The 143,690-nt window shown below is 44.5% G+C and overlaps 5 protein-coding genes across 5 annotated transcripts; 2 read left to right on the forward strand and 3 right to left on the reverse strand.

Annotated features, from left to right (window-relative positions):
• Positions 1-9,630: 9,630 nt before the first annotated feature.
• On the reverse strand, positions 9,631-17,580 carry LOC119788021. The gene is made up of 7 exons (XM_038292139.1): positions 17,442-17,580; positions 17,274-17,303; positions 16,996-17,079; positions 16,856-16,909; positions 16,435-16,485; positions 9,808-9,989; positions 9,631-9,729 (listed from the first exon to the last, which is right to left on the reverse strand). Exons 1-7 carry the CDS (start codon positions 17,563-17,565, stop codon positions 9,631-9,633), a joined length of 624 nt encoding a protein of 207 aa, XP_038148067.1. The 5' UTR covers positions 17,566-17,580.
• Positions 17,581-19,195: 1,615 nt separating this feature from the next.
• On the forward strand, positions 19,196-65,310 carry LOC119788056 (sickle tail protein homolog). Its single transcript, XM_038292184.1, has 15 exons — positions 19,196-19,333; positions 21,591-21,603; positions 47,790-47,805; positions 47,899-47,985; positions 49,073-49,151; positions 53,263-53,536; positions 54,980-55,235; positions 56,612-56,896; positions 58,817-58,921; positions 59,009-59,046; positions 59,135-59,292; positions 61,254-61,429; positions 62,720-62,853; positions 63,036-63,183; positions 65,271-65,310. Exons 1-15 carry the CDS (start codon positions 19,196-19,198, stop codon positions 65,308-65,310), a joined length of 1,947 nt encoding a protein of 648 aa, XP_038148112.1.
• An 11,860-nt stretch (positions 65,311-77,170) lies between these two features.
• Positions 77,171-100,893, reverse strand: paxip1 (PAX interacting (with transcription-activation domain) protein 1). The gene is made up of 23 exons (XM_038292152.1): positions 100,690-100,893; positions 98,288-98,422; positions 97,631-97,674; positions 96,210-96,273; positions 95,993-96,103; positions 92,658-92,733; positions 92,064-92,528; positions 91,876-91,985; positions 87,806-88,481; positions 87,638-87,732; positions 87,461-87,556; positions 85,999-86,136; positions 85,346-85,467; positions 85,096-85,280; positions 82,107-82,150; positions 81,832-81,899; positions 81,654-81,756; positions 81,412-81,580; positions 81,229-81,329; positions 80,857-80,991; positions 80,699-80,774; positions 78,839-78,902; positions 77,171-77,393 (listed from the first exon to the last, which is right to left on the reverse strand). Exons 1-23 carry the CDS (start codon positions 100,768-100,770, stop codon positions 77,381-77,383), a joined length of 3,171 nt encoding a protein of 1,056 aa, XP_038148080.1. The 5' UTR covers positions 100,771-100,893; the 3' UTR covers positions 77,171-77,380.
• A 9,709-nt stretch (positions 100,894-110,602) lies between these two features.
• cnpy1 (canopy FGF signaling regulator 1) lies at positions 110,603-133,030 on the forward strand. Its single transcript, XM_038292162.1, has 6 exons — positions 110,603-110,755; positions 117,690-117,792; positions 119,438-119,553; positions 126,680-126,892; positions 131,388-131,484; positions 132,933-133,030. Exons 2-6 carry the CDS (start codon positions 117,699-117,701, stop codon positions 132,968-132,970), a joined length of 558 nt encoding a protein of 185 aa, XP_038148090.1. The 5' UTR covers positions 110,603-110,755; positions 117,690-117,698; the 3' UTR covers positions 132,971-133,030.
• Positions 133,031-140,173: 7,143 nt separating this feature from the next.
• Positions 140,174-142,738, reverse strand: en2b (engrailed homeobox 2b). Its single transcript, XM_038292171.1, has 2 exons — positions 142,237-142,738; positions 140,174-140,976 (listed from the first exon to the last, which is right to left on the reverse strand). The coding sequence occupies exons 1-2, from the start codon at positions 142,658-142,660 to the stop codon at positions 140,660-140,662; spliced, it is 741 nt and encodes a 246-aa protein (XP_038148099.1). The 5' UTR covers positions 142,661-142,738; the 3' UTR covers positions 140,174-140,659.
• Positions 142,739-143,690: the final 952 nt, after the last annotated feature.

The following is a 143,690-nucleotide window of genomic DNA, read 5'->3' on the forward strand; positions in this document are numbered from 1 at the left end:
TACGCTTCCAGCCTGTCAGCAGTCAGAGCTCCGATCCAGCCTGGTCCTTCAATGCCAGCATGATGACTTAAAATCAACCAAACCTGATGCAGAATTATATCACGCTACCAGCGTTGCATAATTCTCTACGTGGGTAAAAATTCAGATACTCACAGTGGGTCAAACATTTCCACGGATTATTTCATCCATTCTTGCAACATTCATTTTAATAATCTCAATTTTATATAAAATATTGCACTGCAGCCCTTTTAATGGACAGACATTTTTGTTAACACGAGGCCCCCGATCTTACCTCCACTCTGGAAGAACGTGCATCACCATCAGGGGCGGATTTAGGAAATTTGGGGCCCTATGCAAAGACAGGCAGGGGGCCCCTCTGAATGGAAGAGACAACACATATATAAATCAATTAAAATAAATTGAACATTATTGATCTCACATTGGAGAAATGTATCTCTGCATTTAACCCATCCCCTTGGGGAGCAGTGGGCTGCCATTGTGCGGCGCCTGGGGAGCAGTGTGGGGTTAAGGGTCTTGGGAAATGTTAATAGAATAGACATCCATTATCTGTTCTAGGTTGTGTCCCTCTCTTCTTGTCCCTTTTCTTCTTGTTTTTCTCCCTATGTTTTGTACTCAGCTGACTTTTCATGCTGTCTCTAAAGGAATGAAAGATTTTTTCCAAGCACTAAGCTCACTTAGCTGATTGCTCCTTCCTGTGTTTCCAAAAAGGCCAAAGTAAATAACCCAGTCCTTCTTTTCACTGTAGACAAGCCATGATCTGCTTATCTGTTCTCCATTTTTCATTTGGATGAAATAATAGCTGCATGAATCATGACAGCAGACAAGATAGAGGAGAGCAGGAGGCGGGGTTACCAATCTACTCGCTCTGGAGAGCAGAGTTCGCTGCTTTTAGATGTTGTCTCCAAAGTCTCCAGTAGCAGAAAAAAGTCTCTAGATTTGGCGCTAGGAGCTTTTTAGAAATCAAAGTGCTAGAGGGGTCTGAAAAGTGGCTAAATATAGCGACTAAAGCGCTAAGTTGGCAACACTGCTCTTTGCATGGTTTGTTTTCAAATGGTTTGCTGCTGTCTGTTTGGACCTTTCTGAACATGTGCAGCAAATGGACTGATCCAATATGGTGGACACTGAAGGGGGGGGGGGGTGGGGGGGGCTGAGACACACTTAATATTATCAGCGTTCTGATGGAATTTTAGCCAAAGGATTTTTATCAAAAACATAATTAATGTGCAGAAATAAGGAATAGTTGTATTGACCATACATGGAAACAGAGTTTTATGGGGCCCCAAGTTCCTGGGGGCCCCAACTGCCTAGTATTGACAACTGCCTAGTATTGCCTAATGGTAACCCCCTCTCAGTGCGAAGCTCAAACGATCTCTTGGGGAAAGTGGGTCCAAACCTCCTGTTCGAACCCCAGCTCAGTTTGAAGCTCAGTTGATCCTTCCAGGGAGAGAAGGTCCAAAAAAATCCAGTTTGCAGGATGACTTCCTGCCGAGAGGCAAAGACAAAAACAAAGTTAAACTCAGGTTGACACGAACTCAGCTTGACTCAGCAAAAATTCAGCTTGGCTAGAGTACCCTAAACTGGCAAACACTCTGGCGTCGAGGTAGTGGCAGTCAGCAGCTTAAGAACGCTCCGTTAATGAGGAAACCATCAGCAGGTGTGTGAGGAGGCGGACCAGAACCAGGCGCCTCCTGGTGGATGAAGGGAGACAAACACAGAAACACAAACACACAGACAGGAGTCCTGAACTCAATGGCAATATCAATGGGCCTCAGATAGAAAAGTCTTAAACAGATGTGTTCTAGGGTTTTAAGTGGGGGAGGGAATCGATGTTTCTGAGTTGGGATGGTAAAGAATTCCAGAGATGGGAACCAGAGCGGCTGAATGCTCTATGGTTCCCATGGTACTGAGACAGAGGAGACAGACAGGTGAGCGGAGGAAGAGGATCAGAGGGAACATGCAAAAAAAGTTCAAATCAATCCTCTGGACTTTGTTTCCTCGTTTGAAGACGTTTCTCTTCCATCCAGGAAGTTTTTTCAATCCAAAATGTCAGATATAGCGTTTAGTTCCAGGTTTTATCCAGCAGCCCAACAAAGCCTGGTTTTAGTTTAGAGGACATGCAAATAGAAACGGATGAACGGGTCCCCCCCTTTGGAATGGGGGTCGTTTGGCTTCTTTGTTAGCCTGCAATGCCCCATACCTGTCTATGTCTCTGAAAGGGGGGTCGTTAGAGGGAATTGGTGGTCTGGCTGAATAGGCGAGGTCTTCTGTTCTCCTAGCAAGATGGCGCCCCTGTGTTTGGCTGGCCGTCTCCCTCTGCTGAGAGTGTTAATGTTTTTCCTGTATCTGCTGTTTGTTGTGCGTAGTGTGTCACCGCTGCTGGTATATGACCGCCTGACACTTCTTAATATTTTTGAATCTTTGGAAAAATCGCCAATCTGCGGCTTTGCTGGACACTCAAAGAGGCTTCCACCTTACCTGGAGTCTATACCGTCGCATCTGTGGCGTCCTTCCTGCTGGTTACCTCGCAACGGCCGCCGCAGAAAACGCGGAAAGAGAGGGGGAGTCCTGAGTAAACTGAAAATGTTCCTGGCTGCCTCCCTCGATGATCCCCGTCGTCTTCCATCCAGACCAACCACACACTACAGTGGCTACGATCTGCGGAGTTCCACAGAGTACAGATATCGGTGGCTCCGACCGGTCCCTTGGGACACTGGTGTGCAGTGGACAGTATGGAGTTGATTAAAGCATATTTTAAATATTTCATATCAAATGTTTCAGTTAGGGTGAAAGTTAATAGAATACTTTTAGTTGGGTTTCATATATTCATACAGCCAACTCCAGAGGGATCATGGTTATATGGTGCTTTTTGGTTGGAAATGTTCACAATCTGAAAAAAACACCTGGCAATTATTAAGGGATCCTGAATATGTTGTCAGGACCCTGCTTAGTAATCCTGGTGTAAATGAAGTGTTGGGCCGTAGCTCATTAATTACTTTAACTGCATTTCTAAATCAAATAGCTCTTCAGTAGTGAAGCTATTGCTTTGGCCAAGTCTTAACGTCCACAGGAGATCCATTTTTCCAAGCATTTCTAAACCTTAAAAGCATCTCTCGTTTGTAAACTCCTGATGCAGATGTAGCGGCTTTATGCCAGCCAGAGGTGTGGAAAACATTTATGTTTATTCCTCCATTATAAATCCTGCTGTTTAAAAACACTTTTATAGAAATTAGAGGATCAACTTCAACTTTTTTACTTCAGTAAAAGTGTAAAAGTACCATTTAAAAAACTGCTTAAAGTGTAAAAGTAAAATTTTTAAAACTACTTCAAGTATAAAAGTCAAAGTAATGCAGAAAAACTGTTAAAGCCAGAAGCTTTACTGCTCTAATCTTTTAAAGGAACATTTTTCTACATTTCTGGATAATAACTTCCTTAGACTTCATTTTCTTAGTTTTATAACTAATGGTAACAGAGTCACATTTAACTTTGCATCATCTGGGAAAACTATTTATTTTGGTATGTGGTGAGCAACAAGTTGGGGCAGCACCGAGTCCAACCACAAAGAAATTAATTGTCTGGATTAAAATCTTTATTTTGATGGTTTTATTGTTTTAAATACCAACAGGCCAGAATGAAAATTATCTTAAATTAAACTAACAATCCCTCCACTGGCCTGCTTGACCCAATCCCAACAGCCCTGGTCAAACCCAGTTCCTACTCCTCTTCCGTCCCTCTTCTTTCCTTTATATTGCAGCAATTCCCAACATGTCATCTCAGGGAACTTTATAGAGACAATAGTCTCAGATCTTGGCTTCCCTTCAAGCTCCATCTGATATCAGAGATCTGATTGTTCCTGATGTTCCTAACAGAGCACTTCGCTCTCAATCTGCAGGTTTACTAGTGGGTCCTAGAATTTCTAAAAGTAGAATGGGAGGCAGATCTTTTAGTTATCAGGCTCCTCTCCTGTGGAACCAACTACCAGTTTTAGTCCGTGAGGCAGACACCCTGTCTACTTTTAAGGCTAGGCTTAAAACTTTCCTTTTTGATAAAGCTTCTAGTTAGAGTGGCTCAGGTTATCCTGAGCTATCTCTATAGTTCTGCTGCTATAGGCTTAGACTGCTGGAGGACATAGGGACCCCTTTTTCATCATTCTGCTTCATTCTATCTCTATTCTCCCACTCTGCAGAATCTGTTAGTTCAATCTCTAACGTTCTGCTCTCTCTGCTTTTTCTCATATTAGCTTCATCTGGTCTGTTCCTGTTTGGCTGTGACTCCATCCTGGAGAGAAATATCAGCTGTGCTGCTGCCATCAACACCTTTGTTTCTAGATGTTGGAGCTTGGCCTGTTTTCCAGTGTAGTCCTGTTTCTCTGACTGTGACTAACTGGATGTGCTCTCTTCATCCTCTGACATGGGAGCTGGCTCGGAGCTCGTCTGCCTGGCTGTGTGTTTCCTGGACGGGGAGCTGGTGCTGTGGAGCTGGTTGACAGTTGCCTTTTGTATCTATGCTTCTTTTTCTATGTCTGTGAAATGGTGGTATAGAAATAAACTGAACTGAATTATCCTACTTAACCTGAATGCAGCATTTTATACAATTTCTAACTCCTTCCTTCTGAATCTCCAGTTCCAGTCCCTTGTCTGCCGTCACTCAGTTCATCCAGTTCGTCCTTCAGTTCTGATTAAGAACCATCCGGTGTGCCTCAGGACTATGTCCCGGTGCCCCTGCTTTTCATTACTTACCTTCACCTCTTTTTAACATTTTTTGGGTAAATTTTATATCCGTTTTTATTGTTATGCAGATGACACCCAGCTCTATTTATTTATGGTAAGCCAAACTTTAAACCCCCAACTTCTGCCTAACTGAAAGTAAAGTTCTGTTGACCTCTAAGTTCCCAAAGCTAAATTGCTTAGAACAGAGATCCTCTTAGTAGGAAACGAATCGTTTTTATCCAAGGATGAAGATTTTTTGAGCCTGCTCTCATTACCATAGAGAGCAGAGCTTCACTTCCTCTTGATATTTGAAATATTAATACTCTATCTGTGTTTAAATGAAGATTAAAACTCATCCTTTCAAGACTGCATACGACCATAAATGACCTGAGCTGTTATTCATATTGAAGCCTTGGCAGAAGTTCAACTGAATAAAGTGATTATTCGCCTTCATCCACCTCCGACACAGCTAATCAGCTTTGAACCACGCCTCCACGAAAGCCAATCAGCATCCAGAGTTCAACTTAACAAATTCACATCTCAGTCTGCTAGCCAAACGCAGGCAGTGGTCGCACTATCATCCACCATCGTAGCTAAAGCTTCATCAGAGCGTCATTCCTTCTGGACTCTTACTGCGTTCCCTGTATCATGTCAACCGGTCCGACAGCAGACCGCCATGTTGAGCCTGGTTCTGCCAGAGGTTTCTTCCTAAAGGGAAGCTTTTCCTCTCCACTGTCACCTCATGCTTGCTCATCATGAACAGGTTCTCTCAACCTGTGTTATCCAGCTGGACTTCCATCTTCCAGGTCCCTGAGTGAAGCTCTAGTATCAGCTCACGCAGTCCACTGGATCTCCCCATAAAGCTCAGCAGACCGTCTCTCCAACCAGCAGTCTACAGACTGACCAACTCCATCTATCTCCACTCCACCACCAGTTTCAGGCCTGGGGGGGAAACAGCCCTGTTCTTTACTCCTGTTCATGCATATCTATCACAATTCAGTGCTAATGTTTCCTGCCGAGGTCTGAGCGCCAAAGACTAAAGTAATTGCATCAATAAATTTCTTCCAATTGTCTTGTTATTATTGTGTGTATTATGTGTTGATCTACCACCATCCACACTCCAAAAATTGATTTATCATCTTGCTTTTAGAACTTTTAGCAGAATTTCTGCCTAAATGTGAATAATCTGATCCTAAACAGCAGCAGAAACACGCTTGATCCTATTTTATGACTGTTTCTAACATTTAAAGTGTTTTAGTGTTTTCCAGTCATCAGCTAATTTTATTTCAAGTCACTTTTATTTCTCTGTTTACAGTATAAGATCTTTTATCTGGAGTATCTTCCATAAAATAACTAAACACAGGAATCCCTGTTAGATAGTTTTGTATCAACAGACTAGAAAGGCACTGTGGCACAAATATGGAGCAGAACTTAAAGCTATGATATGTGTTTTACTGACTATATAATCATCTCTGTAGAGAACAGAAGGGTTCCGTTTAGTGGGGGCACCTTCCTGGAGGCGGACATTGGTTGATTTTTTACTCTTTAAAGACAAAACAGACTGTCCTGTCAATTATGTTCTGTCTCTGTTCCTGAGTGCTGCTCTAACTGCTTTATTTAATGATTTATTCTTTAAAACCGACAAAGAGCTCGTCAGCTTTGTTTTGTTTTGTTTCCAGATGACGACACTAGTAGAACAAAAACCAATAACTTTTCACTTTTCTCCGACAAAGAGAACATTCTGAATCCCTAAGAAGTTAAAAAACAATCCACTGGACTTTGTTTCCAAGTTTCCAACCCACTGAAACACCTGAAACACAAACTTTCCATCATCAGAACCTTCCAGCAGCGGGCCCAGCATGTCTCTACTAAAACAGAAACAAAGATGCTCTCCAAACCTGCAGAGACCCAAACTGGGGGTTTGTCAAATCAACAGGAAATCAAAAAGACACACAGCAGAAGATAACGGGGAGAAGATTAAACGCAGAAACATCTCCATCCAAGATGTTGCTGGAAACTCTGAAAAACTCCAGAGGATTTTCTCCAAACATAAAATCTCAGAACATTTCAAACCAAACAGACCCTGAAACAGAGACCAGTTCATCCTAATCTGAGCAGAGTGTCTGCAGTTCAATGCAGCGAGGAATGCTCTGATCTTTATATTGGAGAAACCAAACAACCTCTCCACAGGCGCATGGACCAACACAGAAGAGCGCCCTCCTCTGGACAAGACTCTGCGCTACATCTACACCTGATGGACAAAGAAGACAGGTGGTTAGAGAGGAAGGAAGCATCTATGTTAAGAAAGAAAAAAACAACCTTAAACAGAGGGGGGGGGGGGGGGGGACTCAGATTCCAGCTTTCAAAAACCTTCAATGCAGCGATAGAGTTGATTCCTTCCCGCTATCATCGCAGCTCCAACCCCTTTACAGGAGAACAGAAGACCTCTCCTTTTCATCCAGACCAACTATTCCCTCTAACGACCCCCCTTTCAGAGACATAGACAGGTATGGGGCATTGCAGGCTAACAAAGAAGCCAAACGACCCCCATTCCAAAGGGGGGGACCCGTTCATCCGTTTCTATTTGCATGTTTTCTAAACTAAAACCAGGCTTTGTTGGGCTGCTGGATAAAACCTGGAACTAAACGCTATTTCTGACATTTTGAACTGAAAAATCTTCCTGGATGGAAGAGAAACGTCTTCAGAGTTGGAAACAAAGTCCAGTTGATTGATTTGAACTTTTTTTGCATGTTCCCTCTGATCCTCTTCCTCCGCTCACCGGTCTGTCTCCTCTGTCTCAGTACCATGGGAACCATAGAGCATTCAGCCGCTCTGGTTCCCATCTCTGGAGTTTTTTACCATCCCAACTCAGAAACATCGATCCCCCCCCCCACTTCAAATCACAACCCAGAACATATCTGTTTAAGACGTTTCTATCTGAGGCCCATTGATATTGCCATTGCCTTCGTCTATGTTATTGGTTTTATTTATCTTTATTCTTGTCACAGTACCAACACACACCAAAGGCCACACACTGGATCTGGTTATTACAGACAGTGCTTCCATCACCAATCTGCAGGTACATGACTTAGGCATGTCAGACCACAACAGCATCTCCATGGAACTGTCCTTAGCAGGCCCGTACAATAAAACAAAACGTCAGATCCATTTCAGAAACCTAAAAGCAATAGATGGCAACCTCCTCAACCAGGACATACAAAACATCTCACTTGACCCACAGTTCACATCAATTAATGGATCTGTTAACTACTACAATTCCAGCCTCCATAATATCCTGGAATCTCATGCACCTCTAAAAACAAGAACAGTTCACTTTTCCAAATCAGCCCCCTGGTACACCATAGAGCTCCGCAAAATGAAAACTGCTGGCCGTGCCCTGGAGCGGAAATACACCTCCACTGGACTACAAGTTTTCAGACAGGCTTACCGTGAACATCGAACATCATATGTCAGAGCACTCACCACAGCCAGATCCCAATATTTCTCACAAAAAATCTCAAACAGCACTGGAAACCCAAAACAACTATTCTCAACAATAAATTTTCTGCTCAAACCTCCCACACATGCACATGTCGATAATAGTACTAGTCAGTGTAACAGATTTATGGACTTCTTCAAAACAAAGGTAGCATCAATCCGGTCAGCCTTCCCTGTTACAGCCCCATCACCATCACCCGCTGACGGCAGTCCCTCAACCCAACACAATACTTTCTCAGTTTTCTCAGACGTCACGCAGACAGAGGTGGAGAAGATCTTAAAAAGCATGAGGCCATCCACCTGCGTGCTGGACCCTCTCCCCACTGCACTACTAAAAAATCACATCACAGCCATCAGTCCATTAATCACAGCAATAATTAACCAGTCATTACACTCCGGTCAGGTTCCTCCAGCTCTCAAAACTGCAGTCATTCGCCCCCATCTGAAAAAGCCCTCACTCGACCCTGAAATCCTGGCCCACTACAGACCCATTTCAAACCTGCCATTCCTATCCAAAGTTCTGGAAAAAGTTGTAGCAGCTCAACTCCACAGTCATCTTCACACCCATAAACTATATGAAAAATTTCAGTCTGGTTTCCGATCAGCACACAGCACAGAGACAGCCCTGGTCCGCGTCATGAATGACCTACTCATGACTGCGGACCAGGGCTCACCATCACTCCTCCTCTTACTGGACTTATCATCTGCCTTTGATACCGTTGACCACACCATCCTACTCCATCGTCTTCAGACCACAGTTGGACTCTCTGGAACCACACTCAACTGGTTCCAGTCATATATCACGGGAAGGTCCGAATTTGTTGCCATAGGACAGTCCAATTCATCACCCCATACAGTCAGCTGCGGAGTGCCTCAAGGGTCGGTCCTTGGGCCGACCCTTTTCACCATCTACATGCTCCCACTCGGTCAGATAATCAAAAAACACAAGGTATCTTTTCATTGTTATGCAGATGACACCCAGTTGTACATAAAAATGGACTCCACTTCTCCCACAGTTCTGCCATCTGCTTTTCACTGCTGCCTGGAGGAGATAAAGACATGGATGGCTGAAAACTTTCTACAGCTCAACAGCAGCAAAACAGAAGCCATTCTCATTGGCACCCCACACCAAACCAAGTCCTTCTCCCTAAACAGTATCCCTATCTTCGGTCAAAACATCCCTCTGTCCTCATCTGTCACAAACCTTGGTGTCAAATTGGATCCACATCTCACGTTTGACTCCCACATACGTCACCTCTGCAAGGTCTCTTTCCTCCACCTCAGAAACATCGCCAAACTCCGCCCCTCCCTTTCCCAACCCGACGCAGAAAAGCTAATCCATGCCTTTGTCTCCTCCAGATTGGACTACTGTAATGCCCTCCTCGTCGGGGTCCCTGGCAAAAGTCTACAAAAGCTGCAGCACATCCAGAACTGTGCTGCCCGGGTCCTGACGAGGAGGCGCAAACACGAACACATCACTCCAGTCCTCAGGTCCCTTCATTGGCTGCCCATCCAACACAGAATAGATTACAAACTTTGCCTCCTCACTCACCAGTGCATACATGGAACTGCCCCGGCTTACCTCAAGGAACTCCTCACACCTCACACCGCCTCCAGAACCCTCCGCTCCACCACCTCCACCCACCGACTGCACCAGCCAAGAGTCAAGCTCTGCACAATGGGAGATAGGGCCTTCCAGGCAGTTGCCCCACAACTCTGGAATGGCCTCCCAGAGTCCCTTAGGGTCCCACAGAGTGTGGAGGCCTTCAAGAAAGGCCTCAAGACATTTTTATTTAAAAAAGCCTACGAACATTAGTTAGTATTTTATCTGTGTGGTTTTATGGTTATTTTACTGTTTTGTTTTTACTACGTATGTTATTTTACTGTAATGTCTCATTTTAACTATGTATACCGTTTTTATTATACGGTTTTGTTTTAACTATGAATTTTGTAGCACTTTGAGATTTTTTTTTAAATGTAAAGTGCAATACAAATAAAATGTATTATTATTATTATTATCTTGTTTCTTTAAATGTGTTTTGTTTATCTTTATGATGTCCTTGAGTGTGGAGAAAGGCCTAGCTGTCTTATTATTATTATTAATATTATTATTAAAAAAACTTTGCAGATATTGCCGCATCATAAGATGCACATAACCAGCAGACAAAAATAAAAATCATTTGTAGAAATGATAAAACATCTTTAAAGGAAATAAAACTGAACATAAAACATCTTTAGAAACAGTTTTCCTTAGATAACTTTGAATCAATCTGACTGGATGATCTGGTGAACTGGAAAGTGACCTTAGATGACATGATGGGAATTGGAGCTATAGAAATAAACTGAATAGAATTGAAAATTAGGCATCATATGCAGAGAAGTGTAAATATTTTTAATTTAAACATTTTATTATCCTATTTATACCAGAATTTCCCCATTGTGGGACAATAAAGAGATTATCTATACTACTCTATTTACCCCCTTTGGATCAGACTTGATGATGAGAGGCCTATTTAGATTTGATATAATTCAAAATTAAAGAAAAAGCACAGCTTAAGCTCGCATTTACTATTTTAAATGTACTGTATAATGTATATATCTGAAATCCCCATTCTACAGTTAGCTGTAGATTTTATGCATGAGTTTTTACTATTATTATTATTCCATAGCTTTAAAATATTTCACTTATTTCTGTATCCTCTCTTTTGAAAATAAATAAATGCCAAGAAAATTATATATATCTAAAAGGCAATTGTGATTAAAGATATTTTCTTGGGTTAAATGTTACAGCAGTAGCTAAGAAATTAAAAAATTCCTTTCACTGCGTAATCTAGAACATTCATTAAAATATCAGATATTTATTAAACGTTCTTTATTTCGATCCTTTCTTCCTTCTGTTGCATAAAAATCACTTTCTGATATTAACAGTCTGCCATGATTAGACAAGCTAGTATAAACCAGTCACGCATATTTTGTTCAAATTAAGAATTCTTATTTAGCAGAAACATTAAGCTGCATGTGCAACAGGAGGATGCTAACAATCCCACCGAAACAAGCCTATTCAGATAAACTGATAAATAAAGCTCACCATGCCGTGGATGTAGAAACATGTGAACTAGAATGAGACTCACTGCAACAACAAAAAAATGCCTTAATGGAGGAAAAAAAATCACAACTAAGATGCTTGAAAAAAGCGAAACAAACTGTTGATCTGGTGGAATTGCTGGATTCTAAGGCTAGAGAATCCATCAGTCCAACTGCAGAGAAAAACAGTTTTTAGCTAAAGTACAACAAGAGGTTCAGAAAAACTAAACTATTGTAAAAAAAAAAACAAAATAAAAATAAAAAGCTGATCATCAACCTTTTATAAGGCTAAATTCTAGGAAACATCTTTTATTTAGAACCCTGGCAGGTCAAACAAGTTATATAATCCACTGTGTGTTTGGACTAAATTCTTTTGAAGGACACTTATTTCATAATACTTTCCTGTCACTGATAGTAATGAGCCGATATTCTGCATGTGCAAACTCACACTGATGATTTAAAACCGCCTCGTTTCTTATAGGGAAAATAAACTCTTTTTTGCAATAGAAATGTAACAGTTGCCAATCTGCTTTATCTAAGCTGCAGGTTCCACCTGTTGCTGATTTAAAATAGCGTTGCTGATAGAAAGCAACAGAAAGTATCCTTGAACGATCTGAGTCAAGGTCAAGGTTAAGGATAATAAACATATTTGTATTAGTTGCCAATTTTTATCTGATAATCATGTAACTCTCAGCCCTTTGTACCTTTAACAGTGAGCGTCATTTATGGCAGCAACATATGCATGAATTTTACATCTAAAATAAAATGCAATTATATCTATTATCTATAACACCGAAGATAAAAAGTGATTTTTTTTTAAGTTAAGTGCAATATTTTCAAAAGGGAAACTTGTGGTATTTCTATTAAAATAGCAGAGGTGATTGCTGTTGCATCTGATCTATTTTATTTGCAATAAGGTCGTCTTTAACTCGGCTCCATATTAGGTGGTAAAATTATTATCTACTTACTGACATTTGCATTATATCGACATTTAAATACGACTTCCCTACGACTTTAAAGCACCTTTTAGAAAAGGCAAAGAAGAATCAGGGATTCACATAGAAAATAATAGAATATAGTCTATGTTTTCTAGATGTTTGTTCATCTGCATAGGTGCTCTTAAATAAACACATTCTCAGAAAATTAAAAAAATATAAAGTTAACTAATAGCTTCTCCATTATTTAACTGGTACATATCTTTTTAGGGATGTGACTCAATATTGGACCATGAAAAACAGATTAACCTTCACAACGCCTCATAAGGGCAGGATTTAAAGTAAACCTGGACATGAAATGATGCCTTGTTTTTATAAAGTGTTTTATAATTTTTTTTTGCTGTTGGCATTCATATAAATATACTGGTGTGCAGAGATGGCAAAAGTACTCACTTTCCGTACTTGAGTAAAAGTACAGATACTTGTGTTAAAAAATACTCTGGTAAAAGTGGAAGTACTGATTAAACTTCTTTACTCAAGTAAAAGTAACAAAGTACAGGCTTGTAAATTTACTTAAAGTATAAAAGTAAAAGTAGAAACCACTTTTTTCATGCCGTTGCCTACATTTTAAATGGATGTCTGCCAATAGGACTAGATCTCCGTTGTGTTCATTTTCAATCATCTCGTCGTCCATGCTACTATGCTAACGCCACCGCCACCAAGCTGCAATGATTTGTGATTTTTCTGTCGATTCATCTTGTAGTGGTGCGTCAAATGCAATGTAGATTCCCATCCAATTAGATTGAATTTGGTATTGATGACGTGAAAAATAATAACGGTAACTCCATTGAAATGATTCAAAACTAAAGTAACGAGACAATTTTTTAAAAATGTAAGGAGTAGAAAGTACAGATATTTGTGTAAAAATGTAAGGAGTAGAAGTAAAAAGTCGCCATAAAAATAAGTAGTAAAGTAAAGTAAAAATATCAGAAAAATCTACTTGAGTACAGTAACAAAGTATTTGTACTTCGTTACTTCCCATCTCTGCTGGTGTGATAACTTAGTATGCATTTGATTGGCTTTTGGTATATGTCTATTTTGAATTTATAGCGCCCCCTGGAGAAAAGTCCACCAGCCGCCGCTGTGTCTCACTAGATATTAGTCCTATGGGGGGGGGGGGCAGGTCTTTGGCTCTTCACAACCACTATTGAGCATTTTTCCTCTGGATAAACTTTACATACAAAGGTTCACTCTCACAATCAACTACAGGTGTTTGGTTCCAGGTACTCAGAGATTCACTTCCACACAGAAAGACCATATTCTGATCTTCAGGTAACACAGTAAACATGTCAGATTAAATGCTACTTATACTTCAGCGATAGTATCTAGGTGTTACTTTGTTCTATCTATACTATATCCGTTGGTTGTTCTGTTCTTTTTCCATCTCTTTGCAGGTGATGAAGCAGACTGAAAATGTTTTATCATTATCTCCCTTTTTTCTCCTCTTTTCTTTCTTTCTCCTTTTTTCCTGTTTATCCTTTCCTGTTCTACATACATTGCAGTGTCCATATAATCTGTAATACTCCCTGCATAATTGTAATAAAGCTATTTATATGCATAAATCAAGCGGAACACGATGGCGATAGCCGTACTGCTCCACTTGTGAAAGTAAAATTTGTTGGGCTCTTTTTGGCATCAAGACAATTATTCTTATTGCCACATCACCAGACAGGACACTGGGGAATAATAAAAAATAAAATAATAATCAATATGTGCAAATGTATATTGATTTACCCATTAGAGTACCAGCAGTTGGAGCAAAGTGTCTGGTAGCTCTTTAATTATTGATATCTCAGTGCCTTTAGAGGTAACCTCTCCTCAGGGTCAGTTGTTTCCAACATGACCTCACGTAACCCCAGCTGCATATATTTTGCTCCATAGCTTTAACTTTGAAAAAAAAGGATTAGCTAAATGAAAAAAAAAGTGATGACATCATCTGTTCCTACAGAATTCATGTATTTATGCGGTAAAAAGTATTTTGTTTTCAGTCATATTGCTGACATGTTTTGGTCCATGTTGTTCTGTGAGTTCATACTACAGTAACCTGGAGCTGTTCACCTCCTCTCAGGTCACTTGGGGGCAAATGACATCGTCTAAGCCGATGGCACATATTACCCAATCAGACAAGCAAAAGCATTCCCTGAATGTGTTTGGGGGAACTTGCTGTTAAGATGCGCCACATGCTAACTGTCGCTATCTGTTGTACTTTAGTTGGGCATCTTTTAACTTAGGAAATCCCATTCCTCAAATCACTGATGGATCCTAGTGGATCTCAATTTTAATTTCTTTAAAGAGCTCGCTAGAATCTTCTTTTGTTGGGCTGCTATAATATATATATTTACTATACTATATAACTATATTTACTTTCTATTTCCTTTACTATCTATTTCCATCGTTAGACCCAATGTCAGTGTCTTCCAGTCAGTCTGGGATAGCCAGACTAACGTCAGTCTGCAGACTCCCACAGTCCAAAAACATGACTGTTAATTGGTTAATTGGTTTCTCTAAATCCTCCTTAGGTGTGAGTGTGAATGGTTGTTTGTCCTGTTTGTCTCTGTGTTGCCCTGCGATGGACTGGAGACCTGTCCAGGATGGACCCCGCCTCTCTGTCCAGGGTGGACTCCGCCTCTCGTCCGTAGACAGCTGGAGACCAGCATCCCTCGGCACCCCAGCTGGGATAAGCGAGACAAAAAATGGGTGGAAATTAGATCATCTTGGGTTTCAGGTTTAGCTCAGCTGCAGAACCTAATACCCTGTTTCTTAAAAATCTCTTGTTCATGTATTTCTGAGTTACAGGTCAGTTTTAAGAGTAAAATAACCATTTAAGTTCTTAATGGCCGGTGAAGGGTGATGTATTAGGGGCTAAGATCAGGCTGTAGGGCAGGCCTGCCCAAAGGACAGCTGTCCTGCAGGTTTTAGAGGGTTTCTGCTTCAGCAATATATCTATACCTATATTTATTGTTATATCTTAGGTTTTTTTTTTTGTTTTTTTTTATGCTATGGTTCATTATATTGAGAGGACTGCAATTTCATCTGTGTTGTATGTTTACCATGTAGCACATTTGACAATATAGTTGAGTTGAACAAATATGATTCTGATGATTGCATTTCAGGAAAAGTCGTTTTAATCAGGAATCGATGAAAATCAGTCGTGCTGAAGCAGCCAAACCTCTAAAACTGACCATTAGTTGAGCTGGATGCACACTTTGTTCTGTGTTCACAGAATAAAGTGTAATAGTCTGAACTTATTTGGCACCCCTAATGGGGGGTCTGAATAATACACTCCCACATCCACAAACTGTACAAAGATGCTGTCCATCAGAGGTCCTGTTTTTATTTTATTCCTTCAAGGCGTAACAACTGCTGTAACACTGAAGCTACATTCACTCTAACCATTACCATGAATAAATAATTGAATTATAAAACATTACAGTCAAAACAAAAACCAGTGGGATTCATTAAATCCTCCAACAGTTAAAAAGGAAAAGTTAGATACTCATTGATAGAATCGGCGCTGAGTTAACCACCGATTTATGATGCAGATAAGATAAAAGTGAAAACAGAAACCCGGCATTTAAAACATCATTGGGAATTGGAATAAAGATGTAGGAAGGACAAAGGTCTCAAACCATAACTCTTTAATTTGACCTGCGTTTGAGTGCGAGTTTAGGCGCCTTGCATCAGAAAGAAAATCCGATTTCTTACATCCTCACTTAGTTCCTGTCCCCAGAAACATCCTGTTAGCACCAGCATTGGAAGGACTGCATGAGCGTGGCATCGCAGAGGATGTAGATGTAGCAAGATTTAAAAAAATAAAAAACAACTAAGGTGGGAAGTTTACACTTTACTGTGAAATATAACATTGAGTGTAAAGCAGTGTTTGTGTTTTTAGTTTTACAAACTAAAAGTGAGTGATTTTGTAATGGATAGCTTTGATAAATCAGTTTAATATGGAAGAAAAACAGTCCTATTGGAATCTGACTTTTTTGTACACTGTATTTTAAACACTGAATTATTTTTGCATGTATTTTCATTGTATATTTGTTGCCATGGCGGCGCTCCAAAGCAGCGGCCAAGAACGGCTCCTCTTGACCAGGGGCGTGTCCAGACATTTTTGATAGGGGTGGCACCAGTGGGGCACTGATTTATGCAGGGGTGACATGAAGTATGAGCAGGACCGCCTGCGCACAGACATATACACTCACATATGCACGCACACATGCACACAAGAAAATACACACCCACATCTAGACTTTGGTATATGTATATATATATATATATATATATATATATATATATATATATATATATATATATATATATATATATATACGTATTGATATTTGCTTGATGAAACTGTGCAAAACTTGGTAGAGGTACAGACTGTACAAAACAAATATAGCTTACCTTACCATGCCAACATAAGTAAACAATGCACATTTGAAAAAAAAAAAACCTATAAAGTTTTTAAACACCAGTATTATTCGTATCCTGATCTAAATAAAAGCAGATACTGTGATGTTAATTTAAAAAAAGGTAAATCATACATACTATGCTGCATGTGTGATGGTGAAGGGCCCTCATCACAAGAATCTTCACCTGATTCTGCAATAACACATAGGTTGTCATTAGAATGAAAATGGGCCTAAGTATATTATACTTCATATGAAAAATGAATTGTTGAGACCTACCAATAGGTCCCGGCTGGCTATAAGAGGCTCCCACACCACTATCCCCCTGTGGATGGCCTGCAAGAACCTCAGCACTGGACACACCTGTAGCAATACAGAGATTTTATCAGTTCTTTATAATTCAAAATTTCAAATTGTCACATTTAGGCTTTTCACACCAGTATTGTTTAAAAATTGTCTACACGCTTAATGACAGTATATGACACTGTAGTATATTTGAAATATCTCAGTTCGAATCAATGCACATAATGTTTTAAAGAAGGTAAATTCATACATACCCTGATGTGTATGTGATGTTGAGGGTGACTCTATAATAATACATAAGCTGTGATTAGAATGATAATACAATCAGCCTTTCCTAAGTAAACTAAGAGGTATGGTACAATCAAACCAAATTAGTAAGTTCAAACATGAGAACAAACTTGAACTATCAGGATTTCACCTACCAATGTGTACAGCTGAGGCTGAAGGCTGGCTCTCATCCTGTGACTGACTGCTCTGCCCCTGCTCTGGCTCTATCTTAGATTTCTTCCTTGCGAAGAAATCTTTAATATTCTGACTTCTTTTCATACTGTAATAGTCCCATAATGCACGACATTCTTATATGTTGTACAATAACTAATTGTGCACACACAAGAATGAAAATTAAATGTAAATGATGTTATATGGGTCTAATATAACAGTTTTACTAAGTACAGAATAGCTAAATGTTAGCGTTAGCATCGTTGACAGTCAAAACAGTGTTTTCTAACGAGATGAGGAGACGACAGCCGTGTGCCAATTATAATAAAACAAATAAAACAAGACGGGGTACATGTTTAGCTTATTACCGTTACAGCTTCTAACTACAGGCACAGTAAGTGTAGTAAAATGTAGGCAACTCACATATTTCACAACGTCGCGCCAGAGACGTGCTGCTTTCTGATAGACTGGAGAATGTATTCACCTGTAGGTTCATCAACGTCTTCTTCGTGCCTTCTTCAACTTCAACTCAAAACAAGAGCGCATTTTACGTTCAGTGCAGTGGCCCGCCTCTGACTGGGCATATAGCCAATCATATTTTAAAATTTTGGGGTGGCACTTGGGGTGGCCAATCAGATTTCAGGGGTGGCCTGTGCCACCCAAGGCCACTCCCTGAACACGCCAGTGCTCTTGACAAATTCACATAATATGCCGCTTAAAACGATAGACTAGACATCAAACCGGCATCTATGATCGCCAACGCCTGCTAGAGCTACGCTCACAGAATGTTTTAAATCCAGACATTTTTGACAGTTTAAAAAGCTGAGGAGTGCTACGGACGGATCTCAAAAAAACAACGGCGGAACGTAACTGCCGAAGGAAGAGATGCGCGAGACGGAGAAAGCGAGGATGTAGAGGGGGGCTAACTGTGAAGCTAAGGAGAAATCCTCACAGACCTCCGGTTCCATCAATCCTGCTCTCTAACATTCGGTCATTGGAAAACAAAATGGATAATCTCCGACTGGAACTGTCATCTAGGAAGGAGTCATGGCTGCATCCAGCAATACCGGACGATGCTATTAGCCTGGAGGGGCTAACGCTATACTGCGCCGATAGGAACAAAGAACTAAGCGGTAGACTCGGGGGGGGGGGGGGGGGGGGGGGGGCTCTGTGTTTACATCAACAACAGCTGGTGTAAAAATGCTAGATCAGTCTCCAGCTTCTGGAGTTTCTGACTGTTAACTGCAGGCCGTTCTATCTGCCCAGAGAGTTCAGTGTGGTTAGCATCACTGCTGTTTATGTGCCCCCCCCCAGCGCTAACACTAAAGAGGCCATGAAGACTCGATACCAGGCTACCTCTGAGCTCCAATCTGCACACTGAGGCTGTTTACATCATTGCTGGGGATTTTAACCAGGCTAACTGGAAGACTGTTCTCCCTCATTTCTACCAACATGTGGACTTTTCAACTCAGGGTGAAAACATTTTAGACCTGGTTTACTCTGACATCAAAGATGCATTCAGAGCAGCCCCCACCTCGGGTCATTAGATCACCTATCTGTCATACTAATCCCTGCATATAAGCCCCAGCTGACCAGGGCTAAACCGACAGTTAAAGAGGTCAGAGTGTGGTCTGAGGGGGCCATGGAGACACCCCAGGACTGTTTTGAATGCTCTGACTGGAACATCTTCAAGGCTGCAGCAACATATGACAACTTATTAAATATAGATGAGTATGCCATGACTGTGTCAGGCTACATCAACCAATGCATTGAGGACGTCAGCATCAAAAAGAGCATCACCACCCGGGCCAACCAACCACCCTGGATAAATGGAGAGGTTCAGAAAATCGCTAAAAGAGCCAAACTCAGCTTTCAGGTCTGGAGATAAAGAGGCACTGAGAACAGCGCGTGACAACTTAACCTCCTAACATCCACCTCATTTTGGGTAACCCTCGCCTATTTTACATACCCAAATGGGAAAGCAAATAACTTAGGAACTGTACATCGAAATGGTAAATGGTAAATGGTAAATGGCATGTACTTATATAGCGCCTTTATTCAAGTTAGGAGACTTGACCAAAGCGCTTTACACTACATTCATTCACCCATTCACACACACACTCACACACTGATGGTGGCAAGCTACATTGTAGCCACAGCTGCCCTGGGGCTCACTGACAGAAGCGACAAGTGAAGAAGAAATGACAAGTGCAATACATTATTTGAAAGCTAACACCCTCTAATTTCCTAATATACTATACATTAAAATTGGGTGACTAGAACACAGACCGACCTGCATCAGTTCAAACATGACTGAAAGTTGTTTTTGGAAATGATAGAACAGCAGTAATAAAGACATTCTTGAGAAAAGGCAGGTTTTATTGTTTTATATTTGTCAACCACAAATGCAGAACATTTCCGACCTGTAGCTATAACAGTTCCAGAGCTGTGGGCTATGGAGCTTTTGGCGTCACTTTGGAGCTGCGCACAATGGCTCCACCTGCTGTTACAAATTTTACCGGTGGAATTTTATGCATTCTGAATTATTAGCCCCACTCAAGGTCCAGTTTTAAGAGGTTAAACCAGATCAGAACAACCATTAGATCAGTGAAGCAGAAGATCCAGGATCTTTTCCTTGACGACAGCAACACCAGGAGGATGTGGAAAGGCATTGGGATGATCACAGATTACAACCCCCCCTCCCCCGCGGTAGATGCAGCAAACACTGACTTCCTAAATGAACTGGACAACTTCTTTGGAAGGTTTGAGGCACTAAACAGCCTCCAGCAGTGAAAGCTGTTCCACACCAGGGGGAGGAGCCACTAAACCTTGACGTAGCTGAAGTGAGGAAAACTCTGAGGAGAGTCAACCCAAGGATAACACACCTGGGCAGGTGTATAAGGAGTGGTCAGATCAGCTGGCTGGTGTCCTCACAGACATCTTTAACACCTGGCTGGACCAATCCATAGTGCCAGCATGCTTCCAGTCTGCCTCCATTATTCCAGTCCCAAAGAAGCCTCAGGTCGCCTCCCTCAATGATTAGCGGCCTGTCGCTCTCACTCCCATCATGATGAAGTGCTTCCAAAGGCTGGTTAAAGAACACATCGTCTCCAGTCTGAGGAACATGAAGCTCACTAGAGTGAAACCCGCTGCCTTGGATATTTGGGCAATTTAGTGCTGAAAGCCCTAAAAAGAAAAGGAGACGACGTATTTGGACAAAGACGTGGCTGAGCTAACGTGGCTACTACGGTCTGTCAGTTTGACAGGAAGAACTCCATTTCACTCATTGCCCCCCCGCCATGATGCTGGGTTTCCCTCTGAGAGGAAGAAGAAGAAGAATCCTCATTTGCCCACTGAGCGATTTACCCACCAACAGGTTAACAAAGATGGCTTCCTTAACTCCTCTCTCAAACCATCTGTCTTCCTTGGCCAGAATACGAACGTTGTTGTCCAAAAATGAGTTTCCTTTAGCCAAGAAAGGACGACAAATTTCTCATAAACGTTCATAGCTCTGCTTCAACAGAAAGATTTTCCCCAAAAACCGTACGACGGCTGACTGAATTTCAAACATGTTTGATTTTCTCCTGATCTTATGATTCCTGATGGGGGGGGGTCGTTAGAGGCTGACCGCCCCTCGTTACCCCATGTGGAAAAGTTCTCGCACAACTGGAGAATCGTCCCAGAAAGGGCAAAAGATCGTACAGTGTACGCCGGGCTTTTAGTCAGTCACTTCCTCTGGATGGGATTACAGTTTCTGACATATTAAAATAGGCTAAAAAAGAAAAAGAATAATTTTACGACTAGCTTGTATTTTTGGTATAGCTTCTGTTATGTTATGATAAACTGTTCGTAAAGTTAAGCTTTATAAATAAAGTTTTGTTTGTTATAAAAACCGTGTTTAACAGAAATTAGAAGCGTTCACGTTAACTTAAAAGTTGCATCTATTCTGCAACCAGATAAACATGATCTCCAAATATGGGCTGAATTTCAACTGCTGCCCAAAGCAGCTGGGATTTGGCCAAAGATGAAACTCCAACATGGCAAGTATAAATAGAAATCGGATTATTTATTTAACTGGGATCGATTTCTTTGGTTTGATATGAAGGTAGACGATCCCTGTGTCATCCTGAAAGGTGACCTACGAAGGTATGTCTCCAGAAAATGGGTTTATGTCCGGTTATGAGCCAGATGGTGAAATAAATTCTGACTAAATACTTTTTCACATTTAAATACGGTTGCTTATCAGGATGGATGCTTCTGTGTTGGAAAGATTCCCAGGTTGATGTGGCATAAAGTCCAAATAATCTCTAGCAGGGTTAGATAACTATAGTTAAAGAGGCAGAAGGGAGATAAACAAATAAAAAAAGCAAATAAACTGACGATAATCACTAAGCTGAAATACTAAAACACCTTCAGCCTGCATGGCCTTCAAACACCAGATTACCTACATTAGTGCGACGCACTAATCAGAACATTATATTTTAAAACATTTACCTTTTTTTTCCAAAGAACTAGTGAAAACACAAATGCTTTTAAAAGAATCCCTACATCTTAAATGCTTCCATGTTTCTCATTAGATTTAGACTCAGCTTTATTAATCCCTTGGGATTACTCTTTCAGGGAAATTCTGGTTCCAGTAGCTTACATAGAGAACAAAGAGTTAAAGCAAGATTAAGGATAAAAATACAACAGACAATATAAAATGTGTTTATAGCACCAAAGAAGCTTAAAAAAGAAAAAAGCTGGAATATGTTTCCTATAGATATAAAAATATCTGCAGAGTAGAGAGAAAAGTAAAGACTAAACTGTAGTTGATTTGGATTATTACACTTATTTGGAAATTTGAAGTCTTTAATTATCCCCCAATTATGACAAACTCTTACTTTTATTTAGATTTCCACTTTCCCTGTGACACACTGATCAGCGTGCGTTGATCTAAATCACTCAGAATATTTTAGCTATGGTTTTATGGAACCATTATTTATCCTGCAGTTGCTGCTATTGCACTTCTGGTTAGACCTAAACTGCATTTCGTTGCCTTGTACCTGTACCTGTGTAATGATAATAAAGTTGAATCTATTCTAATATAATCTAATCCAAAGGTGCTGCTAGGATTTAACCTCAATCTCAGTGTCGATTCTTTTGTGGTTCTTAACAGGTTTTCTTCCAGGATTGCCTTAAATCTAGTTTATATCATTCATAAGAATGTCTATAAACTGCTATTTAGGAATAATGTTTTCAGTCATTTTCTTTACAGGATAAAAGGAAAGTTCTGTGGTTCCACCTTTAAGCTTTTTCTCTCCGGTTCTTAGGAAGAGATCAGGACAAACCTAAAAAACTCTTTAAATAACAGATGGATCAGTGGATGGCGGATCGTCACGGTAACATCTTTTGTTCACAAGCAATGCCAAAACATTCCCTTTAATTTTCCAGGTTTCCATAAATCTCTTTATCAATTCTATTCAGTTTATTTCTATAGCTCCAATTCACATCATGTCATCTCAGGTCACTTTCCAGTTCACCAGATCATCCAGTCAGATTGATTCCAAGTTTTCTATCTAAGGAAAACCAGCTGATTGCATCGACTCATTGACTCTTCAGCAATCCCTCACACTAAGCATGCTTGCAGTGACAGTGGAGAGGAAAAACTCCCTTTGAACAGGAAGAAACCTCCAGCAGAACCAGGCTCAGTGTGAGCGGCCATCTGCTGAGGCCCGCTGGGGTTCAAGGAGACAGAAGCAGACATAGAAAAAGAAGCATAGATACAAAAGGCAACTGTCAACCAGCTCCACAGGCGGCCCCGTCCAGGAAACACACAGCCAGGCAGACGAGCTCCGTCGTTTGGCTTTTTTGTTAGCCTGCAATGCCCCATACCTGTCTATGTCTCTGAAAGGGGGGGTTGTTAAACGGAATAGTTGGGCTGGATGAACAGGTGAGGTCTTCTGTTCTCCTGTAAACCAACCTTTAACCCACTGTTTAAGGTTGGTTTTTCATTCTTGGCTACCTTCACACCTCTCAAACCTCTATAAATTACAGTCTGCATTTATAAATTTATCAATCAGTCATTTTATTTTTCCCTAGCAACATAAAACATACATCAAATAAGATAATATTAAACATATGAATAAACAAACGTAACATAAACACAAAAGAAAAGAGTGAAGTCAGCCCATAAACTGATCATTTACACACTGGCTATTCTCTGTACTCTGGTGAGCAAAGAAGCCTGACTAGAAGATCTAGTATAGATCATTTTGCTACTTTTTGTAATGTAGAACTATATGAATATAAGAAAAAAAAATCTAAAAACAGGTCCTCATAATCTGATAATCTGAAACAAAGATGTTTTATGTCATAATCCACTAACTCCACTAACTGTGTTAACTTCTACCGTTTATCAAACAGGTGTCAAACATTTATATCTATGCCTAACAATGATACGTGAATTTCTATGGAGATTGTTGTGTTGCAAGGTCAAACAAACCGAGGGTAATTATCCTATCATTGGTGTTTGCAATTGTCAAGGCTAAGCCTGGTGATAATAAGTATCCAGCAAACATTATATTCAGCACCTTGACCTCATAAAACCTGCATCTTCCATTCATGCATTCGAACATTCACGGCCGAGCTGGCATTCACGGATTTTCCTGATTTACTGATGGTCTCAGATTGCTGGTTAGTTTCTCTCTGACTGCTGAGTCATGCGGGTGCATGTGAACGTGCGACTGCTTGCATGGATAGAACCAGCTTTCATCAGCCAGACCCATTTAACTGATCCGTAATATCAGACTCACTTTTACAAATGATTATTCTGGAGTTCAAATAACTGCAGAAAACACCTTGGATCTTAATTAATATAAAGAGGAGTGCCAAATAATTATTAATTCTGTAATTTATATATATATATTTTTTTATTTTATTTGTTTATTTGACAGGGACAGTACAATTAAACATTGCAACCAAACAGGTGGCCGATGTCTAAGTACATAAGGCTTGTAGCCATGGGCTAATTTGCAGCCTTCGTTCCTGGTTAGGCTTTTAAAAGGTGTTAGCATTGAGGGGGAGGGAGATTAGTAACGACACACAGATGCATAAAAAAACAAGAGAAGTTAAAACAAACAAACAAACAAAAATAAATGTGCAGTACAAGCCAGTTTAGTGCTCACACTCTTGACTGTCTTTGAGCCATTTTTTCAATCTTGTGGAGAAAAGTGGAACATCAGTCTGTGACTGAAGCTCCAGAGGCAAAGAGTTCCAGAGATGTGATGCTTTGACTGAGAAGGCCGATTGACCCATAGATGTATTTTAATCCTGCAGTCCCCACTAGCTCCAGCTCCTGTCCTGATTCCTTCATTTGCATACTTTAAAACTAATTTACAGATTACCTCAGGGGCAAGACCATTAAGGCATTTAAAAATAGCTTTTAAAAATTAGAAATTTATAAAATTTTCAAATGTTTCTGAGCTCCATCCCAACTTTGCAAAGATCCTGCTACTATCTACAATATGTGTAATCAAGCAGACCATTAGCTGAGGTCAAAAAGCAGATGGTGATAAGAAGTTTTCGCCTGTTTGCTAATTAGTGTCAACAGCTTCTCTATTTCCAGTATAAGTCCTGCAGAATTTAGGTTTATCTGACTTGCACCATTTTAAGTGTTTTTCTGAATTTCTTAACAGTTTCTGGTTCTGATCATTGTGTATTGCACTGTTTACTGTCGTAAAGTTTGGTTTCTCTTATTTCATATAATAATGTATGCTATTTACTCACTATAAAAGTTTTCACTCCGTCTGTTTCACCTGCTACGTCCCCTGAGTGACGGCGTTAGTAGACCAGACGCCTCCTTCCATAACAAACCAGATTCTTTCTCCAGGTTTATTCATAACATGTTACTGTTTAACCAAAGTGCGTATAATTGTGTGTGTGACTCTGACGCAACCTTCACAGCTTTTTCCTCATTACAATTAAGGGAGACAAACCCTGTCAGGATCAGAACAGGGCTGATTACCATGATGAACCGTTTTCTCTTTTCAAAGATATGAACATAAAGTGCCGACTGAGTGAAATCTATCCATCTCCATTTATTTAACTGCAGTGAATAGTTGAATACTTTTTTCCCACTACAGCAGCCCATATGTGTTTTAAAGCAAGGCACTAAATTAAAAAGTTAAAATTACAATCTAGCAAATATTAATCTTTTTGGCTCGGTTGACTGAAGTTCATTTCCCTGCTCATATCTACTCTTCCTGAATGATTGATTACAGGTGTGCTCCCTTCATGATTATTAGAGAGCATAAAGGTGAGTTTATCTGAAGAGTGATTGGCTGCAGCCTTGGCTTGCAGTTAAGAAGATCCTGGTCTAAATTCTTTCTGCACAAAGGTTGAAAGTTCTCCCAGTGTATGGGGTCTTCTCCTTATATTCTTTTCAAATTTCATCATCCAATCAAAACACATTTTCTCCAAGCATTTAGTTGGTCCTCATGTCCTTTATTTGCAGGTTGGAATGCCGTTGGGTTAGTGTTAGGGACAGTAGCAGCCATTCAAAATGGCCCTTCCCTGTCAAACGCCAGCCGAATGGCAGCCCAATTCCCTCCAACTTCCAGCCACTGGCCTCCTTGCGTGAATATTTTTTCACTCTGACTCCGTTCTTTCACTGAATTACAGGGTCTGACCAGGAGATGGACCAGCAAAGGACAGGCCAAGGGCCAGCCAAGGGCCATCTAAGGACCAGCCAAGGACCCGCCAAGGGCCATCTAAGGACCAGCCAAGGACCAGCCAAGGGCCAGCCAAGGACCCGCCAAGGGCCATCTAAGGACCAGCCAAGGACCAGCCAAGGACAAGCCAAGGGCCAGCCAAGGACCAGCCAAGGACAAGCCAAGGGCCATCTAAGGACCAGCAAAGGACCAGCAAAGGACAAGCCAAGGGCCAGCCAAGGGCCATCTAAGGACCAGCCAAGGACCCGCCAATGACCAGCCAAGGACCAGCCAAGGACCAGCAAAGGACAAGCCAAGGGCCAGCCAAGGGCCATCTAAGGACCTGCCAAGGACCCGCCAAGGGTCAGCTAAGGACCAGCAAAGGACAAGCCAAGGGCCAGCCAAGGACCCGCCAAGGGCCATCTAAGGACCAGCCAAGGACCCGCCAATGACCAGCCAAGGACCAGCCAAGGACCAGCAAAGGACCAGCAAAGGACAAGCCAAGGGCCAGCCAAGGGCCATCTAAGGACCTGCCAAGGACCCGCCAAGGGCCAGCTAAGGACCAGCAAAGGACAAGCCAAGGGCCAGCCAAGGACCCGCCAAGGGCCATCTAAGGACCAGCCAAGGACCCGCCAATGACCAGCCAAGGACCAGCCAAGGACAAGCCAAGGGCCAGCCAAGGGCCATCTAAGGACCTGCCAATGACCCGCCAAGGGCCAGCTAAGGACCAGCAAAGGACAAGCCAAGGGCCAGCCAAGGGCCATCTAAGGACCTGCCAAGGACCCGCCAAGGGCCATCTAAGGACCAGCCAAGGACCCGCCAAGGGCCATCTAAGGACCAGCCAATGACCCGCCAAGGATCAGCCAAGGACCATCCAATGACCCGCCAAGGACCATCCAATGACCAGTCAAGGACCCGCCAATGACCCGCCAAGGACCATCCAATGACCAGCCAATGACCCGCCAAGGATCAGCCAAGGACCATCCAATGACCAGCCAAGGACCCGCCAATGACCAGTCAAGGACCATCCAATGACCAGCCAAGGACCCGCCAATGACCAGTCAAGGACCATCCAATGACCAGCCAAGGACCCGCCAAGGACCATCCAATGACCAGCCAATGACCCGCCAAGGACCCGCCAATGACCAGTCAAGGACCATCCAATGACCCGCCAAGGGCCAGCTAAGGACCAGCCAAGGACCCGCTAATGACCAGCCAAGGACCAGCAAAGGACAAGCCAAGGGCCATCTAAGGACCTTCCAAGGACCCGCCAAGGGCCAGCTAAGGACCAGCAAAGGACAAGCCAAGGGCCAGCCAAGGACCCGCCAAGGGCCATCTAAGGACCCACCAAGGACCAGCAAAGGACAGGCCAAGGGCCAGCCAAGGGCCATCTAAGGACCAGCCAAGGACCCACCAAGGGCCATCTAAGGACCAGCCAAGGACCAGCCAAGGGCCAGCCAAGGACCCGCCAAGGGCCATCTAAGGACCAGCCAAGGACCAGCCAAGGACAAGCCAAGGGCCAGCCAAGGACCAGCCAAGGACAAGCCAAGGGCCATCTAAGGACCAGCAAAGGACCAGCAAAGGACAAGCCAAGGGCCAGCCAAGGGCCATCTAAGGACCAGCCAAGGACCCGCCAATGACCAGCCAAGGACCAGCCAAGGACCAGCAAAGGACAAGCCAAGGGCCAGCCAAGGGCCATCTAAGGACCTGCCAAGGACCCGCCAAGGGTCAGCTAAGGACCAACAAAGGACAAGCCAAGGGCCAGCCAAGGACCCGCCAAGGGCCATCTAAGGACCAGCCAAGGACCCGCCAATGACCAGCCAAGGACCAGCCAAGGACCAGCAAAGGACCAGCAAAGGACAAGCCAAGGGCCATCTAAGGACCTGCCAAGGACCCGCCAAGGGCCAGCTAAGGACCAGCAAAGGACAAGCCAAGGGCCAGCCAAGGACCCGCCAAGGGCCATCTAAGGACCAGCCAAGGACCCGCCAATGACCAGCCAAGGACCAGCCAAGGACAAGCCAAGGGCCAGCCAAGGGCCATCTAAGGACCTGCCAATGACCCGCCAAGGGCCAGCTAAGGACCAGCAAAGGACAAGCCAAGGGCCAGCCAAGGGCCATCTAAGGACCTGCCAAGGACCCGCCAAGGGCCATCTAAGGACCAGCCAAGGACCCGCCAAGGGCCATCTAAGGACCAGCCAAGGACCAGCCAAGGGCCATCTAAGGACCAGCCAAGGACCAGCCAAGGACAAGCCAAGGGCCAGCCAAGGACCAGCCAAGGACAAGCCAAGGGCCATCTAAGGACCCGCCAAGGACCAGCAAAGGACAAGCCAAGGGCCAGCCAAGGGCCATCTAAGGACCAGCCAAGGACCAGCCAAGGACAAGCCAAGGGCCAGCCAAGGGCCATCTAAGGACCTGCCAAGGACCCGCCAAGGGCCATCTAAGGACCAGCCAAGGACCCGCCAAGGGCCATCTAAGGACCAGCCAAGGACCAGCCAAGGGCCAGCCAAGGACCCGCCAAGGGCCATCTAAGGACCAGCCAAGGACCAGCCAAGGACAAGCCAAGGGCCAGCCAAGGACCAGCCAAGGACAAGCCAAGGGCCAGCCAAGGGCCATCTAAGGACCAGCCAAGGACCCGCCAATGACCAGCCAAGGACCAGCCAAGGGCCAGCCAAGGGCCAGCCAAGGACCCGCCAAGGGCCATCTAAGGACCAGCCAAGGACCAGCCAAGGACAAGCAAAGGACCCGCCAAGGACCAGCAAAGGACAAGCCAAGGGCCAGCCAAGGGCCATCTAAGGACCAGCCAAGGACCCGCCAATGACCAGCCAAGGACCAGCAAAGGACAAGCCAAGGGCCAGCCAAGGGCCATCTAAGGACCTGCCAAGGACCCGCCAAGGGCCAGCTAAGGACCAGCAAAGGACAAGCCAAGGGCCAGCCAAGGACCCGCCAAGGGCCATCTAAGGACCAGCCAAGGACCTGCCAATGACCAGCCAAGGACCAGCCAAGGACCAGCAAAGGACCAGCAAAGGACAAGCCAAGGGCCAGCCAAGGGCCATCTAAGGACCTGCCAAGGACCCGCCAAGGGCCAGCTAAGGACCAGCAAAGGACAAGCCAAGGGCCAGCCAAGGACCCGCCAAGGGCCATCTAAGGACCAGCCAAGGACCCGCCAATGACCAGCCAAGGACCAGCCAAGGACAAGCCAAGGGTCAGCCAAGGGCCATCTAAGGACCCACCAAGGACCAGCAAAGGACAAGCCAAGGGCCAGCCAAGGGCCATCTAAGGACCAGCCAAGGACCCGCCAAGGGCCATCTAAGGACCAGCCAAGGACAAGCCAAGGGCCATCTAAGGACAAGCCAAGGGCCAGCCAAGGACCTGCCAAGGACAAGCCAAGGGCCAGCCAAGGACCTGCCAAGGGCGAGCCAAGGACCTGCCAAGGGCCATCTAAGGACCAACCAAGGGCCCATCAAGGAAAGTGGGGAAATTCTGAATGGCTGCTACTGTATGCACTGGTAATGATTAGGTTAAGGTTAGAATTAGGTGTTTCCATAAGATCCATTGCCTCATGCAGAAATTTTGACTCATCTGAATATTCTTTTATAAATTGATGCTAGAGGGCGGAGCTTTCAATATGTTGTTCTGGGGACCAGGAAGCCTTGTTCTGACTCGCAGATTGGGGAAAATTTTAGCTAAAACTCCCTTTTTAGACCAGGGACAGATGACGTTGGCTGGGCTAAAACTGGGCCATTTGGTCTACATTTCCCCTAATGTTAAGGTAGTCCAACTGGCCAAAAACCAGTGTCGGAGGGGTCCATGGAGGTTATTGGAGCATAAGTGGGGGCTGTTTTGGGGGTGGTATGGGGTCCAGCCATTACACCATCAGCCCAGCCTTGTCCTCCCGAGGGGTCAGAGGTATGAGCTCATGGAAACCTGGCACCTGAGCCAAATTGCAAGCCAGTATCACCCAAAATGTGAACCGTGTGGCTGCTTTTAATCAAAGGAGGGGTGATTTGGACACGCTGTTTAGCTGATAACAAAATGTGTTTTTTGGGGGCATCTTGGAATACATTAATTACCCAGAGTTAATGCACCGTCCTGTGGATAAAAGTGGGACATTTGGTTTACATATTCCTTAATGTTAATGTGAACCAAGTGGCCCAAAATTAGGTGCTTTCCAGACATTTGGAATAGATAAATGTCGGGGTAAATTTCAGCTCCAAGTGGCCCAAAAACAGCTTTTATCGTATACTACAAGTGGTCCTTAGATGTTATTGGAGCATGCCGTAAAAATTCAAAAGAATATCCACTGGAATTGGTTTCCAAGGTTTAAATACGTTTTGCTTCCCCTCCAGGAAGCTTTCTCAATTCAAAATGTCTTTATTACTGCTGTTGAAAAAAGACCTATTAGTCTAGTATGAACTGATGAGGCTTAGGCTGTGTTTTACTCACAATATCTTTATTTATAGTTTAAGAATCTAGCTTGTATTAGCTTACATGTAAGGTGGGCTGTTATTTGCTTTTCCATTTAGGTATGAAAAATAGGAGAGGATTACCCCAAACTGGGGGGGTGTTAATAGGGGAACCCTTTTCCTGACATGTTTTCCTTTTTTTTTTTCAGAAAAACCCTGATGAAACCAAAGCTTTCAGTAGGTGCATGGCATCCCATCACTGCTGGCTACTATATCCACTAACATTCCTGAAAAGGTGAATGGTCTAAACAACAGAAAAACACTGAAATGTATGAAGATCAGGTAATCAGGAAGGCTGAGTCCATCTTGGATAATTGCACCCATCCCCTACATAACGAATTCCAGTTCCTACCCTCTGGTTCCCGTTTTAAATACCCACCAGTTCGGACCAACAGATACAAACACTCCTTTATTCCCTCTGCTCTTCAGCTGCTAAACTCTACCAGGAAAAGCAGATAGCCACAGGCTGCATGCATTCAGGCCTATGCTCTCATTTGCACATATTTATTTACTTTTTTATTATTTTTTACATTTCTGTCTCTTTTATCCACCTTACTTTTATCTTTTTAAATATTAAATATTATTTATAATATTTAATATTAAATAATATATATGTTTTTCTTGTGCTTCTTCTTTTATTTTTTATCTGTGATTTGTGAAATGTGAACATGTGTGTGAAAGGTGCACTACTACTGCACAAAAATTGCCCATACTGGGACAAATAAAAGCTACTGAACTGAACTGAACTGAACTGAACTGAACTGAACTGAACTGAAGTGAAGTCTTGCTGACATATCCTTCCTTTGAAAGAATTTTGGAGGAAACTTTTGCTCAGCTGGATTGAAATGTTGTTTGAGAAAAGACCTAGATCTCCCTCTGCTGGAGAAAGTTAGCATCTGATATTCCAAAACAAGTACAAAAACATCCACTGGACTTTATTTCCAGGGCGTTTCTCTTCCCATCACAAAGTCCAAGAGCTTGAAGGTCATTTTAACACAGATTGTTATTAAATCAAGACGCTCTTTTTTATTAAAATTTGCTCATAATCAGAATCCAAACTTCTGAAAGTTCTTTAAATCTGAAATTATTCAATTCAATTCAGTTTTTTTATATAACGCCAAATTCACAACACATGTCATCTCAGGTCACTTTCCAGATCACCAGATCATCCAGTCATACAGTGATACAAAGTTTTCTATCTAAGGAAAAGCAGCTGATTGCATCGACTCATTGACTCTTCAGCAATCCCTCTCACTAAGCATGCTTGTAGCGACAGTGGAGAGGAAAAACTCCCTTTGAATTATTCCATCCTGTTCAATAAATGACAATTAATAAATGGCAATGGCAGCTGCGTTATAGTTACAGTCAAAGTAATTAGTTAGATTACTAGTAACTAAAAAAGGTAGCGCCGTTAGTAACGCTGTTACTCCCATCACTGCCTGGATGACTGAGAATCTTCACCAAGACCTTCCCTCTTCTTTGTTTCCGTAGATGAAGTTCCAGTGCACCGCTGCCTTTCCTTCGGGGCCATTTTTCTTAATTCCTCGCCATAAAAGCCTGAACACACCGTTATGAATGACTATTTCCTCTCTGATCCATCTTTCCATGTCAAACTGACAGCATATAGAGCGGCTCTGACTAGTCATGGAGAAAAAAATAAGAAATATTTTTTACGGTGAAAATGATCATTTAAACACACCTGGTGTCTTTATGTTGTGAATCCCATGAACACAACTCTGCAAGTCAAATTTGGCAAACTTGAAATGTTAGATCTGAGATGCAGAATCTAGTGAGGTTATCCTCCATGTTCACAACCTCTTGGTCCATCAGGTGCACCAGAGCTCGTTTAGGTGGATAGTTCACCCGATTGTTCACCTCTGACCATAACCGCTCCGCTCAAAGGTTCTGGTCATAAGTTCAAGATGTTTTTAGGTTTCAGGTAAATACTAAAGCAGGAAATGGAACACATCAATAAACTTTCATTCAAGATCAGAATCCTATTAGTATTCTAAGTATGTGTGAGACACAATAAATCTTGTCAAGGTACAGGTGAGATTATACAAAACTATGTAGAAATAAGCATAAACACAAACTCAAACAAAATGTGGATAAAGATTAAACATAAAAACAAACTGCGCACCATGGATGTCATGGTTTTATCAAAGGTCTGACCCCAAGATGCAGAAGACCAAACAGAGAGACCAGGGAAAAGTTTAAACAGGTTTATTTTAGGAATAATGTGGTGAATCCAGTGCTGCTCTGAGTACTGCTCAACAGGGAACTGGAAGGTGAGGGGAAGACACTGCGGTTAGTTCAGGCTCAGTGGGAAATTTGAATCTTAGGTTTAGAATTGGAGGAAAAGGTTGCAGACTCACTTCTCCAAGGAAAGGTGTCCTTTAAGGTATCCGGACTGTGAGGATAGAACCAGAGAATGTCTTGTTTGGTGATGGGTGGACTGGGTTACTCAGACTGCGGTTGTTCCTTGGTGAACGGAGAAGCTGACTGCCACTCAGTTTTCCTGAAGTACTTGAACGGGCTGCGGTGCAGATGAAACCTTTGCTTGGTGTGAAGCTCAAACGACCTCTTGGAGAAAGTGGATCCAAACTTCCTGTTTGGAACCCTAACCCCAGGTAACTGCACATGTACAGCAGTAACAAGGGGTTAATGGAGAGTTCAGTAATGGTTAATAATCTTTAAAGTGAACAGAGGATGAACCATCCTCAGGAAGGCCAGCTCTGTGATTGGATGCCCTCTGGACTCAGTCCTGGAAACAGACGGATCCTCACTAAATGAACATCTCTGATGGATAATGCCCCCCCCCCCCCCCCCCCCCCCCCCCCCCAATCCCCCCCCAATGCTGGTTCAGCTGGTGCTGAACTGGAGAGCTCCTTCAGTGACAGACTGCTGCACCTTAAATGCACCAGGGAGCGTTATCACAGATCCTTCCTCCCAGCAGCTGGAAGACTCTAGAACCACCACTGTTCCCAACAACCTCAACCAGTTCTTCCATTCATGCTGATTCTGCTCAGTTTCTACCTTAGTCAGTTAAAGGAATAGTACACCCAAAACATGATTAGCCTTCATTTTCTACTCACCCCCATGCTGAACAACACTCTGGAGTACTTTTTTGATATCTCAAATGCATCTGGAGATCTGGGAGGCTTCTTGCTGTCTGCTGACATTCAAATAATGGAGGTCTATGGCGCCCGAGGCAGAAAGGTCCATAAAAGTCCACAAAAACGTGTCAATATTCCTCCATACTGCTCGTCCAATGTATTCCAAGTGTCCTGAGTGGGTAGCGTCCATAATTTACTCGAAACAAAGTCATTTAGAATGTTTTTAGAGCATAAACAGTAGTGTATAGGATTTCCTGAAAGCGCGTTCACGAGTCTACGGAAACCGCGGCAGACCAAACCAGATGAAAGTGCGCATTCAGCTCGGCAAAGAACTCATGCTCTTCCTCAACACTGAAGTCCTCAGACATTTTTCTTTCGTTGTTTCTTTCTTTGCACAGGTAAACAGCACATTTCTTCTTCTACGCTTGCATTATCGGCAGAGCAGACGCTGAATGCGCACTTTCATCTGGTTTGGTCTGCCGCGGTTTCCGTAGACTCATGAACGCGCTTTCAGGAAATCCTATACACTACTGTTTATGCTCTAAAAACATTCTAAATGACTTCGTTTAGAGTAAATTCTGGACGCTACCCACTCAGGACACTTGGATTACATTGGACGAGCAGTATGGAGGAATATTGACACGTTTTTGTGGACTTTTATGGACCTTTCTGCCTCGGGCGCCATAGACCTCCATTATTTGAATGTCAGCAGACAGCAAGAAGCCTCCCAGATCTCCAGATGCATTTGAGATATCAAAAAAGTACTCCAGAGTGTTGTTCAGCATGGGGGTGAGTAGAAAATTAAGGCTAATCATGTTTTGGGTGTACTATTCCTTTAAATAACCTGCTGCTGTCATTCTGCACATCTCTGATGTTGCTGCTATTTTCAAATATCCATCACTGGAAAAATGTCCATAGCTGCATATTGGTTATTAATTCTCCAGGATCTTTCAACTCTTCACTATTATATTATTCTGATAAAGTTTTCTAAGGTCCACATTTTCGTGACCATTTTTTCTATAATCTCTGTATAACAATGGGGATAATCTGCTGTAAACACCAGATTATCCCCATTGTGGGACAATAAAGGGATTTTCTATTGAATAGAGAATCCCTTTATTGTCCCAGAGAATAGAATAGAATCTATTCTATTCTATTTTTGAGATTTATTCCTATATAAATATTCCCTGATTCAGATCCCCTGCAGCTGCTGAATGGATCTGAGGCTGTAGAAGGTTCCATTAACACTGAAATGCAGTTCAACAAACACAAACATTGTAAAGTCAAACATAAAACCAAATACTGCAATATTGAATGTTGCAAAATCAAACTATTTCATTAACTTCCAAAGTCACCAGATTGCTGCTACCCGTTTTAAAGGGTTAAAACTAACAACTCAGAATGCATGAAAATTACACCTATAAAGTGTTTACCAATATAAACATGTTAGACATCGCTGGAAAGCTTAGATTCTCCACATTTCAACCACTAAGTTCATTTTATGGACACAGCGAATATCAAAGCCCAGTTAACACAGATACAGCAGCATGTCAGAATGGAAACAAACTAATCAGCCACAGCTACGTCCGTCTGACGGCGTCCAGAAGCTGCTTTATAAATCCAATCTTTAATTCTTTATACTCCATTCGTCCCCAAGGGTCCAAAGGTTTAAAATAATCCAGAATATTCATAATAAAAAAATCCATGATGAAAAAATAGCTTTTATTAACAATGCTCTGGTAGTTTTGGAGTTTGCACGCTAATTTAGTTTTATTACAATGCATAAGGCTGGAAAATAAAAATACAGCTCAGAAAAGGAACTGGGGCTGATTTTAGCTTGAAAAGCTGCAGTTTCACTATTTGTTTATAGATTTTTTACGTTATTGTAGGTGTAAAAATGTTAGATTTTTTTTATATACACTGATTCTGAAAAAAAATGCTTCAGTGTTTTTCTATGGATCTAATTATTGAGTAAAAGCATTTGGAACATTTGGAGACGCTGGTGACTCCAAAGGTTCAAAGCCTCACAGCTCTGGAACTGTTGCAGCTACAGGTCTGACATTTTCTGCATTTCTGGCTGACATGATGTAGAACAAATATAATAAAATAAAACCTGCCTTTTCTCAAGCATGTCTTTATATCTGCTGTTTGAAATATACCTATTATTTTGTAGAATAAAAGGAAAAACTTTGAGTCATGTTTGAACTGGTGCAGCTTAGACTGTGTTTCAGTCACACTATTTTCATAAATATTAGCTTTCAAATGATGCAGCATACATGTACTTTGGGCTTACAGTTCCTCAGGTATTTGCTTTTCCATTTGGGTATGAAAAATAGGCGAGAATTACTTCAAATGAGGTGGATGTTAAGAAGTTTTAAAATGAAATATAACTACAAAGAAAAAAAACACAGTAGCACTGATAAAGAGGATTCTCTCATTTTACACTGCAGTTTTTATATTATTTATTTCCAATGTTTTTGATTTTGATTCTAAATCAGCTTCATGCAGCTGATTGTGATGAATCTCCATCTTCGATTCTACAGCCTGGTTTTCTTTCATCAGGCGCTGAGCCGTCCAACACGGCTGGATTTGGGTTTAGCCAACAGACTTCTTTGCAGGGTTGTTTTCGATGAGGATGACGAAATCATTTCGTTGACGCTCCTTTTCATGACGCTAACGGAACCTGATGAGCTAAACATGGATCTTTGCTGATTATGGGTGCGGGTTTTAGTAAACGAGACCAGACTAAATGAAAATTAGCGGGTTTCGGTCACATGTTTAAACTGCATCATTGTGCTGTAATCTGCTGAGCAGTATCAGCCGTGCTGCTGCGTCCTGTTTGGCCCCGCCCCCCCCTGGCGTGCAGCGCTGCTCATTCTGCAGGACCACAGATGGACCGTGGCAGCTGCGGGCAGGTTGAAAATAATCCGGAACGCTCCGGGTCTCTGATAGACCACCGGTGCGGCGCGCTGAACTCTGACTAACTCTCCTTTTCCAGCTGTTCTTGTGCAGAAATGCGTCGTTGCGCGGCTTAGCTCAGAGTCTGCGCTTTATGCAACACTCCGATGGTTCGCTCTCAGCAGGACGGCTCTTCCTGTTTTCGCTACTTAATAAACTAAATGTGGCTGATCATCCTCTGCCAAGCCAAAAAAATTCCTTAGTCTAACTATTAATATTTTATTTCTTCCAGCTCACAGGAGGTGATGCTAAACATTTTTTAATTTCTACCAAAGGAATCCCTGAATTATATCCAAAGCAAATACTTCATTGCATTCTGTTTATTTCTGTATAAAGATCCTACGGCGGCTGAGAAGTGCACTTGTACAAGTGTTTCCGAACGGTCAAAATTTTTTTTAGATGTAAATTTGTTTCCCTATAATTTATTTTTTTTTCTCTAAAATGAAACTTTCTCTCACCTAAAATCTAACTTGTTTAAAATGTGAATTTGTTTCCTAAAATGTAATTTTGTTTTTAAAAAGTTAAACTTTTTTTTCAAAAATACATTTGTTTTATAAAATATAATTTTGTTTCTTCAAATGTTATTTTGTTTTTTATTTGTTAATGTGTTTTTGAATTGTAAATGTGTTTTGCACTTCTCAGCCACCGTAAGATCCAGATTAAAAGGTTCATAGATCTTTGAATATTTCTCTCTCATTGTTCTCGTTTCTATCGATTTAAATAAGATGGAAATGTTTCCTTAACCCTAAAATTTTCTCTGTTTCCTTTAAATATTTAAAACTTTTAGTTTGCATATTTATTCAGTTTAGGTCTGGGTTGCCATGGCAATACAAGGCAGTTATAAAGTTTCTCTTCATTTTTAAATTTAAATCTGCTTTGACCCCTGAGCAGCAGAAACCGAGGGCTAAATTCTCTGAAATAAAGCTAAAATTATCCAAAGTAGAAAGAAGAAGTTTTTTGTTCTTTGCTTCTTTGCAGTAATGCAGATTTTATAGATCTGTGGTTAATGCAGAATTCATAGCAGATCAGGAAGTGTTTGCTTTGGGATGGAAACCTTGGATGTCTAAAATTGTTCCTTTATTGGACATTTTGTTAGCTTGTCTGTCTGATATATTAACCAATAGGATCTGTTGAACTAGATCTGCTATTTTCACAGCTTCTCTGAGACACTTTTTTATAAAGTAGGGCATTAATTCATAAAAAAAAAACTTTATTTGAATTCTATAAATGAAAGTTTTCTGTCCAACAGCAATGATGATCTGCATGGCATTCTATACCCAGCTATTGTAGCATCTAGGATAGATCTGTCAGTCTGGGAAAGAATCTGGTTTTTATTCCAAATTCTAAAGGTTCACCGTTTTTGGCAACATAAAACCAACTAAAACTAATCACACATCGTAATGACTAAAATGTGACTAAGACTAATAATAGTTTTCGTTCTGAAGACCAGAGATGGCAAAAGTACTCACTTTCCGTACTTGAGTAAAAGTACAGATACTTGTGTTAAAAAATCCTCTGGTAAAAGTGGAAGTACTGATTAAACTTCTTTACTCAAGTAAAAGTAACAAAGTACAGGCTTGTAAATTTACTTAAAGTATAAAAGTAAAAGTAGAAACCACTTTTTTCATGCCGTTGCCTACATTTTAAATGGATGTCTGCCAATAGGACTAGATCTCCGTTGTGTTCATTTTCAATCATCTCGTCGTCCATGCTACTATGCTAACGCCACCGCCACCAAGCTGCAATGATTCGCCGCCAATGAATACCGCCGAATCTGTCGATTCATCTTGTAGCGGTGCGTCAAATGCAACGTAGATTCCCATCCAATTAGATTGAATTTGGTATTGATGACGTGAAAAATAATAACGGTAACTCCATTGAAATGATTCAAAACTAAAGTAACTAGACAATTTTTTAAAATGTAAGGAGTAGAAAGTACAGATATTTGTGTAAAAATGTAAGGAGTAGAAGTAAAAAGTTGCCATAAAAATAAGTAGTAAAGTAAAGTAAAAATATCAGAAAAATCTACTTGAGTACAGTAACGAAGTATTTGTACTTGGTTACTTCCCATCTCTGCTGAAGACTAAGACTAAGATGGCTGCCTCTTGGTACAGTGATGGTCAGTGATGTCACACAGCTCCATCAGAGCAACATGTGAAAACTGCACAGAAACCAACAACCTGCTCAAAGTGCATGTTGTTGGTTTGCTTTTCCTGTTCTTAAAATAGACTTAAAATAGAAAAGCATGAAACAGTGAAAATGTGAGACTCAGTCATGTGTTCACCACCATGTCTAACCCTTGAACATGCTAGAACAGAAATATCTATAGTTGTTCTCCAGCAGACATGCAAATGTGCAGCTCTGTAGCTTAGTGATGACAGAGAGCTTCAGAACATGACAGACGTCCTGCCTGGTGAGTCATGCCATAAACTCGACAGGTTGGTTTTAATGTTCCTGTCTGACAGGTACAGCCAGCATTATTAGCACAGGCGGAGCTCTGTCATAGCAGCACTCTGCGTATCGCTGGAGCACAAACAGTTGGACTCCGTTCAGTAACCCGGTAATTAGCTTCCAAGACGTTCTGGAGAGGATCAGTGCGAGGAATACTAGCTCTTAGAGCAGAACCCCTTCGCTGCTGCCATTCGTCTTGCAGGTAAGAACCTGAAAGAAATGAGTGAGGCTTTGGGGACAGAACCAACCTACAAAGATGGCCACATAAACTGATAGAGATTTCCTTTATATGCTGCAGTTCAGGGTTTTAGGTTGAGGAACCACAGGCTGAGCATTTCATCATGCAGATTTCTGCTAACTGAAGTCATGTTGCCGTTCTACTGTTTAGCTTCACTCAGGTTAAGGTTTTGGGAGTTCTGCCTGTGATAGCTCAGTGGTTTACATACATAACATATGCTAATAGACAGCGATGAGTCATAAAAACATGGCCGACCAGTTTGATCTCTTCTGACTGCAAGTTAAAACTAGAAAGCATCTTGTTCATCAGAAATGACAGCTTCAATCTCATTGGCTGTCTGGGCTGTCAGTTCTGAATAAAGTAGATGTGATCTGCTCTGATGTTTGTTGGCATAGAACATTAAATACTCATCTGCAGCATTTCGGTTTGTGGTTGGACCAGTCGGACTCTTGAGTTGCAATATGAATGTTTTCTTTGTTCATAATAAAGAAGGAATTGATCAAATTAGTTTTTCAAATGCACATTGTTGCACAATGACATCCTTCAGCTGTGCTGCTGCCATCAACACCTTTGTTTCTAGATGTTGGAGCTTGGCCTGTTTTCCAGTGTAGTCCTGTTTCTCTGACTGTGACTAACTGGATGTGCTCTCTTCATCCTCTGACATGGGAGCTGGCTGGGAGCTCGTCTGCCTGGCTGTGTGTTTCCTGGACGGGGCCGCCTGTGGAGCTGGTTGACAGTTGCCTTTTGTATCTATGCTTCTTTTTCTATGTCTGCTTCTGTCTCCTTGAACCCCAGTGGGCCTCAGCAGATGGCCGCTCACACTGAGCCTGGTTCTGCTGGAGGTTTCTTCCTGTTCAAAGGGAGTTTTTCCTCTCCACTGTCGCTACAAGCATGCTTAGTGTGAGGGATTGCTGAAGAGTCAATGAGTCGATGCAATCAGCTGGTTTTCCTTAGATAGAAAACTTTGAATCAATCTGACTGGATGATCTGGTGAACTGGAAAGTGACCTGAGATGACATGATGTGAATTGGAGCTATAGAAATACACTGAATAGAATTGATATAGAGATTTATGGAAACCTGAAAAATTAAAGGGAATGTTTTGGCATTGCTTGTGAACAACAGATGTTACCGTGACGATCCGCCATCCACTGATCCATCTGTTATTTAAAGAGTTTTTTAAGTTTGTCCTGATCTCTTCCTAAGAACCGGAGAGAAAAAGCTTAAAGGTGGAACCACAGAACTTTCCTTTTATCCTGTAAAGAAAATGACTGAAAACATTATTCCTAAATAGCAGTTTATAGACATTCTTATGAATGATATAAACTAGATTTAAGGCAATCCTGGAAGAAAACCTGTTAAGAACCACAAAAGAATCGACACTGAGATTGAGGTTAAATCCTAGCAGCACCTTTGGATTAGATTATATTAGAATAGATTCAACTTTATTATCATTACACAGGTACAGGTACAAGGCAACGAAATGCAGTTTAGGTCTAACCAGAAGTGCAATAGCAGCAACTGCAGGATAAATAATGGTTCCATAAAACCATAGCTAAAATATTCTGAGTGATTTAGATCAACGCACGCTGATCAGTGTGTCACAGGGAAAGTGGAAATCTAAATAAAAGTAAGAGTTTGTCATAATTGGGGGATAATTAAAGACTTCAAATTTCCAAATAAGTGTAATAATCCAAATCAACTACAGTTTAGTCTTTACTTTTCTCTCTACTCTGCAGATATTTTTATATCTATAGGAAACATATTCCAGCTTTTTTCTTTTTTAAGCTTCTTTGGTGCTATAAACACATTTTATATTGTCTGTTGTATTTTTATCCTTAATCTTGCTTTAACTCTTTGTTCTCTATGTAAGCTACTGGAACCAGAATTTCCCTGAAAGAGTAATCCCAAGGGATTAATAAAGCTGAGTCTAAATCTAATGAGAAACATGGAAGCATTTAAGATGTAGGGATTCTTTTAAAAGCATTTGTGTTTTCACTAGTTCTTTGGAAAAAAAAAGGTAAATGTTTTAAAATATAATGTTCTGATTAGTGCGTCGCACTAATGTAGGTAATCTGGTGTTTGAAGGCCATGCAGGCTGAAGGTGTTTTAGTATTTCAGCTTAGTGATTATCGTCAGTTTATTTGCTTTTTTTATTTGTTTATCTCCCTTCTGCCTCTTTAACTATAGTTATCTAACCCTGCTAGAGATTATTTGGACTTTATGCCACATCAACCTGGGAATCTTTCCAACACAGAAGCATCCATCCTGATAAGCAACCGTATTTAAATGTGAAAAAGTATTTAGTCAGAATTTATTTCACCATCTGGCTCATAACCGGACATAAACCCATTTTCTGGAGACATACCTTCGTAGGTCACCTTTCAGGATGACACAGGGATCGTCTACCTTCATATCAAACCAAAGAAATCGATCCCAGTTAAATAAATAATCCGATTTCTATTTATACTTGCCATGTTGGAGTTTCATCTTTGGCCAAATCCCAGCTGCTTTGGGCAGCAGTTGAAATTCAGCCCATATTTGGAGATCATGTTTATCTGGTTGCAGAATAGATGCAACTTTTAAGTTAACGTGAACGCTTCTAATTTCTGTTAAACACGGTTTTTATAACAAACAAAACTTTATTTATAAAGCTTAACTTTACGAACAGTTTATCATTACTCTTCAGGTTTGGTGAGTTTCCTAGAAGTGCAGATTCCTTGGTTTTAAGAGCTGCTTACTCTCAGTTTCCTTCATAGGAAACTGTAAAAGTCTACTAATAGGACGTTCCAGTTCCCACACAAGAGAAAAGACAGCAGGTCGACAGAAGAACACTCACACAGCCTTTGTTTGCGTGACTTTTGCAGACTTTCATTTGACTTAGATTCATTTAATATGGCCTAACTCAGACCCTTAACCTAGCCATTAGCAACACACCGCTAACAGTGGCGGCTGGTGAAAAATATTTTTGGTGGGGCTGATATAGCCTAGTGTATGTCTCCAACTAATCCGGAATAAGAATTCAAATAAACAATTGGACAATACATACAATTTAACAGTAATGATTTAATTTACTATATAATAACAGTAACAGTGATGATTTGGGTCACTGTGACGGGGTTCTTTGGCCTCCAAGAATCCAGTCTCAGTCGGGTTACCGGTGTTGGTGATTTATTGTGCTCAAAAACTCAAAACAGGGTGCAAAAGAAACTAAACATGTACAAGATCCTCTGGGCCTCAGCCTCCTTCCAGTTACCAGCAATGTAACAAAGAAACAGAAAACAAAACCTGCCGCTTTTCTTCCCACAGCCCTCATTAAATAGTTTAAGCCCCTCCCCTCAGGCTCTCTTATTTCTGATTTCTTCTCATTAATCAGTTTTGTCCATATATTACCTCCACAAACAGTTGATATACAAAAACAAATCATTTTTACAACTTAATTCTTTTACACAGATTCATTGACTTATTCAATTACACCAAACTGGGTTTGAACCCAGCAAAGACGCAGCCAGACTGAAGATGACAAGTCCCCGTAGCATAAACACGTACACACCCACACCCCCCACACACACACACACCCACACCCACACACGGCTAACCCCACTGAAATATTAAGTGTGCCCCCTCAATACGCCAGCAGGTAACCAGGAACAGCTTGTGTGTTTTAAGTTCATGGAGCTACTGGGCTCAGCGCGAGTGTATTGGTCCTCACAAACACAGTATAACAGGAATGTGTGTGTGGCGCGCAAAGTTAGAGAGGTTGTTTTAAGCGACGAGGTGGATTCGTCACAGTCACAATAACCATGACATGAAATGTTCATATCCTACAACAGGGATGTTCTTCTGGCAAACGGGTAGATAAATAAGGATCTCACCGAATTTGGTGGAAGCTGCATCTCGTTCGTTACATTCGCCATCTTCCCTCTAACTGTCTGCACCTGCGCTTGGGTTCAGAAGCCTGTTAAAGCGCAGTATTTTCAGCGCCCCAAGACCATAAAGTTCCGAGACGCTGATTGGCCATTAAATTCACCTAGCAATAGTACATGATTGACAGATTCTCTGCAAATGTGGGTCAGTCTGATCAGCGCCCCCAGAACAGAGACGGTAGGAGGCTGTCTGTGGAAATCCACAAATTAATGACAGTAGATAGGGAAATGTAGTTTATATAATTTGTTTTGCTTATAGGTACACAGTCTAGAGAGTAAAACTGACATTTATGAGTTAATTTCTAAAAATATATTTTACGTTTCTCTCTTCTTATCAGGGAGGGCGGTGCCCCAGCGCCCCCTATGGGCCGGCCGCCACTGACCGCTAACCTAAACTGAATTCAAACCATAGTACGAAGTCTAACCCAAAGAAGAAGATTTTACCAGAAGACTACAGTTCTTCTGGGCCTTCCACCATAACATTCAGGGGAGATTTTGATAAGGGGGGGGGCCTAATCCAAAATAACACTTTTGTTTTGAGAGCAGGCTGCACAGGAATTTACCGTCAGCCTTGAAGTCTTTTCATGCCGGCTCTACGTGATGAATCTAATATTCCAAATGTGTTCGGTTTTTCCAAGATATTATCCCATCTCACCTTTGAGTTCAACCACCGCCGCCAGCCTGCGTTCAGTCGCACCCAGCATACAACCAAGGTGAAACAGATTTACTGGGATATTCAACATGCAAAAAAATATATCTCCAAGTTTAACAGAAAGTTTCCAAGAAAAAATATGCTAAACTATATTTAAAATGAAGCATTTCCATATTTTCCTGGATGGATGGAATTGAAATAGTAAATTCTAGGGATGAATGATTCATCGATTTTGGCATCAGAATCGGCTGTTATTCATTATTTCTATATATTTCTATATATATATATATATATATATATTTTAATATCAGAGTACTGTGGTTCTCTTGTGTTCTTAACAAGTGGAAAGCATCAACATATAGATGTTTGAGCTCATTTTTGGAAAATATAGACCCTACTGAAAGTGTTCAGGTTGAATAGCTGTAGGTCCATCAGCCCCCACCCTTAGAGCACCCGCACCCTTAGAGCGCCCCCATCCTAAGAGCGCCCCCACCCTTAGAGCGCCCGCACCCTTAGAGCGCCCCCACCCTAAGAGCGCCCGCACCCTTAGAGCGCCCCCACCCTTAGAGCGCCCGCACCCTTAGAGCGCCCGCACCCTTAGAGCGCCCCCATCCTAAGAGCGCCCCCACCCTTAGAGCGCCCCCACCCTAAGAGCGCCCGCACCCTAAGAGCGCCCCCACCCTGTGAGCGCCCCCACCCTAGGAGCGCCCGCACCCTTAGAACGCCCCCACCCTAAGAGCGCCCCCACCCTAGGAGCGCCCGCACCCTTAGAACGCCCCCACCCTAAGAGCGCCCCCACCCTGTGAGCGCCCCCACCCTAGGAGCGCCCGCACCCTTAGAACGCCCCCACCCTAAGAGCGCCCCCACCCTAGGAGCGCCCGCACCCTTAGAACGCCCCCACCCTAAGAGCGCCCCCACCCTAGGAGCGCCCGCACCCTTAGAACGCCCCCACCCTTAGAGCGCCCGCACCCTTAGAGCGCCCCCACCCTTAGAACGCCCCCACCCTAAGAGCGCCCCCACCCTAAGAGCGCCCCCACCCTTAGAACGCCCCCATCCTAAGAGCGCCCGCACCCTAAGAGCGCCCCCACCCTTAGAACGCCCCCACCCTAAGAGCGCCCCCACCCTTAGAACGCCCGCACCCTAGGAGCGCCCCGCACCCTTAGAACGCCCCCACCCTAAGAGCGCCCGCACCCTTAGAACGCCCGCACCCTTAAAACGCCCCCACCCTAAGAGCGCCCGCACCCTAAGAGCGCCCCCTACCTAAGAGCGCCCCCATCCTAAGAGCGCCCCCATCCTAAGAGCGCCCCCACCCTTAGAACGCCCGCACCCTAAGAGCGCCCCCACCCTAAGAGCGCCCGCACCCTTAGAGCGCCCCCACCCTAAGAGCGCCCGCACCCTAAGAGCGCCCCCACCCTAAGAGCGCCCGCACCCTTAGAGCGCCCCCACCCTAAGAGCGCCCGCACCCTAAGAGCGCCCCCACCCTAAGAGCGCCCCCACCCTTAGAGCGCCCGCACCCTTAGAGCGCCCGCACCCTTAGAACGCCCCCCACCCTAAGAGCGCCCCCACCCTAAGAGCGCCCCCACCCTTAGAGCGCCCGCACCCTTAGAGCGCCCGCACCCTAAGAGCGCCCTTACCCTTAGAGCGCCCGCACCCTAAGAGCGCCCGCACCCTTAGAACGCCCCCATCCTAAGAGCGCCCCCACCCTAAGAGCGCCCGTACCCTTAGAACGCCCCCACCCTAAGAGCGCCCGCACCCTTAGAGCGCCCCCACCCTAAGAGCGCCCGCACCCTTAGAACGCCCCCATCCTAAGAGCGCCCCCACCCTAAGAGCGCCCGCACCCTTAGAACGCCCCCACCCTAAGAGCGCCCGCACCCTTAGAGCGCCCCCACCCTTAGAGCGCCCGCACCCTTAGAACGCCCCCACCCTAAGAGCGCCCCCACCCTTAGAGCGCCCGCACCCTTAGAACGCCCCCACCCTAAGAGCGCCCCCACCCTTAGAGCGCCCGCACCCTTAGAGCGCCCCCACCCTAAGAGCGCCCCCACCCTAAGAGCGCCCCCACCCTTAGAGCGCCCGCACCCTTAGAACGCCCCCACCCTAAGAGCGCCCGCACCCTAAGAGCGCCCCCACCCTAAGAGCGCCCGCACCCTTAGAGCGCCCCCACCCTTAGAGCGCCCGCACCCTTAGAGCGCCCGCACCCTTAGAGCGCCCCCACCCTAAGAGCGCCCCCACCCTTAGAGCGCCCGCACCCTTAGAACGCCCCCACCCTGAGAGCGCCCGCACCCTTAGAGCGCCCCCCACCCTTAGAGCGCCCGCACCCTAAGAGCGCCCCCACCCTAAGAGCGCCCCCACCCTTAGAGCGCCCGCACCCTAAGAGCGCCCCCACCCTAAGAGCGCCCGCACCCTAAGAGCGCCCCCCACCCTTAGAGCGCCCCCACCCTAAGAGCGCCCCCACCCTTAGAGCGCCCCCACCCTAAGAGCGCCCGCACCCTTAGAGCGCCCCCACCCTAAGAGCGCCCCCACCCTTAGAGCGCCCGCACCCTTAGAGCGCCCCCACCCTTAGAGCGCCCCCACCCTAAGAGCGCCCGCACCCTTAGAGCGCCCGCACCCTAAGAGCGCCCCCACCCTTAGAGCGCCCCCACCCTTAGAGCGCCCCCACCCTAAGAGCGCCCGCACCCTTAGAGCGCCCGCACCCTAAGAGCGCCCCCACCCTTAGAGCGCCCCCACCCTTAGAGCGCCCCCACCCTAAGAGCGCCCGCACCCTTAGAGCGCCCCCACCCTAAGAGCGCCCCCACCCTTATAGCGCCCCCACCCTTAGAGCGTCCCCACCCTTAGAGCGCCCCCCACCCTTAGAGCGCCCGCACCCTAAGAGCGCCCCCACCCTTAGAGCGCCCCCACCCTTAGAGCGCCCCCACCCTTAGAACGCCCCCACCCTAAGAGCGCCCCCACCCTTAGAGCGCCCGCACCCTTAGAACGCCCCCACCCTTAGAGCGCCCCCCCCCGAAGAGCGCCCCCACCCTAAGAGCGCCCCCACCCTTAGAGCGCCCGCACCCTTAGAGCGCCCCCACCCTTAGAGCGCCCCCACCCTTAGAGCGCCCGCACCCTAAGAGCGCCCCCACCCTTAGAGCGCCCCCACCCTTAGAGCGCCCCCACCCTAAGAGCGCCCCCACCCTTAGAACGCCCCCACCCTTAGAGCGCCCCCACCCTTAGAGCGCCCGCACCCTTAGAGCGCCCCCACCCTTAGAGCGCCCCCACCCTTAGAACGCCCCCACCCTTAGAGCGCCCCCACCCTAAGAGCGCCCCCACCCTTAGAGCGCCCCCACCCTTAGAGCGCCCGCACCCTAAGAGCGCCCCCACCCTTAGAGCGCCCGCACCCTTAGAACGCCCCCACCCTTAGAGCGCCCCCACCCTTAGAGCGCCCGCACCCTTAGAGCGCCCGCACCCTTAGAGCGCCCCCACCCTTAGAACGCCCCCACCCTTAGAGCGCCCCCACCCTAAGAGCGCCCCCACCCTTAGAGCGCCCCCACCCTTAGAGCGCCCGCACCCTAAGAGCGCCCCCACCCTTAGAGCGCCCGCACCCTTAGAACGCCCCCACCCTTAGAGCGCCCCCACCCTTAGAGCGCCCGCACCCTTAGAGCGCCCCCACCCTTAGAGCGCCCCCACCCTTAGAGCGCCCCCACCCTAAGAGCGCCCCCCCTGATCTAAAGCCTGAGGTTGAATAGCATTATTTCCCTTTACTGATATTAATATGTTGCTAGAGGAGAAGCTCAGTTCTAACTGATCCCTGATGTGTTCCTGCTGTTACAGTGTAAAGCGGTTCCCTGCCTCTGTGTGTTGTTTCAGGTGTGCTCTACCTGCAGTATGGGGGGGGGGGACGAAGCAGGTTCCCTTTCCAACACTCAGCAGTGGGGGCTCCCTGAGGGCTCTGTTTGTCCATGCCTTTCCCCATCAGGTCACCAGGACGACGCTGCTATCACCAAGCATGGGCTCCTGCATCAAGGACAGCAAACAAAGTGTTCCATGAGTCGGAGGACTTCAGGTGAGGGAACATTTAAAGCAGAGCAAAGAACAACAGTAACACATTAGAAGCGTTTATGTTTTATAACTCAGTTATTATGTAAGAATTATGGTTGATAAATTATAAACATATATTGGTGATCTGAATACAGTCAATTAGGTAACATAGTTCACCTCCTAATCAGCTGATTAACGTTAAAACCTGGAAAGAGTTTCCAGAGCATGAACCATCGAGACAATCATTGACTGGAGAGAGACTAGAACATTCCATTCAATTCTATTCAGTGTATTTCTATATCTCCAATTCACATCATGTCATCTCAGGTCACTTTCCAGTTCACCAGATCATCCAGTCAGATTGATTCAAAGTTTTCTATCTAAGGAAAACCAGCTGATTGCATTGACTCATTGACTCTTCAGCAATCCCTCACACTAAGCATGCTTGTAGCGACAGTGGAGAGGAAAAACTCCCTTTGAACAGGAAGAAACCTCCAGCAGAACCAGGCTCAGTGTGAGCGGCCATCTGCTGAGGCCCACTGGGGTTCAAGGAGACAGAAGCAGACATAGAAAAAGAAGCATAGATACAAAAGGCAACTGTCAACCAGCTCCACAGGCGGCCCCGTCCAGGAAACACACAGCCAGGCAGACGAGCTGGCTCTGTTTCCGTGTTTTTCACGAGCAACAAGAGTTTTATGTGAATCTGAGGGAATTAAAAAAGGAACAGACTGTCTGATAATAATCTACAATGATGTTTTCATCCAGGGACTTTTTATATGGTTAGATTAAACTCAAAGTTTAATCTCACAGTTTTGACTCAGCCAGGATTTAACACAAATGTACGGAACAGGATTAGGGCCACTGAAAAAAAAAAGTTTATTTTAAATTTTATTTCAGTTTAACATGAGAAAAAAGTCAGAATTCTGACTTTTTCATACTGAAACTGAAATAAAATTTAAAAATCAGTTAAATTTTTTTTTTTTTCCTCTGGCTAATCCTCTTCCTTACAAATGCATGCAAAGTGTTTAGACTTTTTTTTGATAAAACTTTTAGAAATATTTGCATCAATTAACCTCGTTTAGTTCACATACTTCCGTACTTTTTTCCCCCAGAGACATAACACCTCCTGTGAAAGCGTATCATAAAGACCCATTGCAACGGTTCGACCGCCAGGCCAACACTAAAGAAATAGTAAGTTAAAATGAAAGCTGCTTGTTGCTTCAAATAAAAGCACACAGTAAATATAAAAATTTTATTTGTTTAGAAACCTTAAAGCAAGAAAAAATGACAAAAACTGCTGCAGCCTTTGGAATGAAGATGTTATCTGCACATAGTGGTCTGAAGCTGTGTCGCCCCAAATGCAGGCTAAAGGTGGGGATTTTCATTATTATTATGATCCAAAAGCAAATATCAGACATCAAATAAGGCGTTAAATCTATAAACATATAATAGGAACCAAGAGGGAAGACAATGAGAAATAAACATGGCGGACAGGACAGCATAGATGAAGAAGAGATAAAGGTCAGCTCAGCTGTAGAGGTGGTCAGCATCACAGACACCCTCACCTGGACTGGAAACAGCACCTCACTGGTCCAAAGGGCCCAGAAGCGCTTGGACTTCCTGCCCCCCCATCCTCCCCCCCATAGAGAGCGTTCTGAGCAGCTGTCTCACTGTGTGGTGTGGAGGCTGCAGCGCCTCAGACTGGAAGAAGGTGAGAACAGCAGAGAGGATCATGGGGGCTCCTCTTCCCTCCATTAAAGACATTTCATCCCAACGCTGCGTGTCCCGAGCCTGTGACATCATCAATGACCCCTCACCCCCCCACCATGGACTGTTCTCCCTGCTGCCCTCTGGGAAGAGGCTTCCCAGCATTCAATGCAGGACCAGCAGGTTCTGCAGCAGCTTCTTCCCCACCGCCATCACACTGCTGAACTGATGAGAAAACTCTAAACCAGAGGTCACAGCGGTCTGGATCCGGACCCAACCTGATTTAAAACTTTTATAAATTACCACATGTGTCTAACTTCACCTGCCCCTCTTCTCCTGTTAATACGGTAAAGCCCTTAAAAACACTGATCATTTATTGAACAGGATGGAATAATTTCAGATTTAAAGGACTTTAAGAAGTTGAAATTCTGAATAAGAGCGACTTTTCCTTTACAGGTGCTGGTCATAAAATTAGAATATCATGAAAAAGTAGATTGATTTCAGTAATTCCATTTAAAAAGTGAAACTTGTATATTATATTCATACATTACATACAAACTCATATATTTCAGATGTTTATTTTGTTTAATTTTGATGATTACAAATGACAACAAATGAAAATCTCAAATTCATCATATCAGAAAATTAGAATATTACTGAAGACCAATAAAAACAAAGGATTTATAGAAATGTTGGCCAACTGAAAAGTATGAACATGAAAAGTATGAGCATGTACAGCACTCAGTATTTAGTTGGGCCTCCTTTGGCCTGTATTACTGCAGCAATGCGGCGTGGCATGGAGTCGATCAGTCTGTGGCACTGCTCAGGTGTTATGATAGCCCAGGTTGCTCTAATAGTGGCTTTTAGCTCTTCTGAATTGTTGGGTCTGGTGTATTGCATCTTCTTCTTCACAATACCCCATAGATTTTCTATGGGGTTAAGGTCAGGAGAGTTTGCTGGCCAATTAAGAACAGGGATACCATGGTCCTTCAACCAGGTACTGGTAGCTTTGGCACTGTGTTCAGGTGCCAAGTCCTGTTGGAAAATGAAATCTGCATCTCCAAAAAGTTGGTCAGCTGCAGGAAGCATGAAGTGCTCTAAAACTTCCTGGTATGTGGCTGCGTTGACCCTGGACCTCAGAAAACACAATGGACCAACACCAGCAGATGACATGGCACCCCAAACCATCACTGACTGTGGAAACTTTACACTGGACTTCAAGCAACGTGGATGAAGTGCCTCTCTTCTTTTCCTCCAGACTCTGGGACCTTGATTTCCAAAGGAAATGCAAAATTTACTTTCATCAGAGAACATGACTTTGGACCACTCACCAGCAGTCCAGTCCTGTTTCTCTTTAGCCCAGGCAAGACGCTTCTGACGCTGTCTGTGGTTCAAGAGTGGCTTGACACAAGGAATGCGACAGCAGAAACCCATGTCTTTCATACGTCTGTGTGTGGTGGTTCTTGAAGCACTCACTCCAGCTGCAGTCCACTCTTTGTGAATCTCCCCCCACATTTTTGAAGGGGTTTTGTTTCACAATCCTCTCCAGGGTGCGGTTATCTCTCTTGCTTGTACACTTTTTTCGACCACATCTTTTCCTTCCCTTCGCCTCTCTATTAATGTGCTTGGACACTGAGCTCTGTGAACAGCCAGCCTCTTTAGCGATGACCTTTTGTGTCTTGCCCTCCTTGTGCAAGGTGTCGATGGTCGTCTTTTGGACAACTGTCAAGTCAGCAGTCTTCCCCATGATTGTGTAGCCTATAGAACTAGACTGAAAGACCATTTAAAGGCTTTTGCAGGTGGTTTGAGTTAATTAGCTGATTAGAGTGTGGCACCAGGGGCCATCAATTTTGAACCTTTTCACAACATTCTAATTTTCTGATATGATGAATTTGAGATTTTCATTTGTTGTCATTTGTAATCATCAAAATTAAACAAAATAAACATCTGAAATATATGAGTTTGTATGTAATGTATGAATATAATATACAAGTTTCACTTTTTAAATGGAATTACTGAAATCAATCTACTTTTTCATGATATTCTAATTTTATGACCAGCACCTGTAAAAGGGAGTTTTTCCTCTCCACTGTCGCTACAAACATGCTTGGTGAGGGATTGCTGAAGAGTCAACGACAGAATGCAAGTCCATCCAGGAGGAGCACGTCTGTCAAGTCAATCAGTAGATGCAATTAGTAAGCTTATCCTCTTACACCCTAAGGGGTTATAAATAAATTTCTGCCTGACAAAAACACACAAAAGTAAATCACTTATAGCCTCACAGCTATTAGATTTAAGAAGAAACTTTTGGTACGTCTGTAAAGGTAAAATGTCATAGAATGGTTTTCTGGTGTCAGCACCATTGTAGCTTTGACCCTGCCTGAAATATTAGGGACAAAATACAAAATATTTTGCATTTTTTGAACCTCGCCAAAATTTTCTTTGAAATAAACATTGCAAAACACTACCAAAATATTATTTATAGCACAAAAAGTAGTACAGACTTTTAAATCTGAATGTTGTGTAAAAATATACCAAATTTGGACTCAATCAGATGAATCATATTTATTTTAGAATGGTATTAGTGAGAAATTTCTTAGGCGGAGAGGCTATTTTGGCACATTTATCCAGAAATGTCACCAAACTGTGCCAAATGTGTTTTTTACATCAATACTGGGGGTTCGGTAAAATTACGAGGTCATGTAGCAGCTGGACCCGCCGGTGGGTCCGTAGGGTTCAAGGGGTTATAACAGAATGGAGGCGCCCCTATTGGTCAGCAGCTGAACACAAACACTCAATTTAAGGAGCTAATATTCTTGGTGGGAAACATTTCCTGCTCAGAGCAATAACATGATAGAACTTTGCATGTCCCACAGCTCTAACAAGGCTTTTCACCCCCCCTGCATCCAGACCATCCTGGATCTGATCCTATGTTAGCTGCACACATGAATCCATCCTCCCCCGATTGTCCTTGTTTGCTACAACTAACCTAAGGAGGTAAAGGGAATGCTTTAATACTGAATAGATGTTCATTACAACTGAATGTCACGCAAATGTTGGTGCAGCTGTCAAAACAAGCCAGGAAAGACGAGTCAGAGGCAAGGGTGCTACGTTCAGACCGCACGCAGCAGAAGCAGCAAAAATGCATCTGCTGCTTCATTTTTAAAGTTTGCACAAGTTTAGTCCTGGTTTTAGTTTAGAAAACATGCAAATAGAAACGGATGAACGGGTCCCCCCCTTTGGAATGGGGGCCGTTTGGCTTCTTTGTTAGCCTGCAATGCCCCATACCTGTCTATGCCTCATAGTTACTGGATAAAACCTGGAACTAAACGCTATTTCTGACATTTTGAATTGAAAAAGTTTCCTGGATGGAAGAGAAACGTCTTCAGACTTGGAAACAAAGTCCAGTGAATTGATTTTTACTTTTTTGAAAAGCCTCAGTGAATTTTTGTGCAACTGGAAAAACAAAAAAAGTTCACGTTCCGGGTCTAAATTTAGAAAAGTAGACTAGATGGGCAAATAATGGATTTGTTTTGTTAGGTTTTGTTTTCTTGCTCTCGTTTCATTTCGTTTTATTTGTTTCCTTGTTTTTCAGAGGATGTCTGAAGAGGTGTTTTACAACAATCACAGTCCGATTCCCAGCATGCATTCTTCCGGCAGCAGATGGTACGGATCACCGTCCCCCCCTGTCTTCCCATCCATCCCCTCCTTTGATTCCAGACTGACTTATGGTGGAGGTGGCTCCCATGGAACGAAGGGGATGGTGAACCCCGCCTCCTTAGCACATCGGTACCAACCAAGAAGAGGGCGAACTGGGGCCTTTTTCTCCAGCAGTAGCACCATAGCAGAGAGAAGAGACGTCAAACCTGGTGAGAAGATGGAGGGTCCTTTAGTCCAGGATTAGCTCCATCAATAATCAGTCCACATGCATTTTAATCACTTAGTCCAATACATAACTTTCACACATGAACATCATGGGTCAAAATCAGAGTCCTGCAGCCGCAGGTATCCAGCAGGTATCCCTATAAAACATAAGTACAAGTAAACCCATTTTATTTGACAGGTGTGGGTACAAATGAACAAAATCTGGGTATTATAGAGTTACAGCATGATTGAAACTTATTTATACTTTATTATTTATTAACTGTACATCTTAAAAAATAAATTTAATCAAGAATATCCTGATTACAGTATATTTTTTAAGCAATGAGCCAAACCTTAATTGGGCTAAAATACAGCTGTTAATCTGTTAGCTTAGAGCTAACGATGCTAACCACTCCAACTGCATTAGCTTGAACCCTGTTTATGTTCAGAAACCCGGTCGTATGTCGCAGTTAACGCAGATATGCCCCGCCCCCTCCGCAGACACTCTGGTGCTCCTCTCCAAAACTGTAGGTGTCCGCAGAAAGGAGGCCTCTGATTGGTCAATTCTTCACCAGTTCCTGTTGGTTCCTAATGGCAGAAACTCTAGCTGTAGCGCCGTAGCCTCGTGAGACCATCCTGATCTCGCGAGCTTTCAAGGTTTCACTCGCAGATCAGTCTGGAGTCTCTCCGTTAAAGAAAATTTGGAGCCGTTCACCAAACGAACGTCCAATCAGCGTTGGCTTTGAGGCGGGTTGAGGTGTGACGCAACGAGAAGCGCGACAGTTCAGTCTAAAGAACATGGCGGCTTCAGCCGATGACACTAGCGTTAGCGTGGCTATCGAGCAAGTTTTATGGGAATTACAGAGTATTTCTTCACTGAAAGAAGAGCAAAACACTGCTCTGGAGGCTTTTCTCAGAGGAAAAGATGTTTTTGCTCTTCTACCGACTGGTTTCACCAAGAGTTTGATCTATCAATTGGCTCCTCTTCGTCGTCGCTCTGTTAGTACGTCATATGCTTCTTTGATCTGATTGGTTTATTTCGCCCGTCTATCACCAAGGCCAATCAGCTAACCAGTATTTTCGCCCCTTCCCAAAATTACTTCAACGGAAGGTTTTCAGATGGATATGCGGAGCAAATCCATCTGGTGGAGTCAGGTTAGTAGCGCCGTCCACCACGCCTGGCTCACCTCGGACTCTGTCCCAGACACCGTGCAGGACGCTAGTTTGTAGCTCTAAGTGACGCTCTGTTGGTCTGAACCGGAAGCCATTTATAAAAATAAATGACATATTAAATCTATATGCAAAGGCAATAAAATAGGTAAAAAGTAAAAATAAGGAGTTTAAGAACTGGCCTTAGAATCAGGTAGTTCAAATTAAAAGTAACTCACATCCATGTAAACCATATAAACATAACATCTCTCCTCCTCTGTGTGTCCTTGGATGTTTAGATGGAGGCAACAATCAAAGCCTGCTGAGGGATGGAGGATCGTATCACCCTCAGTACCACCATTCTGCTTCTCTGAATGAGAGAGAAGGTCACCGCAGGATCTCCTCCTGCTGCAGCAGTCCTCCGATGCTAACTGCTGGAATGGTTGATGTGGGGGTGCTTGGAATCCCTGGAGGGGTGCAACAGTACAGAGCCTCCATCAAACCATTGATGGGCTTTGAGGAACACATGGAACACCACGGCAACTCTGTTCACAGGTGGACTGACTCTAAACTCACTCTTTCTTTACACTTCCAGGGAAATCTTTCTTCAGAAATTCTAGATATCATATAGATATAGATACAGTAGAATAACATCATTGTGTAATTGCTAATTTTCTATAGAATTTTCTATTCAGTGTATTTCTATAGCTCCAATTCCCATCATGTCATCTCAGGTCACTTTCCAGTTCACCAGATCATCCAGTCAGATTGATTCAAAGTTTTCTATCTAAGGAAAACCAGCTGATTGCATCGACTCATTGACTCTTCAGCAATCCCTCACACTAAGCATGCTTGTAGCGACAGTGGAGAGGAAAAAACTCCCTTTGAACAGGAAGAAACCTCCAGCAGAACCAGGCTCAGTGTGAGCGGCCATCTGCTGAGGCCCACTGGGGTTCAAGGAGACAGAAGCAGACATAGAAAAAGAAGCATAGATACAAAAGGCAACTGTCAACCAGCTCCACAGGCGGCCCCGTCCAGGAAACACACAGCCAGGCAGACGAGCTCCGAGCCAGCTCCCATGTCAGAGGATGAAGAGAGCACATCCAGTTAGTCACAGTCAGAGAAACAGGACTACACTGGAAAACAGGCCAAGCTCCAACATCTAGAAACAAAGGTGTTGATGGCAGCAGCACAGCTGATATTTCTCTCCAGGATGGAGTCACAGCCAAACAGGAACAGACCAGATGAAGCTACTATGAGAAAAAGCAGAGAGAGCAGAACGTTAGAGATTGAACTAACAGATTCTGCAGAGTGGGAGAATAGAGATAGAATGAAGCAGAATGATGAAAAAGGGGTCCCTATGTCCTCCAGCAATATGCTGGTGAAGATTCTCAGTCATCCAGGTCATAAACAGTTAAAAACAATCCACTGGACTTTGTTTCCAAATTTAAAGACGTTTCTCTTCCATCCAGGAAGCTTTTTCAGTTTAAAATGTCTGAAATAGATTTAAATTCCAGGTTTTATAGAGTGGACCAAGAATGAAGCTTTGTTTTTGTTTATTAAACATGCATGTTTTCTACTCTAAAGCCTTTTCTGACATTTTGAGTATTTTGTTTGAGGTATAAGAAACGTAGAGCCACAGTGTTGCACAGTCAGACCCAGGGAGAAATTTCTATCCAGACTGAAATTCTATTTCTATTCTACTAATCTATGTTCATAAGCAGCATGGATATCCATCTACCTAAGTACCATCTAATGCAAATTCAAAGACCCACCTATCATTAATGTTTGGTCAGTAGAATCATGATTAGTGAGCTTCTGGAACCTCCTTGGAGAGATTTCCAGGACCGGATTGTAGAGACTTGGATGATTTTTTGAACCACTTTAAGGCTTACTGATTTGTTTTGCTTTGAATGTTTTGTCTGATTCAGGTGGAGGAGCAGGAGGTCCTGGACCCCCCCTCTTTCCCCTCACAGGGGGAATGACCTCACGATGTTCAATGGACAGGTGACTGCAGGTGCAAATCAAGTGTCTCTGCAGAGAACATCACCTGTTCACCACTTCCCAGAATTCAACAGTAGGTGCAGCGGGCTCACGGTGGATGGAATTAACCAAAGAGGCTCATCATCCTCCACTTCATCGGTGTTTCTTGACAGTCCTCTGAGGCAACCTGATGCACCGTTTCTGGCCAACATGGCAACCTGCAACAGCCAGAGGTGAGCTGCTTATAGACATGCAGAATCTGACCTGGCAACCATCCTTAAATGACCATTTTAGGTTTACTGGCCTGTTTGTGACGATCTGTACAGATGAAGCCTTGAAGGCAGATCATCCAAGGTTTGAATTTACATCAAGCAGCAAACAATAAATAACTAGAATACAATAAAAAGCAAGAAATGCAGTTAAACTGAGAGGCAACAGCTGCTGTGGGATACACTTGCAGTTATTCGCCATTTTAACCTGCTAGGTTAAAAAGTCTACCTGGACTGTGACCTTCAAGGAACCAGTCCAGAAAACCAGTCCAGAAAACCAGGTCCTTGGAGGACGCAGACAACTACACCAAGTCAAATCGCAGTGGACCCTCTCTGTACACAAACATGCAATATACACTCACCGGCCACTTTATTAGGTACCCCATGCTAGTAACGGGTTGGACCCCCTTTTGCCTTCAGAACTACCTCAATTCTGGGTGGCATAGATTCAACAAGGTGCTGGAAGCATTCCTCAGGGAGTTTGGTCCATATTGACATGATGGCATCACACAGTTGCCGCAGATTTGTCGGCTGCACATCCATGATGCGAATCTCCCGTTCCACCACATCCCAAAGATGCTCTATTGGATTGAGATCTGGTGACTGTGGAGGCCATTTGAGTACAGTGAACTCATTGTCATGTTCAAGAAACCAGTCTGAGATGATTCCAGCTTTATGACATGGCGCATTATCCTGCTGAAAGTAGCCATCAGAAGTTGGGTACATTGTGGTCATAAAGGGATGGACATGGTCAGCAACAATACTCAGGTAGGCTGTGGCGTTGCAACGATGCTCAATTGGTACCAAGGGGCCCAAAGAGTGCCAAGAAAATATTCCCCACACCATGACACCACCACCACCAGCCTGAACCGTTGATACAAGGCAGGATGGATCCATGCTTTCATGTTGTAGACGCCAAATTCTGACCCTACCATCCGAATGTCGCAGCAGAAATCGAGACTCATCAGACCAGGCAACGTTTTTCCAATCTTCTATTGTCCAATTTCCATGAGCTTGTGCAAATTGTAGCCTCAGTTTCCTGTTCTTAGCTGAAAGGAGTGGCACCCGGTGTGGTCTTCTGCTGCTGTAGCCCATCTGCCTCAAAGTTCGACGTACTGTGCGTTCAGAGATGCTCTTCTGCCCACCTTGGTTGTAACGGGTGGTTATTTGAGTCACTGTTGCCCTTCTATCAGCTCCAACCAGTCTGGCCATTCTCCTCTGACCTCTGGCATCAACAAGGCATTTCCGCCCACAGAACTGCCGCTCACTGGATGTTTTTTCTTTTTCGGACCATTCTCTGTAAACCCTAGAGATGGTTGTGCGTGAAAATCCCAGTAGATCAGCAGTTTCTGAAATACTCAGACCAGCCCTTCTGGCACCAACAATCATGCCACGTTCAAAGTCACTCAAATCACCTTTCTTCCCCATACTGATGCTCGCTTTGAACTGCAGGAGATTGTCTTGACCTTTTCTACATGCCTAAATGCACTGAGTTGCCGCCATGTGATTGGCTGCTTAGAAATTAAGTGTTAATGAGCAGTTGGACAGGTGTACCTAATAAAGTGGCCAGTAAGTGTAGTTGAATGATGACAACCACAGATCTATGCATCTGGACGATGGGAGGAAGTAAGAAAATATATTTGTATAGAAATTAAAGAAGGAATGGTTCAAGTCACGATGTGACTCAGCTGTTTTCCTTCTATGCAGAAACAGTTAACTGAGAATCAAGCCTGCTGTTAAAATCAAACTAATATAAAGACAATTACCAAAGAAAAAGTCAAACATTGCTGCATTGAATCCTAAACCAAAACCTTCTTCGGTTAAATACAGGAAGGTGTTTAATAGAAAATCAACTCCCAGTTTGAAATGAATGTGTTTTCACAGTGAGAGGATGACAGCCTTGGAGGAGCAGATAGCCGCTCTAGCAGGGCTGGTGCACCGTGCTCTGTCCGCCGATTCAGACGCTCTCGGACAAAAAGAAGCTATAAGGTTTGTAATCTAATCGCTGCTGCCGTAGGATTGAACCACTATTGAAAAACTAAAGTAGATTTAAGTTAATATTGATGTGTTTTGTAGTCAGATTGCAGAAGAAAAGCTGCTCAGCAATCAGCTTGGTGAGAGTCTGTTTTTAAGCACATCCTCTTCCTCAGGAGGACTGAATCACAATATGCTGAAAATTAAAACATTTTTTTTGGCGTCTAGAATCATCATCCGACTCAAAACTGCCCGACAGATGCAGCTCGACCTCTTTGACCCGTAACGCCACGTCCTTTGATGGGAGACTGCGACAGAACTTGATGTCTGTAAAGAGAAATATTTGTGAGCTGCGACTTCAACTCAGCGGCCTCAGGCGTCTGCAGGTACGAAGCTGCACAGGGGCGGATTTAGGAAATGTGGGGCCCTAGGCAAAGACAGGCAGGGGCCCCTCTGAATGGAGAAGACATCAAACAGCCCCATTCTCCAGATAGAGAAATGTTAATAGAATAGACATCCATTATCTGTTCTAGGTTGTGTCCCTCTCTTCTTGTCCCTTTTCTTCTTGTTTTCCTCTCTATGTTTTGTACTCAGCTGACTTTTCATGCTGTCTCTAAAGGAATGAAAGATTTTTTCCAAGCACTAAGCTCACTTAGCTGATTGCTCCTTCCTGTGTTTCCAAAAAGGCCAAAGTAAATAACCCAGTCCTTCTTTTCACTGTAGACAAGCCATGATCTGCTTATCTGTTCTCCATTTTTCATTTGGATGAAATAATAGCTGCATGAATCATGACAGCAGACAAGATAGAGGAGAGCAGGAGGCGGGGTTACCAATCTACTCGCTCTGGAGAGCAGAGTTCGCTGCTTTTAGATGTTGTCTCCAAAGTCTCCAGTAGCAGAAAAAAAGTCTCTAGATTTGGCGCTAGGAGCTTTTTAGAAATCAAAGTGCTAGAGGGGTCTGAAAAGTGGCTAAATATAGCGACTAAAGCGCTAAGTTGGCAACACTGCTCTTTGCATGGTTTGTTTTCAAATGGTTTGCTGCTGTCTGTTTGGACCTTTCTGAACATGTGCAGCAAATGGACTGATCCAATATGGTGGACACTGAAGGGGGGGGGGGCATTTCAGCCAAAGGATTTTTATCAAAAACATAATTAATGTGCACAAATAAGGAATAGTTGTATTAACCATACATGGAAACAGAGTTTTATGGGGCCCCCAGGAACTTGGGGCCCTAAACAGCTGCCTAGTATTGCCTAATGGTAAATCCCCCCCCTTAAGGCACACATTCAGTACGTACTGTGAGTTATTTCCACTTTGACTTAAATCCCCACATGCTGGTATTTGTTCTCAGTCTGTAACGTTGTCTTTGCATAACCAGTTTATGGAGGGTAAACAGTGCCGTATGAAGTTATTTATTTTTACCATAAAAAAAATGTCCCGACCACGAAGAGCAGAATAACACAGAGTTGAGAAAGACAACATTAAACTCTGAAGATGGGCCAAACATCCTTTGGGCCAGGAGTCTTCAATGTTTTCCAGGCCAAGGACCCCAAACTGATGGCAAGATGGAGAGGGGACCCCCTAATTATATATACAGTATGAAATGGTGATATATGTGTGAGAGGCAGATGGCCAAAGGGAGTTTTTCCTCTCCACTGTCGCTACAAGCATGCTTAGTGTGAGGGATTGCTGAAGAGTCAATGAGTCGATGCAATCAGCTGGTTTTCCTTAGATAGAAAACTTTGAATCAGTCTGACTGGATGATCTGGTGAACTGGAAAGTGACCTGAGATGACATGATGTGAATTGGAGCTATAGAAATACACTGAATAGAATTGAATGGAGCGACAGTGGGAAGGAACTTCTTTGGGACACATTTTGGGTCCCGCCCCTTCCTAGGCACATGGGGCTTTAGGTGTGCTCAGAATTCGCACAAGTTAGTAAGGAATTAATGTTTATTTATGTGGCAGCTTTCACAGACAGTCACAAAGTGCTTCACAAAATTACAATACAAATAAAAATACATTTACAGTCACTATGGTCATAAAACAACCTTTAATCTACGTAAGTCTAAATCTATTTGGCGATAAACTTGATTCTGATTCAAAGTCTGTGGATTTTCTAAAGGATCTGCGGCTGTAATGGCTGCAAAAGGAAATTCACAGACCAATGACCAGAAATAAAAATAAGAAAAGAGCCTATAAAATATGAACTTTATCATTAAATGCTATTATCGCTATCGTTTAATGTCATTATTGCCTTTAGGTTACATATAAAGCCAGTTGAACAAACTATAAACTGCTTGTTTTTGAGTAGCTAATAAAGAGAGAATTTTCCTTTATCTTCCAGCTATCAAATCTAGAGAGCGCGAGTGCAATGCTGCGTATGGCGGGCCCAGAGCTGGTGATGCTGATACGTGAGAAACTTGCCCAATCTGAGGAAGCTGCATACAGACAAAGAGCTGCGATGGAGGAGGAGAGGATCCGTTACCTCGCCACTGAGGAGAGACTTCTTACACAGATTAGGTAAGGTTTAGTTTGTGTCTGGTGTGTCAGTAATACTCTGCATTACAATCCTCTTTAAGCAACTACATAGAGGAGCGTTTTATTAAGTAGAATAAATCCCCCCCTTCAACCTAAACCTTAACCTGATGGAGGGATTTCAGTGCCTGGATGATCCCAAAGACTATGTAGTCGGGGGTAAATGTGCCTGGTGGGATCTCCCAAGGCAAATGACAAAGAGCGGTTCAAAAAGCCCCGTGACACGTGAAGTCGGCCTGTATGAGGTCACGACCCCACCCTGGAGCATGGGGTTAGGGTTCACCTGCAGGCCTCTGGTGGGCGGGACCCGGCCGGGCCCAGCCTGAAGGAGTGATGTGAGGTCATCCTCTAGTGGACCCAAGAAATGCAGCCAGAACCATGAAGTAAAATGTCTGCCTGGCTGTGTGTTTCCTGGACGGGGCCGCCTGTGGAGCTGGTTGACAGTTGCCTTTTGCATCTATGCTTCTTTTTCTATGTCTGCTTCTGTCTCCTTGAACCCCAGTGGGCCTCAGCAGATGGCCGCTCACACTGAGAGTGTTTAAACACTAGACATCAAGTATGGCCCAAAAATGATGCCATACTTTTCAACCCATTAGGGTTACAGAAGTATTATCTCAGCTGTTGGGATGATAATCAGCTGCTACCAGTTAGAGAAAAGCAAGTTTCTGTGATTACTATAGTTAGGCTTTATAACAACTGTCCAAAATATTCTCTAAGCTGCACAGACTCTAAAAAAGGAGGGAAAATGTCATCATACAGAAAAACGTTTTGTTAAAAGTAGTGTTGCGCTACTTTTATCAAAACACTTTTGGCTCTAAAAATGGTATCCGCGCCCTATTGGTTGGTACTGCATTTTAGTGTATCCGTATCGGTGCGATGCAAGTTAAAAGGACAGTAGCATTGTAAATATATTTTAAAAAGATAGATAAATACAGCGACAAAAAATTTTTAAAATTAAATTATCAAGTGAGGTCATAATAATAGTAATCATTAAATTTCAAGTTCATAGAGAGTCGGTTATCTTGTTAAATTGTAAAGAAATCATGTCAGAACTCGGCAGTCGCTTCATGTTTAATAGAAACTTAAGGTCAGAACAATATGGAAACAAAAAGGATCATTTCATTACGATTTTAAACTTGATTAAAAAAAAGAGCATTAAAAAGACTGTGAAGGTCTCTAAAGCTTGTCTCTGCCACCATCTGCTGTCCAGAAAAGGCCATTACAACTCTGGTTTCCCTGCTTCAGCTGTTTGGTGTCATTTTTTTTATCTCCCAGTGAACTGGAGGACTATGTGGATTGTTTGCGAAGATTGTCGTCTGTCGTCACTCAGCCATACTTCACTCTCAGAGATGTGGAGGAGGGAGAGGTTCGCCTCCGAAGGCTTGGAGATGCTCTGGCGGTCCACAGAGGTTGGTTGGTTTCTTAGTTTTCATCTGATCAACAGACCAGAGTTTGGGATTTACAACAAAGACATCACACTTTAAGCTTTTTTGTACAGTAAAAGACAAGTATAATATGTCCTGTTTTTATCCCCAATTCATATTTAATGTCTTTTTTTTGTGTCCATCTGTCCTTTTTGAATGTCTGCCAGGAGCGTTCCCAGTACTGCGGGCCAAAATGGTCTCAGTGCTGAGGGTGGAAGTGGAGGCAGTGCGCTTCCTGAGAGAAGAGCCTCACAAAATGGACTCCATGTTGAAAAGAGTCAAAGCGCAGAACGAAACTCTTGAATCTCTCCGCAGGTAATTAGCAAAGTGTGGTAATTATTGCCCCATTTCCTCTAGCCCAGGGGTGGCAAACTGGTTCCAGAAAGAGCCGTGTGGCTGCAGGTTTTCTTTCCAACCAAGCAATGGCACACCAGACTCCATACATCTCATCAAGTCATCATGTTCAGATTGGACTCACTTGATGAGATGAATGGAGTCTGGTGTGCCATTGCTTGGTTGGAAAGAAAACCTGCAGCCACACGGCTCTTTCTGGAACCAGTTTGCCACCCCTGCTCTAGCCCTTTGAAACCGATCCATGCCGACTTTGGACCGAGCTTGGATCAGATATCATCTATGTTAAAGTCGTAGGGAAGCAGCTTTTCCTATCGTTGCATTTGTGAATTCTCCCAGTGGTGCCCGACTTTACACGAGTGAATAAAATGAATGTGATTGGTCGATTATCAAGGGGGCGGGATTGTTGTGGCGGAAAGTTCGTAACCAAGTTTGGTTGTAACCGGTTTGTGGGAAGCATCTTGCTAACCAGTTAGCATCTTAGTGCTAGCAGGTTCCCAATGGGAAATTCCATTGGGACCAAGTAGCACTAAATTGGTGACTTAGAAACGACGCTGTCAAGGAACGCTATGGACAGAGGAAACATGCAAGAGGAGGAGAGTTTAGTGTCGGAGGTCGTGGATGAGTCTCCTCCGTCATCCATTTTTTATTTAGAGGAGGAAAGCGGGGACGAAGATGTTGTGGAAGAGGACGCCAGTGCGGCAGAAGCTTGGTTTGGTGTAGAAGGCTTCCAGCCGTACATGTTTGAGCCCTTGCCTCGCAACGCTGCCAGTTCTGTTAGCTCTACGCCTGCCGAAGACACAGACGTCCATCCCCGTGAACACTGGGACGCAACTCAATGGGAAAGGAAAGGATTCTGGTTTCAACCGTTGCGTATATTAGCTGCGACACATGAATCAAGATGCTATGACCGAAAACATTTGATTGACAGATGACCGTTGATATATGATTGGCCGAATTTAGGTGTTCAGGCTGACGTAGAACTAACTGGCCTGCAGAAGATAACGGAAAAAAACAGATTTTAAGACAGGATTTTTTTTTTTTATAGAAAATTTCTAACTTTTGGGACAACATGGTCTGACAAAGACAACATTTATATACATGTTTAAGCCTGAATGATTTGACATGTAAATATGATTTCCCTACAACTTTTAAGAAAGAAAAATCGGGCTTGGAGGTGACGCAGCAGTTAGCGCGCCTGACCAATGTACGGAGACCGACCCAGGACTCAGCTTTCAAAAACCTCCAATGCAGTGATAGAGTTGATTCCTTCCCGCTATCATCGCAGCCCCACCCCCTTTACAGGAGAACAGAAGACCTCACCTCTTCAGCCAGACCAGCAATTCCCTCTAATGACCCCCCTTTCAGAGACATAGACAGGTATGGGGCATTGCAGGACACTGGATAAAACCTGGAACTAAACGCTATTTTTTGACATTTTCAATTTAAAAATCTTCCTGGATGGAAGAGAAACGTCTTCAAACTTGGAAACAAAGTCCAGAGGATTGATTTTAAACTTTTTTGGAAGTTCTTACACATCATGCTAACACGGTTCCTCGCCTCCTTTTGGTGGTCCACGGGACTACAGCTCTCAAGGCAGGAATTACCTAAACAGAAATGGTGGCTCCCATGTGCCTGGATAGCTTCCTCCACCCAAAGTTTAATGAGAGCCTCGGTTTCAGCATCATCACAGGACGCACCACAGGCTTTTAATGCCAGTTATTGTTAATACGCTGAGAAGAAGTTCGTGTTGTGAACTGCAAAGCCGAACACGCTGGAAAACCTGCAAAATAAGTCATCTGACTGTAAATAGGAGACGAGGCGGTCCGCTAACGCTAGCCACAGATGAACCGTGCCGAGTTCTGCTGTTGAACTAGTACTAGATTCAACGCGCTTCAGTTGTCTCTGGGACGATCCAGTTCCATTTACTCTCAACAGTTACCATGGTTACCATGATCGGACCGGTTTCTAAAGGCTAGAGTAAATGAGGTATTTATTTCAGTCTAACAAGAAAGTTGACTTTTCCCTCTTTTGTGTTTTAAATTTAACAGACATCTGTCAGACTCCAGTTTACCCAAGCAGAGCTTCTAAAAACCCAAACCAAGGGACCAGCCAGGAATCAAAGCTCGCAGAGTTCACTCCAGTCTGAGCCCTTTACTCCGTTAAAGCTGCGCGACCTTCACCGTCCTCTAAACGCCACGCTGAGGTCCGTTCATGAGCCCCAGCCTCCATCTTCATGGACTGCAGGATGAAGAGCGCAGCAACCTTCCTCCACCAGACCAGCTCTCCTCTGACAGCCAGCCATGGACTAAACTGTATCGTAGAAAATGTGGGGACCCTCCTCCCCCACCTGTTTCTGTGGCATTAGATGCTGGTTTTTGGGTTGTTTTTTTTTCTAAATTCTGTTGACCTATATTTGTACCTACAATAAATTAAGTTGTGTAAAGAAATGTTTTTATCAACTCAATTGTTACTTTAAGAGCAGATTTCTTTATTTAAAGGAAAAGTTTGATCAGCAGGAAGAATCAATGGATCTTTATTTAAACCTAAAACTAACAAGTTCGTGGTGATTTCATGAATTTAGCGTTAATCAGTAAAAAAAATAAAAATGATAATTTTCATCGCGATCACTGAGTCTGGGAGCGGCCATATTTGCCCAAATATAGTAGCCCCTCCCTCCTGCCATCTTCCAGCAGTGACGTCACGGTGCGGTAAGCCTAGCGCCATTCTCCCCGCTTTCCAAGCTAAATCAATGGGAACTACTAGACACATCTGCAATCAACAACAATTATTGAAGATTTCCAGAGGACTTCACCATTGAAATTCACCAGAGCTATAGTGAAACTGACAATGCCCACGTGCATGGCAGCTGGATGCTGGAATACATCGGGTAAAAGTGAAAAAAAAGAGTTATTCCACCTTTCTGATTCCTGATCCTCCACGGACGGGTTGGTCGTTGGATCGCCAACTTGAAGAGGGAGGATTTGCCATCGAACTTCTGGCCAGAGAAAAAAAACGTAATATGTAGCCAACATTTGGAAGAAGAATGTTTTCAAGATGACTTGGATAATAGCGCGTTGTGACAAACACCAGATACAGCACTGGGACTTGATCAACAGCCGATACCGCACCGTGACGTCACTAACCAGTAGGTGGCAGTAGTGTTCTTTGACAAACATGGATGCCTCCAGTAAAGCACATTCACATGGAAATTACTCTGAATTAAAAACACTGATCATTTATTGAACAGGATGGAATCATTTCAGATTAAATTACAGAGCAGATAAACAAGCTGAGCGCCGAGCAGCAAAGCAACTGAATCCCAGTTTGATGCAGATTTCTGTTTTTGACGCTCAAAACGCCTTCAGAGTGAACTCGCATTTTAGGTTAGATTACATCATGCATAAAATAGTCATACATATTGTGTTATATCAATTAATTATTAATTCTGGAACTAACTCCTTTAGTTTTGTTGAATGGTGTGAATTTTTTTCCCCTCAAAGGCTTGAATCTTTTTTTTAGCGTAAATAAAACAAGACGGCTTAAAAATTTTTTTATCAAACATAATTTAAAAACATTTTATTTCCCATCTGTTAACATAACAATTAGTTTTTTGGCCATAAAAGGAGCCTCCTGTTTGTTGTTCTGAGATCAGCCTGCAGAGGGCAGCAGAGACTCATCCTAACTAAACACTAAAGTTTTAAAATGTTCCCAGTCTAACCAGAGGTGAATCAGCAGTCCTCACACTGGTTAAGCTGGAAATGAAGCAGTCTTTACTCTGTGCTAACATCTCATGACTTTACTGTGATACTCCAGGTTATTACTGATTAGATCAATGAACAAATCAAATCTATCTATAAACACATATATAGTTAATAGTTGTGAGGTTAAAACTGTCCAGTTAAAAGTTTTCTCCTCCTCAGTTTCCAGATATAAACAATGTAGATGTGTAAGCAGATTTTTAGGAGCTCCTGGTTGACTTGAGATAAAAGCAGCAGCTTTGCTTTTCCCTGAATCCACCAGATGAGACGGCTGTGAAAAAAGTATTCAACCATTCCGTTCAGTTAGATAAACAGGATTTATGGTGATTCCCAGACCTGCTCTAAAGTCTGGGAGTTAATCAGAACTAATTAAAGACTAATTAAAAAGTTAAAATCAGTCTTAGCATAGATGGCTTCCTTCACGCCCCTCTATAACCATCTGTCTTCTTTGTCCAAAAGAAAGATAGGTGGCCAGAGATAGACACTCTGGAAAAAACAGTGAAATGTAATAAACTTCAAGAAAGAACCTGGCTTCTTATGGGAATAAGGATTTTTTTGTCTCCTCCTCTTAAATACTTGCAGAAGAAACAGCCTGAGTGATAATAAGTACGAAAATGCAAAATACAGACTCATAAATCAACGTATGAAATTAGAAATGTAGATCTGCTAAATAGGCGAGGATTACTTCAACATGAGGTGGATGTTAAGAGGTTGACAGGAATCCGAATTTTTCGACCTCGGTTTCATCCTTCGATTATTTATTTTCTCTGCTCCCTGCTTGCTTGCACTTTCTGGTCCTTTTATCTGCGTCTTTCGTTTATTTCTTTTAATGTACTTGTTTGTTTTATTTTTTTCATAATAAAAAATGAAAACTCGAGAGAGAATATTAAGATCAAAAATGTAAGTAATCATTAAGATAAAAAGGAAAGATGATAAATTAAAAATACGGCTAAAAACACAAACCTGCAATTAATCCGGTGGATTAATAAAAGACAGTAAATGATTAAACCATCAAACAACAAATTAATCTCTGATTAAGTTGAATGAGAAATAATCAACAATAAGAACACTTTAAAGCTACAGTGTGTAATAATTACAGGGATATACAGTCAGAAATGTAATATATTATACATAACTATGTTATTTATCATCATCTATGAGCTCAGCCTCTTAACCTTAATATTTGCGTTGCCTTAGAATTCGTTATTTATAATTACATAGGAGCGGGTCTCGCAGCCATGGAGGCAGACATCTTTGCGCTACGGCAGCGCAGAGCCAACAAACTAGCGATTGCGAGATCGCCAAAACGTCACAACGATGTAGAAAAAATAATGGGTATATTTATTATCTTAAGTCTACATGAAATCTACACCCTACTCAGACTAATGAAATACTATCTGTAAAATTATCTATGTAAACAAACCTCATCACTTGAGAAGGTAGGTGATGCGGACGTCGTGGAAGACATTTTGTCCCGTAACGCTCGCCGTACTGTTGGGGGGGAGAAGCGGTGGGGGGGAGATGTTCATGTTGCTGCAGTCTGCAGTCTGACCGCTAGATGTCGCTAAAAGTTACACACTGTAGCTTTAAAACTTAAAAATAAAAAAGTTGGCAAAATCATCATATTAGGTTAAACATTTGTTACATATGATTTTATTTCCAAAAGAAAAAAATATATTTTCTTTTTTATTCATTTTAGAGGAAGACATTTTCTCAGCGTCATCCGTCTTTGATGGCTTTACATTCCTACAAAACATCATTAAAGGAAAATCCAACATTTAAAACATTAAATCCTTAATAAAAAGAAATAATAGAAAAATCGTGTAAAAAATGATTAGATGTGATTAGATGCATAATCATAGAATTTTTAAAAATGGAAACATCATCATAGTCGGAATCATCAAAGGAAATACTAACATCTGACATCAAAGGAATCTGAGAATTCTGAGATTAAAGTCAGAATTCTGACTTTTGACCCATACTGAACTGAAATAAAATTAAAAAATCAGTTAACTTTTTTTTTTTTTTTTCAGTGACCCTAATCCTCTTCCGTAGTTATCAGTCTTTGTAAACAGAATAAATATTAACATTCTAGCTTGAAAACTACTGGGCTTCAAAAAGCTAGGCCTCCGTTTTATTTTCAGAACAGGACGCCGGTTCACGACGTAGCCGATTTTCTACTGTAAGATCTCTAATATAGGTGCACCTGAATTGTTGGAGTGGCTTTCTCCGATCGCAGTGTACCTGCAGTGAAGAAGAGGTTTAACTGGAGCAAATCTCTGTCGAATGTGTGTCGTATCTCCAACTTAAGGCAACTTCACTGCAGTGTGTCGGATTCAGCACTGAGGGATGGCGCTGGTCGGACCCGTTAGTCTGGAAGAAGAAGGACTCCCTTGTTTGAACATGGAGGTTCTGGTAAATCGGCCCGTAGATCTACTTCATCAGCAGGATTTAACCACCAACACCTCAGGAGGACGAATGAATTTCAAACATGTCTGATTTCACCCCAACATTATGGTTTCCGGTTCCGGAGGTGTCCATCAGAGGCCAATCGCCGCTCGTTAGCTCCTGTATGCTAAACGACGCGCTGTGAAGCTGAAATTCAGCCTGATCCAGAAAATTCTTGGAGAATCGGCCTGAAGAGGGCAAAAAGTCGTAGAGTGCAGCCCGCCTTACCACTGCTGAAGCTCTGCTGTCCTGCTTTGTCTGCGCCTGTCCTCCAGCCATCAGTGTTCCAGCGGCATAATAAGATCGCCCAACCCGCTAATTGGCAAATGATTAGTCATTAGAGCCATCATATGCTAATTAGCACATAAGTTAATTTGTTGGGCCAGATGAATCCCAGCACCCATTCTGTGTAATTAGTTTGTAATTCCTCTGCATCTGGAGGAACGGGGGACGCTGGCGGTCCTGGAGAGCAGAGGGGGGGGACTGGGGACTAATTAGAACGATCTCACACAAAGCACTTCTATATTAATTACAACATTTTCCTTCTCTGATACTTTTGCATTCTTCTCTGTGTAATCAAGCTGCATCTGAGGACAGTAAACCAACAAGGAGCCCGACTGCTGCTTAATCAAAGATGTGGCTTCTTATTTGCATTTCTAATTAGGATTAATTAGGATTTCCAAACTACTGTATCCGTGTGTTAACGAGCCGATACTCTGCTGCTTTCAGGGATTCCTTCATTTATCTGAAGATCTATTTATCAACCTTAGATTCATCATTTTGCTTTTTCACAGAAAACACTTTACTACCATGAATGCATCTTATTTTGAAATGTTCACCAACCGCTGTAAATTATGGGACATGATATATGCTGGAGACAGCAGTGGAAAAGCAGGACTTGTTTTTACTGAAACTTTCACATTCATAGAAAAACAAACCTAGAAGCTTTAAAGTTTTACGTTAGAAATGCAGAAACCAGACAAAGGATGTAAACCAGCGGCGTGCACAGACATGTTTGGGGACAGGTGCGCCGCTCGGAAAAAGGGCACCTGCCGCCTACATTTATATATGTATTCAGAGGATGAATACAGAGATCAATTAGCAAGAAGCCTCGTTAAGACATCAGCAATCCTCCATAACCACAGCATGTTTGCATCATCAGGAGCCGTTCAGATTTATTATGCATCTAATTACCAGATAAAAAGGAGCATAAAGCATGAAAATAAAATAGATCAAACTCACCAGAGATGCTGATTATTTATAAACTAAATCCATACTTCTGTGTTTGTGCAGAAAGTCTCATTATCTCCATTCAGTTTCAGCCATTGAGGCCAGAAAGCGAATCTAAACGGCTGATTGTTGCTAGCTTAACTTAGCCGTAAATATTTCGCTCTGACCAATCAAAATTAAGAGAATCAATCATTTGTAATAAATCATTATAATTGTATATGCTGATGAAGGTTCTCAGTCATCCAGGTCATAGTCGTTCCGTAAAAATAAAAAAAAAATATCCACTGGACTTGGTTTTCAAGATTTGAAGACGTTTCTCCACCTCTCCAGGAAGCTTTCTCAATTCAAATGTCTGGATTCGCAGTGAGTTTGAGTCTTATATAGACAACGCCTTGCATCGCTTGGAAACATGCAATGGTAACCGATGAATGGGTCGTTAGTTCCATTGTTAGCCTGTAATATCTGAACCTGTCTATGATTGTTAAGGGTCGGTCGTTAAGGAGGTATTGTTCACCGGCTGGGGCGGGTAGGTCCCTCGTTCCTCTGTGATGGGGTGGGGGGTTTGGTGATATCTGGAAGGGATCATGTCTATGATTGAATTGTATGTTTTTGGAAGCTGGAATCTGAGTCCACCACCTCTGTTTAAAGTTGGTTTTTCTCTCTTAACATAGATGGCTTCCTTCACGCCCCTCTCAAACCACCTATTTTCTTTATCCAGAATATGGACATTCTGGTCCTCAAAAGAATGTCCTTTGTCCACAAGGTGTAGGTGTACTGCGGAGTCTTGTCCAGAGGTGGCCGCTCTTCTGTGTTGGGCCATGCGTCTGTGGAGAGGTTGTTTGGTTTCTCCAATATAAAGATCAGAGCATTCCTCGCTGCACTGAACAGCATATACCACTCCGCTCATATTCGGTCTGGGGGTTTTATCTTTAGGATGCACTAGCCTCTGTTTAAGGGTTTGGTTTGGCTGGAAATGTACTGGGATCTTGTGTTTGGAGAAAATCCTCTTGAGCTTTTCAGACACTCCAGCAACATAAGGGATTGTGATGTTTTTGCGTTTAATTTTCCCATCGCTGTCTTCTGTTGCGTGTCTTTTGGATTTCCTTGCTGATTTGATAAAAGCCCAGTTTGGATATCCACAGTTTCGGAGAGCATCTTTGATGTGTTTCTGTTCTTTTTGCTTCCCATCTGTTTTAGTAGGGACATGTTCTGCCCGGTGTTGTAAGGTTCTGATGACTGAGAGTTTGTGTTCCAGTGGGTGGTGTGAGTCAGAAAGAAGATACTGGTCTGTGTGAGTAGGTTTCCTATACACTTCAATGTTTAGGCTTCCCTCTCCTTCCATGCTCACCAGGCAGTCCAGAAAGGGTAGTTTGTTGTCCTTGGCATCCTCTCCTTCCAACCTCACACCCCAGGAAATGAAAGCCATCCCTGAGCCAGGACCAAAGCATCACCATACTACCAGCAGACGAAGGAAGATGCACCGTAGTCCTCAACACCTCAGACTACCAAGACAAAATTATCACTCTCCTGAAGGACACTAATACGTATGAATCCTTGAAAAGAGATCCAACCAGCGGCTACAAAAAGAAAATAATAGACTATCTCAAACAACTTGAAAAAGACACGGTCATTAACAGCACAGCCTATTTCAGATTATATCCAGGGGAGGAAATTCCATGCTTATATGGACTTCCAAAAATTCACAAAGAAGGGGCACCACTCAGGCCCATTGTCAGCAGCATTAACTCAGTAACAGAAAACATTGCTAAACAGCTTACTGATATCTTAGCTCCCTTGGTGGGGAACACACCACATCACATAGAAAACTCCAAAGACTTTGCCAACAAAGCCAAACATTTAAGGATGAGACCAGGAGAAACCCTGGTATCGTTTGATGTTACTTCACTTTTCACATGCATACCGATAACAGAGGCAGTGGAAACAGTCAGGACACGTCTTGAACAAGATAGTGATTTAAACAACAGGACTAATTTCACTCCGGACCAGATCTGCACACTACTGGGCCTTTGTCTTTCCACAACCTATTCCAAATTCAGAGGTAATTTTTACAGACAGAAGCATGGCTGCGCAATGGGATCTCCAGTATCACCAATTGTAGCCAATCTTTACATGGAAGAAATGGAAAAGAGAGCTTTAGACACTTTCAATGGAATACCACCAAGCCATTGGTTTAGATACGTGGATGACACTTTCGTCAAAATCCAACTAGAGGAAGTGGAAGCTTTCACCAAACACATCAACTCTGTTGACCGTAACATCAAATTCACCAGAGAGGATGCCAAGGACAACAAACTACCCTTTCTGGACTGCCTGGTGAGCATGGAAGGAGATGGAAGCCTAAACATTGAAGTGTATAGGAAACCTACTCACACAGACCAGTATCTTCTTTTTGACTCACACCACCCACTGGAACACAAACTCTCAGTCATCAGAACCTTACAACACCGGGCAGAACATGTCCCTACTAAAACAGATGGGAAGCAAAAAGAACAGAAACACATCAAAGATGCTCTCCGAAACTGTGGATATCCAAACTGGGCTTTTATCAAATCAGCACGGAAATCCAAAAGACACGCAACAGAAGACAACGATGGGAAAATTAAACGCAAAAACATCACAATCCCTTATGGTGCTGGAGTGTCTGAAAAGCTCAAGAGGATTTTCTCCAAACACAAGATCCCAGTACATTTCCAGCCAAACCAAACCCTTAAACAGAGGCTAGTGCATCCTAAAGATAAAACCCCCAGACCGAATATGAGCGGAGTGGTATATGCTGTTCAGTGCAGCGAGGAATGCTCTGATCTTTATATTGGAGAAACCAAACAACCTCTCCACAGACGCATGGCCCAACACAGAAGAGCGCCCTCATCTGGACAAGACTCCGCAGTACACCTACACCTTGTGGACAAAGGACATTCTTTTGAGGACAAGAATGTCCATATTCTGGATAAAGAAAATAGGTGGTTTGAGAGGGGCGTGAAGGAAGCCATCTATGTTAAGAGAGAAAAACCAACTTTAAACAGAGGTGGTGGACTCAGATTCCAGCTTCCAAAAACATACAATTCAATCATAGACATGATCCCTTCCAGATATCACCAAACCCCCCACCCCATCACAGAGGAACGAGAGACCTACCCGCTCCAGCCGGTGAACAATACCTCCTTAACGACCGACCCTTAACAATCATAGACAGGTTCAGATATTACAGGCTAACAATGAAACCAAACGACCCACTCATGGTTACCATTGCATGTTTCCAAGCGATACAAGGCGTTGTCTATATGAAGACTCAAACTCACTGCGGATCCAGACATTTGAATTGAGAAAGCTTCCTGGAGAGGTGGAGAAACGTCTTCAAATCTTGAAAACCAAGTCCAGTGGATATTTTTTTTTTTTTACGGAACAATTATAATTGTATAAAAGAAAATTAAAGTTTAGGTAATGAATGATGTTAGTGTTTCTGATGGATTTTAGGCTTAGAAGGCCCTGAACGCCCGGCGCTGCCAACATGGCGGCGACACAGGATGCAAGCCACCATGTTTCTGATGTCTGCGGCGGAAACGCCTTCATTCTGTTTAAAACTTGTTCTCACGTCTATTTTAGAGCCTGACAAAGACACTGCCATCTCTGCAGCTGATTTCATCAGTCTCTTCCTCTTTGCCCTTCTTTCAGGAAATGTTTGCCTTGTCTTTCATTACACTGCCCCCTAGTGGTGGTCCTGGGAAACACGCTTTAATCAGCTGTGAGAGCAGGACTCCCGGTATCTCCCAGGTATCCTTGCTCCTTCAGTGACACGGAATTCAGTTCTCACATGAAAAACTAATTATTTGCATAAAAACATTATTTTCTTTGAATTATTTATAAAGAATAGATTGGAAAAGGACAATTTTTCTGCAAAAATTGATGAGTAAGAATTTGACGCTGACGGACGCTAAAGTCGGGCATACACTGTACGTTTTTTTAATCATTTCACGCAGCTACAGCACAAACTGTACGATGAAACCGCAGGGTTTAAAAGTTCTCAGCTCCCAATGTTTGTTCTCACGCTGTGCGACCCGACGCTCTGATGCGATCTACCTGTACGTCTAAAAACCAGGTGGGACTCAGCTCCGCAGTGAGATGGCGCTACTGGGACTCGTCTATCTGGAAGCCAAACCAGTAGCAGAGGAACATGAAGCTCACTAGAGTGAAACTCGCTGCCTTGGATATTTGGGCAATTTAGTGCTGAAAGCCCTAAAAAGAAAAGGAGACGATGTATTTGGACAAAGACATGGCTGAGCTAACGTGGCTACTACGGTCTGACAGTTTGACAGGAAGAACTCCATTTCACTCATTGCCCCCCCGCCATGCTTCTGGGTTTACATCTGAGAGGAAGAAGAAGAATCCTTGTTTGCCCACTGAGCGATTTATCTACGACCACCTTAAGATGGCCGACTGAATTACAAACGTTTGATTTTCTCACAACCTTACGGTTCCTGATGGGGGGGATGGTCGTTAGAGGCTGATCACAGGTCGCACAGCCGACATTTTTATTTTGCTTCATATATCAATTGAACAATAAAGCTACTGGAGGTTGAAAGGGAGTTTTTCCTCTCCACTGTCGCTACAAGCATGCTTGGTGTGAGGGATTGCTGAAGAGTCAATGAGTCGATGCAATCAACTGCAATGCAATCATCTTATATCAGAGATCTGATTGTTCCTGATGTTCCTAACAGAGCACTTCGCTCTCAATCTGCAAGTTTACTAGTGGTTCCTAGAATTTCTAAAAGTAGAATGGGAGGCAGATCTTTTAGTTATCAGGCTCCTCTCCTGTTGAACCAACTACCAGTTTTAGTCCGTGAGGCAGACACCCTGTCTACTTTTAAGGCTAGGCTTAAAACTTTCCTTTTTGATAAAGCTTCTAGTTAGAGTGGCTCAGGTTATCCTGATCTATCTCTATAGTTCTGCTGCTATAGGCTTAGACTGCTGGAGGACATAGGGACCCCCATTTCATCATTCTGCTTCATTCTCTCTCTATTCTCCCACTCTACAGAATCTGTTAGTTCAACCTCTAACCTTCTTCTCTCTCTGCTTTTCCTCAGAGTAGCTTTGCCTCGTCTGTTCCTGTTTGGCTGTGACGTCATCCTGGAAAGAAACATCAGCTGTGCTGCTTCCATCAACACCCTTGTTTATAGATGTTGGAGATCGGCCTGTTTTCCAGTGTGGTCCTGTTTCTCTGACCGTGACTGAGTGGATGTGCTCTCTTCGTCCTCTGGCATGGGAGCTGCCTTGGAGCTCGTCTGCCTGGCTGTGTGTTTCCTGGACGGGGCCGCCTTTTACAGCTGCCTTTTGTATCTATGCTTCTTTTTCTATGTCTGCTTCCTCTCCTTGAACCCCAGTGGGCCTCAGCAGATGGCCGCTCACACTGAGCCTGGTTCTGCTGGAGGTTTCTTCCTGTTCAAAGGGAGTTTTTCCTCTCCACTATCGCTACAAGCATGCTTAGTGTGAGGGATTGCTGAAGAGTCAATGAGTCGATGCAATCAGCTGGTTTTCCTTAGATAGAAAACTTTGTATCAATTTGACTGTATGATCTGGTTGAACTGTAAAGTGCCTTGAGATGACATGTGTTGTGAATTTGGCGCTATATAAATAAACTGAATTGAATTGGTTTCCCGTTAGAGGGAAGAGGCCATCCGCCTCTTCCCTCTAACGGGAAAGGAAAGCAGCCGTTTCTATGGCAACAGTGACGCCCTATGGCTGTAGCGAAGGTGGGCATAAAATTCAACATTTGCCCGCTCTTAAAACGAAATGTATACAGTTAAATAAAACAACTTCAAAGAGGAGCTTCCATTTTGGAATTACTTTTTTTACAAACTAACTTGTGATTTTCTGTCAGTGTGACGAAGATGCAGCAAACCAGCAGAATTTACATTTAGAGGAACATATTTCCTCCGCCATCAGGCCGCCGTTACCGATGCAGGCTGACTAACGGCTGAGCGGCTGACTGGCCCTACCTGCAAAATGTCAGAATTTTCCAGAATAATGTATTTTGTTTTGCGTCTCTTATTCATCCAAAATCTAACAGAAATTAAACTGTGGCTCATCCAGGCGACCCGGAGCTGTCCGATACCTGCAGGTCCATCGGTGCTAAAACGAGCTTCCTAACGTAGAAGTTCTGATATCAGATCCACTGTTAGATAAACATGGGAGCAGATCCGGCTCATGACCTTGGCTCAGGCCGCCTCCCGGTTTTGGAGGGCAGCACCGCAGGCGGCTCCTCCTGCTCCGCCCATGGACCCTCCTCCAGATCAGCCCCCAGGCTCTGTCTGACAGCTTTACCAGTAACTACCCCAGACCCTCATTAACGGTTAATTAAATCCTGTCTATCAGGAATAGCGCCGCATGATGGGACCAATAACCTCAGGAAGAAAGGAGGGACTTTGTTCTTCGAACTGCTGCGGGACTCGGTCCCTGATGGAGGAGACGCCGTCAGAGGACCAGAAACGCTCCAAAACATTTACACAAATATTTTATTTTTAAAAAGCAGGTAAAACTTTTCTACAGGTTTATTTAACAACAGATCAAAAGTTTATAATTTGAAACAAACATTTCAGAAAAATACAGTTTGCTTTATTCCTTTAAACAAGTTAGAAAAGCTAGAAAAAGATGTTATGGACAGAGAGAGTCCCGCGCTGACGTCTCTGCAGCTTCTTCTGTCTTCATCAGGTGAACTTACATGTGAGACTGTTAAGGAAAAGCTCAGAGGGAAACCCCTTCTATTGTTTTCTAACACAATTGTATCTCATATTCAAGCAAATATTTCCCATGGTAGACTACGACAAACGTATTAGTGTAGCCACGTAGCCTACACACTGCTTATAAGTGATAAACAAGATTTATATATTTTTTTAAATCGTCCTGTGGTTTTGTAACATGACGCTTCTTTACGGCTTTTGACTCACACACGGGTTTGCAACATGCTTTACGTTACTTAACTCATGAGAGATGGAGACGCAGGAGGCTGAAGTATTAAACCCGTGGTCACAACAAACAGAGACAGCTACGCAGGCAACCCAAGATGAAGAAATTTTACCAAAAGGAGGGCGCACGTCTTTGATTTGGTTACATTTTGGATTTAAGAAGTCCAACACGGAGTAGACAACGTTCATTTGCAAACTATGCAAACTGTTCCCTAACCCGACGGCAACACGACAAACCTCTTCTATCACCTAAAGAAGAACCACAGTAATTTAATTTAAATACCTGTAGGATTTTTAAAAAATGTGAAGGACACTGTAGCCCTACCTCATCTTATGCATATATATTGCTGCACTACAATTTATTTTTCAAATTTGTGATAGTTCTATAAATGTCACTTCAAAATGAAGTTGAAAAAGTAAGCAATTATATTATTTTGTCATATTTTTCAGAGATTTGCTGAAAATGTACTTAATTGGAGCATATTGTGATATAAAATAGTCCATATCGTGATATATGATTTTTTCCATATCGCCCAGCACTACTCTATAGTTCTGCTGCTATAGGCTTAGACTGCTGGAGGACATAGGGACCCCTTTTTCACCATTCTGCTTCATTCTATCTCTATTCTCCCACCTTTTGTATCTATGCTTCTTTTTCTATGTCTGCTTCTGTCTCCTTGAACCCCAGTGGGCCTCAGCAGATGGCCGCTCACACTGAGCCTGGTTCTGCTGGAGGTTTCTTCCTGTTCAAAGGGAGTTTTTCCTCTCCACTGTCGCTACAAGCATGCTTAGTGTGAGGGATTGCTGAAGAGTCAATGAGTCGATGCAATCAGCTGGTTTTCCTTAGATAGAACACTTTGAATCAATCTGACTGGATGATCTGGTTGATTAGGATCTAGAAATAAACTTAAACCAAAAACCAGCATCCATGACCTCGGTCACATCCTGGAGATGAACCACAGGTTCTGTTGCCATGACAACACCATGACTGGCCTGACTAGTGCCAAACATCATGACTGACTGGACTCAGCCACTTTGCTGGCTTCCTGAGACTTCCTGTTTAGTTTACGGTTAAAAGCAAAGTCCAGGTCCCATCCATGGCCTGGTATCTGGTCTCAGCATTTCGACACATAGATTCTCATTTACAGACATAGAAATGAAATATTAGATAAATAGGTAAGAGAACAGACTGAGAAAGGATATGATTCATAATCCAATTTCTGAGTCAGAACCCCGGTTAGAATCAGCTCAGCATTGTGGACATCTGGAGGAGGAAGAGCAGAGGAAGCGTCAGAGGAAGCATGAAAGGAAGCAGGAAGCATCAGAGGAAACGGGGAGCATCAGAGGAAGTAGGAAGCATCAGAGGAAACTGGAAGCATCAGAGGAAATATTAGAGGAAGCAGCAGATGAAACAGGAAGCATGAAAGGAAGCAGGAAGCATCAGAGGAAACATTAGAGGAAGCAGGAAGCATCAGAGGAAGCAGGAAGCATCAGAAGAAACATCAAGCATCAGAGGAAATATTAGAGGAAGCAGGAAGCAGCAGAGGAAGTATCAGATGAAGCAGGAAGCATCAGGGGAAAGAGGAAGCATAAGAGGAAAGAGGAAGCATCAGAGAAAAAAGGAAGCATCAGAGGAAACAGGAAGCACCACAGGAAAGAGGAACCATCAGAGCAAACCGGAAGCATCAGAGGAAACAGGAAGCACACACAGGAAACCGGAAGCACCACAGGAAACCGGAAGCATCAGGGGAAACAGGAAGCATCAGAGGAAACCGGAAGCATCAGGGGAAACAGGAAGCATCAGAGGAAAGAGGAAGCATCAGGGGAAAGAGGAAGTATCAGAGGAAACAGGAAGCACCACCGGAAAGAGGAAGCATCAGGGGAAAGAGGAAGTATCAGAGGAAACAGGAAGCACCACAGGAAAGAGGAAGCATCAGAGGAAATAGGAAACATCAGAGGAAAGAGGAAGCATCAGAGGAAAGAGGAAGCATCAGTGGAAATAGGAAGCACCACAGGAAAGAGGAAGCATCAGAGGAAATAGGAAACATCAGAGGAAAGAGGAAGTATCAGAGGAAACAGGAAGCACCACAGGAAAGAGGAAGCATCAGAGGAAATAGGAAGCATCAGAGGAAAGAGGAAGTATCAGAGGAAACAGGAAGCACCACAGGAAAGAGGAATCATCAGAGGAAATAGGAAACATCAGAGGAAAGAGGAAGCATCAGAGGAAAGAGGAAGCATCAGAGGAAAGAGGAAGCATCAGAGGAAAGAGGAAGCATCAGAGGAAAGAGGAAGCATCAGGGGAAATAGGAAGTATCAGAGGAAAGAGGAAGCAGCAGAGGAAATAGGAGACATCAGAGGAAAGAGGAAGCAGCAGAGGAAATAGGAAGCATCTGAGGAAATAGGAAACATCAGAGGAAAGCATCAGAGGAAAGAGGAAGCAGCAGAGGAAAGAGGAACCAGCAGAGGAAATAGGAAGCATCAGAGGAAAGAGGAAGCATCAGGGGAAATAGGAAGTATCAGAGGAAAGAGGAAGCATCAGAGGAAAGAGGAAGCAGCAGAGGAAATAGGAAACATCAGAGGAAAGAGGAAGCAGCAGAGGAAATAGGAAGCATCTGAGGAAATAGGAAACATCAGAGGAAAGCATCAGAGGAAAGAGGAAGCAGCAGAGGAAATAGGAAACATCAGAGGAAAGAGGAAGCAGCAGAGGAAATAGGAAGCATCAGAGGAAAGAGGAAGCATCAGGGGAAATAGGAAGTATCAGAGGAAATAGGAAGCATCAGACGAAAGAGGAAGCATCAGGGGAAATAGGAAGTATCAGAGGAAAGAGGAAGCATCATAGGAAATATTAGAAGAAGCAGGAAGCAGCAGAGGAAGTATCAGATGAAGCAGGAAGCATCAGAGGAAATAGGAAGCATCAGAGGAAACGGGAAGCACCAGAGGAAACGGGAAGCATCAGAGGAAAGAGGAAGCATCAGAGGAAAGAGGAAGCATCATAGGAAATATTAGAGGAAGCAGCAGAGGGAAATAGGAAGTATCAGGGTGCAGCTGGAGCAGACCCACCAATGTTCTTCAGGAAGTACTCTCTGCACAGGTGGAGGTCGTTATCACAGGAAACCAGGAGGATCTCAGGAAGGTTCTGGAAGACAAACACCACAGGCCTTCAGTCAGGGAGCCATTAATGGTTCTTCTCTAACTGGGATCAGAACCAGAACCAGAACCTTGTTCTGCTGGTGCTCCATTATCTTCCTGTAGGACGGCTGTTTGCTCAGCAGCTTCCCTCCAGCGCTCTCCAGGATGGCCTTCATGGTGCCCAGGCTGGGGCAGACGCCTGGAGTCAGGTAGAACAGCTTCCCCTGGGAGGCCACACAGAACCGGGTCAGACAAACCAGAACCTGAGCTGCCGACAGAACCGCTGAGGTCCACCTCTGAGCTTCATCTGAAAAGGAGAGCGTTAGAGAGGTGTCCACTGAATGGACCCATCTCTCCATCTCCTCTGTCCTAAATCTAGACTCTCTAGTTCTAGAAAGACCAGCTAAACCTCAGAGCTCATTGATGGGAAAGTTCTGATCCGATTCAGAGGCGGTTCTGACCTTGAACAGAGGTGATGCGTGGGCTCTCTTCAGTGAATCCTCCAGGTTGAAGCTGAACAGAACCTCTGCTTCTGCATCCCTCAGGGTGAAGCTCTGCTCATCTGGAACAGAACAAAACATCAATCCAGAACCAGCAGAACCTCTGGAATCATGAATCCAGAACCAGCAGAACCTCTGCCTCACCTACGAACTGCTGCTTCCTCCAGCTCTCCTCCAGCCACTCCGGGGTGACGATGTGTCGCACCACAGACATGGCGGTGAGGAACTTGACGGTTCTGGTCACCTTGCTGGCCAGCAGGTGGGTGGCCCTCTGGCTGCTTTCTGCCACCTCCCCCCCCAGCGCCTGCAGCCTCTGCACACACAGACAGAACTCAGGCCCGACGCGGCAGGAACCGGGCCGCGGCCCGCTACCGAGATCCGCTTACCTTGGTGAACTGCTGGACCTGCATGGGCTCGAAGCCCGTGAACATGACCCGAGGCGTGGACTCTGGAGGAAGCTTCCTGCCGGGGGACTGGATCTCCTCCAGTCTACACAAAGACAGACACCGTTAACCCAAAGCGGATCAGAACAGCCCACCCAGAAGGCTGGTTCTGGTGGCCCACCTGGCCTTCTTGTTTGACGTTGGGTTGGTAGAATCAGAGATCTTGCGCTTCTGGAGCAGCTGGAGGTTCTGCACGGCACAAACACAGCAAAGGGAAACCACATGATCCAGAACCAGAACTGCCAGGTCCGGCGTCTACTGCAGTGAAGCTAACGGCTGCTGAACCGTTTCTAGAGTTTAGAGGCTGAATAACCAAGCTCAGAACCGGGGTCCAGTTCCAGCAGGAGCTCGGTTCTGCTAAGGTTTAGCTTTAAGGATGAAGTGAAGCCGACTCACCAGCAGAGCTTCAGGCGTCACTTTGATTGGAGTTCTCCAGGGAGCTGAAAGACCAAAAACCCTTTCAGTACCAGCAGAACCTGAGGACCATCCTATCAAGCAGTTAGACTCTGTAGAACCTGCAGGGTGGGACTTGGTTGGTTGGTCAACCTGCTCCCTGATCTGACCCGGTTTTAACACCAGAACTCCCACTGGCCGCCAGTTTCACGGCTGACATTTTTCCCAATGAAACGCATTAGTAGTGATGATGTCATCACCTGAGATGGCCCGTTGTGGATGTGTAAACCTTAAAACAGGTCTAATATTCAATTCAATTCAATTCAGTTTATTTATATAGCGCCAAATTCACAACACATGTCATCTCAAGGCACTTTACAGTTCAACCAGATCATACAGTCAAATAATATATATTGTTCAAAGGCTGTGTTGTTTGCTATTATTATTTATGATCTAAATTTATATCAAAAATAAATCCGTAGAGTGAGACTGTTTTACTACACAGGTTCAAAGTTTGAAATTACAATTTAATTTACAGAAATTGATTGATTCCTCCCAAACATTTCCCGCCGATCACCTTTTCACATTAATGACAGACGTAATATGAGTTTTTTGTGCAGCGCTGAAGCTCCTGGTGCTGCTTTCTTTAAACCTCGCCAAGCTGCTCTACTGCGGGGGAGGGGCTGGAAGCCTGCGGTTTGCCCGCCACTGTTTTACCAGTTCAAAGATAAAATCTCTGCGTGAAAAAGTGACCTTCAAACATCTCCTGAACAAAACCAAGGCGTTTATAGCTGATATTTCCAGGAGATCGTAAATATCAGCCACAGGCCGACTTCGCGTCGCAGCTTTTACAGAATCCTTTCTAATCATCTGATCCGACTCATCCAGCCCGACCTGCGTGGTTAGCGTGGACTGAGGGCTCTGGTTTGGGCCGCTGAGTGGACCGGCTGATGTGTGCTTGAACAAGTTATACTATAGTCTGATGGGTCACTGATACGTCTGCGTTTTCTGCGCTCAGAATCTGAGCCGCCCCCCCCGTCCTCCTCATCGGTCTCTCCCTCTCCGCCCGAATCGCTATCATCAATATTTTAAAGCATTTCTAAAGCCTGTTTCATGGTTAAATTTCTTCTGAAAGAGTTCTTGGTAGAATGTTGGTTGCTAGGCAACGGTACCGAACGTCAATCATCCTCAGGAAGAGCCGTCAAAATGATGGCTGTGGTAGATTTAGGTAGAGTTAGCTATATTTAGTTTTTACGTTTTAATTTTATTTTAAAAACTACGTGAAAATGAAGGAAATAGAGAAACAGAAAAAGTTAGTAAACATGAGCAACATGTGTTTAATGTAAATAAAGTTATTTCCCTTTATAATCTCAGAACCGTCTAAATGACGGCCAGAGGGAGTTCCAGTGTTAAAGTGATATAAAGGCTAAAAATGAAGAATGGACGTGTCCCAATGTCCGCCCTAACCCCTCCATCACTAGTGCCTCATTTAAAGGAGATAAATTCATTAAATCACTAAAAAAGAATTAGTTTTAGGTATAAATAATGATCCATTAATTATTCCTGGCTGACCGGAAGCCACCTAATGTAGTTGCTTCTAAAATTACTGTCCAGAATGTTTAGAGCAGAGATCACGGATTAGCGGCCCCACCTGCTGGCTAATCCAGAACTTAACCTGATTTAAAACTTTTATAACTTACTGCATGTTGTCAACTTCTTCAGTTATGTTGGCCTGAGAGGTTCAGTATTTAAATGATTTAAATCATATTTAGAAAAGAGAACTTTTTCAGTTCATCTTGACCGATGCTGTTCTGAGGCCTAACCTTTAAAGTATGGCGTCCCCCAAGGACCAATTCTAGGTCCTATTTTGTTTATTTTGTATTTACTGCCTCTCGGTCAGATTTTCCATAAGTTTGGTGTTTCTTTTCATTTCCTTGCAGATGATGTTCAGATTTATTTGCCCCTAAACTACAAAATGGGGGAAATGAATCTCTTCAGCTATTGATAGATTGTTTAGCTGAAGTCAAATCTTGGATGGAACAGAACTTTCTTCATCTTAATCAAAGTAAAACTCAAGTTATATTATTTAGTCAGAATCTTCATATTACGAATCCAGATCTGATTCTTGGTTCTTTAGCTCGGTTTTGTCAGACCTCTGCTAGGAATCTTGGTTTTACTTTTGACAGCTGATAGATAAACAAGTTAGATAAACAAGTTAGCTCTGTTGTTAGATCAAGTTTTATCACCTGCGGAGTTTAGCAAAAATTAAATCCTATTTTTGAAGGAATAATCAATGCTTTCATTACATCCCGGTTGGATTACTGCAATTCATTATATAGAGGCATGGATAAATCAGCAGCGACTCCAATTGATCCAGAACGCAGCGGCTCAGCTTCGGCTGAAACGGGTTGTTGAATAATGACTTTGTTATCGTAATATTACGACTTTATTCTCGTAATAGAAGAAAAAGAATCTCTAGCCTGACCCTAACACTCTGTCGTTAAGGGATACCTGCTTCTCTGGAAGCTGTTTTATCTCTAGTTTTCTGTTGGTTTCTTTTTGCTGTGATGTTCTCTGTTTTCTGATCATATCTCATCAGGTGTGGAAGCAGGTTCCTAGGAGTTACTGTAGATCTTTTGTGTCTATTTTTGCTTTTAAATTTTCTCTTTTCATGCACTCTTTCCTGTCTTTCTCTCTTCTCATCTCCCTTTCCATCTGTTATATTCGTTTTTCTCCGTAAATAACTTTCATTATTGAATCCATCACTGTTTCCATCCACACGACCTTCGGACCCTCGTATGAGAAGGTCTCTATATGGTGCTCTGTAGGGGTTAGGGCGGGCCTTCAAACACAACCTTTATTGACAAACTCTATATTAGCGACTGAGAGCAAATGGAGGCAGCAGAAGAAGAAACTCATCCGATGTGAGGCTCTATAACCTGCTGTGAACGTCCCCGCACCTTATCGGACGGACGGGTTCGGGGGGACCTACCTAGCAGGTTCTGGACCAGCTGGGGGTTGGGCATCAGCGGCTCCGGCTGGTTGAACACGGAGTATCTGCTGTGCTGGATCTGTCGCAGGGCTTCAAAGTTCCCCAGCAGGATGTCACAGAGCCACTGAGCGTTGACACACGGGATCTTCCATTCCTTGGCCTTCTCATACTTCATCCCGCTGGGTCTGAGGACAGAGGAGCATCAGAACACCACGTAGCTCCATGCTGGAAAGCAGAGGTCCGCTCTTACTCTTTGCAGATGAGGACGGTGTTCCCGCGGCACAGGTAGCCGGTGTATCTGGCACCGGCCAGGTAGGCCATCAGCTTCAGGTCGTCCCTGTCTGCGTCCACGAAGCCCGTCACCGCCAGGATCTGCAGGACAGAACCAGGACACCTGTTCAACTCCACCTGCTGGTTCATCAGGTTTCTAACCCCGAAATCCCACATCCTCCGTCGGCGCTCCGCTGCAGACTGCTCGCCCATATTAGAGCCTACAGCTTCCACTGTTCCTCCCATCTGACTTCCTAGGAGCTCGAGGAGAGCATGGCTATATTATTGTTATGTTGTTACACGCATCAGACCAACTTTACCACCGAGCAGCAAAGATGCTTCAGCACAGGCACATCCCACGAGGAGGAGGACCAGGACGCCATGGAGGGAGTATGTTTCTCTGCTGAGGCTGCTGCCCGGGCCGGGAGAAAGAGGAGGAAGACGAGTCTACTAGCTCTGACCACTCAGTAGAAACCCTGATCCACCATGAAGGTAGGAACCCATCATGGTGGATGTGATTCATGGCGTGGAGTCGCCACTGACCCTGAGTTTACCAACATGCAGTAATCAGAGTCACGCCTGCTGCGGTTCAGCCAATCAGAGAAGAGGCAGAGGAGCGGCAGCTGGACTCACGTGCTGAGAGCAGGGTTTGGCTCCAGGAGGGAAGGCGAAGGGCAGATGTAGCGTCCGATGAGGAGGAACCATCTTCTTCTTCTTCAGCACCGTGCTGAGCCAGTGAGCAGTCACACAGCGTTTCCCTTCTCGGAGGGCCTTTCAAAGGAAGCAGAATCAGAACAATAGCGGCTCAATAATCAGACACAAGCGAAGCTAGCTTAGAGCTGCGCAGGGAATCCATGTAGCATCCGATTATTGGATTGGATTAAAGGGGGTGTGACTTTAAACACATCCAGCATGACGGCGTTACAGCGAACGCTGTACAGCAGGTTACAGCGTTCGCCACGGACTGATGCTCTGACTCAGGCTGAACAGAGACCATTAGGCTGCAGGAGTGATGATGTCATCACAGACATGGAGCCTGTGGCTGCAGCGAGTTAGGCTAGGCTGGTCTGGGCTAAGGTTGGCTAGGCTAGGCTAAGGTGGGATAGACTAGGTTGGGCTAAGGTTGGCTAGGCTGGACTGGGCTAAGTTGGGCTAAGGTTGGCTAGGCTAGGTTGGGCTAAGGTGGGCTAGGCTAGGTTGGGCTAAGGTGGGCTAAGGTTGGCTAGGCTGGACTGGGCTAAGTTGGGCTAAGGTGGGCCAGGCTAGGTTGGGCTATGCTGGACTGGGCTAAGTTGGGCTAGGCTAGGGTGGGCTAAGGTTGGCTAGGCTAGGCTAAGGTGGGATAGACTAGGTTGGGCTATGGTTGGCTAGGCTGGACTGGGCTAAGTTGGGCTAAGGTTGGCTAGGCTAGGTTGGGCTAAGGTGGGCTAGGCTAGGTTGGGCTAAGGTGGGCTAAGGTTGGCTAGGCTGGACTGGGCTAAGTTGGGCTAAGGTTGGCTAGGCTAGGTTGGGCTAAGGTGGGCTAGGCTAGGTTGGGCTAAGGTGGGCTAAGGTGGGCCAGGCTAGGTTGGGCTATGCTGGACTGGGCTAAGTTGGGCTAGGCTAGGGTGGGCTAAGGTTGGCTAGGCTAGGTTGGGCTAAGGTAGGCTAGGTTGGACTGGGCTAAGGTTGGTTAGACTAGCTTGGCTAGGCTAGGTTGGGCTAGCCCTGCCCCCTCATCAATGTCTGCCACCTCTATTAAGTTTTCTAAACCTATTCTTTGAACAAACGGTTTCTGCTTTAGTTGGATGGAGTATAGAGATGACATTAGGATCATTCTCTCTAACAGCAGGACAAAGAACATATTTTTGGGTTTTTGCTCGCCATCTTTTTTCTGCGCTCACTTTAAGTAATCTTGTTCGTTATATATGTTATAACTAATCCTACTGAAATGGAAGATCTTAATGGATTCAGCTGAAGGTCTTCTTTGTGACGTTTTTATTTTCTTAGAGAATTATATCGCACAGACTGAACTTCAGAGTCCAGAGACCGGTGAACCGTCTACATTAAAGCAGGGTTCTGCAGCAGAACCGGGTCAGCTGGGGTCCATTCCTACCTGGACATACATGTTGCTGACTTGACTCTCACACAGCAGGTGGGTGCAGCGGCTGGTCAGGGTGGGGTCCACCAGCCCCCCACAGGCCTGGATGACCTAGAACAGCAGGTAGGAGAACATGGTGAACATCTCCGCCTCATTGCTGGGTTCCTGCTGCTCAGAGGATGAGGTTCCTACCCGCTTCCATGTGGCCAGGAGCTGCTTGTCAGCCATCTGTTCAGGGTAGTCAGCGATGGCGAACACGCAGCCCAGCAGGAAGCCGTCCTGAGGAACTGAGGACAGAGCAGAGCTTAGTCAACATGGAGTCTGGGGGCTAGGACCTCCTTCTCCTCTGGCTGTACTCACTTTCTTGGCCTAGCTCATGTCCAAAGAGCTGGCTGAAGTGTGGAGGCTGTTGCTGCTGCATGGCCTGCTGCTGCAGGGCCTGCTGGTTCTGCTGCTGCAGCACTTGCTGCTGCTGCTGCTTCTGCATCTGCTGCAGATGCTGCTGCTGTTGTAGGAAATGTTGCTGCTGCTGCTGCTGCTGCTGAAGATGCTGTTGGTGAAACTGTTGATTCTGCTGCTGCTGCTGCAACATCTGCATGCGCTGCTGCTGCTGAAACTGCTGCTGCAGCTGGTGCTGCAGTTGCTGCAGGCCCGGTCTGAGGAGCTGCTGCGGTCGCAGCTGCTGCTGGGAGAACATCTGCTGCTGCTGCTGCAGAAACTGCTGGTGCTGCTGCTGGGGGAAATTCTGCTGCTGCTGCTGCTGCTGAGCAACCTGTGGCTGCTGCTGCTGCAGCTGCAGCATCTGCTGCTGCGGGAGGTGCATCATGGGATGTGGTGGTTGCTGTGGTAACTGCTGATGCTGCTGCCCAGCCTGGTGAGCCTGCTGTAGCAGTTGCTGCTGCTGCTCCGCTGTGAGCGTCTGTCTGGACAGCTTACTCTGGCTGAACTGAGGGGGGTTGGTGCCGCCCAGCGTCTGAACAGTCGGGTTCATCTGCTCCGCTGGCTTCGTCTGACTGCCAGGCAAGTTTGGGAGGGTCTACGAGAAGGGAAAGGCCAAGATGTAAGTCAGAAAGCTCCTGAATGAAGCCCTGAACAAAACAAACATGATTTGGCTTCCTACAGAAGATCACAGATCGCTCTCTGAGAATCACCCCACCCTGTTCCTCTAGGTCAGAGGTCACCGATTAGCGGACCGCGGTCCAGATCCGGACCCACCTGCTGGCTAATCTGGACCCAACCTGATTTAACACGTGTATAAATTACAGGATGTTGTCCAACAGCAGAGTCTAATTTCACTTGCGCCGCTTCTCCTGGTAATACGGTAAAGCCCTCCGGAGCGTCCGGCTCCAGGCTGCACGTGATCCAAATGAGCCAATGAGCTGTAGCTCCGCCCCTTCTTGTCAGGGAGCTGTAGCTCCGCCCCTTCTCCTCCTTCTTGCTCTGATGTAGACCTAACTCCAGGTCTCCATGGGTCTGAAACGCCAACGTTTAGGAGCGGCGAGTGACCGGATTCCCAGCAGGAAGGTTGGAGGACAGCCTCTGGTGGGAGGACAGCCTCTGGTGGGAGGACAGCCTCTGGTGGGAGGACACCCTACGGTGGGAGGACAGCCTCTGGTGGGAGGACAGCCTCTGGTGGGAGGACAGCCTCCGGTGGGAGGACAGCCTCTGGTGGGAGGACAGCCTCTGGTGGGAGGACAGCCTCCGGTGGGAGGACAGCCTCCGGTGGGAGGACAGCCTCCGGTGGGAGGACAGCCTCCGGTGGGAGGACAGCCTCCGGTGGGAGGACAGCCTACGGTGGGAGGACAGCCTCTGGTGGGAGGACAGCCTCCGGTGGGAGGACAGCCTCCGGTGGGAGGACAGCCTCCGGTGGGAGGACAGCCTCCGGTGGGAGGACAGCCTCTGGTGGGAGGACAGCCTCCGGTGGGAGGACAGCCTCTGGTGGGAGGACAGCCTCTGGTGGGAGGACAGCCTCTGGTGGGAGGACAGCCTCTGGTGGGAGGACAGCCTCCGGTGGGAGGACAGCCTCTGGTGGGAGGACAGCCTCTGGTGGGAGGACAGCCTACGGTGGGAGGACAGCCTCCGGTGGGAGGACAGCCTCTGGTGGGAGGACAGCCTCCGGTGGGAGGACAGCCTCTGGTGGGAGGACAGCCTACGGTGGGAGGACAGCCTCTGGTGGGAGGACAGCCTCTGGTGGGAGGACAGCCTCCGGTGGGAGGACAGCCTCCGGTGGGAGGACAGCCTCTGGTGGGAGGACAGCCTCCGGTGGGAGGACAGCCTCCGGTGGGAGGACAGCCTCCGGTGGGAGGACAGCCTCTGGTGGGAGGACAGCCTACGGTGGGAGGACAGCCTCCGGTGGGAGGACAGCCTCCGGTGGGAGGACAGCCTACGGTGGGAGGACAGCCTCTGGTGGGAGGACAGCCTCTGGTGGGAGGACAGCCTCCGGTGGGAGGACACCCTCCGGTGGGAGGACAGCCTCCGGTGGGAGGACAGCCTCCGGTGGGAGGACAGCCTCTGGTGGGAGGACAGCCTCTGGTGGGAGGACAGCCTACGGTGGGAGGACAGCCTCCGGTGGGAGGACAGCCTCCGGTGGGAGGACAGCCTCCGGTGGGAGGACAGCCTCTGGTGGGAGGACAGCCTCTGGTGGGAGGACAGCCTCTGGTGGGAGGACAGCCTACGGTGGGAGGACAGCCTCCGGTGGGAGGACAGCCTCCGGTGGGAGGACAGCCTCCGGTGGGAGGACAGCCTCTGGTGGGAGGACACCCTCCGGTGGGAGGACAGCCTCTGGTGGGAGGACAGCCTCCGGTGGGAGGACAGCCTCCGGTGGGAGGACAGCCTCCGGTGGGAGGACAGCCTCCGGTGGGAGGACAGCCTCTGGTGGGAGGACAGCCTACGGTGGGAGGACAGCCTACGGTGGGAGGACACCCTACGGTGGGAGGACACCCTCCGGTGGGAGGACAGCCTCCGGTGGGAGGACAGCCTACGGTGGGAGGACAGCCTCCGGTGGGAGGAAAGCCTCCGGTGGGAGGACAGCCTACGGTGGGAGGACACCCTCCGGTGGGAGGACAGCCTCCGGTGGGAGGACAGCCTCCGGTGGGAGGACAGCCTCCGGTGGGAGGACAGCCTACGGTGGGAGGACAGCCTACGGTGGGAGGACAGCCTACGGTGGGAGGACAGCCTCCGGTGGGAGGACAGCCTACGGTGGGAGGACAGCCTACGGTGGGAGGACACCCTACGGTGGGAGGACAGCCTCTGGTGGGAGGACAGCCTCCGGTGGGAGGACAGCCTCCGGTGGGAGGACAGCCTCCGGTGGGAGGACAGCCTCTGGTGGGAGGACAGCCTCTGGTGGGAGGACAGCCTACGGTGGGAGGACAGCCTACGGTGGGAGGACACCCTCCGGTGGGAGGACAGCCTCCGGTGGGAGGACAGCCTCCGGTGGGAGGACAGCCTCCGGTGGGAGGACAGCCTACGGTGGGAGGACAGCCTACGGTGGGAGGAAAGCCTCCGGTGGGAGGACAGCCTACGGTGGGAGGACAGCCTACGGTGGGAGGACAGCCTCCGGTGGGAGGACAGCCTACGGTGGGAGGACAGCCTACGGTGGGAGGACACCCTCCGGTGGGAGGACAGCCTCCGGTGGGAGGACAGCCTCCGGTGGGAGGACAGCCTCCGGTGGGAGGACAGCCTCCGGTGGGAGGACACCCTCCGGTGGGAGGACAGCCTCTGGTGGGAGGACAGCCTCCGGTGGGAGGACAGCCTCTGGTGGGAGGACAGCCTACGGTGGGAGGACAGCCTACGGTGGGAGGACAGCCTCCGGTGGGAGGACAGCCTACGGTGGGAGGACAGCCTCCGGTGGGAGGACAGCCTCTGGTGGGAGGACACCCTCTGGTGGGAGGACAGCCTACGGTGGGAGGACAGCCTCCGGTGGGAGGACAGCCTCTGGTGGGAGGACAGCCTACGGTGGGAGGACAGCCTACGGTGGGAGGACAGCCTACGGTGGGAGGACAGCCTCCGGTGGGAGGACAGCCTACGGTGGGAGGACAGCCTCCGGTGGGAGGACAGCCTCCGGTGGGAGGACAGCCTACGGTGGGAGGACAGCCTCCGGTGGGAGGACAGCCTACGGTGGGAGGACAGCCTACGGTGGGAGGACAGCCTCCGGTGGGAGGACAGCCTACGGTGGGAGGACAGCCTCCGGTGGGAGGACAGCCTACGGTGGGAGGACAGCCTCCGGTGGGAGGACAGCCTACGGTGGGAGGACAGCCTACGGTGGGAGGACAGCCTCCGGTGGGAGGACAGCCTCCGGTGGGAGGACAGCCTCCGGTGGGAGGACAGCCTACGGTGGGAGGACAGCCTCCGGTGGGAGGACAGCCTACGGTGGGAGGACAGCCTACGGTGGGAGGACAGCCTCCGGTGGGAGGACAGCCATGTTTACTTACATGAGGTCCGGCAGGCCGGCCCAATGGTTGCATGTCCGAGTTGTTGGTGATGTTGCGCAGCGTCCTGATGGTCGGCCTCCATCCAGGGATTCCCTCTGGGCCCGCCACCCCTAAGGCAGAGAAACAAACCCTTGTTAGCAGGTTGGACATTTTGTCCTGCAGACGCCATAGCGCCCGGCTCTACCGACCTTGCTGCGCAGCACGAGCCTCTGCAGGCATGGCCCCCCCACTGCCAGGAACAGGAGGCACCGTCTCGTAGAGGTTAATCAGCCCAGAGCCCGTAGACGACACCGGATCCTTGCAGCCGGCCGGCCCGATGCGCCGCCTCACCACGCCAGACGGAATCTCAGCGGGTGTCCAGTTCAGGTTGGTACCCTCCTTCTCTGTGGAGTCATCGTCGTCCGAGTCGTCGAACATCCTCTCGCTGCGGAGCTCGGGTTTTCTGGGAGAGGCCGGTGACAAAGAGCTGAGCCGTTTGGGTCCGGGCCGTCGGCGAGGACTGGACTCTTCACCCGACGACGCGCCGCTGGACGGCCGGGAGCGCTGGGGGCTGTAGCTACCATTTGAACCATAGGACTCTGCCTCGCTCTCCTCCTCCGGCTCCACGTAGGTCAGTCTGGGGTGATACAGTGTCTCATCCTTTCTGCTTTTATCTAGGAAAGGCAGAAAACAGCTGCAGAGTCAGGACCGAGCGGTTCATCCGAAACCCCAGAGGTCAGAGGTCATACTGTAGTCCAGCAGTGGAGCCAGGAAGCTTCCCGTCCTGCGGGTTGTTGGGTTACCTTTAACAGAATCTGTGATCCAGTCCGGAGTGACGATCCTGATGCTCGGGTGTTTCAGAGCACATTCAAACTTTGCCTGAAAACAGGAGGATGATGTCAGAAACTTCGACCTTCCCTGACAGACCAGCTGACGACTAAACCGTCACAACCAACGACTTCAGCAGCATTCGCTCCCCTTAAGCCGGGCATACGCTGTGCAGTATTTTTGATCGTCATAAAAAAGCTCACAATGTTTATTCTCACACTGTGCCACCCCACGCTCTGATGCGATCTACCTGCTCACACTGTACGTCTAAAAACCAGCCATCGGACGCAGCGCCGAGAGATGGTGCTGGTCAGACCCGTGAGTCTGGATGAAGAAGAATTCCCTTTGCTCATGCTCAGTGCTGGAGGTTCTGGTAGATTGGCTCGTAGTCCTGCTTCAACAGCAGGATTTACCCACCAACACCTTACGATGGCCGACTGAATTTCATGTTTGATTTTCTCCCAACCTCACGATTACTGATGGGGAGGCGGTCCTTAGTAGCCTGACGTAATCCTACTCAATAGGGGGTTTTCAGTGACGTCACTGGCCAGCTTCCGGTCCGCCATCTTGGGTGGCATATTATCGTATATCATATATATCATGTCGCGAATGGATAAGTACGCCAGCACGCTAGAGCCACCAGATCATGGAACATATCTGAGGAAATGTTCCGTGATCGACCATATGGACCCCTATGCCCTCCACGGTGCCTTGTTTAGCACTAATCCAGATGATTGGCCAAATGTAGAGCACGGCGACATAGTTCATTACCTGGTGTTCAGTGAAAACCCTCTGCACACTCTGGAGGGAATGAGAGCGTACAAGGGTCTAGAGGCTCACAACCGGTTCACATCTGGTTGGGTACGAGATGTCGAAGTGATGTACATGAAGGAAATCGCCATCATACATGGACGGGTGAGTTTTAATAAGATGGTAAAAATGTAAACAATCCGACGCAGGGCTCGCTATGCTAGGTGGCTAACGGCCGGCGGTGCGCGAACAGTTCTAAAGCTACAAGTCCTTGGAGTCTCATGTGCAGTTTACGAATGGATGGGTTCAGGAGCTGCAGCTCATAAAGCCAGCAAACAGTGCTAACCGTTAGTGCTAACAACCACTCAGGCATGTAATGTACTTTTAACTAGCTGCTATGTGTTTCAAAGGTTTGGTTAGTAACGTTAACTGCCAAACCTCCCTAAACCCTCCGGGTTTCTCACATATTTGAGCCTTTTCCCGCAGGTTGAAATCAAGTTAAGGTGAAATTTATCAAATTAAAACACGGCTGAGAGAGGGAGTCCAGTACGCGGTGGTCATAGGCAGTAGTCTGAGTAGCGGCGGCGGAGACGGTCAACATTGCTGCTACGGAAAGTAATACGTCATGACGCCCAAGTCCTATTATTAAAATATTCTTACATGTTTTAAATGCTTGACAGTTAATTACCTGTGACAAAGTGAGCACTGCAGACTCTGGCGTATTCCAGCTTCACACCGTCCAAATCGGACCTGGATATCCGTGTCAGCCATAGGTGACGGTGTTGTTCAGATAGCTGTTTTGTTTTTTCACATTGATTCACGATTACGGCTGGTATGCGATAGAAAGAGCGTTGATCTCCACCTCCACGGGCCGTGCAACCAACAATTACACACGATTTCACCATTTTTCACTGTCAATACTGCCTAAGGCTGCCACCCAATATGGCGGACGCGCTGAGTAGTCACGTGAGCGTGACGTCACCTGAAAACCCCCTATTCTAGTCAGAATATGAGTCTGATTCTGCTCCATAGAGCTGTGATTATGGGGCGTGTTTTGAACGAACCAGGAAAAAAAATGCCTCTGCACTCAATTGGATAGATCTACAACCAATAAGAGCAACGGAGTGCGTGACGTATGTTAAGCGACGCATAGTTGTTGTCAACAAAAATCAAAGCGTGCAGTTGCATGCCTAGAATAAGAAGATTAGCCTTGATCGCGTTTCTCTGTTCCTCTTTTAAAATTAATTTGCTGTCGATATCTTCTAGAACAGACCTAATAGCAGAATCTACTCACCTCAACTCTCCATCGGCAGCCATTGTTGTTGATTACGTTACTGTTGATCATCTGTCCATCATCGTATAAAGCCCGCCCTGACAATTTGATTCGCCCGCCAGATATTGTGCCAGCATACTCGCGCTACTGCTGGGCAATGCCAGACCGAACTTCCCGACCTCAAACGTTGTGGGCGGGACTAAGTTCAGAATTGCACCCAGGCTAGGTCCTTAGAGGCTGATCGCCCCTCGTTACCTCCTGTACGCTTCGCGATGCACGGTGAGGCTGAAAGTCGGCCCGAACGGAAAAATTCTGGCACGACTGGACAATCGGCCCAAAAAGGGCAAAAAAAAAAAAATCATGCAGGGTACGCCCGGCTTTAAACATCTAGTTTGCTCTAAGTGGGTCAAAACAAACTAAAGTAGCAGAGTGAAGTACAGTGGAGGAGTGTGATTAGATTCAGCCGTGGAGTCAGAACTTTGTAGAACCTCCTTTCCCTTTAACCTCACAGGAGGTTTGACTCCATTCTCCACCAAAATGTTTTTGTTGTGTGGCGATAAATAAACCATCCGCAGAACTAGTTTAACATACATGCGAGTATGTTTATTTTGCTCGTGGGTGTGGCTCCACTAGTTCAGTAGCTCCGTCCCTTCTCCCTCTTCTCATCAGGGAGCTGTAGCTCCGCCCCTTTTTGTCAGGGAGCTGTAGCTCCGCCCCCTCTCCCCCTCTTGCCCTGATGCAGACCTAATTTAAATGGTAAATGGCATGTACTTATATAGCGCCTTTATTCAAGTTAGGAGACTTGACCAAAGCGCTTTACACTACATTTATTCACCCATTAACGCACACACTCACACACTGATGGTAGCAATCTACATTGTAGCCACAGCTGCCCTGGGGATCACTGACAGAAGCGGGGCTGCCGTACACTGGCGCCACCGGGCCCTCTAATTTCAGGTCTCCATGGGTCTGAAACGCCAACCTTTATTTCGCTCGCGGGTGTTTTGAAGTAAATCTGACATCATGCAGAACATCTGAGGTCATTGGGTTCAAGGCTGGGGCTGCCGCTACCAATTATTTATGCTAATCGAATAATCTGTCGATTATTTTTTCAAAAGTTCCTTGAAGATTTTCCACAGAATGTAATGATGTGAAACTAAAACTTTTCTACTTGATGAGTTCTAATAGAGCACATTGAAAGATGAAGTGTTTTTATTTTAAATACTAAATATTTCTATATTTTATCATAATGATGGTATATTGTCTGTTCTAGATTGTAGAACTTACCCCCTTTGGCTCCTTCACCACCAGGTGAGTGACCCGCTTATTTAGGTTCAGCTGGCATTCACCTCCATGAAAGGTGAGCAGAGCCCACAGGGCGTCCAGATCTTCAGGAAGCTGCGTACCGACACACACACACACACACAGAGCATAATATGATGATGCTAGCCTTCATCACATGAGGCACAAAGCTACACAGAACATTGAATCTGCAGAATCTTACCCTGGGAAGACAAGCTGTGACTCCAAAGAAGATCTGTCCTGATTCTGGAGAGAATCCGGTCACTCTGGAGATTCACCGTCAAAAAAAACTACTAAGCCGAAATGAAGGCATTACCTGCACTAAAAGGCTAGGCTAACCCACGGTTCTTACTCGTGTTTTAATAAGGCCCCCGTTACACCTCGGTGATTGATCCAGCGTCTCTCTGATGTCCCAGAATCTCCTAAAAATCTGGAATACGCTGAACTTTCTATGGATTTCCTCTATTCTGGGCGAATACGTAGAGGATTAATAACGAGAATTTCTGTCCAACGACAGCCTAACATCTGCATAACACACGGCAGGAAATGATGCACAGTGTCCTGAGGGGGGCAGCGATGCGCCCAGAGGCACCCGGCCTAGAGAAGATTTCTTTGATCGCGGTGTTAACCTAGCTGCTGTTTAGTGCCCGCCAAAAACGGACGGACGAACGGACGGACGAAAGAAAGAACTATATTATTATTACATTAATAGGAGCAAAATCTGCGGAAATGAACGTTTTAATTTAATGAAATATTTAAAATCTTCTCATCAGCATCCAGATGTTCAGTTTCTGCCCAAATATTTTCTTTTTGTTGTGAATTTTTGTGACAGGGATTAACCAGGATCATCCATGGTTTGAATAAACTGTTTATTTTCTTTATAAACTCAGCATCTCTTCATCCATTCCTGCAATAAGAAGTTTCCTTTGACTGGATTTGATGAAACTTTTAAGCCTCTCAGTATAAAATCAATATTCTGATCTAGATGAGAAATCTGCTTCCTGTTTAAGCACCAATAGTTTGCATCCAATCATTCAATGAAACTTTCTTAGTTTTGGGTAATTAATAAAATTTATGCCGTAATCTGCAGTTACCGATCTATTGTTACTATATTTTAATTTGACGAACCGGATCTCCTCGACGTTCTTTTCCCTGTTTGCGATGGCAATAGCGGATCTTGACCGGACCATATGTTGATGGTGACGGACGGAGAAGACGTAGATGGACGGAGACATGCGGAGGAGTAGCGGTGGACGTGGAACGGTTCTCATTGGTTAACATGACAGACAGATACTCCGCCTGACGTACGGGAGCGGAGCGCCGACAGAGGATGAGGAATCTGGGGGTTACACTGAACGCATGTCAACCATCAGATAACTTACCTGTAACTTATGCCCCAGGTATGATCATGCGCTTGGACACGTCAGGTACATTTTGAGCATGGCGTACTCGCCGAATGCCGACACGTGCCAGTGTATTTCAGCGTGCTCCTAACTTACACATCGTACCCATAAATTATCCAACGTATGGCAGCGTTTCTGCCAGATGTGCCGGACATCAGGCATACGCTGGTCTGAAACGTCCAGGTGTGAGAGGTACAGTGACCTGATGTTTAAAGGATACGGTAACAGATCTCCACATCTAACGGACAGGATCACCCAGGAAGGCTGCAAAACAAGAAGCACATATGATAAGTTTGAACCGTTACGAGTTCAGTCTGATCCCCACATCTTCATTTAGACCCAGTCTATCAGAGGCTGTGATGACCTCCTGCTCACAGGCGCCATATTAATGAATGTAAGCAGGTCCAATCGTCCTGCTCTGGGCGGATGCACGTTCAAAACTCAGGATGCAAAGCAGGAGCGAGGAGGAGGTTCTCTCCTCTATCAATCATTTGGGGCAATGTGAGATCTTTAGCAAACAAGTTGAAAGAACTCCGAGTCCTAGTCATTAAAATCTTTAAAATCTCTAGTTCCAGTGGGGTGAAATAGGCACTTCCTGTTTGCTGTTGTCATGGTGACTCGTCGAATCGCTGTTCCACTGATGATGGCGTTTCATACTTGTTACGCAGGCGCTTAACTCTGAGTGGACCAAGTTAAAACTGATTGAAAAACTGATTTAAAGAAAGTATTTTTTTTTTATAGAGATTTTTGGGACAATATGGTCTGATAAAGATTCCATTTATATACAGTTTTAAGCCAGAATGACATTTAAATCTGAGTTCCCTACGACTTTAAATGCAGCAATGTAGGGCAGCACCAAGGAAAACAGTCTGGTTACCTTAACCACAGGCAGGTCAAAAACCTCCCGTGATTCGCTGACTTCAGGGCTGTCGCCATCCTCTGCGATGATGTGAGTGGCCAAAGCATTGTAGGAAACCTCCTTTCCTTTTCCTGCCTTCAGCAGCTGAACCACCTGGAGAAAAGAGCAGAGCACTGCTGCCTCAGAGCGTAGCAGCTCAAGTATCACTGGTTACACCTGCAGACATATCCACACTCTGCTCCAAAAACAGGCCTGCTGTTTTCAGGATGTATAACAAGAAATATCCTGAATCCACAGCAGAGGAAGCCGAAAACCAACCTATGGATGCAAAACCTTTTATATGCACCTCTGTGCAAAACCATCCAGATCCAGAATTCAAACCGGGGAGTGAACCCCGCAGAAGGTTCGCCCAACGACTCCCTCTGCTCACCTCCTGTCCTTTAGGGCCCATAGGCCTAATGTTTGTTTAAACATAAAACCATAAAACGTCCCTTTACTGGTTAGAAGTAGGGTTGGGTGATATATTGAATAAACTCAATGTATCTCCAGTTTTCCCACGCATGATAGTTAGAACGACTCCATCGCAGCCATCGAGTACAAACTTGGACGACCACATTAAGCCCTCTGCATGTTTTTCACTGAGTTTTTTCCCCACACACCTTGAATGCATCATAACCCCTCCTCCAAACAGGATTATTTTCATGGCGACAGCAGATGTTTCCGCTGACCGATATGCAGCAGCGGTTTAGATTTCCCGCTGAGGACGTCGAACCAAAGCTGCTAATTTTTAAACCATTGCTACTAAAGGTAGCGATAAAACTTTATTCCACCACCTAAAGTCATCCGCTGCTAAATGAAGAATGTTGTAATGTAAACTTTGCATGTCAGCGTTTCCCCGCTCACCAATTAAAAAGGAGGGAAATCCCAGACGCCGTTTATGACGTTATTGAAATGTTTATTAGTTGCTCTAATGCCTGCGGTGTGAGACTTTCCAGGTGTTCGCTAAACTTGGAAATGTTCTCAAAGTTTTGTGCTTCTTTAAATTTCCCAGCAGGTAAAGATCAGCTGATGGTTTGGAGATGCTCTGATAATTCTCTAATTTTTAGGACTTTTGTTTTCGCAATTTTAGGTAAATTTTTTTCAGTCCGCTTTTTTCATTATGCACAAAAGAGTCCATTTTTATTTTGCATTTTATCTAGTATTGTACGACGGAGTATTAGGGCCAGGCTAGTTATTTTTCTTTTACGAGAAAAAAGTTGTAATATTACGAGAATGAAGTCATCATACAACATGTTGCAACTTTATTTTCATAATGTTACGACTTTATTCTCGTAATTTTATGACTATTCTCCCTGTGACTTTTTTCTCGTAATATTACGACTTTTTTCTTGTAATATTATTACTTTATTCTCGTAATGTTACGACTTTATTCCCGTAATTTTACCACTTTATTCTCATAATTTTATTACTTTATTCTCGTAATGTTACAACTTTATACTTGGAATTTTATGACTTTATTCTCGTAATTTTGCAAATTTATTCTCATAATGTTACTTTATTCTGGTAATTTTAGGGCTTTATTCTAGCCTGGCCCTAACACTCCGTAGTATCGTGTGTTTTGTCGTAGTTTCCTGTTTGGTTGCTGGGATCTTGTTAAAGGTTTTTTTCTGAACATAGACATCATGTGGCAGAAAAACTTTTAGCTGCTTAAAATAAAATAAAATCTAATTTGAAACCAAAAGTTTGAATGAGTATATTAGAGCAATTTTATTCACTCTATTGTTTTTGAAGCAATTTAAACATGTGGTGAAAATATTGTGTATCGCGATATAATCCAAATATATTGTGATATTAGATTTTCTTCATATCGCCCAGCTGCTGTGCAAACCCACCCAGGGTCCTCTGTTTCAGGTGGATTAAAACACCAAGGGGTCACCTGGACCACTGGGTCACCTGGACCAGTGTGTAAACCAGCCGTGGGTCATCTTGATGTTCATCAGCTCAGATTACAGTTTCTATTAGAACTTGCAGATCCAACATGTCCAATAAAAGCTGCAGGGCAGCTACAGGTGGGCCACCGGGCAGAGGGTTCGGGCTCAGCTTGCTCCTGGTTCAGGTTAAAACTCTGCAGGTGTTCCGGAGCCGGCATGCAGCTGGAGCCCAGGATGTAAACAGAGGAATCTGATCCCTGATCCGAGCGGCTGATCCTGGGTACAGGGGAGCATGCAGCCCGGGAGCTAACAGCTAACCAGCTGCGGTCAGACAGTAGATCCACCCGGAGGAAGAGACCGATGGAGAACCTTCTGATGTAGCATGGAATCCTGTTAGCATGCTAGTTAGCTTCCCCTCGTTCATTCCGAATGTATGCGGTAGCTTAGCATAGCTTCACGTAGCTAACAAGCTAACGTCCAGGTCCTTACCTTTGGTTCAATGTCTCCGACCACGTAGAACTTGACATCTTTGAAGAGTTCCTCAGGAACCTGGATCTCCTCCTCAGACATGGCTGTCCATGAACCGGGAGGACAGAGCTGGACAGCAGGAGGGAAGTCTGTGTGTGACTGAAGCAGCAGCAGAGAGGCGCCAAATCACTGAGCGGCGCGCGCTGTCAGAGCAGAGGGGGGCGGGGCGGGGAAAATGGCGCCGGATCTTCCTCCCGTTACCCACGGAAACGCCTCATTGGACGATGGCCGACGTGCATAGAGGGCGGCCATCTTGCATCAGACCAGAGTTCAGACAGCTGCTGTCAGAATGAACAGGAGGCGCCTTAGATCTAATTTTAATCAAAGGAAAGAGTCAGAGATAATATTACAATAATCTCTTTCATGTCAAAACCACTTAAAAGAACAAAACCAATTCTATGATGACCTTTCCGTTAGATTACACATGTTTATTCAAATAAAAAACTAAACTGGATGAGATATATGCAAAGTTATATATTTTGCAATTAAATACTGATATGATAAACACAAAGTTTTATATCAGTATAAGATTATGTTTTATATATTTTATATAGTGTATTATTATTATTCAGTTTTTTAAAGGATTGCTCTTTGATAATGAGTATTATGATCTATATAGCAAAATGTGTTGTAATGTGATTTACAAAAGAGAGTAAAGTTATTATTTTGCTTTTTGTGAATTGTGAATTTCAGTCTGGATAGACGTTTCTCATTGGTTCTACTTTGACCACACTGTTGCTCAACCTTTCTTATACCTCATCCAAAATACTCCGGTTATCATGAGCTACTATCTGCATTTGTGCTGCTATAGGCTCAGACTGCTGGAGGACATAGGAGCCAATTTTCATCTCTTTTCTCCCATTCTACAGTATTTCTTAGTTCAATCTCTAATGTTATGCTCTTTCTACTTATTCAGGCGGCCTCAGCAGATGGCCGCTCACACTGAGCCTGGTTCTACTGGAGGTTTCTTCCTGTTAAAAGGGAGTTTTTCCTCTCCACTGTCGCTGCAAGCATGCTTAGTGTGAGGGATTGCTGAAGAGTCAATGAGTCGATGTTTTCCTTAGATAGAAAACTTTGAATCAATCTGACTGGATGATCTGGGGAACTGGAAAGTGACCTGAGATGACATGATGTGAATTGGAGCTATAGAAATTAATCTGTGGTTAAAAAGAATCATTTTTTAGTTTAATGAAGGCCACTAGTTATAAAAATACGAATTTTTTATTGTAATTATTTTTGTAGACTATTTAACGTAAATTATTGGAAATTAATTTTCTAAATGTTGCAGATTATTTATGGATGTTTGTCTCCATGATTATCATTGTTTGTAGTTTATTTAATAGTATTTGTACCTTGTAATATTTAAGGGTTTTTTTTATACCTCACAGGCTGCCATAGAAAATGATGGCAGCTCCTATAAAAGCCGATAGAATCATTGAACAAATGTATGACTTGAACTGTCAAGCTGTTTGTCATCAAAGAATCAACACTTAGTGTTCCCCAGTGAAAGCAGAGAGGATCGTATTGTTTTGTTGTTTGTATAGTAAGTTAATGTTTTGTATTCTAATATTTATATATGTTTTAGTTTTCCCGATTAATGATGTAACTATGGTGACTGTGATGAGGATCTTTATCAAATAAAATAAAATGCTTAATTCACTTGTGGAGACTGGCTGAGTAACTCAAATGCTGGGGAGCTGCTTCAGGCTGTGATGATGACGGTGAGGAAGATGCAGCAGTTTCTGCTGTTGGTGGGTCTGGAAGGGTTTGGGTCAGTGTCTGGGACCAAATCATTGGTTAGTTTATCTTTGTTAAGATGATTGATGTGATTGATTTATGACCACAAAACGCGCCTGCTAAGACAGCAACAAGAACGCAAACCAGCAACTCATCGTTTAATCTGGACTTAACCATGTTACCCCCGTAACCATGCAGAAATGTCTCATTCTAATGAGTGTGTGTTCAGCACTGAACACGTGTGAGCACTGATGGAGCTGTCACACGGTTCATCTAATTAGTGCTGCTGTGGCAGCCTGACGATTGGTCAGGGGAAGGAGGAGACAGGGATTGGGTGGTGGGACTCAGGACCATGACCGATAGTGAGCATAACAGCAAGAGGCATGTCTAAAGTAATGTCTACATTTACTAGAAAGCGGGTCACCATGGAGCCGCCTCATCATGGATGTAGATGTCAGAAAGTGCTCATTCTGGTGGTGGACTTCATTTACCCACAGATCCTTCACAACGGTATGTTAACGACAGTTCACCGTTAAATATGTGTGAGCACCTGAGCGCCTGAGTGTCTGAATTTGACAGTCTGCTCAACACCTGCTAATTAATGAGGTAATAAAGCGCTGTGGAAATGATTCGCAGCCATTAAAAGGAATGAAGATGGAGGCTGCGGGTTGGATGTGCAAGAATACATCATGCAGTGACAGGTGCATAAGGTTAAACGGAAGCTGGACAATATTTTTTATCTTTACAGACTAAGAGCTTAGAAACGTTTTGCTGCCATTTATTAAAAAGGAGAATCCTGGTAAGTTTGTTGGTACTCGTTGTTCTTGTTTGGGAATCTCTTCTGTGCTCTTTATCCCATCCATTGTTCCACAGGGGGCAGGATCAGGACTAGACCAGGGGCAGGCAGCCAGAGGCAGACAGCAACAGGCAGGTAGCCAGGGGCAGGTTTCCAGGGGCAGGTAGCCAGGGGCAGGTTTCCAGAGGCAGGTTTCCAGGGGCAGGTAGCCAGGGGCAGGTTTCCAGAGGCAGGTAGCCAGGGGGTAGGTAGCTTGGGGCAGGTAGCCACAGGCAGGTAGCCACAGGCAGGTAGCCACAGGCAGGTAGCCACAGGCAGGTAGCCACAGGCAGGTTTCCAGAGGCAGGTAGCCAGGGGGTAGGTAGCTTGGGGCAGGTAGCTTGGGGCAGGTAGCCACAGGCAGGTAGCCACAGGCAGGTAGCCCCAGGCAGGTTTCCAGAGGCAGGTAGCCAGGGGGTAGGTAGCTTGGGGCAGGTAGCTTGGGGCAGGTAGCCACAGGCAGGTAGCCACAGGCAGGTTTCCAGAGGCAGGTAGCCAGGGGGTAGGTAGCTTGGGGCAGGTAGCTTGGGGCAGGTAGCCACAGGCAGGTAGCCCCAGGCAGGTTTCCAGAGGCAGGTAGCCAGGGGGTAGGTAGCTTGGGGCAGGTAGCTTGGGGCAGGTTTCCAGGGGCAGGTAGCCAGGGGCAGGTTTCCAGTGGCAGTTTTCCAGGGGCAGGTAGCCAGGGGCAGGTTTCCAGAGGCAGGTAGCCAGGGGGTAGGTAGCTTGGGGCAGGTAGCCACAGGCAGGTAGCCACAGGCAGGTAGCCACAGGCAGGTAGCCACAGGCAGGTTTCCAGAGGCAGGTAGCCAGGGGGTAGGTAGCTTGGGGCAGGTAGCTTGGGGCAGGTAGCCACAGGCAGGTAGCCACAGGCAGGTAGCCCCAGGCAGGTTTCCAGAGGCAGGTAGCCAGGGGGTAGGTAGCTTGGGGCAGGTAGCTTGGGGCAGGTAGCCACAGGCAGGTAGCCACAGGCAGGTAGCCACAGGCAGGTTTCCAGAGGCAGGTAGCCAGGGGGTAGGTAGCTTGGGGCAGGTAGCCACAGGCAGGTAGCCACAGGCAGGTAGCCCCAGGCAGGTTTCCAGAGGCAGGTAGCCAGGGGGTAGGTAGCTTGGGGCAGGTAGCTTGGGGCAGGTAGCCACAGGCAGGTAGCCACAGGCAGGTAGCCACAGGCAGGTTTCCAGAGGCAGGTAGCCAGGGGGTAGGTAGCTTGGGGCAGGTAGCTTGGGGCAGGTAGCCACAGGCAGGTAGCCACAGGCAGGTAGCCACAGGCAGGTAGCCACAGGCAGGTTTCCAGGACCAGAGATTATGGGTCCTCTCTGCAAAAGCTGAGACTACAGCTCTGAGCAGGATGAAACATGGAGGGTTGAGTGCTTTGGTCTTGATCTGAAGTCTTCTGATTTCTTTTCACTACATCAATAGTTCAATGACCCGGTTCACTGCCCAGCTACTGAACCAGGTGAGTCCAAACTACACAGTTTAATTCACTGTGCAGACTGGACTCACCTGGCTGGGCAGAACAAATACAGGACATAGAGATGACTTGTTGACTCCAGATTCTCCATCTCCGCTGTCAATACATGGTCATCAGACAGACTGCGAGCTTTTTTTAAATGTGTACGCACACATATGCATGTTCAACAGACATGATGTGGTACTCTCTTCGCAGCTTTGGCCCTCAAGATTAGGGGAATCATTTTTGACAGATTTCTCCAAATTTTGTACCTCAGCTGAATCTCAGCCAAACCCACAACCCATTAAATTTTGTTATGCTGCTATAGGCTTAGACTGCTGGAGGACATAGGGACCCCTTTTTCATCATATCTCTATTCTCCCACTCTGCAGAATCTGTTAGTTCAATCTCTAACGTTCTGCTCTCTCTGCTTTTTCTCATAGTAGCTTCATCTGGTCTGTTCCTGTTTGGCTGTGACTCCATCCTGGAGAGAAATATCAGCTGTGCTGCTGCCATCAACACCTTTGTAAACAAAAGCGGAGCTGTGGCTCGCGGACACTGCAGGCGGGGGGGGGGGGGGGGGGGGGGGGGGGGGGGGGGGGGATGGGGGCACCGCCCAATCTCAGACACTCTAGGGGAGGAAACAAACACAGGTAAGTGACCACGATAAACTGATATATGATTATCTGGGTTGGTCACTTACCTGGTTTAACAGTCCAGACCACGAGTGTCCCCAGTGCTGCAGTCCCAGCGATCATGCTGGAAGCTGATCCTGGTCAGGGATCCAGAACAGACAGGAACAGAGACAGGTGGCAGGATCCAGACTTCCAGGCATCCACAGGCTTCCAGGAGGGTTCAAAATCAGACTGGGACCAGAAGCATGTCCAGGTGGTCACGCACAGGAGCAGACAGGATCAGGTGCAGACAGGCAGGCACAGTGGAAGAGGGTAGCCGAGACAGGACGTAGGAACCGGAACTTGAAGCAGACTTTAAACTGGTCTCCACCCTGGAGCCAGGCTTACTGAGATAAAAACTGAACCTCCCCTTATAATGAGCCAAAAACCCAGAGGACTCCGCAGGGAAGGAACAGTGGACGATCAGGAGACGAGACAAACACTAAAACCCTCTTTCCACTGGCAGCTAAGATCCGGGACATGAACCAAATAAAAACTGAACAGAAAGACTGACAGAAAGACAAGTAATGATCTGGAACTGAATGCTCAGGCTGAACTGAATATAAACCAGAGGAAACAGGTGAGGGGAATAAATTATAATTGAGGCAGGGAAGGAAGAGGGCAGGTGAGAGGAATTACTAATTAGGGGAGAGCAAACAGGCCAGATCATGACAGTTGGAGCTTGGCCTGTTTTCCAGTGTAGTCCTGTTTCTCTGACTGTGACTAACTGGATGTGCTCTCTTCATCCTCTGACATGGGAGCTGGCTCGGAGCTCGTCTGCCTGGCTGTGTGTTTCCTGTTTCCGCCTGTGGAGCTGGTTGACAGTTGCCTTTTGTATCTATGCTTCTTTTTCTATGTCTGCTTCTGTCTCCTTGAACCCCAGTCGGCCTCAGCAGATGGCCGCTCACACTGAGCCTGGTTCTGCTGGAGGTTTCTTCCTGTTCAAAGGGAGTTTTTCCTCTCCACTGTCGCTACAAGCATGCTTAGTGTGAGGGATTGCTGAAGAGTCAATGAGTCGATGCAATCAGCTGGTTTTCCTTAGATAGAAAACTTTGAATCAATCTGACTGGATGATCTGGTTGAATTGTGTCTCTAAAGCACCTTGAGATGACACGTGTTGTGAATAGGCACTATAGAAATAAACTGAATTGAATAGATGACATTAAAAAAATCAAGTTTATAATGTCTGACAGGAAAAGAGGGAGAGAGAAATGCACCGACTAGTCATTTCAAAAATCACAATGTTGTTTTTGCTTCATGTCTCTTAAAATTACCAGATTTGAATAATGAAAATAAAAACATTCCCAGGGGGAGCATACTGCCGAACCAGCCCATAAGTTCGGTCTCGTGGCCTCAGCATGTTTAGGGACCGGCTTTAACTCATAATGAGAGAAGATAATAGCAGCTTACGCACACTCTAAACTCTAAATTAAAAAAATTGTCTTTTACTGTCTGCATTCCAACATGAAGCTGTGGCTGGTTGCCCTTAAAATGTATCCGTCTCTTTATATATATTATATATTTTTAGCCATTGTCTGCTTGAATTTCCACCCCTGAATGGAGCAACTTTGTATTTTAGCACATATATTAACTGAAACGCAGTAATGACCTGAAATAGCCATCGTAAATGGGAGGAAGGCTGAAAAACGTCTAATAGAAAACTTCCCCAGGGTTTTACAGACAATGGTAGTTACTGTCACTCAAATTCAATCAGCTGCATTCGATTAAAGAGATTAAGAACTACAGTTTTAATTAGGGCATTTCAAATGAAAATATATGGCTGGAATTATAATAGCCTTTGCTTAATAGATGGAGGAGTGTGGAGAAAGAGGATATAATGAGAAGTGAAACACTGAGAACAAGGTCATATTCCTGATAAAACTTCATGGTTCATTAAAAGTTTTTTTTTTCTTTTTGTTCTTTTGTCCATTTCATTGTTTCATTGTTCATTCAGTTTATCTCTATAGCTTCAATTCACATCATGTCATCTCAGATCACTTTATAGATCAGATCATCCAGTCAGACTGATTCAAAGGAAAACCATCTGATTGCATCGACTCATTGACTCTTCAGCAATCCCTCACACTAAGCATGCTTGTAGCGACAGTGGAGAGGAAAAACTCCCTTTGAACAGGAAGAAACCTCCAGCAGAACCAGGCTCAGTGTGAGCGGCCATCTGCCCACACTGGCATCAGTGTAGAGCATGATGAAGGTAATTTCAAAACCCTTCATATATTGTCCATTTCAGGGCTAAAAACTCAAATTTTCCTGAAAGCATGTTGTAGTTCTTTTCAGGTGGCGGTGGCATCCCGAAAACCTATTTCAGCTTCCCTTCATTGGCTTTCTGTTAAATTCATAATAGAAGTTAAAATCCTCCTTAAGACATGTAAATCCCTAAATAAAAACTAAAGTAATCAGGCTCCTTTTCTGTGGAACCGACTACCAATCTTAGTCCCTGAGGTAGACACCCTGTCTACTTTAAGGCTCAGACTTAGATTGGCTCAGGTCATTTTGGGCTATATTTAGTTACCCTGCTATAGGCTTAGGCTGCCGGATGACATAGGGACCACTTTTCATCCTTCTGCTACTTTGTATGATGTGCCCCCCCCCAGGAATTTGGTGCTGTTGGCCACCTCTAGAGCTGAGCTGATTTTTATCTTTTCTTCAGTCAGTCTTCATCTATACTGTCCTGTCCGCCATGTTTATTTCTGTTCTCATTGTCTTCCCTCTGGGTTCCTATTATGTGTATATACACCGCCCAAAAAAATTAAAGGAACACTTTTAAAACACATCGGATCTCAATGGGGGAAAAAAATCCTGCTGTTTATTTATCCTGATATGGACTGGGTGATGTGTTAGGAACAAAAGGATGCCACATGATTTGATGGAAATTATCATTATTAACCTATAGAGGGCAGAATTCAAAGACACCCCAAAAATGACAGCGAAAAACGATGCGTAGGCTAGTCCATTTTGCTCAAATTTGCTAGCAGCAACTCAAAATGGTATTCAGTAATTTGTATGCCCCCCACGTGTGTATGCATGCCTGACAACGTCGGGGCACGCTCCTAATGAGACGACGGATGGCGTCCTGGGGTATCTCCTCCCAGATCTGGACCAGAGCATCACTGAGTTCCTGGACAGTCTGAGGTGCAACCTGGCGGCGTGGGATGGATGGAAACATAATGTCCCAGAGGTGTTCTATTGGATTTAGGTCAGGCGAGCGTGGGGGAGGGGGGGGGGGGGGGGGGCAATCAATGGTATCAATTCCTTCATCCTCCAGGAACTGCCTGCATACTCTCTCCACATGAGGCCGGGCATTGTCGTTCACCAGGAGGAACCCAGGACCCATTGCACCAGCAGAGGGTCTGACAATGGGTGCAAGGATTTCATCCCGATCCCTAATGGCAGTCAGGGTGGTGTTGTCTAGCCTGTATAGGTCTGTGCGTCCCTCCTTGGATATGCCTCCCCAGACCATCACTGACCCACCACCAAACCAGTCATGCTGAGCAATGTTACAGGCATCTGGGAAAAGCACAGGGCGCCAGTGGCCGACTTACCAATTCCGGTATTCTGTGGCAAATGCCGATCGAGCTCCACGGTGCCGGGCAGTGAGCACAGGGCCCACTACAGGACGTGGGGCCCTCAGGCTACCCTCGTGGAGTCTGTTTCTGATTGTTTGGTCAGAGACATTCACACCAGTGACCTGCTGGAGGTCATTTTGTAGGGCTCTGGCAGTGCTCCTCCTGCTCCTCCTTGAACAAAGGAGCAGATAGCGGTCCTGCTGATGGGTTGTAGACCTTCTACGGCCCTGTCCAGCTGCCTGTCTCCTGGAATCTCCTCCATGCTTCTGGCAAGGGCACGTATTGATGCGCCATCTTGGAGGAGTTGGACTGCCTGTGCAACCTCTGTAGGGTCCAGGTAGCGCCTCATGCTAACAGTAGTGACAGTGACCCTAGCCAAATGCTAAACTGGTGAAAAAGAGTCAGAAAAGATGAGGAGGGGAAAAATATCAGTGGCCTCCACCTGTAAAACCATTCCTGTTATGATGGTCGTCTCATTGTTGCCCCTCTAGTTCACCTGTTATTAATTTCATTAACACCAAAGCAGCTAAAACCTGACCAAATCAATATCCCACAAGTTTAATTAACTTCATGCGATACTCTGATTACAAAGTATTCCTTAAATTTTTTGAGTAGTGCATTTGTATGTATAGTTTTTTTTTCCAAATTATCAGATTCCTATTTGTAACTAAGAGGAAAAGCAAAATATGAACTTGATGCCGCCTGTTTTATGTTATTTTGCTAGTGTAGAACCCGAGCTCTATTGTAAATCTGTCAGATTTAAAGGCTAATGCCGAGACACAGTATATAAATATACGGCATCATGCATGCACAATCTGGACCGTAGCATTAACAGACATGTACTTTTAATTGAGTCTTTTTGTAAAATCTTAAAATGATATGTAATATGTAATTACAAAAACAATGTAATTAATGCATGTATATTACATGTTAATAATCAATTAGGCACTTATGGCTCTTCTGTATTATTCTGCTCCATTAACACATTCATTTTATTGTGATTTATTTGTATAATATGTTATATTACATGATTTATAGACATCATTGACTTCATAATGACTCTGTAATGTGATGGGTTTATTTATGTATTCTACGTTAAAGTTAATCTACTGATGCTATGAAACAGCCAGTCTGTTTCAAAGTGATGAATTGATCTTTATTTTAAAGTCTTAAGTCCCTGAAAATTAGAACATCATCGTTGCTCGAAGCTGCAGCGCACCGATTGTTTACATTGAGACCGGTCTAACTAGGGAGTACCAATATGGCGGCCGGTGGCTTCATTTTAACCCTGTTCTACCAACGGGCAATCAGCAATCCAGGGAATAAACAGAGATCCAAGTGTCCAAACAGAGGCGATCAATCCGTGGATTCTGATTGGATGTTGGGCTGAACGTGGCTGCTCTGCAGAGAGGCACGTCGATCACCGCCAGTCGTCAAGGTGGAGGAAAGCAGGTAAGGAAGGCGGAAGTGACTGTTACAGGTAACTAGGAAGCCTGCTTCAGAGCAAACAGACTGATGTTTGCTAACAGCTGGACTTCAATCCTCTAAAGTCTGGATTCATCAGTGAGCTTCAGGATTCACCGGGTCATTTTCAAACAGACGATTTAGGACTAAGACGTTTTATTTTGAAAGGTCAAACCGGAACCTGACAGGCTGCGTTTCCGGACTGATAGGTAGCAGCGGCGGAGGAGCGCAACCTGCTGACAGTAGGACGGAAACGGAGCGAACCGATCCGCTGCTGGACGCTCAGGTGAGAACAGACCGACTCCGGAACCACAGCCGCCATTTTCCTCCACAGAAGCTTCTGTAGCTCAGGTTCTAGACGCGTTCCGAACCCAAACCCGCCTCACATTCACATACAGACTTTAGTTACGTAGACGAGATAGATTGGACGCTGGCCGACGTGCATAGAGGGCGGCCATCTTGGATCAGACCAGAGTTCAGACAGCTGCTGTCAGAATGAACCTTAGATCTCATTTTAATCAAAGGAAAGAGTCAGAGATAATATTACAACAATCTCCTTCATGTCACAACACCTTAATAGAACAAATCTAATTTTTAAAATGACCTTTAAATTAGATTACACCGATTTTTTTCAGATTAAAAACTAATTAAACTGGAATCAAACTGGATGAGATATATGCAAAGTTCTATATTTTGCAATTAAATATTAATATGATAAACACAAAGCTTTATATTAATATATTATAAGATTCAATTTACAAATATTATATATTATTATGGCATATTATTATTATTCATTATTTTATAGGATTGATAATGAGTATTATGATCTATAGAGGAACAATGTTAATGTGATTTACAAAAGAGAGTAAAGTTATTATTTTTTTAATGATTTCTATGTAAATTTCTATTTATTTCTTGTCAAATCGTAGTGAATGGTAAAGTTATGTTGTGTCTTAATAAACGCTTTTTTCCTTATAAACATGTCTAAACTTCTTCCAAAACTATTTTTTAAACACTTTTTTTCTAATTATTTATGCATGTGTAATGCTGCGTTCACACCGGGGGCAGCTGGCGCGACAGAAGCAGCGAGTTTACATGCAAAGTCAATGGTTGACGCGCGTCAAGGCGCAGCAATATGGCAAGCCAAGAAGGTTATGGCAAGCCAAGAAGTATGGCAAGCCAAGAAGGTCATATTTCGCATTGAATTCTCGCGTTAAGATTGAAGTTAACCCGCAAAAAACGCGCGTTCCCCCGAGATTACGCCGCTTTTTACGCCGTCTTTTACCAACAAGCGCCGCCTTTTACGCGCGTCATGATAGTACCGCAAGACGCGCGTTAAATACGCGCGTTGTGTCGGTCAGAACGCGCGTTAAATACGCGCGTTGTGTCGGTCAGAACGCGCGTTAAATACGCGCGTTGTGTCGGTCACAACGCGCGTATTTAACGCGCGTTTTCCTAATATGATAATGATGTCCTTCCTTCTTTTCCCACAGCCAATGCATTTGAACTGGTTGCATCCAATGGCTGATCAAGGCAGCCAGACCAAGAAAGTTCAGCATAGATCTGCTTTGTGGAAAACTGCACAGAGCTCAAAGTTGCAGCATTGCCAAAATTCACTGCATTGCCGTTTCACAAAGACTTAATGTGAGGAATATATCCACTACATACACTTTGCTGTTATTTTGAATCCATTCCATGCCTATTTTCATGTAAAAACGTTTTGCATCGCCAACTGATGTTTTGTATTTACCGGGATTACTAGGAATGTTTCACCACTTATCATCACCGAGAGGCGGCGTGGTGGGTTAAGTAACCGCCTTCAATGCGATATTTTTGCTTCGTGGCAGGTTCGAATCCGGCAGAGGCAGTCCGACTTTTCCCTTTATGTTCTTTCTTGTCTCCAACCAAGCCCATTTATTTATTTATTTATTTTTTTTCTGAGAATATAATCATAAATGTAGCCTACTTCACTGTTTTTGATCCATCGCCATGCATTCTGTCATGTAAAAACATTTTATATTGTACTAATAAAAAGACAATAAAGGGGACACTTGTCTTCCAGAAAATTTGCCGGTCTGACTTGTTTTCTGTATATTTTCCTGCATATCACCAACCTTTTCCCATAATGCTTTCTACAGCCATGGAGCAACTGCTGTTAAAATTAAATTAACAGGAACATTTCTTATTAAAAGTGTTATTAGTGCAATGAGAAAAAACTTGCTTAGTTGAGCCAGTGGAGGTTTGATAATCCCCATAGCTCATGTTCTCTGTCTCCTACATATACACACACATATATATATATATATATATATATATATATATATATATATATATATATATATATATATATATATATATATATATATATATATAAACCACGTCACATAAATGTTCTTTCAGTCTACAATACTTTCAGTCTGCAGATGGCGCCATATAACGGGTAGGCTACTGGCAGAGCAGCAAACAGGTGTTTGCACCAAAGCTGGGGAACAATATAGGCAAGGTGTGTCTCTTTTTCAAGAGAGAACTGGATACTGGATTCTTTCATCTTTTTTATTTATTATGAACTATTATTTATCTATTTCCCACTACCTTTGACCACTAGTCAATACCTTTACTTATGTGTATTGGAACAAGATCCAAATGTGCAAGAGTCTAATTACATTTTCATTGTGGAGTAGGAGACAAGGTATGGGTGCAGCACCTTCCATTGGGGGTGTATCCAGAAAACAGGTACTACGTTATTTAGATGTTACATTTAATTTTAACAGCAGTTGTTCCGTGGCTGCAGAAAGCATTATGAGCTTGGGAAAAGGTTAGCGATATGCAGGAAACATACAGAAAACAAGTCAGACAGACACATTTTCTGGAGGATAAGTGGCCCCTTTATTGTCATTTTATTAGAACTATGTAAAAAGTTGTTACATGACAGAATGAATGGCGATGGATCAAAAACAACAGAGAAGTGGGCTACATTTATGGATTATATTCTTAATTAGAGGCAAGAGAGAATATCAAAGGCATAGGTTTGATTTCAGCTTTGGCAGGGACACTATTGGTCTTCAGTTTCATTGGTCTAATGTCATTGGTCCTTTGCAAAAAGATGCATACTCTTTTTTTATGCTTAATGTGAGCATCAGGCTTTGATGTGTTTAAAGAGAACAGCATAATTTCTTCCTAGATTAATACAAATCTTATAAGCACTACACTCACTAGATGCTATTTAGCAATGTTTGAAGCATCACTGGCTCTGATCAATGTGCAATTAGGACTTTTTTCCACTTTGAAAATGTTTGCATTTAAACTTACCAGCCACTAAGACAGAAGGTAAATACATTCCTATTTAACCAAATATAATCTAAATATGCCTGTTATATGTTGACGTATCATGGGTTTTCTTTTGAAGATATATAATTGTGCAGAGGTAAACAGGTGAAACCCACTCTTATTTTTTTATGTAATATGCTCTCTCTGTGTCATGCAAAATAATACATTCAACGGACGGCAAATAAATTTATTGTATTTACATGTGCACTGGAACTATAAGAGGAACTGACACTGAGGATTTTGAAATATTAACTTCACTATACAAGTTGTACATCTGGGCTGTAGTTACTCTATGTAGCCCATTTCATAATTTTTTTTCTATGGCTAAAACAATTAATCATATCTATCAATAATTTAAATAATTGTCAACTGATTTAGTAATTGATTAATAATTAACTGGAGTATAGAGCCACTAAAATGTGCCTTTAGCCAATAGAGCGACCCACTTAGAGCAGGAATTATACCAAGATTATGAAAAAATATGTAAACATTTTGCATTTAAGACAAAAAAAACTTTTAGTCTGTCAATATTCTCCATCCAGAACTCCTCAAGAGGAAACGTTTCTGTTTCACCTGGGGTCATTTCGTAAAAAAATCTACTTTTAGGAACCTTTGGGTGATCTGAATATTAATCAATTCATCAAAAACATAATCAACAGATTAATCAATTTGCAGAATAATCATTAGTTGCAGCCCTAATTTTATGATAGCATTCCAAACACATTTCTTCCATCATGCAGCAGTGAAGGGCAGCTGCTTCACCCTGAGGCTGCCCTGCATCATTATATCTGTTTCCTACAATCATATAATGTTTCTATTATACAAGTGCGTCTATAATAGTAAAGGATTAAATGTAACAACCTTTTATCATCATCCTATATTGCTTGCTGTTTAAAAGCTCCTTATGTCTATTTTCTTTTTTAGTGGCATCATCTACAAACACAACACTAAGAATCAGCCAAAGTTTATTAAAATATAAAATCACTTTAAACAATTATTATCTGTAATGTAATAGTATCCAAAATAAACAGCCAGATTCAAGCATTATTTACCAGAGATTAATGTACTAATTTACTTATGGACCATGTGGAAATCTAGAAAAATAGAATCAGTGTAAATAGAGTTCCTCTGTGTGTCTTTATCCTATTTCTAGAAGTAGAATCAATTGAATAGAACTATTTTTATGTGGAAAACAAAAAAATAGAAGAACGTCATCATCCTTCTCGTGTTGTTATGTTCTACAAAATAAATTAACAGCTTTTATATACACCTGAACTGCCGTCAAAAAACAGAAAACAGTAATACAAAAGAAATACTGGTGAAAGGGAATCAGAAATGTTGATAGATTACAGACTGCTCATTTTGACAGCAGTTTTCAGAACTCCTGTCTGACTCAGAATATTTTGTTTTATAAAAGAAATCCTAACTTTGGTTACTTTCATTTCTCAAGTTCCAAAAATCCAAACTATCTCCTGCTTCTTCATAGAACTGCAGTCAGAAGTTTCGCCTGTTTTAGCCTAGAGTGTCCCTACCAAAGCTGAAATCAAACCTATGCCTTTGATATTCTCTCTTGCCTCTAACCAAGAATATAATCCATAAATGTAGCCCACTTCTCTGTTGTTTTTGATCCATCGCCATTCATTCTGTCATGTAACAACTTTTTACATAGTGCTAATAAAATGACAATAAAGGGGCCACTTGTCCTCCAGAAAATGTGTCTGTCTGACTTGTTTTCTGTATGTTTCCTGCATATCGCTAACCTTTTCCCAAGCTCATAATGCTTTCTGCAGCCACGGAACAACTGCTGTTAAAATTAAATGTAACATCTAAATAACGTAGTACCTGTTTTCTGGATACACCCCCAATGGAAGGTGCTGCACCCATACCTTGTCTCCTACTCCACAATGAAAATGTAATTAGACTCTTGCACATTTGGATCTTGTTCCAATACACATAAGTAAAGGTATTGACTAGTGGTAAAAGGTAGTGGGAAATAGATAAATAATAGTTCATAATAAATAAAAAAGATGAAAGAATCCAGTATCCAGTTCTCTCTTGAAAAAGAGACACACCTTGCCTATATTGTTCCCCAGCTTTGGTGCAAACACCTGTTTGCTGCTCTGCCAGTAGCCTACCCGTTATATGGCGCCATCTGCAGACTGAAAGTATTGTAGACTGAAAGAACATTTATGTATATATATATATATATATATATATATATATATATATATATATATATATATATATATATATATATATATATATATATATATATATATATATATGTGTGTGTGTATATGTAGGAGGCAGAGAACATGAGCTATGGGGATCATCAAACCTCCACTGGCTCAACTAAGCAAGTTTTTTCTCATTGCACTAATAACACTTTTAATAAGAAATGTTCCTGTTAATTTAATTTTAACAGCAGTTGCTCCATGGCTGTAGAAAGCATTATGGGAAAAGGTTGGTGATATGCAGGAAAATATACAGAAAACAAGTCAGACCGACAAATTTTCTGGAAGACAAGTGTCCCCTTTATTGTCATTTTATTAGTACAATATAAAAAGTTTTTACATGACAGAATGCATGGCGATGGATCAAAAACAGTGAAGTAGGCTACATTTATGATTATATTCTCAGAAAAAAATAAATAAATAAATGGGCTTGGTTGGAGACAAGACAGAATATAAAGGGAAAAGTCGGACGGCCTCTGCCGGATTCGAACCCGCCACGAAGCAAAAGAATCGCATTGAAGGCGGTCACTTAAGCCACCACGCCGCCTCTCGGTAGTATTAAGTGGTGAGACATTCCTACTGATACCTGTGAATACAAAACATTTGTTGGCGATGCATGTTGATGCAAAACATTTTTACGTGAAAATAGGCATGGAATGGATTCAAAATAACAGCAAAGTGTATGTAGTGGATATATTCCTCACATTAAGGCTTTGTGAAACGGCAATGCAGTGAATTCTGGCAATGCTGCAACATTGAGCTCTGTGCAGTTTTCCACAAAGCAGATCTATGCTGAACTTTCTTGGTCTGGCTGCCTTGATCAGCCATTGGATGCAACCAGTTCAAATGCATTGGCTGTGGGAAAAGAAGGAAGGACATCATTATCATATTAGGAAAACGCGCGTTAAATACGCGCGTTCTGACCGACACAACGCGCGTATTTAACGCGCGTTCTGACCGACACAACGCGCGTATTTAACGCGCGTCTTGCGGTACTATCATGACGCGCGTAAAAGGCGGCGCTTGTTGGTAAAAGACGGCGTAAAAAGCGGCGTAATCTCGGGAGAACGCGCGTTTTTTGCGGGTTAACTTCAATCTTAACGCGACAATTCAATGCGAAATATGACCTTCTTGGCTTGCCATACTTTTGGACCGCGCAGGCAGAGCAGCAAAGCTGCTTCAGCCGCGCGTCAGAACTAACTGGTACAAGCAGCAAAAATGAAGCAGCAGACGCGATTTTGCTGCTTTTGCAGCGTCCGGTCTGAACGTAGCATAACATTTGTTCTTTAATCAGTTAATGTGTGTCATAACTTAACACACGTGGAATTATATAGTAAAAGAAAACAACTGAAAATATGTGTTATATTCTAGGTTCACCTTTTGCTTTGATTACTGCTTGTCACGCTCCAGGCGTCGTCTTTGGTTGAGAATGGCTCCGTTTCTCTGTTGTTCATTCTTGTCTGAACTGTTAGAGGAGCGCTTCTAATATTCACTTAGTTATAAATTAGTATATAGTGATTATAAAGGCAGTCATTCATAAAACCAGAATAAATCTGAATTTTAAAGACTTAACATTTTGCCTGTAAACTTCTGTTCAATTCAGATGTATTCATATTTTATGGTTAATATTTTCTTCAACCGTTTTGCTGCTGTTAGGGTTTCATCATGGCTTCATGGATGTTAGAGATGATGGTCATGGTGCTGTCTACGTTCATCAGCATCAGCCATGGCAAGAGAGACAAAGTGCTCTACTGCTCCGGTAAGGCCCAATTACCCCCCCCCCCCCCACACACACACACTCACACACACACACACAATCACTTCTTCATATCCTTATGGGCCTTTCCATTGACTTCCATTCATTCTAACTGCTGTCTATAGCCTAACCCTGAGACCCTAATCCTCTCTAGAGGAGAGCGTTAGCGCTGCAGCTACCAGATCTGCTCAGGTCCTGCTTCCTGCCAGTGACGTTACGCCACATGATTGGCTGAATGTTGCCACAGGATGTAAACATTGTGGTTGCCAAGACAACGATAACATCAGGCAGCGTCAGTGTGCCGAGTCGGGAGCATCTGTAGCGTTAGTGTGTCAAATGCCCGATTTATACCTCTGCAACCGTCAAATCTGTCTCTGTGTGTGACCACGCCCCCCTGCATGCAGGTGTGGAAGCAGACTTCTAGAAGCTATTCAGCTTATTTCTATAGCTCCAATTCCCATCATGTCATCTCAGGTCACTTTCCAGTTCAACCAGATCATCCAGTCAGATTGATTCAAAGTTTTCTATCTAAGGAAAACCAGCTGATTGCATCGACTCATTGACTCTTCAGCAATCCCTCACACTAAGCATGCTTGTAGCGACAGTGGAGAGGAAAAACTCCCTTTGAACAGGAAGAAACCTCCAGCAGAACCAGGCTCAGTGTGAGCGGCCATCTGCTGAGGCCCACTGGGGTTCAAGGAGACAGAAGCAGACATAGAAAAAGAAGCATAGATACAAAAGGCAACTGTCAACCAGCTCCACAGGCGACCCCGTCCAGGAAACACACAGCCAGGCAGACGAGCTCCGAGCCAGCTCCCATGTCAGAGGATGAAGAGAGCACATCCAGTTAGTCACAGTCAGAGAAACAGGACTACACTGGAAAACAGGCCAAGCTCCAACATCTAGAAACAAAGGTGTTGATGGCAGCAGCACAGCTGATATTTCTCTCCAGGATGGAGTCACAGCCAAACAGGAACAGACCAGATGAAGCTACTAAAGTAGTAGCCATTCAAAATGTCGCCACTATCTTAAAGAGAAGAGCCATCTCCTGGTCAGACCCTGTAATTCAGTGAAAGGGTGCAGTCAGAGTAAAAAAATGTGCACGCCCATGAGAAGGCCAGTGGCTGGAAGTTGGAGGGGTTTTTGCAGAGAGAGCAGAACGTTAGAGATTGAACTAACAGATTCTGCAGAGTGGGAGAATAGAGATTTTTTTGCAAAAATACAAATTAATAAAAAAAATGAATAAATTGATTTAACATAGAAAACAGCAAAGCTACTCTGAGAAAAAGCAGAGAGAGCAGAACGTTAGAGATTGAACTAACAGATTCTGCAGAGTGGGAGAATAGAGATAGAATGAAGCAGAATGATGAAAAAGGGGTCCCTATGTCCTCCAGCAGTCTAAGCCTATAGCAGCAGAACTATAGAGATAGCTCAGGATAACCTGAGCCACTCTAACTAGAAGCTTTATTAAAAAGGAAAGTTTTAAGCCTAGCCTTAAAAGTAGACAGGAGAGGAGCCTGAGAACTAAAAGATCTGCCTCCCATTCTACTTTTAGAAATTCTAGGATCAAATACCAACAAGAATAATATTTTTTTTTTCATTGGCTAAACTTTAACTTTGTGTTTTATGTTTTGTTGTTTTTTCCCAGCATGCAAGGCGATTGTGGATGAGCTGAACTACTCCATTAGTCAGGTGGACCCAAAGATGACCATAAATATAGGGAGCTTTAGGCTCAACCCTGATGGGACCATGACAGATAAAAAGGTAGAATCCAGCTGCTGTGAGTTTTCCTCCTCTTTTCTCTGAAATGAACAATGTGCTGAGACGATGTTTAATCCTGTAGATTATGTTGATCTAATTAATGTGTCATGTTAATGACCCTGAAGTGTAAACACCAATACGCTGCCTGTTTGGAGCTCTGTGCAGAAGATCAGAGTCTTATTTAGCTGCTGGGGAACATTTGAAAATGATCCAGTTTATGTCTTATATTTTATCTTCAAAAACTCTTTACATTGATGTTCTTTCAGTCCTTTTTTTTTCTAAGTGGAACCTTTTATTGAAAACAACCAATCCTGAAATCACTGTGACACCAGCTGTGAGATGCCTTTGGTCTGCTTCAATCATCACCGCCTTCCCCCCAGACTCTGCTCCTCTGTCGCTCCATCCAGTCTTAAAGTTGTAGGGAAATCATATTTAAATGTCATTCTGGCTTAAACATGTAGATAAATTTACTCTTTATCAGACCATATTGTCCCAAAAGTTAGAAAATTTCTATTTAAAAAAAAATCCTGTCTTAAAATCTGTTTTTTTCCGTTATCTTCTGCAGGCCAGTTAGTTCTACGTCAGCCTGAACACCTAAATTCAGCCAATCATATATCAACCATCATCTGTCAATCAAATGTTTCCGGTCATAGCATCTTGATTCATGTGTCGCAGCTAATATACGCAACTGTTAAAACCAGAATCCTTTCCCATTGAGTTGCGTCCCAGTGTTCACGGGGATGGACGTCTGTGTCTTCGGCAGGCGTAGAGCTAACAGAACTGGCAGCGTTGCGAGGCAAGGGCTCAAACATGTACGGCTGGAAGCCTTCTACACCAAACCAGGCTTCTGCCGCCCTGGCGTCCTCTTCCACAACATCTTCGTCCCCGCTTTCCTCCACTAAATAAAAAATGGATGACGGAGGAGACTCATCCACGACCTCCGACACTAAACTCTCCTCCTCTTGCATGTTTCCGCTGTCCATAGCGTTCCTTGACAGCGTCGTTTCTAAGTCACCAATTTAGTGCTACTTGGTCCCAATGGAATTTCCCATTGGGAACCTGCTAGCACTAAGATGCTAACTGGTTAGCAAGATGCTTCCCACAAACCGGCCACAACCAAACTTGCTTTTGAACCTTCCACCACAACAATCCCGCCCCCTTGATAATCGACCAATCACATTATTCACTGGTGTAAAGTCGGGCACCAATCGGGAGAATTCAGAAATGCAACGGTTGGAACGGCCGCTTCCATACGACTTAAATGTATTTAGTGTTAATCGGTGAAATAAAAACAATAATTTTCATTGTAATTTCTGAGTCTGGGAGCGGCCATTTTTGCCCAAATATAGTAGCCCCTCCCTCCTGCCATCTTCCAGCAGTGACGTCACGGTGCGGTAAGCCTAGCGCCATTCTCCCCGCTTTCCAAGCTAAATCAATGGGAACTACTAGACACATCTGCAAACAACAACAATTATTGAAGATTTCCAGAGGACTTCACCATTGAAATTCACCAGAGCTATAGTGAAACTGACAATGCCCACGTGCATGGCAGCTGGATGCTGGAATACATCGGGTAAAAGTGAAAAACAAAGAGTTATTCCACCTTTCTGATTCCTGATCCTCCACGGACGGGTTGGTCGTTGGATCGCCAACTTGAAGAGGGAGGATTTGCCATCGAACTTCTGGCCAGAGAAAAAACCCGTAATATGTAGCCAACATTTGGAAGAAGAATGTTTTCAAGATGACTTGGATAATAGCGCGTTGTGACAAACACCAGATACAGCACTGGGACTTGATCAACAGCCGATACCGCAGCGTGACGTCACTAACCAGTAGGTGGCAGTAGTGTTCTTTGACAAACATGGATGCCTCCAGTAAAGCACATTCACATGAAAATTACTCTGAATTAAAAACACTGATCATTTATTGAACAGGATGTTCAATAAATGATCTATGAATTCTGAATATAACCCGACTTTTCCTTTAATTCAAGAAAATGTTTTTTATTAGTTATTGTTAAAGAATCATAAAGTAATAAAGCATTAACATTCCCCCAGATTGAAAATGTAAAAAATCAAAAGTTTAACTTTTTTCCCCAAATTCTCCTTTTTATAGATGAATTTAACTTGATGATGTAATGAAATGATCAACTGCTTAACTAAAGCTGGTCGTATGCTCTAACTACCACCACCTGCTGGACTGAAGGTGTACTGCAGTCTCTGTCAAGCTGACTCCTTTGGAGTTAAAAACTATTTAATTTCATTTTTTGTGAATTGAGAACGGCTTATTGTTTTTACTGATTAACGCTAAACACATTAAATCACCGCAAACGTATTATTTTCAGATATAAATGGATTATTCCTCGCTGACCAAACGTTTTCCTTTAAAGCTCACAGACGTGTCCAGGATCCGTTCCTCCTGGCAGAGCCCAGCTTTACAGTCAGCTGCTGCTTTTCACTGGTTGCCAGTTTTTAGTTGTTTCTAATGTTGGTCAGACTCTCTGCTGACTTGATTACGGCCTTGATAATATTTCCTGGTGAAAAGCCGTTGAAACGTTTCCGTTCTCAGGCCACGGCTCCTCCTGGGCCCTCTGCAGCCTCTAACCTCCACCTGTTGTTTTCTTTGCTCTTTCAAATATTCCTCAGCCACAGAAGCAAGCAAACCTTGATCCCTTGCCCTCCGGTCTCCATGCTTTTCAGCAGCTTTTGACCTAGAGTGAATCGGAGAGGATGGGGTGTCAGCGCGTTGATGCCATCAGTGTGAAGGATTTTCAGGTTTTAAGTTTGCTCTTTGGCCTCCTCACAGTAGGACTTCCTGGGGGCGCGGAGCCGCTCTGTGGCACAAAGGTTAAACCTGCCTGCTGTAACAATGGCACTTAAAGGCATCCAAAGACATTGAACTTAGATGCAGCAGGGAGGTGATCTCATGCAGGCCGGTGGGAAGTCATGCATTGAGAATGAGAGGATGCACAATGGCCGGCAGTGACATGTGATATCAAGGCCTAGAAATGGGCAGGAGGCAGAGATGGGATCTGACAGGCGCTGCAGGGTGATTACTTACCTTTTAGCGCAAGTTGATGTATCAAAAAATCAGGCCCTTGTCCTGCCAGGTTGTCCTTAAAGTCTACAAACATTTTAAATTAAGAACACCAAACTGTCCCTTTCCAAAAACTTCAGAAAATGGAAATCTAAATAGTAAATGTTTCTTAAGATAAGCGCATCTGTTTCTTGATATGAGGAGGTGAGACACTTTGCCAATGAAAGAAGACAATTCACATAAAAAATAAGATAAAACAGTTGCATTGTTTTATTTCAAGTGCATAATATCTAATTATCCTATTTACTCAAATTAAGGGTAAAAACACTTCATTTAAGAAATTCTAACTTATTTCTCGATCGTTTTTGCAGTGCAACCAGTCTTATGGGCGTTATCCAATGATTTGGCTGCTCGCCATCTGCTATCCTCCTCCTCCCTGTGGCTAGAAATCCTGCTGTTCTAGAAAACATCCAGGTCTCCGTGGAGCTGAGCAATTAATTGCATTTGCAATTTAGAAAAATAGAATTTTCAAATTGCAGAGGAGCTGCAAGAGCTTAAAGTATTTCTGATTCTGAGCTCACTTTTAGTCGCAATACATTTAATAGGAGTAAATTTCTCCCTCCAGCCCTTTAGGTGGCAGTAAAATGATTAAAGTGGGGATGCTGTCACACCGTAGAGAGCAGAGAGTTGCAGCTAGGACCTAGATCTATGCATTATAGTAGGAGTAAGAACATTTTCACACATGTTCCAGTAAAGTCCTGCAGCTCTGGATTCTGGAACTTTCAAGGTTATTAAAAAACTGAAACCTTGGAGTAAACCATTGACTTGCTTGTGTTTAGTCCAAATATTGGTTAAAAATATTTTGGCTAAATGTTTATCCCTGGTTATCAGAGAGTTTTGCCCTCCTGACAGATCTGACAAAGATACCGTTAGAGTTAATAATACCTTTGACCTGAAATCAGTAGCAGAAAAATAGCAGCTTTCCATCAGAATTTGCTCCAATATGTTTCTGCTCCTTTCCTCACAGCTTTCATTATCAATATTATTAATAAAGGAGTCCTGATCGACCCATAGGAGGAGAACAATGAGACTGAAAGGCTGCTGCCCAGTAATGGCTCCTTGTCCAATGGGAATTGAATGGAGGATGGCAGCCTATTCTCTGGCCGAACTGGTCCCACCCTGCCCCATTCTCCAAACCCCGCCGTGACTGACAGCTCCCATTCACGGCGCTCCGGCTGCCCAGGAAGCCTCCTAATTCCAATCCATTTTGTATCGTGGTTTGATAATGACTGAGACCTAAGCCCGCGGGTTGAGATGGACATACGTGCTCCTATTGTCCGGCAGAGGAAGGAGGTCCTTTTTTGTCTTGGTGTCATGTGGTTTGGAGAGGCTGGTGGAACTGTTTACATTTCAAACAAACGTCATGTCAGATGGCAAAGAGCAGCGCTGTTGAAAGGGAAGATAACTTCTATGTTTATCTGTTTTATTGGAGCCATCGTCCTGCTTTTATCCTCCGCTCAGGGTTTAGAAATGTCCCGACTAGGGATGCACGATATTGGGATTTTGGCCGATATCCGATATTTTAAAACTCATGTAGCCGATAACCGATATCGATACCGATGTTAAAGCTGGACAAAAATAAGTAGTCATTGAAAATAGCAGTTTTGTTATCCATTTCTGACACTTTGAAAAATAATAAACTCAAATATATTTTCATATGCTGATATCAAATAGATTTTTAAAAACGCGGTATTGATCTATTTTACTTTCAAAATCTCGTGAAATTTCATCGTTCTGTTACAAACTCTGGTGATATTTTGCAAATTCTTGTGAGATTTTGTCAGTAAAATAGATCGATACCGCGTCAATATATCAACATATAAAAATATGGCAACATTTGGTGAATTTTCGGGGGATTTCGTAGCATAATGATGACATATAGCAATATTTCATTAGTAAAAGAGATTGATATGGTGTTTTTAAATGGCAATATATCAGCATATGAAGATATTGGGATATTTTAATGGATCAATATTTTTTCCCTCGTCTTTAGAAGTTTTTAAGTCTGTAAAAAAGAAGTTTTTGAGGAAGAAGAAGAAGTAGTATTTTTTTATTTTTTTTTTTAGAAGCTGATCAAATATCGGGTTAAATATCGGTGGGGTGGCCGATGTCCGATATTCAGTTTTAAGGCCGATACCGATAGGGGGCCGATTATATCGTGCATCCCTAGTCCCGACCAGCAGGTGGAGGTGTGTTGCCCCAATCAGGCAGCGGCGCCCGTTAGGACTCATCAGCACACCTGGAACAGTCGGAGGCTTTAGTGAGTCACAGCAGGTGGCGACCTAAACCTAAACATAACCTTCAGCCGCTAAAATAGAAAATTCAGCAAAAGAAAGACAATAGTGATAAGTACCAAAAAATAAACATAAAAAAACCTTTAATTTAGCAGAACTGGACAAAAAAAAATATTAATTGAAGCAACAGAAGGATCTAAACCCATAACATACTAATGAGATTTAACCCTTTTTAAGGCAAGTTAGCGTTTTTGATGACTAGCGCCCCCCCCCCCCCCCCCCCCCCCTTACAAATCTAGCCCCCCCCCCCACCCGTCCCACAGTGAGATCTTGAAGCAGAAGATCTATATTCATCCATTCAGCATAGATCCTGCTGCATGGCTCTACATCTGATTTTGGCTTTTGACCAATTAGATGAAACTTGAATGATAGATTACCTACTGGAAATTAAGTAAAAAAAAAAAGTAAATGCTAATTGAAAAGTTAAAAATTCAAGAAAAAAAAAGGTAAAATGGTAATTGAAAAGTTAATAAGTCTAGATAACAACTATATTTAGGTTAACAAACTAAAAAATGTCAGTGCCAGTATCAGCATTAATGCCTCTAAAGTTATGTTAGACCAAATAAATGTGTTTTTCATGAATTTCTTATAGAAAAACTTTTATTTTTCTTTATATATTGGGGCAAGTTGGCGTTTCTGGTTATTATATTGACATTAATTTTAAGCATCAAAATATCCATATGTTTTAACGTTACAACGGTAATAAAGTCCAGTAACTATTGAAAATGTTGGTTTTCAGAGTATTTCCCTGAGCGTCCTCTAAAGGGTTAAACATCCACTGGAAAGCATCATTAAAAGTTCTTTGATGTGAGGAAAAAATCTGAACCAAAGAATTTTCAGGTATATTCTGGAATCTATGTCAGATAAAAGCATCAGACGCAACAAGGCGTGCGTCACCGCATCCTTTCCCTTCATGCATCCCAGTTTGCATGAAATGGACTAACCCTAAATGTGAGGAAATAGGTATAAATCCCCCGTAACCAAGGAAACCTAGATCTAGAAAATAGGAATGAAGCCAAACATGGAAGCTGATGACTGACGCTATAGAGAAAAGTCCGTGGCCTAGTCAAAGCCTAGAGCCGCAGGTGAATGATGTGGAGACGTTCAGCAGGAGAGGAGCGGTGGTTCAGGCAGCGCTCAGGTTACCTGCTGCTCGGAGCTGCTTCTGGTTTTATAGGTCTATAAATAGACCTATAAACTATCTATAAGTAGACAGAGCTGCATGTTGCAGTAAAAATTCAACCCAGAAACACCTGAAGGAGAAGAACTGGAGACTGGTTCCCTGCTCTGGTTTAGATGCAGAGAAGCAAAGGTTTCAGTCTCAGAAACACAAACTATGTCATATAGTTCTATTAAGAGCAGGTCCCCCCCCCGGGTTCTGCCCCCTCACCTCCTGGGTGTCACCCCGTCACCTCGGATACTTCCGGGGATGCTGGGAAAGGCAGCTCACCTACGCTGACCCGTCTAGACACCGCTGCCGGACCTTTTTGTTCCAGAAGGAGGAAGAGGACGGTGGGGAGGGGGGGTTATAAGTCACAGTGGTGGTGGGGGGGCGGGGGGGCATGCAGTTAAGGAAGCAGAGCGGAAGCTCGAGGTCACTCTGATCAAACCTTTCCCCTCCCTGCTCATTCTGGGTCAGGATGACCATCAGGACCCCCCCCCCCGTCCAGCACCTCACGGTGTGCCCCCCCCCCCCTGCCCATTCACAGCTGCTGATTTTCTCCCGGTTCTGTTTCCAGGTCCCACTAGCTCGCTCTGAGACCCACCTCAGCGAGCTGCTGGACCAGGTGTGTGAGAGCATGAGCGACTACGCCCTGCATGTGGACCCCGACACGCAGCTCCGGCAGTACAGGCGGTTCGCTCCCAGAAGCTCCGGGTCCAACCAAGACTTCCCAGACTTCAAGAACTTCCAGTTCGATGGACCAGAGGCCTCCAGTAACCTGAAGTTTGCAGTGAGTAGATCCCAGTTCTGGTCCGGGTTCTTGGGAACCGGAAGCTGTGGGTGATTCTGAGGTGTGGTGGTTCTGATCCAGGTGTCGATGGTTCTGATCCAGGTGTCGATGGTTCTGATCCAGGTGTCGATGGTTCTGATCCAGGTCAGGTGGTTCTGATCCAGTTGTCGATGGTTCTGATCCAGGTGTCGATGGTTCTGATCCAGGTCTTAATGGTTCTGATCCAGGTGTCGATGGTTCTGATCCAGGTGTCGATGGTTCTGATCCAGGTGTCGATGGTTCTGATCCAGGTCTTAATGGTTCTGATCCAGGTGTCGATGGTTCTGATCCAGGTGTCGATGGTTCTGATCCAGGTCAGATGGTTCTGATCCAGGTGTCGATGGTTCTGATCCAGGTGTCGATGGTTCTGATCCAGGTCAGATGGTTCTGATCCAGGTGTCGATGGTTCTGATCCAGGTGTCGATGGTTCTGATCCAGGTCAGATGGTTCTGATCCAGGTGTCGATGGTTCGGATCCAGGTGTCGATGGTTCGGATCCAGGTGTCGATGGTTCGGATCCAGGTGTTGATGGTTCTGATCCAGGTCTTAATGGTTCTGATCCAGGTGTTGATGGTTCTGATCCAGGTGTCGATGGTTCTGATCCAGGTGTCGATGGTTCTGATCCGGTGTCGATGGTTCTGATCCAGGTCAGATGGTTCTGATCCAGGTGTCGATGGTTCTGATCCAGGTGTTGATGGTTCTGATCCAGGTCTTAATGGTTCTGATCCAGGTGTCGATGGTTCTGATCCAGGTGTCGATGGTTCTGATCCAGGTGTCGATGGTTCTGATCCAGGTCAGATGGTTCTGATCCAGGTCAGATGGTTCTGATCCAGGTGTCGATGGTTCTGATCCAGGTGTCGATGGTTCTGATCCAGGTGTCGATGGTTCTGATCCAGGTCAGATGGTTCTGATCCAGGTGTCGATGGTTCTGATCCAGTTGTCGATGGTTCTGATCCAGGTGTCGATGGTTCTGATCCAGGTCAGATGGTTCTGATCCAGGTGTCGATGGTTCTGATCCAGGTGTCGATGGTTCTGATCCAGGTCAGATGGTTCTGATCCAGGTCAGATGGTTCTGATCCAGGTGTTAATGGTTCTGATCCAGATGTTGATGGTTCTGATCCAGGTGTTAATGGTTCTGATCCAGGTGTTAATGGTTCTGATCCAGATGTTGATGGTTCTGATCCAGATGTTGATGGTTCTGATCTGATGTTGATGGTTCTGATCCAGGTGTTAATGGTTCTGATCCAGATGTTGATGGTTCTGATCTGATGTTGATGGTTCTGATCCAGATGTTAATGTTTCTGATCAGATGTTGATGGTTCTGATCCAGATGTTGATGGTTCTGATCCAGGTGTTAATGGTTCTGATCCAGATGTTGATGGTTCTGATCCAGGTGTTAATGGTTCTGATCCAGATGTTGATGGTTCTGATCTGATGTTGATGGTTCTGATCCAGGTCAGATGGTTCTTATCCAGGTGTCGATGGTTCTGATCCAGATGTTGATGGTTCTGATCCAGGTCAGATGGTTCTGATCCAGGTGTCGATGGTTCTGATCCAGATGTTGATGGTTCTGATCCAGGTGTTGATGGTTCTGATCCAGATGTTGATGGTTCTGATCCAGGTGTTGATGGTTCTGATCCAGATGTTGATGGTTCTGATCCAGGTGTTGATGGTTCTGATCCAGATGTTGATGGTTCTGATCCAGGTGTTAATGGTTCTGATCCAGATGTTGATGGTTCTGATCTGATGTTGATGGTTCTGATCCAGATGTTAATGGTTCTGATCAGATGTTGATGGTTCTGATCCAGATGTTGATGGTTCTGATCAGATGTTGATGGTTCTGATCCAGATGTTGATGGTTCTGATCCAGATGTTAATGGTTCTGATCCAGATGTTGATGGTTCTGATCCAGGTCAGATGGTTCTGATCCAGGTCAGATGGTTCTGATCCAGATGTTGATGGTTCTGATCCAGATGTTGATGGTTCTGATCCAGGTGTTAATGGTTCTGATCCAGGTGTTAATGGTTCTGATCTGATGTTGATGGTTCTGATCAGATGTTGATGGTTCTGATCAGATGTTGATGGTTCTAATCCAGATGTTAATGGTTCTGATCAGATGTTGATGGTTCTGATCCAGATGTTGATGGTTCTGATCAGATGTTGATGGTTCTGATCCAGATGTTGATGGTTCTGATCAGATGTTAATGGTTCTGATCCAGATGTTGATGGTTCTGATCCAGGTCAGATGGTTCTGATCCAGGTGTTAATGGTTCTGATCCAGATGTTGATGGTTCTGATCCAGGTGTTAATGGTTCTGATCCAGGTGTTAATGGTTCTGATCCAGATGTTGATGGTTCTGATCTGATGTTGATGGTTCTGATCAGATGTTGATGGTTCTAATCCAGATGTTGATGGTTCTGATCCAGATGTTAATGGTTCTGATCAGATGTTGATGGTTCTGATCCAGATGTTGATGGTTCTGATCCAGATGTTAATGGTTCTGATCCAGATGTTGATGGTTCTGATCCAGGTCAGATGGTTCTGATCCAGGTCAGATGGTTCTGATCCAGGTGTTAATGGTTCTGATCCAGATGTTGATGGTTCTGATCCAGGTGTTAATGGTTCTGATCCAGGTGTTGATGGTTCTGATCCAGGTCAGATGGTTCTGATCCAGGTGTTAATGGTTCTGATCCAGATGTTGATGGTTCTGATCTGATGTTGATGGTTCTGATCAGATGTTGATGGTTCTGATCAGATGTTGATGGTTCTAATCCAGATGTTGATGGTTCTGATCAGATGTTGATGGTTCTGATCAGATGTTGATGGTTCTTATCCAGGTGTTGATGGTTCTGATCCAGGTGTTGATGGTTCTGATCCAGGTCAGATGGTTCTGATCCAGGTGTTAATGGTTCTGATCCAGATGTTGATGGTTCTGATCTGATGTTGATGGTTCTGATCAGATGTTGATGGTTCTGATCAGATGTTGATGGTTCTGATCAGATGTTGATGGTTCTAATCCAGATGTTGATGGTTCTGATCCAGATGTTAATGGTTCTGATCCAGATGTTGATGGTTCTGATCCAAGGTCAGATGGTTCTGATCCAGGTCAGATGGTTCTGATCCAGGTGTTAATGGTTCTGATCCAGATGTTGATGGTTCTGATCCAGGTGTTAATGGTTCTGATCCAGATGTTAATGGTTCTGATCCAGATGTTGATGGTTCTGATCCAGGTGTTAATGGTTCTGATCCAGGTGTTGATGGTTCTGATCCAGGTCAGATGGTTCTGATCCAGGTGTTAATGGTTCTGATCCAGATGTTGATGGTTCTGATCTGATGTTGATGGTTCTGATCCAGGTGTTAATGGTTCTGATCCAGATGTTGATGGTTCTGATCCAGGTGTTAATGGTTCTGATCCAGATGTTGATGGTTCTGATCTGATGTTGATGGTTCTGATCCAGGTAGACATAGAAAAAGAAGCATAGATACAAAAGGCAGCTTCCTAACTTTCCTTTATTGTGACACTGTATTGCTTAAGTTTCCTCTGAATTAAATCGGTTTTCAATCAAAAGAGACGTCATTGTTTCCTGGCAGCTGATTGGCTGCTGGGTGGAGAGTGAAATGCTGAACGCTAACCTGCTGAACGCTAACCTGCTGAACGCTAACCTGCTGAACGCTAACCTGCTGAACGCTAACCTGCTCCGCTGCAGATCCCAGATCTACTCGGTCTGCTTCATGCCAGTGACGTTACGCTACATGATTGGCTGAACGATATAAAGGGAGAGAGCTAGGTAGCGCTGTGGCTAGCTGTAGCTAACAGGTTAGCATGTTTTAGCTTGCTCAGTTAGCCAGATTAAGATACACTACTTTTGAATCCGTGTCAACAACAACCGTTCGTTTTCTCCAAGTAGAATAACAGTTTTATTTGTCTAAAATCTCTATAAAAGTCATTTAGAAAAGTCATAGATGTTCCATTTGTCCTCTGACCTCAGATCTTAATAAAAGAATAAAAATGAGAGTTTAGAGTCTCCATGTTAAATGGCAGAGCTCAGTCTGTCTTAGAAGGCAGGACTTTCCTTCCAGACTGACAATAATAGTTTTTTCTACTTTCGGCTGCTTTAGATTGCTGATGAAATGTAAAATAATAGCAAAGATAATGAATATTATGTTGAGGCAAAAGAGGTTTGATTCTTAAGTAACGGGTGCAATACAGTTTGTCCGAGTGGAGTTGCCATATGATGATGTCATCAGAAGCTTATCTGACCACCTGAGCAGATCCAGTACCTACACTGGAGCGGGTTAGCGTTCAGAGGACGTTGCCATGGTGACCAGCCTTGCCAATAACGAACCCAGCTGCACAGTACGATGAAGTCAGGTTTAAACCTGCAGTTATCAGGCTAACCCAGTAAGTAACCCAGTAATCCTGCTGGTCAGATCTCTGATTTCTGTTGTTTTTTCAGTGTGAAACGCTGGTGGAGGAGCTGGAGGACGACATCATCTCTCTGTTCAGTCGGGAGGAAGAAAACCTTCAGGCGGAGTTATGCAGCAGAGCGTCAGGTAGCGGTGCCGCCTTCAGGGCTCCTCCTCCTGCTTTATGGACGTGATGGAGACGGTAGACTTTAGTTGCTCTGCTGTTGTTCAACACTTTGGGTCTGATCCTCTGATCTCTGTTTATTCCCTGCATTGCTGGTTGCCCGTTGGTAGTACAACCGGCTGCCATATTGGTACTCCCTAGTTAGACTGGTATCAGTGTAAACAATCGGTGCGCTACAGCATTGAACAACCATGATGTTCTCATTTTTAGGGACTTAAGACTTTAAAATAAAGATAAATTCATCAGTTTGACACAGACTGGCTGTTTCATAGCATCAGTAGATTAACTTTAACTTAGAATAAATAAATCGGCCAATCATATTGCAGAGTCATTATGAAGTCAATGAAGTCTATAAATCATGTAATATAACATATTATACAAATAAATCACAATAAAGTTAATGTGTTTATGGAGCAGAATAATAAAGATGAGCCATAAGTGCTAAACTGATGATGTTCATGAATATACATGGATAGGTTACATAGTTTTTTGATGAGGACACAGAGGTGAGTTCTTGTAGATGTAATGGAGGACTCACAGGCAGGAATCCAAGTCTTCAGGAATCCAAAAATCCAATTTAAGTACAGAAAAAAAACAGAACCTTGGAGACATCAGGGAAACGATGCATGAGGAGAAAGGAAAAGTCGAGGAAGCAGCAACGAGGAACGGCTCAGGGAGAGTTTATATAGGAGACTGAACTAAGACTGGACTAATGAGCTGATTGGGAGCAGGTGAGAACAGAGGAGTCTAGAAGGGAGCTGGGGAAAGGAGACACCAGAGGCCAACAGAGGGCAAGCAAGAAAAACCTAAGAACTCAAATATATCCAGAAAAAACCAAAACCGTGACAGACTATATATACATACATATATATATATATATATATATATGTATATATATATATATATATATATATATATATATATATATATATATATATATATATATATATACATACATATATATATATATATATATATATATATATATATATATATATATGTATGTATGTACATACATATATATATATATATATGTATGTATGTACATACATATATATATATATATATATGTATGTACATACGACGGGCGCGATCAATCTAAATTGATTGATTCCACGTCTTGAGAATGAATTTGACCGTAGAGCATGTGTTTTGAAATGTTGAGAAACGTTTGGAGATCCGGTCAGAATCTGTTTGCTAGGAGATAAATGATTCTGTTAAAACCAGCACTGGAAAAAAACCAGCAAAGCCAGTTAGCCTGAAGACCCAGTGAGGCCCTGTGCACAGGGAGCCACTGGGACCAGCAGTATTCCTCTGAATGATCAGCATAACGGCGCCATAAGAACAGCAGCAGCTCCTCATACGTCCATCGTTTCTCTGCTTAGACCTCTCTGTGTTCCTCTCCTTCCAGATTACTGTGAAGACAGTCGACCAGATGATGAGCTGTAATGGCCGACATTCGCCTCCACCTCCATAGGAGCAGTTTTCCTTGGAATCAGCCCCCCCCCCAAAAAAATTCTGTTTAATTATGACATTTTGTAAAGAAATAAAAGATGAAATGTTGAAAAAACACAGTTTGAACTGATTTTGTGATACAATAGTCAGACCTGCAGACTGCTGTCCAATCATGGAGCAGGAATAATCACTGGATCATTATTTATACCTAAAACTACGATGTTCGCAGTGATTTCATGAATGAAAAAAAACAAAACAATAATTTTCATCATGATCACTGAGTCTGGGAGCGGCCATTTTTGCCCAAATATAGTAGCCCCTCCTTCCAGCCATCTTCCAGCAGTGACGTCACGGTGCGGTAAGCCTAGCGCCATTCTCCCCGCTTTCCAAGCTAAATCAATGGGAACTACTAGACACATCTGCAATCAACAACAATTATTGAAGATTTCCAGAGGACTTCACCATTGAAATTCACCAGAGCTATAGTGAAACTGACAATGCCCACGTGCATGGCAGCTGGATGCTGGAATGCATCGGGTAAAAGTGAAACAAAGAGTTATTCCACCTTTCTGATTCCTGATCCTCCACGGACGGGTTGGTCGTTGGATCGCCAACTTGAAGAGGGAGGATTTGCCATCGAACTTCTGGCCAGAGAAAAAACCCGTAATATGTAGCCAACATTTGGAAGAAGAATGTTTTCAGGATGACTTGGATAATAGCGTGTTGTGACAAACACCAGATACAGCACTGGGACTTGATCAACAGCCGATACCGCACCGTGACAATGTCACTAACCAGTAGGTGGCAGTAGTGTTCTTTGACAAACATGGATGCCTCCAGTAAAGCACATTCACATGAAAATTACTCTGAATTAAAAACACTGATCATTTATTGAACAGGATGGAATCATTTCAGATTTAAAGAACTTTCAGAAGTTTAATAAAACCAAACCAAATTACTGCATATTTGCACCATATATATTAATGCTCTGAACTTCTAGATCATTGTTTTTTTTGCACCATGTTTTTTCTCCCTCACTGTTTACATTTGATCACTGCTGCACTTTAAGGAATGTTAATGCTCTGAAAGCTGCAAAAAAACGATAATAAACAATAAAAGCGCCAATAAAAGTTGTCTAAGTCCTCCAAGGTTTCTGCCAGAACCGGTGGCCCACATGTGACCGACTTCCTCACAGCAGCGTGGAGCCATATGGGAGGATTCAGTGAACACTCTACATCCATGTTTCTCCTCCCTGCACACACACCGCTACGCTACAAGCTACTTTCAGGTGCAGGGAGCCATCGACTCGGACTAGACTTCATGTGGACCAGACCGGGGTCAGCAGGTGCCACAGGCCTGGTCCACATGCAGGGGAGATGTTTCTTTGCATGAAGCCAGATAAAAAATCAGGAACATGATAAGCAGAGTTTTAAGTTTTAAACAGGTTAAACTCAGAGGGAACACCTGTTCATGTGAGGACCAGTTTCAGGTAGTGTCCATGTGTGAAGGGAGGGGGGGGACCTAGGAGGAGCAAAGGTGGAGGTGTTCTTCAGAAGGTTGTTGATGTGATGCTTCCAGATCCGGAGCAAGCTTTGGTTGCGTCGCCATAGAAACAGCATCTCTGAGCTCAGTCTGAGAAAAGCTGGAAGGACGTCTGTGGATCAAAGTAAAGAAGCCCCAGCAGCTCCGCTTCAGACATTCCTGTAACTTTCCTGGAGCCGACCTGTAGCGACGCATGCAGCTGTGGAGCCGCTCCACAGCTGGAACGTTCAGACATCCTGTCCGCATCCAGCTGCTTCTGTTCTGATGGAGCGTCGCCTTCAGGATAAACCTTTTCCAAAAACACCCTGATCTTCTGCTGGATCTTCTCCTCAACTTGGTCTTCAGCATTAAATTGTTTTCTAACAAGATTAGAAATATGTTTGTCCTGCAGATTAGCATTGCTAAGTGTCCTATGTTGGTGGGGGTGGGGGCCATCTGCAGCAGGCTTTGATCAGGCTGCGCCCGGCAGGCTTGGCCCGGCCATCCCAGGCCTGAGTGTGAAATCGCTCTGATGTCATCCCCCTCTCTCCACCGTCACCGGCTCTTAGTGGCTGTAATTATATTTCCGCCACAGAGCCCCCGTCCCCTTCATTCCATATTCCCAGTTTGACTGGGAAGCGTTTAGAGAAAAAGTCTCCCAGTGGGGGGAGGGGGACTTGATGGGCCGCCTATTGTTGGCGAGAGACACCAGAGGCATCAGGACTTTGGGATATGTACTTTTCCTTTCTCTGCTCGTCTGCCCTTTTCCTCCGCCTGTTGAAGAGGTGAAGTTTATGACAACAAGACGTCTGAACTCTGCATAAACGCTCTGGTTCTGCTGGTTTTACTGGTGTCCATCAACCAGGGAGGGACGTCAGGATGAGAGGAGAGTCTGGATTGGGCCAAACTCAACAAACAATCCTGACTAGTTTAAAGCTCTGCTGGTCAGAATCAGGAAGGTTCTGATCAGGGGCGCTTCTAGAACCAGAGGTTCAGGGGCCCTCAGCTCCCAGAGGGCTGCACTGGAAAAACCATTTAGAAATAAGGAAAGATTTCTTAAAATAAGTTTATTTACCCTCACTTTCAGTAGGTAAATTAGTCTGCCAATGGAATGAAGATTTTCACTCTGAAAATAGGATAATTAGATAATAAGCACTTGAAATAAGACAATGCAAATGTTGTTTTACTAATGATTCAGTAAATCTGTTAATAATGAGTTGTGGTTTTAAAGATAATAAAAACAAACCAGACACATTAGAGCACCTCGATGGTGAACATTTCACCAACACACCATCAATAGGTGCAGAAATCTGACTGAACATTTCAGGAACCCCTGAATGCAGCGTTTTCCTCAAAGCGTTGATCAACATTTTAGTTAACGAGCTTCAGGATGGTTTAACATCAGGCTGGTTTAACATCAGGATGGTTTAACATCAGGATGGTTTAACATCAGGCTGGTTTAACATCAGGATGGTTTAACATCAGGCTGGTTTAACTTCAGGCTGGTTTAACATCAGGATGGTTTAACATCAGGCTGGTTTAACATCAGGATGGTTTAACATCAGGCTGGTTTAACTTCAGGCTGGTTTAACATCAGGATGGTTTAACATCAGGCTGGTTTAACATCAGGATGGTTTAACATCAGGATGGTTTAACATCAGGCTGGTTTAACTTCAGGCTGGTTTAACATCAGGCTGGTTTAACTTCAGGCTGGTTTAACTTCAGGCTGGTTTAACTTCAGGCTGGTTTACTTGTTTGTTTATTTATTATTATTTCTGATGAACCAGAACAGAATTGAAAGGGTTAAATAACCAAATACAACTTGAAGAGGAAAAACCTGTAATAAGTAGCCAACATTTGGAAGAACAATGTTTTCATGGTGACTTCTCCTCACCTCCTATAGGAGGAACAGAGGAGTCAGACTTTGGACCCGGTCCATGACTTCCTGCTCTGGAAGGAAGGACTTGGACCTGGATCCAGGTTCTGTGGTCCTTCAGCTTTCGGCCTGAAGGTCCCTCCTCTCTGGGGTCCGTCCTCTCTGGGGTCCGTCCTCTCAGGGTTCCGTCCTCTCTGGGTTCCATCCTCTCTGGGTTCCGTCCTCTCTGGGGTCCGTCCTCTCTGGGGTCCGTCCTCTCTGGGGTCCGTCCTCTCTGGGTTCCCTCCTCTCTGGGTTCCCTCCTCTCTGGGTTCCGTCCTCTCTGGGTTCCGTCCTCTCTGGGTTCCGTCCTCTCTGGGTTCCGTCCTCTCTGGGTTCCCTCCTCTCTGGGTTCCGTCCTCTCTGGGTTCCATCCTCTCTGGGTTCCGTCCTCTCTGGGTTCCCTCCTCTCTGGGTTCCGTCCTCTCTGGGTTCCGTCCTCTCTGGGTTCCGTCCTCTCTGGGTTCCATCCTCTCTGGGTTCCCTCCTCTCTGGGTTCCATCCTCTCTGGGTTCCGTCCTCTCTGGGTTCCGTCCTCTCTGGGTTCCGTCCTCTCTGGGTTCCCTCCTCTCTGGGTTCCGTCCTCTCTGGGTTCCATCCTCTCTGGGTTCCGTCCTCTCTGGGTTCCCTCCTCTCTGGGTTCCCTCCTCTCTGGGTTCCCTCCTCTCTGGGTTCCGTCCTCTCTGGGTTCCATCCTCTCTGGGTTCCGTCCTCTCTGGGTTCCCTCCTCTCTGGGTTCCCTCCTCTCTGGGTTCCGTCCTCTCTGGGTTCCGTCCTCTCTGGGTTCCGTCCTCTCTGGGTTCCCTCCTCTCTGGGTTCCCTCCTCTCTGGGTTCCCTCCTCTCTGGGTTCCGTCCTCTCTGGGTTCCGTCCTCTCTGGGTTCCGTCCTCTCTGGGTTCCCTCCTCTCTGGGTTCCCTCCTCTCTGGGTTCCATCCTCTCTGGGTTCCGTCCTCTCTGGGTTCCGTCCTCTCTGGGTTCCCTCCTCTCTGGGTTCCCTCCTCTCTGGGTTCCGTCCTCTCTGGGTTCCATCCTCTCTGGGTTCCGTCCTCTCTGGGTTCCGTCCTCTCTGGGTTCCCTCCTCTCTGGGTTCCCTCCTCTCTGGGTTCCATCCTCTCTGGGTTCCGTCCTCTCTGGGTTCCGTCCTCTCTGGGTTCCCTCCTCTCTGGGTTCCCTCCTCTCTGGGTTCCGTCCTCTCTGGGTTCCCTCCTCTCTGGGTTCCCTCCTCTCTGGGTTCCGTCCTCTCTGGGTTCCGTCCTCTCTGGGTTCCCTCCTCTCTGGGTTCCCTCCTCTCTGGGTTCCCTCCTCTCTGGGTTCCGTCCTCTCTGGGTTCCCTCCTCTCTGGGTTCCCTCCTCTCTGGGTTCCGTCCTCTCTGGGTTCCGTCCTCTCTGGGTTCCCTCCTCTCTGGGTTCCCTCCTCTCTGGGTTCCGTCCTCTCTGGGTTCCCTCCTCTCTGGGTTCCCTCCTCTCTGGGTTCCGTCCTCTCTGGGTTCCGTCTTCTCTGGGTTCCCTCCTCTCTGGGTTCCCTCCTCTCTGGGTTCCCTCCTCTCTGGGTTCCATCCTCTCTGGGCTCCGACCTCTCTGGGTTCCCTCCTCTCTGGGTTCCCTCCTCTCTGGGTTCCCTCCTCTCTGGGTTCCATCCTCTCTGGGTTCCATCCTCTCTGGGGCCCGTCCTCTCGGGGTTCCGTCCTCTCTGGGTTCCGTCCTCTCTGGGTTCCATCCTCTCTGGGGTCCGTCCTCTCTGGGTTCCGTCCTCTCTGGGTTCCGTCCTCTCTGGGTTCCATCCTCTCTGGGTTCCGTCCTCTCTGGGTTCCGTCCTCTCTGGGTTCCGTCCTCTCTGGATTCCGTCCTCTGGGTTCCGTCCTCTCTCGGTTCCGTCCTCTCTGGGTTCCGTCCTCTCTGGGTTCCCTCCTCTCTGGGTTCCCTCCTCTCTGGGTTCCCTCCTCTCTGGGTTCCATCCTCTCTGGGTTCCGTCCTCTCTGGGTTCCCTCCTCTCTGGGTTCCCTCCTCTCTGGGTTCCATCCTCTCTGGGTTCCCTCCTCTCTGGGTTCCGTCCTCTCTGGGTTCCGTCCTCTCTGGGTTCCCTCCTCTCTGGGTTCCCTCCTCTCTGGGTTCCCTCCTCTCTGGGTTCCGTCCTCTCTGGGTTCCCTCCTCTCTGGGTTCCCTCCTCTCTGGGTTCCCTCCTCTCTGGGTTCCGTCCTCTCTGGGTTCCCTCCTCTCTGGGTTCCCTCCTCTCTGGGTTCCGTCCTCTCTGGGTTCCGTCCTCTCTGGGTTCCCTCCTCTCTGGGTTCCCTCCTCTCTGGGTTCCGTCCTCTCTGGGTTCCGTCCTCTCTGGGTTCCCTCCTCTCTGGGTTCCCTCCTCTCTGGGTTCCCTCCTCTCTGGGTTCCGTCCTCTCTGGGTTCCGTCCTCTCTGGGTTCCCTCCTCTCTGGGTTCCCTCCTCTCTGGGTTCCGTCCTCTCTGGGTTCCCTCCTCTCTGGGTTCCCTCCTCTCTGGGTTCCCTCCTCTCTGGGTTCTCTTCCAGAGGAAGTGACGTGTTGTAGGACCACCTGACTCCTCACTGAAGCAGCTGTTCAGCTCCAACATCAGAGCAGAAAACATTTAGAAGTTCATCTCGTTTAGAAAAAGTATTTAAACCCCCGGAGGACATTAAATAATCTCCTCGGTTTGAATCTGTTCCATATAAAAGATAATTATTACATGTAATTAATGAGTAATAACTGCGTTAATAATAATTGTCTGTTCATGTTTATAAGGACAGAAACATTTTATTTGTTCACTTCATGGACTTTTCTGTTAGTTTCATTTCTTCGTAGCATTTTTTAAACAATCAAAATCTAAATAATAATCTGATTATAATTGTCTTTAATTAAACAGTATGAATTGTTATTTTAATGGATTTTGTGAAATTAATAAATTTATTCTGATGATTGTTATTACAAAGGTGGTTCCGTTCACAGCAGAGACCCGTTCTGGACGGGTTCTGAATGGCCTGGATGGTTACAGGGGCCAGCAGGGGCCGGCTAGAACCGGTTTTGGCCCCTGTACTGAAAACATAGGATAAAAAAATAAAACTGAAATAAAAGTAAATCCGTTTTTTTTTTAATAATTTTCCTTCATTAAAATAAGTTGAACAATTTCCCAGTGTGACGATAAAATACTGATATTAACTAAGAATTAAGGACAAAGTCGCTCATTTTAAGGAAAATTAAAATTTTCTAGATCAGTTTTTGCAGATTAATAATGAATCAGTCAGAATATTTATCCTTTGGACCAATTTATTATTTTGACTTTAATATTAATATATGATTAAAACCGAAGCTTCAGTTTTAAACTGTTAGATCCGGAAAATTGAACTAAATGCTGATTTATTTAAGCTGTTTATTATTATTATTATTACTATTATTCTGTCTGTCTGTAGAGTCAGAACCTGACTTTGGGTTTTCTCATGGTACCAGCAGCTCAGACCGGACCCGGTCCGGACGGTTCTGATGTGAATTGGACCGCTCTGAGCCGATCAGACTGAGCCGAACCGGTTTCCGTCTCAGAACGTTCCGGTCCAGATTACAGCTGATGAACCGAACCGCACATCTTCCGGTTCCGATTAATCAAATCTGTTCAACATTTTGGGTTCAATTTAAAAAGGGTTCGGTTGGACGAACTGGCGGGCCTCCAAACGGCCTCCGGTTCCGGTTCTGTTTTTGTTTTAATTCAAACTGGTTTGGATCAAAAGGAGAAAATCAGCCGAACAGAAAAGAAACATCTAGAAATTTCACATCTTTATTTGGAAACAATAAAAACTGCACCAAAAGGCCCACATCCGGTTCGGACCCAGAATCTGGACCCGCCGAACATGTCGGTTGGTTCTGTAAACTGGACTGGTTGATATAAATAAGAGAATAAATGGTCCAACCCAGGATAAGGCCGCGCGCTCGGTTCGGTCCATAATCCTGGTCCCAGAGTGGTTCGGTCAGTGTTCAGGAAATAACAGAACCTTTGGGCCCAAAACCGAACCGGACCTCGGATCCCATCAAGCAGAACCCAGAAGATGGCGAGAAGTTCTCTTTGGGTTTCGGCATAGATCTGGTTCTGGAAGCCCCCCTGCCGGACCGGACCGGACCTTTCTCTCAGTGGGTCTGCGGGTTGTAGTAACAGAACCATGTGAATCGTTAAAGGTTCGGCTCTGAATCCGCTGTTTGCCGCTACCAGGTCCGGATCAGGGGTTCTGGTGCCGGTTCTGGTGGCGGCCCTCAGTCGCTGTCGGAGCGGGCCTCCCTGCAGGCGGAGTGGTTGTACAGGCCCTGCGCCATCAGGTGCTGGGCCAGAGAGTTCGGCTTCCCGGAGGCCTTCTTGATCTTGGCCCGTTTGTTCTGGAACCAGATCTTGATCTGGGACTCGTTCAGACCCAGATCCTGGGCCAGGTTCTGCCGCCGCTGCTCCGTCAGGTACCGGTTGTTCTGGAACTCGGCCTTCAGCCGCTGCAGCTGCTCCGAGCTGAAGGCGGTTCGGGGCCGCTTGTCGTCCCTGCTGGGGCCCGGGGCCCTGCGGGCTCTGCGGGACCGGGGCCCTGTGGAGCAAAGCAAGATCCAGTTAAACTCTGTTCAGAACCGCCTAAAGGTTCGGGTATCGGTTCCGTCTCTCTGGGCCCCAAATCTAAACCGATCCGGGGGCCTGATGCGAATCGGAACCGGGCCCTTTGGATCGGAGGTCCTGGACTAAAGTTCCTCCTGCGGCTGTTTGGTTTTATCTCCATCTGAGAATAACAATTATTATCATTTCTAAAGATCTGATTCAATTATTTCATATATTATGGACATTTTTTATTTTATTTTAGATTATTTTAAGACCAAAATAAAACAACTGTGGGAAGTTAATTGATCGAACTAATTAGAACCGAACCAGATGGGATCAAACCGACGCGCCGGACGGATTGGACCCGGTTCAGGGTCAGTTCGGTTCGGGTCAGAATTGTTCCTCAGCCAGAGGCTTGAACTTCTGGGCCTCCGTCCGTTTCAGCAGAGTTCTGGTTCCGTTTTATTCTTTTCTGTCTTTAAGACTTTTTCTTCATTTAAAATATGAACGAAGCATCTTTTAAAAAACAAAGAAAAATATGGAAAAAGTTTTTTAGACATTTAAAAAAAAAGAAACATCTATTTATCTATTTGGGATTTTTGCCGCCCCCCCTCCCCCCTTTAGTTGGAATAAAAATGCAAATGAAAAAAATAACAAAGAAACGGAGGAACAAAGGCCTAAAACTCTGTTTTTCTTCCATATTTTCTGCGCTTCAGAGGCGCCGTTTTTCTCTTTCATTTTCATATTAATAAATTCTTCATTTATTAATATTATTATGGACAGAAAATCCAAAGTCGGAAAACCAAAGTAGCAGAGCTGAGCTTTCCAAGAAAAAAAACCCTAATAAGCCTGATAATAGGAAAAATAATAACATTAATATAAAGAACAATAATTGTAGTCATAATAATATTAATAATGATAATTTCGGGTCTAATAGTTGTTTTTTCGGCCTGATCTGCGCGGGTTTCTCTATTAACTCTAGTTTCTATTGTTTTGCTGAACTGAGCGAAGCTCCTCGGAGTTAAAATAAAGCTTCAACTATGATTTTATTTTTACTTTAGTACATTTTTTTTAATCGGTCATTTTATCTTTTTTTTCCTTTCAAATAGCCCACAGTTTTTATCAGTTTTTTTAGTTGTTTTTTTTTTTTTTTTCCTCTTGTTTTTTTAATTTAATTCGAGCCATTTATTTATTTATTTAGTTTATATTCTCCTTTAATGATCGCCGCTCAGAATGAGGGAATTTTTCCACCAACCTGCTGAGGGCCTGTCGGAGTAGCGGGTGCAATAAACCCAGGCCGGCCACAGCATCGGCCTGGCTGCGGGGGCCGCCGGGGCCTCTCCGCTGTCGGGGCCTGAATCACAGGCTGTCATCAGTTCGGGGTCCCTCGCCTCAGCCTCCGCGGGGCCCCTGAGGGGCTCCTGTCCCGCTGTCCCCCCGCGCTTGGAGTCACTTCTGGAGGCTTTCCTCCGTGCCTCCGCTCCGGGCCCTCCCCGGCCGCAGCCGCCGTCCTTCCTCCGCAGGCCGAAGTCCGGCCTCAGGATGTTGTCGATGAAGAAGTTGGTGACCCCGCTGGACTGCTGGTTCCCCGGCTGCTGCAGGAGGGGCCCTCTGGCCCGGTTCGGCTCCTCTCCGGGGTTCTTTGGGCGCTGCGTTCCTGGCAGGACATTCTCCTCCATAATGAAGATCAGTAAGAAACGCAGAAAGTCCTCCTTCTGGTTCTCCCTCTGATCGGTCAGCTGATGCGTTCAGAGGAGCAGCAGTTCTGTTCCGGTGACTTTTGGCCAGAAACAATCCTGCTTCCTTTGTGATGAGAGCATCCCTCTCCTCTCTGGCCTCACCTCTCTGCTCCACGGCACCACGGATGACCTGAGGCATAAAGATGCTGCTGCTGCTGATGATGATGAGGAGGATGATGAGGATGATGATGGGTCTAAGGTCTCCTCCAGGTCCTGCTTTTAGTCCCAGATGTTTCCTGCTGCACTAAATGCGCTTCATGAAAATGCCGCTCAAATACTTCCACTAAACATTTTTTGGATCTGATTTCTGATTGGTTAAAAGACTGGGCGCTGACGTCACGCTACGGGCCTCACACACGTGTTTCTGACCAATAGATTCACAGGGTGTTCAGGATGTGTGATAAACAGTCATATTCATTCAGCTCATTTAAAAAAAATAAGCTTTAAGGAAGGAAGCATCTCTGAAATCAAAGGTTCCGGTTATTCTGAGACTTTATTTCATCATCTGAGCAAAAAGATCAGAAATAGAAACAAGGCCTGAAAATATCAGAGGGATTTAAAACATCCAGTGGATACACATTTACCACCAGGGGCGGATTTGGGAAATGTGGGGCCCTAGGCAAAGGAGAACACATAAACAGCCCCATTCCCCAGATAGAGAAATGTTAATAGAATAGACATCCATTATCTGTTCTAGGTTGTGTCCCTCTCTTCTTGTCCCTTTTCTTCTTGTTTTCCTCTCTATGTTTTGTACTCAGCTGACTTTTCAGGCTGTCTCTAAAGGAATGAAAGATTTTTTCCAAGCACTAAGCTCACTTTACAAACGGTTCCCCATATAATAAGATCAACCTTAGATTAATGAATTAATTCATCGATAAACTTGCATCTCTGGCGTTCGCTTTAGCAAACATGTGAAATAATAAATCTTTTTGGTTCTGTGAGGCGGTCAGGCTCAACCTAAGCTTATTTT

This window comes from Cyprinodon tularosa, unplaced genomic scaffold, assembly GCF_016077235.1.
Source record: "Cyprinodon tularosa strain WSP-4 unplaced genomic scaffold, ASM1607723v1 ctg1086, whole genome shotgun sequence".
NCBI classification, from domain to species: domain Eukaryota; kingdom Metazoa; phylum Chordata; class Actinopteri; order Cyprinodontiformes; family Cyprinodontidae; genus Cyprinodon; species Cyprinodon tularosa.

Bases quoted from the DNA above. Each gene is read 5' to 3' on its own strand.
- paxip1 (XM_038292152.1), bottom strand. From the start codon at position 100,770: ATGTCTGAGGAGGAGATCCAGGTTCCTGAGGAACTCTTCAAAGATGTC. The intron at 87,733-87,805 runs GTGAGTACAGCC...CTCTGTCCTCAG, and splicing joins ACATGAGCTAGGCCAAGAAA to TTCCTCAGGACGGCTTCCTG. The intron at 80,992-81,228 runs GTCAGAACCGCC...GTGGCCTCCCAG, and splicing joins ACGCATCACCTCTGTTCAAG to GGGAAGCTGTTCTACCTGAC.
- LOC119788056 (XM_038292184.1), top strand. From the start codon at position 19,196: ATGACTGTGTCAGGCTACATCAACCAATGCATTGAGGACGTCAGCATC. The intron at 58,922-59,008 runs GTTTGTAATCTA...TGTGTTTTGTAG, and splicing joins GGACAAAAAGAAGCTATAAG to TCAGATTGCAGAAGAAAAGC. The intron at 63,184-65,270 runs GTAATTAGCAAA...TAAATTTAACAG, and splicing joins ACTCTTGAATCTCTCCGCAG to ACATCTGTCAGACTCCAGTT.
- cnpy1 (XM_038292162.1), top strand. From the start codon at position 117,699: ATGGCTTCATGGATGTTAGAGATGATGGTCATGGTGCTGTCTACGTTC. The intron at 126,893-131,387 runs GTGAGTAGATCC...TTGTTTTTTCAG, and splicing joins CCAGTAACCTGAAGTTTGCA to TGTGAAACGCTGGTGGAGGA. The intron at 131,485-132,932 runs GTAGCGGTGCCG...CTCTCCTTCCAG, and splicing joins GTTATGCAGCAGAGCGTCAG to ATTACTGTGAAGACAGTCGA.
- en2b (XM_038292171.1), bottom strand. From the start codon at position 142,660: ATGGAGGAGAATGTCCTGCCAGGAACGCAGCGCCCAAAGAACCCCGGA. The intron at 140,977-142,236 runs GTTGGTGGAAAA...TTTGCTCCACAG, and splicing joins CTCCGACAGGCCCTCAGCAG to GGCCCCGGTCCCGCAGAGCC.
- LOC119788021 (XM_038292139.1), bottom strand. From the start codon at position 17,565: ATGAAAAGAAGTCAGAATATTAAAGATTTCTTCGCAAGGAAGAAATCT. The intron at 17,080-17,273 runs GTATGTATGAAT...GTATTGCTACAG, and splicing joins AACATCACATACACATCAGG to GTGTGTCCAGTGCTGAGGTT. The intron at 9,990-16,434 runs GTGCCACCCCTA...CCTTTCTTGAAG, and splicing joins CATAAATCAGTGCCCCACTG to GCCTCCACACTCTGTGGGAC.